We start from the raw sequence: 122,683 nt of genomic DNA on the forward strand, positions 1-122,683 counted from the left end.
GCTGGCCAGAGCTCTAACCACAGCGCCATGAGAGGTGTGTGTGTGTGTGTGTGTGTGTGTGTGTGTGTGTGTGTGTGTGTGTGTGTGTGTGTGTGTGTGTGTGTAACCTTATAAATCTTCCGAGCTATATTATGATATTAAAATTGCAATACAACAATTATGAAGTTAACCAATACAGAATATCCAAATAATTTAATACATTTCAACACATGACTCATTTCTGCGGATTTAGGTAAAAACAAAAGTAAAGGATTAGCAGCTTTGAAAAATAAAAATGACAATAACAAATCTATAATAATTAAGATTGACAAGTTAGGCACGTAGATAATTTCACTAATATTCAAAACAGAATGCACAAAAGTAACAAATAATATTTTTGAAACTTCTTTAACGATAACAGTTTTGTGGTTTCCATGATCTAACTTATAAATCTCTTGTAAAATATAAATTTCTTAGATTAAGAATGGTGTAATTACTTCCTGTATTACAAACAATTTGAAGCCTTGCCTTACGTTTCCTCTATAATTGTGTACCGATAAAACTTTAACACGATGTAATAATATAATTTAATAAAATAACATGTTAGATATTACTGATACATACTTATGCGCCTTTATTATTCTAGTCGTGTTGCATATAGTAGCATCCTTTCCAACCAACTGATGTACGTAATTTTATTGTGTGTATACTGTTTGTATCATATCTTATCTATGTACTGTGCCCCCAATAAATTACTCTTTTTTCTTGTAATTGTATCAGAAATTACGAATATTTATCTACAGGCTATGGGGTAAATCCAGTTGCATCGTTGTAAACTAGTACCCTATTGAGATAAAAGATAAATTAGCAACTCGTGATGTCACGACATTCTCACGTTTTGGCTGTCAAGATAAGTTTTATTATTTTTCCCCCCTTTGGAAAGTATCTAGACGGTAAATTCCGGGTGGGTATATTGATGGTACACAAGTCCAGGCAACCAACTAGACAAAAGCAAAATTTAAATCCCATTAAGAAACCGGTGCTGGAAAACGTCGTTTCGAATGAATTGAAACGACGTGACGTCATGTATGAAAACGACATCAAGTCGAGCCGACATGACGTCAAACCGCAAACGCAACGACAGTCGACACGCCACTGCCCAAGTCTCCGACCGTGATGAGCCCAACTTCTGTTTTAACGTAACACAAAATTAAGTTACCAAACTACTCAAACAACAGCCTACCTGAGTGGTGAAATTGGTGGACACCGGCCAGAACTGGTTAGACGCAAGTGTGCCCAGTTCAGGTCAGTAAACCCACAAAAGCAAAACCTCGTTTTGCAGGAAGCACATTGGGCAGGACTATCACTGGGTTCGTCTTTTTAGGCCTGCTTGCTGTTAACCACGATATTTATCGATTGCATATGCGATGCATGGTTTCACTGGAGAAGCGCTGTCTCGGTGTTTTCCATACTAATTGACGTTCTGCACAGCCATAGTAGATGGTTCTGCACTTCTCAACGTATTTTTGAGTGTCCTTAACAGTTTAAGCGCCGTGTCTAACGCCAGATACAAAACTCAAAATATTCATTACACTTCTTAACTCATAAAATTCTATTTCATTTAGAATAACAAAAATACAGACGAAACTCTGAAACGGGTAGCAGGCGAGTCTACTCCCTTCGCACACGGAACTCCTACTGACATCCCTTCCCGATCCAAGCCAGTCAGCTGTTCAGGACTCGGTTTGAGTCAAGTTGCCAAGTTAGGTATTTACACAACAATTATTAATTCCAAGTACTTTAAAAATTTACATAAAATAAAATATACAGAATATTTAACACTACAACTATTATCTAATATTATTATAATGGTTATAGCTTACGATATCAGAGGGTAGAATATAAAATAAAATAAAAACATAGCAGCTCAGTCTGGATGTATGACAGAATTGTTCAGCACCAAAACATATCGTTTAATTTATAACGAAACTGGAGGATAACATTAAAACAATGAAAGAAAGACGGCGTAGTTTATTAAGAATTTGAGGCACCTTGATTTCTAAACGAATTGCATGGTATTAAACACTTAAATTCGATTCTGTTGACTTTAGCGTCTGACAAATGCACGATAATATTAGACCACAACATTAACCTGCATGCCAGGACCGTTATTTCACATCTACGTCAACCTTCATATAAGGAAATCACTATAAGATCCGAGAATCAAGTAAACTATATTCATATGATACAGAAGTGCTCCAAAAGGCTTATGATAGACATGCCTTCAGTGTCTTTGTCTACATAAGATGCGCACGCAACCTCTCATACTAACAGCAAGGCGACAGACGACTTATATAGTTTTCGAGCCCATAGCAACATAGCATTCTATCTTAATCTATATTTTTTCTAATTTTTATGTCTAATTCCCGCCCTTCCACAAAGGTGCATCATTATGTGACAGATCCTCCTTCATAAACACTATGTGCATGCAAAATAAGAACTTACAAACGGATACTAAAATAATAATAATAACAATAATAATAATAATAATAGTAATAATAATAATAATAATAACAATAACAACAATAATAATAACAACAACAACAATAATAATAATAATAATAATAATAACAATAACAACAATAATAATAACAACAACAACAATAATAATAATAATAATAATAATAATGTCACTAGTAAGATAAATTGTGCATTAAATTAATAATTCTTATCATAATACATAAAAATGCCTCTCTCCCTAAAATGAGGGTGACTGGGTTATGACACACTCGCCCTACAGAAAAAAATGTCCCTCACATTTTACATTTCTTGTCACACTTGTCAACTTACTGTGGTGTATTACCGTAAAATTTTGCGTTAGAGAACATGTTTGTGTATAAAACTGTAATTAAACTATAAGAAAACCGTATTTTTGTCATTCGATATTTATTTGCTTCAAAACAAATGCAGAACGAAAACAGTGTAAACACATGACACAGTATGAACCCCACGTAATGAAAAACAGTACTGTTTACTTCTTGTAAACAGTACTGTTTGTCAAATTGTTTAAAACAAACACATTAAAAACACATATAGCATGCGGAGAAAAAGTGTAAAAATTCTCTCCATGTGCCCAAACTATCAGTGTTTTTGGTCAATTCTATATACAATTTTTCCTCTTCCATTTTCCTCCTCGCCTCTATATTTCTCACTCTATACTCGAACAAAATTCTGGCCAAACATGATTTAGCCACACATTTGATATGCATTAATAGTTCGTAGTATAATCAGATACTCAAATACACTGTACCGCATCAGTAATATTAATAAATTTGAAATATAAATAATTGTGTGCATTAGATTATCTGTTGTATAATTCATAATACGTTTTCGTTTGTAGATATTGTAAGACTGGTAAGTTATTACATGTATCCATACCACATAGCAGAATTGTGTATAAGGGGGGGATGGGTATTTTCTCAGACGGGAAGAAGGTAGTCCTCATTATGAAAGGAATGTGGTGTTATCAACGACATCACCTTGATATCGGTGAGTGAAATATTTTATAACACAAAGAGATTTGTAACAATGTAGATGAAACTTGGTTTTTTCTCTAATACAATAGTAATAGCAATCATATGGTGCGTTGTTGTAATATTTCTAATGTAAATTTCAAACCATTCCTACCGAGGTAAAGTGAACCCAGAAAGTGCGTTTGAATTTGCAAGGTGGTATGATCGATCAGGCTGTATTTATACTAGTCTAAAGAGGAAAAAAAATCACACATTTCATCTTTTCCTTTGGTGGATTTTTCCATCATCTGAATAAAATATATTCTAATTTTTTTTTTATAAATGTTCAAGTAGACCACTGCGTAAATATATTTAAGAAATAACCTTTGCAATATGCCCAAAACATTTTGAACAAATTATTTTACATAATCCAGATATGCAGACTCCAAATATGTACCATAAAAATGTTATTATTTTTCCTCACAACGGCGAAATATAGATTACTGTTAGGTTAGCTTATATGATGTAGAATCCTATTTTAAGAGTTCTAATTGTGTAGAATTAATGACTGTGTCATTTACTACCAAAGATATTTGTATTTTCTGCAATACCAGGAGTATAACTCCTCTTAGCAAGTGAACTCGTTCATTCGGCCTTCGATCAGAGATATTTTATAAAACAAAAGATGTGATTAACGTCTCGAATATTCCACAATGCACAAGGAATCCAATACGACAAACCCTTGCAATATCTTAAGAATTATTTGAAGGTTCTCGTACGTGAAATGTAAGACGGTTAGAGAAACATTGCCAAAGATTCAATCATTCAATTATTAGCAGTTGAGAGAATACGTTGAGGTGGGGGCGTCGTTTCATTCAAACGTCGAAACCATCCCCCCTCTACCCCTCCCTAGCGGTTTCTTCAAGCATCCCAAGCTTCTGTGCAGCCTCAGCCAAGACTCCCAATCCTAAAAATAATAATAATAACAATTAAATAATAATAACAATAATAATTGTAATAATAAAATAATAATAATAATAATAATAATAATAATAATAATAATAATAATAATAATAATGATAATAATAATAATGATAAAAATAATAATGATAATAATAATAGTAATAATAATAATAATAATAATAATAATAATGATAACAATAATAATAATAATAATAATAATAATAACATAATAATTAAAAATAAATAAATAGAAACATATTAATAAAAATTCTACTTACGCTGCATCACCTCCACAATCCTAGAATCCTATATGGACTTAGTAAACTGCAGCTAATCATGGAGATGCTCGAAAATAGGTTGGTAATTTCTTATGATAATTATTTGTTTAATTCATGATGTAATGTTCGTTAAGTCACATGCTTGGATAATCGGATAACCGATAGCAAACCGCACAATTCCTAAAAATAGACACAAAGGTTGCTATGACGTCACATGTTATTGAATTCAGGAAATTCCATGCGGACAAATGAATATGTGAACCTCGCTACGCCATTCATTTTCTTGTTAAAAAATATTCACATATACCTTCTATTTCGAGGGATCCAACTTGATTAAACTTTTCAAAAGACCAACCTCACTGTTGCCATGGATTATGTCGTAGTGGATCCGTTTTTTGTTCTTTTTCTTTAACCACACGTGAACTTGGAAAAATGTCAGCGATGGCTTCGAGCGTGTGAAAATGAGGATTTTACCACAGAGAACGTGAAAGAGGACATATGCAGCAAACACTTCGTAAGCGAATCTGGGACTACTGATGACCACCCACATCCAATTCCTGCCCTCTCAAGACCAGAGTTGGTTAGTCCAATTAGAATTCAAATATGGTTTGTCCATTCGTTATATCAAATACAGAGTCTAAGGCTTGCATGGTATTATTAGGTTAGGTTTAAGCCTAATGACACTGTAACTACGACTATTAGGTTGATGGAATTCTCTTCTGCAGGTAGCTGTTGACCTTATCTGTTTACCATTGTCGACTGTTATAGTCAATGCTGTGTGATCACCTGCCCCAACACAAGATTTCGCCCTGAAAACAAAAATAAAAAATCAAATTAAGAAATATATAATTACTGACAAACTATGTCTAGGTCAGTAAACACACACACACACAAGACACATACATGTAGGATCATGCTTATATTGAAATAAATTTAAAATCCCCTTGTCAATTGAATGACCCCTGGATTAACATACCTAATCAAATAAATGAAAATTGAGTTTGTTGTAGCCTATGCATTATGCATTACATACCATGCGATCAGTAGGTCTCCGTAGACTACGGCCTGTAACCATTTTAATTAAAATAAACACTGATAAAGTACGACATTGAAAGCCTTCAAACAATGTAATGACTGAGTAATGCGATGCATGGAGAAATAAACTTGAAACAAAGGCTAGACATAATAGAGAAAGACTAGGCCGGCCATGTAATGCCTTGGAAAATCGACTGTACCTTTCCACAAGTTCGAACCTGTTTCCACAAGTTTTTAGTCCTCGACACTTCAACCAACACTTCAACTGAATGTTGGAGTAACTGTCAATACGTTGAATGTCGATCTTGGCCCCAGGGACATCGTTATCTGATAATAAAACCTTTGGGAATGGGTCGTATGTCGCCATTGTTAACTCTCTTTTCATATACAAAATGCATTGATTTTGTCCGCATTATCCGGTAACTTTGTAACTTCTCCATCTTCCGATAGAGAGCGTGGTAATTGTGACGTCAGCTATGCGGTTTCCTATTGCGAGTAGCAAGTCTTCTATACTGTTCAATATTTTCTTTACTTTAGATGTACGTTATGTGATGTTTGATTACGTTCTATATTTTGATGTTTCCACTGATTATGTATATATATATATATATATATATATATATATATATATATATATATATATATATACACAAGTTGTTTACAGAAAATATACATTGGTATTCAGTAAAACATTACTCTCAAGAGTAACCACTTTGTAAATAAAATGTGTTTAATTTTACCGGGATTATTTATTTAGTACTTCCCAATTTCAATAACAACTAAATAAATTAGACAAAAACTCTTTCTTTTTTTATCTATTGTAATTTGAAATCACTTATCCTATCCCCAAAACGTCGTCTGGTTCATTCTCCCGAAACCTACGCATATCGTCATTTATTCCACAGTGACGTCATGAATTGTGATCATTCTTAGTGCATTGTCATTGTGTTTAATGAATGGTGATCGTATCCAGTGTCGCAGGCTATTTAATGTCAAATTTATGAATTATGAAAACGAAGAAAGAACTACTGAGAAAAATACACTATTGGTATGAAAAGAATAGAAGAGAAGCGGAGAATATTAGTATATCAATAACATGAAGAGCTCAGAAAGACGGAAGAAAACTTACGATAACCACCCAGCAAAAAGTATATATTATTCACGTACGGAACAGACACGGATTGCTAAATGATGGAGCTAGATTCTCTTACAATAATAATTACTGTCCTATTTTAAAGTATATGCAAACAAATTATAAGAGATACTGTGTAGGAATGAATATAAAAAACACCTGCCATTTGCTGGAACGGAGTGATACGTTCTTAGCAATACTTGTATTCAAGCTTTCGTTATTTATATAGTGTGTAAAAGGTCTAAAGTTATGCATCTAACTTATCGTGTAAAGCATAATTAGTATTACAGAGTAACAAATCACCACGATTAAGATTTTTACAGGCACGCTTCGGCCGATATGAGAAAAATACCTGTATTACGTTGTAGAAATTATTGTTTACAAAGTTAGCGGCATCCATGGAGCGTAGCGTGAACGTGCGTATCTTGTGTCGAAGCACATTTAAGAAATTATTGAATTTGGCAAGTTTTCTATCCTTGCTTTTTTAGTGCCCAGAGACAGAGTGCAGAATCAACATGAACACAAGCATGCACCAATGCTGCACCAATATTGAAACTTCTTCAGGGAGATATTTGGGTTCAAATTGATAGTCTATAACTATGCCGTTTATCTAAATATCTTAGCTGTTGTCAGATATATTTAGGAAGTCGAGACTACTATCAAAAGAGGATGAAAAACTCTCAGTATTGCTAAAGGAATTATTTGTTTCCCAATAGGACGCTTTGCTTGGTACACAAGTCATGACGTCATCAGAACTAATACCAAGAGATGGGGCTGTGAGCTGTGTTTTAGACTCCAAATAAGCAGACGACGAACATTTTCGTCAAAAAGTCCCTCAAATACATTTTGAGATAAGATATTAGTTGTAAACCTAGTTCTCGTGAATATTGCTAATATAAAAAAACAATTTTGTACCTAGGCCTGGTAATTATTTTTTATTCAGAAAAAATAAAAGAAAAACGGAAATTGATAAATACAAGATCACAAACATAAAGAAATTATATAATAATGATTTATGTATGAGGATGCCGTGTGAAAAATCGTAATTCAGTATCACTGAGTGATTTCAAAAGAATTTTGTGGTAATTTTCACATTTTATTGACGTGATAGTGAGTCCCAAAACTGACCATTCGCTGACCACGAGGTTATTTCCCTCAGCTGAACGCAATCACTTGAAGACAAAGATAAAAAACATAAGTCGTCATTAGCAATGTCAAGGTTCAGTAAACACTCACGCACGTACGCGCGCACACACACCTGCTAGACCTGTTCGACCATTCAATGATCCAAGTTCGAGCCTTGCCCACGGCTAAACATTTCAGCATCACTGCACTCCAAGTCTCGTGGACAGAGAGTTGGGAGTGTGTGTGTGCAACGTCATATCATTATCAGGGCATATATGAGCTCTTATCCGGAAGGGTAATAAATGCCGATCCTAAGTACAATACGTGATCCAAGATTGTAGTGAATCACACACACACACATTATATATATATATATATATATATATATATATATATATATATATATATATATATATATATATATATATCAGTTGTCTTCACAGGTATGTACCACAACAGGTGTTGTCTGGGCTGATGTGGCACAGCTGTACTTCTTCGCAACCCGTTCTGATGGTCTGATAGGTATGGCTCGTATGAATAATTCTGCGGTCTATGCAGTACATTAATTATCATATCAATAAATAAAATTAACCAAATATAAGCCCGTAGTTCGTATCCATATTGATGTGACAAAAAAAAATAGAAGTTTTGTATATTTGACAATAGGTGATCGGTCTGTCGTTGATTGCAAACGATTACAGCATCGGATATGCAGTGCCTCTGTTGTTAAACTGTGACGTTTACAATAAACTAGTCACAAAGCGCTACACAATGAAGCAATGCAGTTATCATAAATATTTTATTACAAAACCGTAGCGAAGGGGAGTATAATTATAGGAAATGCGGGACTATACGTGTTCTCATGACAGATACAAAAGCGTCGTTAACGGGTTTTTTACCAACACCGTTTTCTGTTTGTCCGTATTGTCATAATCAATATCCAACTGTTACAATTAATTATTATTGCATGCACGTTCTCTGCACGTGCACATAAATAGTTATACCGCTGCTTATCTTTAAACAATATTATATTTAGCAAATGTCGCTAGAGAAGTCTCATTAATGCTTTTGTGGCTGCAGTGAAGAATTTTGTTACAGTGAAGTAGTTTACATATTTTGTTCTAGCTAACTACATATGATTGTAATGAATTTTATTTTATTCTCACCTGCTCATTTGAGTACAATCGTTTGACGTTTGACGCCAGTAAAGAACGTCATTACACCAAAATGACAAACAGACTTATTTTTCCTATGCCTTACATGTAGTTCCACGACACTTTCCGTGCGCCATATTTTTTGTAATAGAACACATAAGTTCATGAGTCCGGAACGAGCTTTGCGAAGGATAATAAGGTTTTTGGCATCGCTAATACGTTCACGGTATAATACACAATGCACACTCGTTGCTGATACCGGACAAATGAGGAGTGTTGTGTCAGAGGTGGCGGATGATAGATAATTATTTATATTTACATTTCATATGTGGAATTCTTTCTTTCTCTCTCTCTCTCTCTCTCTCAGCTGTCTGCTACCCTTGTACTAGACAATCTGGAACATGTATAAATGACACGTATAAAGAACAGAAACTGACGAAGACGACCAAACCAGACTTGAATCTTGCCACAAATGCTTGACCTAAAGGCCTAGACTACATTTCCTACACCAGCACATGGAGAAAATTGATCTTTTTATTTATTTACTTATCATTCTTCACAGACCTTACCAAAACACGGATAAAGCAAGACGCTGAAGCGTTTGAAAAAGCCTTCGATAGTAAACCGCATAGCTGACGTCACAGTTACCACGCTCTCTATCGGCAGTTGGGCAAACTGCCAAGTGGCCGGATAATGCGGACAAACTCAATGCATTTTGTTTACGAAAGGAGAGTTAACAATGGCGACATGCGACCCATTTCCAAAGGATTTATTGTCAGACGACGATTTCCCTGGGTCCAAGATCGACATTCAACGTATTGACAGTTACTCCAACATTCAGTTGGAGCGTTGGTTGAAGTGTCGAGGACTAAAAACTGGTGGAAACAGGTTCGAACTTGTGGAAAGGTACGACATCATATGACCAGTCTAGTCTTTCTCTATTATGTCTAGCCTTTGTTTCAACTTTGTTTCTCCATGTATCGCATTAGGCTACTCAGTCATTGCAGTGTTAGAAGGCTTTCAATGTCGTACTTTATCAATGTTAATTTTAATTCAAATGGCTACAGGCCGCAGTATACGGAGACCTGATCGCATGGTATGTAATGCATATTGCATAGGCTACAAGGAACTCAAATTTAATTTATTCGATTGGTTATGTTAATCCAAGAGTCATTCAACGGATTTTAAATTTATTTCAAAATAAGCATGATCCTACATATATATGATTTGTGTGTGTGTGTGTGTGTACTAACCTTCTAGACATAGTTTGTCAGTAAATATACACTTCTTAATTTGCTTTTTTATTTTTGTTTTCAGGGCGAAATCTTGTGTTGGAGCAGGTCTTCATGCAACATTGGCTATAACAGTCGACAATGGTAAACAGACACCTGCACAGGAGAACTCCCGTCAACCTGATAATCATAGTAACAGTGTCATTAGGCTTAGGCCTAACCTAACAATACCATGCAAGCCTTAGCTTCTGCATTTGATATAATGAATGGACAAGCCATATTTGAATTCGAATTGGACAACATTGTCTCATTTCAGTGATTGGTGGGCCCAGATTCGCTTACGAAATGTTTGCGTTCTCTGTCGTAAATTTTCCTTTTCACACGCTCTAACCCATCGCTGACATTTTTCAAGTTCAAATGTGGTTTGGGAAAACGAATCGACTACGGCATAATCCATAGCAACAGCGTTTAGTGGCTGTCATTTTGAAAAGTTCAATCAATTCGCTTCCCGCCAAAATACCCAAGAAATGTTAACGTTTTTATCAAAATAATTAGTAGCTTACCGAAATGTACAAATTTGTTTGTCCACATAGCGATGTTTGTTTCTGTCTTTAGGATATGTGCGGATTGTTATTAGTTTGAAGCAAGTCATGAAGTTGTTTGCGTCCTCCGCAAGATTCATGAGTGTAACCGTCACTAACCGTCACCAACCACGCACGTGATCCACACACATGAATACTGCGGAAGATACAGCCTACGCCTGAGGGAACGAATGAAATAGGGAGGGATATACTGTCACACAATCTCCATAACCTTTAGTCTTAAGGCATATATTCTGTCGTCACCCAGATGATGATAATAATAATAATAATAATAAACTACAATAAAGATATTCAAGGGCAATGAGACAAATAGATAAATAGATATCACCGTCGCTCAAAGTCTTCAACCAACTAACGGTTTTCGCTCTATAAGAAACGGCAGTCGAGACAAGCTTAGATTAAGAACCGAGTTTTTTCCTTCCCCTTGAAATAAACCACAAAATAAGCAAGGCAAGTGATGCAGGCTTTTCCAAGACAAACCTGATGGAGATCACTGGTCTATTTAACCTCGCAAACTGACTCTGATCCAATTTGGTGATTGATCATGGATGGCTTTGCTGCATGATGAAGTGACAACAAGGTTTTCATAATTGAAAGATGATTAGTTCAGTGTATTGGTAGTTATAGCAGCTTGTCGAAAGATCACTGCTACGTAGCAGTAATTTCCATATGATATATATATATATATTTATATATATATATATATATATATATATATATATATATATATATATATATATATATATATGCGAATAAATCACAAAAGCACGTGATTCACAAAATGTGTAATAAAACCACTTGGAAAATAAAATGAAAGGTGACCGAACGTTTTCGTCTATTTAAGACATTTGAAAATGTCTTAAATAGACGAAAACGTTCGGTCATCTTTCATTTTATTTTCCAAGTGGTTTTATTACACACACACACACACACACACACACACACACACACACACACACACACACACACACATACACAAACACACATATATATATATATATATAATTATTTGTACAACATTGAATGGGTCCCAGTGATTAGAGATACATTTTAACAACCACAATGCAATTTAATTCTAAGTCATCAACATCGGGAGACCCAATGGGGCTACATGCGGAAATTGAAATGTGGTACGCACGCACACACACACCCAAACAAACACGCGCACACACACACACACACACACACACACACACACACACACATATATATATATATATATATATATATATATATATATATATATATATATGCAAATCTGGAAAAAGACATAATTATTTGTTATAAGAGTAACATAATTTCATCAGTTGCGGAGAGTGAAACCTGCTACAAACTGTTGCTGGGTTTGATTATTTAAAATATATAACTACACCTATCGATTTATTCTATAATAATATAAATTTCACCATGTAAGAACCAGGTGCCGACCCCAGGGTTGGGAAAGGAGGGTACATAAAGTTCCAAGAACTGTTGTGATCTGCAGATTTGGCTTTGCACGTTTGATGATTATGATGATAATGATAATAATAAAATAAAAATATAATGAATAAATGAATAAATGAACAAAATAAAAAGAACCATTTCCTGAACAACACTCATAACAATTATGAGCTTACTTATATCATCTCAACTTTCCAGAAATACCAGATGACCGATTTGACCTTGCAATGTGACAGTGATGTTGACATTTCGATGCACCAATAATAGCTACCTGAGTTGACTGTTGAGATCAATGATTATTCTTATGTCGATACTTTATTTAAATCAGCTACCTATAGTTAAAAAGCCTGTACTATGGTGTATCATAATGTGCCACATTTTAATACAAACATTTTCCGTTAAAAAAAAAGTATCATTGTCAAACAACTTTTTACAAGTTTACATTTTCAGTGCAGATCAAGACGCCTTGTTCATATTGATTTTCAGAAACGGGTAGAGGAGATGAACATGCCAGATAATGGTGACGCACTGTTCTCTTCCCAAACACTCCCTTTCCATTGTTGGGTTTACTATATTACCGAGAAAAAGCAGTATAATTAATTAATTAATAAGTATACCCGACAAAATAAGAAGAAAAAGTTTAGAAACAACGATCGAACGAAATGGACTGAGTGTGCGAATGGCATTGCACTTTATTTATTCATCAAGGTGAGAGAGATCCTCTCTGCCCACTCATTACTTTTTTCTTGAGTTTCTTGCCTGCACAGAGTGGGCAAGCAAAAACAGGACAATATTCCCTGTACGTATGAACGAGTGTTCTACACAGAAATGCTCTCCGTCATGCTTTGAGAGCTTAATTGTTCCCTTGTTTACGTTTCTTGATAAAGCTGGAACGAGCATAAAGTCGTACCAAGAATGAAGAATTCCTACTCTCATGTTCTTCCCATGTCAACTGCATTTTTTTCATGTTAAATGCCTTGCTGCCCTACTTGCCGCAGAAATACATTTTTAGGTCTTGTTTGATGATGCATATGACTTCGGTATTTTCTTCAATCTAGCATTCGCAGTACTACCGCCACTGTTGTAAGGTAACGAAATTACAACTGAATAACCATTTTACTGTCTCACTTTTTTTCTTTTCAAATGTACTTCTTTCTTTTACTTTTATTTTCGGTCAGGGTTCGATAATATATTTTCTGTTACAAATAGAAATAGATCAATTGCCACGCGTTACATATTTGGACAATGAGTTTCTAAAATTTGAACAATTACAGTTTTTGGAACAACTCAAAGTTTGGTTCTGGCAAAGCACAATTGTTTGTTCGTGTAAGGAACAATTACGTGCGTCCCTCAATGACACCCAAGCGATATCAGTTGGCGCTATGCAACGCACGCAAGTCTACTGCAGTGATAGCCATCGGCATGTCAGTAAACGAAGCAGTGAATTGCCCGTATTTCGGTTTTATTTATTTATTTATCTTATCTTACTATTATTATTGCTCTTATTATTATTATTATCATTATTATTATTATTATTATTATTATTATCAGTATTATTATTATCATTATTATTATTATTATTAACACCATCATTGTTATTAATATTACCATTATTAGTAGGACTACTGTTATTACTATTATTATTATTATCATTATTATTATTAATAATAATAATAGTAATAATGTTATTGTTATTATTATTATTGTTATTATTATATTATTATTAATTATAGACTGAGAGAAACAAATGCCTGGAGGGATTAAAAAGTGTCATGAGAAATAGACATTTGGGAATGGATGCAAAGAGATGATATGAAGGGGTGATCGTGCCGACGGCACTGTATGGGGCAGAGAATTGAATTTTGAGAGAGGCAAATTTAAATGTGTTTGGGGGAAATGTCTGAGAAATGTGGTTGGATAGAGTAATAAACGAAGAAATGATGAGAGCGGGGCTGGGAAAAAGAGGTAGCAGATAGGGTTGATGAAAGAGTATTAGGGTGGTTTGGATACATAGAAATAATGAGTAAAGAAATATTAGTAAAAGAGGTGTGGGAGGTAGAGGTGGATGGAGTGAACTTGAGGGGACGACCGAGGAGGTGGATGGATGGGGCGAAAGGGACGTTGAGCAAAAGGGAAATGTCTGTTGAGCAAGGAGGGGAGTAGGGAATGGTTATGTGTGAATAATATTTTGACGCAACCCGAAGGGATTTCTCCCCGTCTTTTCTTTTTCTGCATGAGGAAACGGAGAGAGGGGGTCGCCGATTAAGTGAAGCGGCCTTGCTGTGGATGTGCTGTGTCTTGCTGCATTGCTTTTGACCTAGGGCAGTGGGCGTGATACAGGGATGACCCGTCATCCACGAGGAGCTAAGATAAGAGGGGGGAAAGGGTGGTGTATGGGAGTGGAATGAGTGGGAGTGGGTGCTTGCCTTTTGACTTTGCTACCTTCCTTTTAAAGAAAAAAAATGGCATAAAGATAGATATTATTATTATTGTTAGTTGCGTTTCTTAAATAAAATGAAATGAAATAAAATAAAATTAAATAATGACTCGGTCCTCCCCACCCTCTGGGGAAAAATTTCCGACTGCCTTCCGTGTTGTATCATTGTGGGATGTTTCTATGTCATCGACCCATAGGAGAAGGGTAGCAGTCTTACATTAGGAACCAATAACGGACCACTGCGAGCGGTGGCCACACAAGATGGACGTCCATGAAACATCCTGTCATCCATTTCAGTTCCGAGGGGCCAGCCCAAGGTCTCCGTACTTAACAACTGAATTTCATCAGCTAGTGCCTGTTTTGTCTATGAGAACAAATTATTTGCTTCGCATAGTTATACAACTCTGCAGTAAGTTGTCAAGTTGAGATTAAAACAAACAATATATTCAACGTTACGAAATTTAAGTAAGGCACCATCTCCAAGTATTTTTACACGCAACTCGAAACTTGCTGAGAATTGTCATTTAAAACTTGGCTACTGTCAATAATCAGCTGAGACGCACTACTGCCAGGTTAGCGTAAACAATCTAAGTTGCCGGAAAGAGGTATAACTGAATACTTATTGTAGAAAGACATAGCGGGTAGATTAGATCAGACTAACTAAATTATTTGTTTTAATTCGAATTTGTGTAAATTAGTTGCAGAAAATGCGCAATGATACGTATTAGTTTTCTGAAATTACCTAAGCGGTTTTTGTAATACTTGGTGTTGGACGTCAAGTGCTTCCGAATTGTTGTCAGGTTGGACTAGGTTGCGGTGGGGTTAGTCATGGCGAGCGGGCTGGGTGGAGATAGCCCACAGGCTGAAAATGGGAAAGATAAGAAATGGCAAAATGTCGCTCGTTTCCCACGTCATGGATGGAAAGTATCGCTCAATCACAAATTTCCTGAAAGGAGAGACCAAAATATACGACCTCGCATCAGTCAGTTGCCCCAGTTGATGCCATTGTTTATGAGGTGGGTGACTCGGTGACGATCATAGGCAATCTACTAACAATTTGTGCCAGCTCATGCTTCTCTTTACATACAATAGAGTCAACATAGAATAAGATAAGCCTGGAGAAAAACGAGAAAATAATAACTATTATTTTTCCTTTTCCGCAAACAATATTATTACTTTTGTAAATCACATATATTCTTTTTGTTCTTATTGTTTCCTTTTTTATGATTTGTGGTTCTGGAGTAATCGATGTGATTTTTTTCCGCAAGAAAGGAGTCTTAATTTTTTTCCATCTTGTGGTCTTAAATCAATTTTTTACAGCTAATGTGAATAATTTACCACAGTAAAAGTGGTTTGATTTTTTTCAGTAGTAAAACTGATACTTTCTGGCCTCAGGATTATGCTTTTTTAGATAAGACATAGTCACATATTAATGCAGAACCACAGGTTTGTGAAATGACTGTTAATGTACATTCCTCTGCTACAAACTTGACAATTTTTCAGTACTTTTTTACTAGTATGTATGTTAATACTTTTTCTAGTTAACCATTAAAAGGTATGGTTTTTCTATGAAGCTTGTTCTCAGTATAAAATCATCATGGAGGAATGATAACTGTTACTTCAGTCAGTCAATATGTTGCTCCAGATCTCTCTTAGGGAGACTAACAAATAAATACAATCACTCCTTCATACAAAAATGGGAATTAACTAATAGTAAAGACAAAGCTTTTTTCCTCCGTACAAGGTGAGGTAACCAAAAAAGCAAAGGCATAAAATCCATTCCCATCCATTCCATCCCCATATACTCCACTCCCATCCACCCCCCTCCCTCCCTCTTATCTTGGCTCCTCGTGGACGATGGGTCATCCCTGCATCTTGCCTACTGCTCTGGGTCAGAAGTAGTGTTGCAAGACACAGCACATCCACAACAAGGCTGCTTCATTGAATTGGTGCCCCCTTTCTGTCCCCTTAGGGCTGCGTCAATTTATTTTTCACATACTCCCCCACCCCACCCACTCCCTTTCATGCATCATAGCATCATCCATACATAACCATTCTCCATTCACCCCTGTCTTCTGTCTTCCTCACTCCTTCTACCGCTGCCCACACCTCTTTTACTAATCTTTCTTCACTTGCTCTTTCCATGTGTCCAAACCATCCCAATACTCTTTCATCAACCCATCTCCCAACTTCCTTTCCATTCCCATTCTCCTTCTCACCTCATTTCTCACTCTTTCCAGCCTAGTAATCCCTATCATACTTCTCAGGCACCTCATCTCGAACACATTCAAACTCCTCTCTTCCTCTCTTTTGTTCCATGTTTCTGCTGTTGGCACAATCACTCCTTCATACAAAAATGGAAATTAACTAATAGTAAAGACAAAGGAGGAAAAGAACCTAGGGATTCTAAATAAGGATGACTGGTAAAATTCCAGAATTGTGCAAACACTGATGTTTAACATGAAACTTCATAGTCTAAAATAGCTCCCAAACTAACAGAACTTAACTGAACCTAATTTAGCCTATCATAACCATTCCATAGAAAAACCGATCTTTCAAATGCTTACCAGACAGAAGTGAAAAATGTGTTGTGATACTGGTATAGATCATTTGCCAGTAATGTAAAAAAAATTACAGGAGAGACCAATAATTTGTTGAAAGATACAAGATTGGCATTTCAATACGTGAAACATGACATGATGAAGAAAATAATTAAAAACGTGATTAGTCCCGGACTGCAATACTGCTTGTGAGGTCACCACGTCTAAAGAAAGATGTAGATAAGATAGAATACAAAAGGCAGCAACTAGATGATCCCAGGACATATTAGGAAAGATGGAAGAAGAAGAAAAAAAAGAAGACTTCCCATATTGGAAGAGGAAGTGAGTGACAACAAGATGATGGTGATCTTAAGATCTAAGAAAGGCATAGAAAAAATGGAGAGAAACGATTTGAATGGAAGATTGACATGAAGTCATGGTGGAAGACTGAAAAGCAAACTTGTAAGATATTATGAAGTAAAGCTTTCCATGTAGAAATGTAGAATTATGGAAAAAGTTAGCTGAAAATATAATCCAAGCTAATACTATAACCTAATTTAAGGCAAATTTGTTGAATGGAGTTAAGAAACGGAGAATGTCGCTCCATTCCTGTGTACTACAATTAAGTAAATACACACACACACAGATCTGAATAGGGTCTGGGATTGGAGTCAGAAGTGGGAAGTGGACTTCAACATTAAGAAATGTAGCATAATGGAATTTGGAAAAAAAAAGGATGTCAGAACAATATAACATTGGTGTAAAGGAAGTAAAGAAAATGTGATCCAAAAAAGACCTGGGGGTGATCATCTTCATCTTGAAAGATATGTCCCCTGGTGTAAACATATAAACAAAATTGTCAGCGAAACCTATAACTTGCTAAGACCAATAGAATTGTCTTTTACTTACTTGGATGAAGAAATGGTAAAGAAAATACTAGTTATACTGATATGGCCTAAATTGGAGTATGCATTAACATCATGATCACCCAGTACTAAAAAGAATATAAGGAAGATTGAGAGAATCCAGAGAGCAACTATGAAGATGGCCCCAGCACTATCAAAAATGTCATATGAAGAAAAATTGTCTCTGACTCTGGAACAAAGAAGAGAAAGAAGTGACTTGTTGACCATCTACAGAATTATGAGAGGTGTGGAAATCCTTGATAGAGAAGACTTACTAAATTGGGATAAGAGAGACACGAGGACATGGAAGGAAACTTGAAAAGGACAATTATAGAAGATACCTGAAAAAAACAGCTTTCCCCCAAGGGTGGTGGATGTATGGAACACACTAGATGAAACAATAGTGTGTGCAAAAACAATACAAGAATTTAAGAGCAAATCAGATATGGCGAGATACAGAGACAGGACACCACGAGTGTAGCTCCCCTTCCTATAAGATACAACTAGGTAAATATACACAGACACATAATGGAATTTGGAAAAGGAAAAGAAAAAAAAAAGGATATCAGGACACTATAAAATTGGTGCAAAGGAAGTAAAGTGGGATCTGAAAAAGAGCAGGGAGTAATCATCACAGAGGATATGTCCCCTGATAAACAGATAAACATATGAAACCCATAACTTACTAATATCAACAAAAGTAGCTTTTATTTACTTGAATGAAGAAATTGTATAGAAAATACTAGTCACATTGATAAGGCCAAAATTGGAGTACACATCGACATTATGGTCACCCAGTACTAAAAGAATATAAGGAAAATTGAGAGAATCCAGAGAGCAACTACGAAGATGGCCCCAACACTGTCAAAACTGTCATATAAAGAAAGACTGTGAAAACTAAAATTACTGACTCTGGAACAAAGAAGAGAAAGAGGTGACTTGTTGACCATCTACAGAATTATGAGAGGTATAGATGTCCTTGACAGAAAATACTTAGTAAACTGGGATAAGAGAAACACAAGAGAGCATGGAAGCAAGTTCAAAGAGGACAGTTATAGAAGAGACCTGAAAAAGAAAAGCTTTCCCCACAGAGTGGTGGATGTATGGAACATACTAACTGAAACAAGTGTGTGTGCAAAGACAATACACAAATTTAAGAGCAAATTAGATATGGCGAGATACAGAGACAAGACACCAGGAGCATAGCTCCACTTCCTGTAAGATACTAGGTAAATACACACATGCACACACTGTATATCAGTGGCAGCCTATGATGGTATGAAATTAGGGGGGGGACTTAAAATCATGTACAACATACACATGCAGAACATTCCCCTCATGCTTTTTCTTTATAGAGGCAACAACCATAGTTCCTAGGAATGCTGTATGTGTTGACACTATCATATATATTTGCAGTCCATTTCATTCCACCATGGAGACAGTGATAGATGAGGGAGAATATTTGAGATGTCTCACTGTCTTACCTCCATTGTATATTGTTTTCCTTTTTTAGGATATTGGATTTTTTATATTGACATGAATATGTGTTATAATTGTAAGTGGATGACTTGCATATCTTTTGACTTCTTTGTTAAGTTAGCATTCCCTGAGCTTAGTAAAATAGTGTGACATAGGCCAGAATAAAATCTGAAAAGGGTGTCATCTTACCCAGAGGGTTTAGATAATTGTAACCTTGTCCCTGAGCCGAATAGTTGTCAGGCTCTAGCAAGACTGAAATATTCAGAGGATATCAAAGTGGGAATGACTCTTTCACTATGTAGTTATTAACTTTTTTCTTACCAATTTGTTTACCTGTGGCTCCCAGATAATTGACAACAGCCACATAATTAGCCCACAAATTACTCTAGGAAGAATATATGGTAGTGTTGTTCTCTAGGGAAGGCTAAGTTAGGGCAATGCTGAACCATTGATCTATTTCATTAACTCCATCACACTCCGTTAGTAATGTAATGGCTAAATCTATCTTGCTTAACCCTTTCCAGATCAGGTGGCACTTGTTCACTTATTCTGGGTGCTGTTAGTGAAGGAGTAAAACTTCTTTAAAGATGAAATTTCTGTTATATGAAAACTTCGTGTTTTCTCTGTTCAACCTGCATAGCTGTTAATGTATAATATTGAAAGATTAAGATATTGTTTTGTTTGATCATGCCTAGCCATTGGTTTTGCTCCTTATTTTTGTACCCTTTCAGGTACTTGGCTTTCTACATTTGCACAAGAATGAAAGGCAGAAAACCATGGATTGACTGCATAAAAATGATGAATGGGAAACAAATGTATGGTGAGTTGATTTTTTTTTTTTTTCCGTTTTTGTAAGAAAGTGTTTAGTGATTAGCAGTCTTCAAATGGTAACTGTTAACTCGTGTTTTGCTCACTGGAAAGTGCAGCCCTATTGAAGCTACCAGGTTTTTTTTTCCATTTTTGTAAGAAAGTGTTTAGTGATTAGCAGTCTTCAAATGGCAACTGTTAACTCGTGTTTTGCTCACTGGAAAGTGCAGCCCTATTGAAGCTACCAGTTGCCTTTGTCCCATCATAAAGAATCTCAGGGAAGAGACTTTGGACTGCTGTCTGTTTTGTATTAGTGTGAGCCTGTATGTGTCACCAGCTAGCAAAAGGAGGAGAAAAAATCAGTTGCCTCTGGTCAGTTTTTCTCATGAGCAAAATAGTTGAAGTTGATACAAATCACAAGTCTAGTAAGAGGACCAAGTGCCAGATATTTTGCTTATCTGTAAGTCTAGGGACAATTTTGGTCACTGCTCTTAATATTCTTTCAATTTTGCTTGTATCTTTCATTTTGTGCAGGGACCACAAAATGGAAGGTATTATGTAGGACTTTTTGTCTTACTGGTTTGTAGTAGTAGTAGTGGTAGTAGGAGAGCTATCACATGTCAGTTGTCCTTGTGTAAAAAGGTGGAAGAAATACAGTGAAGTTAATGAGGTTTTGGATCCAGACCAGAGGCAAGAGTGTCAGATGGATGTTGAAAACCAGTAGTAAGGATACAATTCTCTCAGATGTCTATGTCACAGAACCATCTCTTGCAGATATCAGTCACTGGTCCTACCCTTTCATGTAAAGAGAACTGAATCTAGTAATTACTTTCTTCCTACTGCTAATATAAGCCAAAACCCACAGTAGGGCAATGCAGGCAAGTCCAAAAAAAATTCTCAGAAAAATCTGTAGGGGGCCTTAAGGACAATTGTTTGCTGCTGATGGGTTACAGGTTTCCAGTTGAGGAAAGTTGAGACACCAATGCTTTTATATTATATAAAATAATATATCGTACAATAAAAGGTTTCTGATTTTACAGGGGTACCACTAGGAGGTATTGGCTCAGGTACAATAGGACGTGGTTTCAAGGGGGAATTCTGTCGTTATCAGATGATCCCTGGTATTTACGAGTATAATACTGTAATGGCCAATCAGTTTATAGTAACTATAAGGGATCCTAAAGGAAATACATTGTATCAAAAAGTCTTGTCACCTTACAGGTATGAATATTTCATTTTTGTTTGAAGTTTGTAATATTTCACCAGCATCCTTTCATGCTGTAGCAGTTATTTCAGAATTATAAAAACATAGTAACTATTTATCTTCAGAAATAATTTTTCAATACCCTCATGTGTTTTCCATAGCCGTCCTAAAAAAAGCCTTGGTGCATGGGACTGGGGAATAAATGCAGAAGACAGTCTGTACTGTGGATTATATCCCAGATCTTGGACTGTGCATAATATACCAGAGCAGAAGATTCGATTGATATGCCGGCAGATATCACCCATAATCCCCCACAATTACAAGGTTAGTGATGTATTGTATTTTTAATAAAAACTACAATACATGTACTTGAAAACATGTTAATGGTGTTATGGGATGAAAATTGCAGTATTAGGTAGTAGGAAGTTTGGTATTTGAATATGAATGATTTCACGTTGAATGTGGTATTTTCCCCCCAACCTACACCAATTATTTATGAATCATTGAGAATCGATCAATCCATTACCCCAGGTCTCTCTTACAGGAGACCCACAGGTCCGAGGTAAGTGGTAGCAGCCACAGGATTGTCTCACAAGTCACTCAAGGAGGGATAAATTAATTGAGTTATCTAAAAGTAGAGGAAGAGTTTGGAGTAGGTAGAAATTTATAAGCATCTGAGAACTAGTATATGTGAAAGTGGAAGACTGACTGGATCCCTGCAGCCCCACAGTGGTTGAACCTGAATACCTGATAACAGTATTCAGGTTGCAAAAGGGAATAGACTATATTGACAGAATAAAATCTCGATTAAGGATAGGAGGGTTTAGAGGTCATGAGAACAAATTAAAGATCACATCTAAAAGATGTGAAGAAATACAGTTTTCCATACAAATGCGTAAATACTTGGAATAGCTTAGAAGGTGATATAGCTTAAGCTGGAACGATACATGAACTCAAATCTAGTTATGACAATTGGAAATTAAGGATAGACCAAGTTTGATAAATTGGAGAACAGGAGCAGGAACCAACAAGTGTTGCTCCATTCCTGTATATTAATGTAAATTAGATAAAGACCTGCAGCCCCACAGTAGTTGGCACCAGTCCCCAGGCCCTTCCATAGACCTCTCAGGAAGAAATTTTGGACTGTTTTCTGTGTTATATGGGACATTTTCCTTGTCAATGGCTTAAAAAAGTAAGGTGGAAGTGGTTGCTAGTTGTTAGCAATTACCATGTGTAAAAGTGGAGGAAAAAAAGTCAGTTGTTAGATAGTTTGGGCCTAGTCCAGACACTTAATGTAAGCCCCAAGGGCTTGCACTTCAGAGAGAAGTGAAGGTGTAGATGGATGTTGTAGATGGAGACCCATCCTGCACCCATCAAAACTCAGAAGTGCATGGAAATCATAATAAGTGGCTTCTTAATGCATTCATAATCTGATGTTTTTATTATTCACTATTGTCAGGATTCATGTTTACCAGTGGGAGTGTTTGTGTGGACAATATGGAACCACAATGCAGAGCCACGTGACGTATCCATAACACTTGCGTTCAAAAATGGAACTGGAGCGAGTCATGATAAAGAGGGTAAGACCATATGTACTTGTATTTGGTTGCAGGTCATTTACAAGGGAGAACATATATATTATGGGAGTAGTGCATGTGTAAAGCATATTGCTTTTATAAATGAGAGGTTTTGTAAAGCAGTGCTGTGGATGTATATTTTGTGTTGTGTCACCTAAGTACTCCTTGGAGTATTATATAAGTTCAACCTTACTATAGGTGAGTGTTGGGGAGCAGCTTGGGACAATGAACTAGGAGGTACTGTGGCGAAGGGTGCTATACTTCATCAGACATTACGAGGAATGAATCTCCGATATTGTATTGGTGCACGAAAACAGGTTAGAATTTATTCATTATTAGATTTTTCTGGACACCTTATTGATTTTTCATTTCTTTACTATTCAATATAAAATGAGAATAATGGGTCTAAATTCTGTGTATTATAACAGAAATTTTCCTTTATTTCAAACAGCCAAACAATAGCATAAGTTGTTGTACTGGTTTTAACCCTCAAGGAAGTGGTGAGAGTTTATGGAATGATCTCAAAGTAGATGGAGAGCTGGATACTAAGGATGAAGCAATTCAGAATACTGGGAAAACAAGTAGGTTGCATTCTTCAATGTAAAGAGGTCCTTCATAGATGATTTTAAAGTGTTCTTTGGAAGTTTGTGTTCTGTATGCCATTTTATGATTTAGTCAGTTGTCTGTATCAGGTAGCATATATATTTTATTTTAATCTTCCGTGTTATTGCTGTATGATTCATGTTTACCTTGAATCTTTATAATATTCCTTTGTTCACCAATTTAACTCCGTTTTGCATATGGTTGGAAGATGGTTTCTTCCTTTCATGTTTACGTCTTGTCTGGTGTTGGGAAGTTCAAACGTGGGGTGGGGGGGGTTCTTGGAGGTCATTGTGATAATATCAGTTACAGACTGGGGGACAGGAGTCCTCTCGGTAAGAGTGCCGGAAGGGCCAGAAGTCCCTAGTCCAGTGATGTAATTCCCATATGGTGATGCAGTTGCTGGCATTTATACACAGAAGTGCATGTATCTGCATTTCTGCATGAGAGTTGACAATTGACATTTTCATTATCTTTTTCTACAGTAATATTTTTGAGTTAGTTGTAGTACAATGCATCTAGTTAGTAATAGCAAAGGTGTCTTGACATGGTGTATGGTTTATAGTTAGGGTTATGTATTTGGATAGACACATAGAAATGGTTGATGTGTCTGGTGAGAGACATGTGGCATATTGAATATCGGTAGGGTCATGTGATAACATTATCACACAACTCTTAGTCAGGTGCTTTGCTCTTTTGGGAATGTATAGGTCAGCAAAGATTGGTGATATTGTTTAGGCTAATGTATGGTTAAAAGGCACCAGTGGCTGTGCAGGGTAAATATCTGTATATACATATATATATATATTCCTCTTTTTCATAAGCAGTGAGATTGTGCTTCATTGAAAGTTTTCCAAATTTAGCTTTTTTTTTTCTTCTTCTTCTTCATATTCCAGATTTAACTGTCCTGTATTTATTTATTTATTTATTTATTTATTTGTTTTTTGTTTCAGGTGAGGGAGAGGAGTTAGCAGTGGCTGTTTGCTGCAAGTGTAGTATGGGTGCCAATAGTTCAGGTCAGGTGGACATAGCTCTTGCATGGGACATGCCTAACATTGTTTTTAAAAGCCGAGGAACCACGCACAAAAGGCAAGAAGTAAATTAAATTTATCGTTCATTCATTTTAATGTCCCCTTGTTGGCTAGAGGGATGTAATGGACCAGTTGTACTAAAGTATACTCCACACAACAATTGAAGTTGATTATTTCCTGGGAGTACCTCTGTTATCAGGCTTCATTTCATAGTCAAAGCTGGTTAATCAGTCACACTTCACAGTTTTGTCTTCCAGGGGACCTCTACAGCCCCTATATTGGCCTATAAGTCACTCAAAGGCATTTGTACTGCTACATATTGCATAAGTGTTGGGGGATACAACATTAGGCATTTTGTGGTGTAGAGGTAACGACAATGCTTTTTCATTCAGACGTTACACTCGCTGGTTTGGTGATGAGAATGTTGCAGCACAAGAAATTGCAACCTATGCTTTGCACAACTATAACGACTGGGAAGAGCAGATTGAGGCGTGGCAAAATCCAGTTTTAAATGACACGTAAGTTGATGTTCATCTTCCATTACACTAAAGTAATGGTAAATGGATACTTTTTTATTGACAAAATGTGATATTTGTAATGGTTATATCCTCCCTGTGCTAAAGTAATGGATACTTTATTTGATTGACAAAACACGATGTTCATTTGTATAGGATTAATTTTTGTTTCCAGTGGTCTTCCTGACTGGTTTAAGAGTGCTTTATTTAATGAACTCTACTTCATATCTGATGGCGGGTCAGTGTGGCTGGAGATGCCATCTAGTCCAACAACTCCATATGCATCCCATGACCCCAGGTATGCTAACAAGCAAAACCCTTCAGCTGTGTGGTACATTTTATAGATTTTGTTTTACATAATGTCAGATAATTTTAAGTCACGTGAGGCGTAGACCTATAATTTACATGGTTTAAAGGAATCGAGAACCCTCATAATTTGAAAAAAAAAAAAAAAGTGGAAACAATGCAATACTATCTATATGTAAGGAAGGTAGTCAGGTTGAGGGTATGCACCCATTCCACTCCTGTCCAATATACAGTAAACTCACGCTTATCCGAACGCGTTTTAACCAAATAATCGCATTAACCAAACATTTTCTCAATACGGTAGCCATCGCTTTAACCGAACGTATTTGGATCTCAACCGAACATTCAAACACCCTGCCGCCTCTTCCGCCACCCCCGCGCCATCCGCAAGCTTCACCAAGTGCTCACATGGTGGCAGCACACTCCATGTTTACACCTTATCAGCTGTTTGGCGGTACATAGATTCGTGAGTCCTCTCGGTGACGATACAGTATCACAAGCTCTCCTTAAACATTTTCTCTTTATACTCTATAGAATATGTTTATGAACTATTATAAGCATTTTCATGTGTATGTTAAGTTTACAGGTACGAATATTGCAGCTGACATTACTGCATAAAACTACGGGAACGAAACATACAAAGTCGGATTAACCGAAAATTTCAATTAATCAAACATTTCTAATCCCCCTTGGAGTTCGGATAAGTGGAAGTTTACCGTAGTTAGATAAAATGAAGTATGCTGTTACATACATGGAGATGGTTGGAGAAAGTGGAGAGGGGTGGGAGGTGAGCCGGCTGTTGTTTGCGGATGACACTACGCTTGTGGCAGGATCTGAGGGCGGATTGGGGAGGTTGGTGATGGAGTTTGGGAGAGTGTGTGATGGAGGAGAGCTGAAGATAGATGTGGGTAAGAGTAAGGTAATGAGGTTTACAAGGGGAGAGGATGGCAGCAGACTGGAGGTGGGCATTGGGGGAGAGTGACTGGGTGTGGGTGTGGCAGTAAAGGCGGGTGTGGAGATGGAGGTGGAGGTGGGGTGTTGGTTGGGAGGGGCGAGTGAGTGCCTTGGTGGGTTGAAAAGTGTAATGAGGAATAGACATTTGGGAATGGATGCTAAGAGGAGACTGTATGAAGGAGTGATTGTGCCAACAGCACTGTATGGGGCAGAAACATGGAATATAAGAGAGGAAGAGAGAAGGAGTTTGAATGTGTTTGAGATGAGGTGTCTGAGAAGTATGATGGGGGTTACTAGGCTAGATAGAGTGAGAAATGAGAAAGTGAGGAGGAGAACAGGGGTGGAAAGGGAGTTGGGAGATAGAGTTGATGAAAGAGTATTAGGATGGTTTGGACACATGGAAAGAATGAGTGAAGAAAGACTAGTAAAAGAGGTATGGAAGGCAGATGTGGAGGGAGTGAACATGAGGGGACGTCCTAGGATGAGGTGGATGGATGGGATGAAGGGGGCTTTGGGGAAGAGGGGAATGTCTGTTGAGGAAGGATGGGAGAGGACAGAAGACAGGGGTGAATGGAGAATGGTTGTATATGGATGATGTTGTGATGCATGAGGTAGAATGGGGGGTAAGGTAGTATGTATGAGCAAAATTTGACGCAGCCTGAGGGGATTTCTCCCCGTCTTCTCCTTTTATGCATGAGGGGACGGAGAAGGGGGTCGCCGATTTAATAAAGCGGCCTTTCTGTGGAGGTGCTGTGTCTTGTGACACTGCTTCTGACCCAGGGCAGTGGACAAGGTGCAGGGATGACCCGTCATCCAGGAGGTGCTAAGATAAGAGGGAGGGTGGAGGGGAGTGGAGGGTATTCAGGGATGGAATGGGTGGGAATGATTTTATGCCTTTTTCTTTTTGGCTACCTCCCTTGTAAGGGGGAAAAAGCCTTGGTATATGTATATATGCTATTACATTGAAAGACTAATATCATTGCTTGGTTTGTATAATGCTTTCATGTATTCAGTTATGATTTTGCTCATAATTAACCTCATCAATATGAGTCAAATTCTCACATGCAGTGTTAGGCTGCCTGATGTATGATGACTTGATGATGTCGCAATATGATGATGCATCACAGTATCTGCATTATAGAATATAAAGTTACAGCTTTAATACTTGTTCTCTTTCACCCTGAATGCTGATAAGCACAGAAAATGGGATCGAGCCTGTTCATAAAATATGGGGGTCACTCGGCTACAACTACAAAATAAATATAATCAGGACACTGATGCTGGCATCCCTGTGTACCTACTCATGCCTCATGACACCAATGTCGGCATCATTGCATGGAAGGGGTCATTGTAAAAAAAAATTGGATCATTGCATCATCTTCATTTTTTATTGAAGCGTGAAACTGGGATCAGATACTTTTTTTTATTTTTTTTTATTTTTTTATTATTATTATATTTTTTTCCAACCCATTTGTTATAAATCCATAATCTCAATTACTTTCCATGTTCTTCCCATAGGCCCGAATATGGTAGGTTTGCATACCTGGAGAGCCATGAATACCGTATGTACAATACATATGACGTGCACTTTTATGCATCGTGGGCACTCATTCTCTTGTGGCCGCGGCTTCAGCAATCCCTTCAGTACGACATGGCATACTACACCATCTCTGAAGATTTAACAGCAAGAACTCACCTCTTCAGTGGGGACAAAGGTGTACGCAAGCTGGCCAATACAGTGCCACATGACCTTGGAGATCCTGGTAAGGTGTTATAATAATATTTTTAGCATAGGAATATGTGCAAAAGGAAAGTGCATACTTTAAGTAATGTTAATGTAGCTGCAGTTAATATTGAAGGAAATATCTTGCCAGAAATGTAAAGGGGAGGACTGCTGATGGGTACAGTGAAAGACAAAATTATCTTCCCAGATTTGTCTGAAGGATTAAACGTGGTAAGAAATGGGAATTGGCTAGTCATCTCTAGTTCATGCTCATAATGTTTTGCCATGTTTAATCTGTCTTTGGACAAACCTGGGAAGATGGCTTTGTCTTTCACTGTACCCATCAGCAGTCCTCCCCTTTACATTTCTGGCAAGATATTTCCTGCAAGGAGTATTTCGGGAAGAGTTAACTCTGACACCCATCTTCATACCCTGTTAGCTTCCTCTCTGAGAGGTTGACACTCTGAACTTTACCCAAGAGCTTCATTTCAGCTTCTGTATTTGCATCACTTTTAACCACTTTGTGGTACGAGTCAAATTTTTGCGTGCAGCATTGGCTGCCATATGTATGATTCATCACACTACTTGCATTGTAAAATATAGTCACTGGTGTATAAGTTGTTCTCTTTTTCTTTGAGTAATGATAAACACAGAAAATGTGATCAAACCAGTTCACAGAATCCAGTGGTAACTTATGTACAACCATGAAAAATCTGTATATAATCAAGACACTGATGCTGGCATTCTCGTGTACCCACTCGCACCTCATGACACCTACGTAGGCATCAACTTACTGAAGTGGTTATAACACAAGGAGAGCTGAGAACCAGTGACTTCTAGCCTCCTCCCACTATTTTCAACTGGTGATATGAAAACGGTTCCACAATGCAAATATCAATTCAAGGTTTCTTTCCAAGGAGAACTATGAGAGAGTCAAAGACCTACCTGCTCTTGTGGGGCTGCAGGTTCCCAGTCCACGAAACTTGAGGCAGCAATTAATTGAATTGATTGTAAAAGTGAATCTCGAATGTAAGGAGACTGCATTTCCACAGCAGGTCATAATGTGGCAATTCCCCCTCCCCCTCTTCATCAACTCAAAAAAAAAACTTACATACATACATATACCAAGGCTTTTTCCCCCTTACAAGGGAGGTAGCCAAAAAGGAAAAGGCATAAAATCATTTCCACCCATTCCATCCCTGAATACACTCCACACCCCTCCACCCTCCCTCTTATCTTAGCACCTCCTGGATGACGGGTCATCCCTGCACCTTGTCCACTGCCCTGGGTCAGAAGCAGTGTCACAAGACACAGCACATCCACAGCAAGGCCGCTTCATTAAATCGGTGACCCCCCCCTCTCCATCCCCCATTGCATAAAAGGAGAAGACGGGGAGAAATCCCTTCGGGCTGCGTCAAATTTTGCTCACACATACTACCTCACCCCCCATCCCCCAGCCCATTCCACCTCATGCAATCACAACATCATCCATATACAACCATTCTCCATTCACCCCTGTCTTCTGTCCTCTCGCATCCTTCCTCAACAGACATTCCCCTCTTCCCCAAAGCCCCCTTTACCCCATCCATCCACCTCATCCTAGGACGTCCCCTCATGTTCACTCCCTCCACATCTGCCTTCCATACCTCTTTTACTAGTCTTTCTTCACTCATTCTTTCCATGTGTCCAAACCATCCTAATATTCTTTCATCAACCCTATCTCCCAGCTCCTTTTCCACCCCTGTTCTCCTCCTCACCTTCTCATTTCTCACTCTATCTAGCCTAGTAACCCCCATCATACTTCTCAGACACCTCATCTCAAACACATTCAAACTCCTCTTTTCCTCTCTTATGTTCCATGTTTCTGCCCCATACAGTGCTGTTGGCACAATCACTCCTTCATACAGTCTCCTCTTAGCATCCATTCCCAAATGTCTATTCCTCATTACACTCTTTAATCTACCAAGGCATTTACTCGCTTCTCTCAATCTACATTCTACCTCCACCTTCACTCCACCTTTTCCTGCCACATTTGCACCCAAGTATCTAAAACTATCCACTTCCTCCAGTCACTCCCCCTTAATGCTCACTTCCAGTCTACTGCCACTTTCACCCCTTGTACATCTCATCACCTTACTTTTACCCAGAAAAAAAAAATCAACTTTTTGGGCCACATCATTCCTTCATCTATTCACAATCCTTCTCCATTCACTCCCACATTTTGGACTTTCTCTTCCTTGCTGAACAGATGTTCTTGCATCCAGTGCAGTGTAGCAATGAATAGACCATTATATTTGTGGGTAGCAACCTTCTAGGTTGGAGAATGTGACAGAAAGGTTGTTTCTGAAGAGATGTAACAATAGCTGCATGGATAATCATTCATTCATTGACACCTTATAACACTTGTCTTGGTTTTTCTCTCATATTATATTTGTTGACTGAGCCAAATGTTCCAGAGATACAAGAGAAATCTAAGGTTATTGAATGATCAATCTCCCATTCCATCCACTCAGCTTTTACCCGTAAAGCAAGGTGGCTACTTATAGGAGCAGAAAACCCTGACCCCCATTTCACTCCATCACATGCATCCCTTGCAATCTTTCCTGCTTAGACCAAGTGAAAATTGCACCTCATCATTTTCCCAGTGATACATACATCATGAAACCAAATTATATTAAATGAGCCTTTGCTGTGCCCAAATTACTTTAAAGAATGTAAGATCAAATATTGTCTCATTACAGAAGATGAACCTTTCACCAAGGTCAATGCCTACCAGATTCACAACATTGGGAACTGGCGAGACCTAAACATTAAATTTGTACTCCAGGTATGGTTTTCTATTTTGTACCGTGTGTTTCCCATACACTTGATGCTTAATCCACCGACAAGCACATTATGAATTTGCATGGTATGGCATAGCATCTCCCCATTTTTTATGTAAGAAATGTGTTCCTAATTGGTGTAAAAAAAAAAAAAAAAAAAAAAAAAAAAAACATATGCACCAAAGGCATCCTTATAAGGGGATCAGCCACCCACCCACATATTTAGCTATCCCTTCTGTCTTGGCACCTTCTGGAACAATGAGTTGTGCCTGTCCTTTATCACACTGCCTGGCAATGCAGTAAGGCACAACTCTTCTATAGCAGGACCCATCCAACAGCCAGAGCTAGTTTAATCCCACTGCTTCACTATACGGTGACACCCCTTCCTCTTCCATACAAAAATAAGAAGAACATCCCATTAAGCCACATTCTTTCAACCATTCAGTTTCCCACCATTCACTCTCATGCTTTGTACTATTTCCTTGTCAAGAAATAGTTCATGTACACCCAAAACCCCCTTCACCCCATCTACCCGTCTCATTTTCAGTCTTCCTCTTGAACTTGCTCCATTTCTTTATGCTTTCCACACTATCTTTGTTAGTCCATCCATCCCTGTTCATTCTTTTCATGTGCCCAAACCACCTCGATATTCTAAACCTGTTCAATGGCTTTCATCCCATCCCTGTTCTCTGCATCACTTCCACATTTGTCCATTTTTGTGACACCTACATTTCTCAAATATTTCATCTCAAAAATATTTGGTTCTCCTCCTCTCTGCTTTCTGTATATTTCAAAATTGCATCATGCAGCACTCTGCGTACAGTCACTAAATGTATTTTCTTTGCATTCACCACTAAATTTCTCATAAGATTTTTCATTCCCCTTGCACATTTACACTCCACCTTTTACTCCGTAGTTCACTTTCGTCTATATTCACTGCTTCTTGCAATCCCAAATACAGTGGATTCAAGAGTTCCATATAATTTATATTTCACTAGTTCCACTTGATGGCCTAAATTTGCTAACTCACACTGTCTGTGCTCTGCTCACATTTTCCATAAGTTTACTGTGCATTTTGATACAAGTGGTCATCATGACATCATGTTTGAGGGCACTAAGTCTGCATGTCTCATTTTTTTTAATTTATGGTCTACAACAAGTGTAATCCATTATTATCATCTAATGAGACACGTACCCCTTCAGGGGTATTGATCCTGTCTGGGGTATTGGGTGCATGTTATTGTGCAGTATAATTTGTGCAGGGACTGTGGAGCATCCCTACAGACCAGAGCTACACATTATTTTGTTTATGTTAGAGGAAATCTCTACTCATAGAGAAATAATGCTAAATAATTGTACTGCAGCTTTCCTTCCATTATGCTGTCACCCTGCTATTAATACTATCCCCTACCACTTCTTTGAGTATATATTTATACTATCACTGAGTCTTCCCATTCAGGTCATAAAGGTGACCAGAATGGGGCAGAGTGATGGGACTAGGCATCCTGCTCTTGGTAACCCTAAGGGGTATATTCCTACAAGTCAATGCAAAAGAGGGTCTGAGAGTTTTCTAAACAGAACTCTAAAGGTTAGGGCCTTTTAGTGTGCTTGGATGTGGTAAAGATGAGAGTAAAAGAGAAGAGATAGGCAATACATTTGTGAGAAGAAAGATTGATGTGTTGGCATTAAGTGAAACTAAGTTGAAAGGGAGGGGGAAGTTTGAGTTTGGGAGTGTCGAGGCTGAGGAGAGGACAAGGGAGGGAAGGGGTGGCTCTATTAGTAAGTGATGAGATGGGTAAACATGTGGTGGAGTGGAAGGTGGTTTCTTCAAGGTTAATGTAGATGAAGTTGAAACTGGAGAGTTGTGGGTCTTTGTAAGCACATATGAGCTTGATAGTGAGAAGAGTAGAGGAAAGTGAGGCTTTTTGGATACATTTAAATTAGTGTCTAGAGAGTTTTGGGAGAATATCAATGTAATGGTTTTGGAAGATCTCAGTGCTAGGGTAGGGGATGAACCAGTAGATGGACTGGTTGGGAAAGTGTGGAGTGCCAAGTAAAAATCAAAATGAAGAGTTTATGGTGGGTATCCAGTCAATCTGTATCCAGTGGTTTGTGGGTATCTAGCCATTGTGTGGGTGTGGGTATCCAGTTAAAATTACTAGGGGCAGCAATTAATGTTATTGATTGCACCAGTGCCCACAATGGAACACCCATATTGCTTTGGGCAGTGACAGTGTAGTTACTAGCACTGACAGTTGGTTATGAAGTACATGTTCCCCATGGATCTGGAACCTGGAGCATTAGCATTTGGCAAAGTTCAAAAGGTTGAGGTTTACTGATTCCTGATTCCAGAGATGAGAGCACCACTGTTGGGATTGATACAGGAGTACCATATTTTCCAGTGAAGTGTTATGCGAGCCTAAATGTGTATTTCTTGTCTTCCAAAACAGGTGTTCAGAGACTACATGCACTTAAAGGAACAAACCTTCCTCACCCACATGTGGCCAGTATGTCGTGCAGTGATGGACAAAGCTTTCAACCAAGATGCTGATGGAGACGGACTCATTGAGAATGCTGGCCAGGCTGATCAGACTTACGACTCGTGGATCATGCACGGTCCATCTGCCTACTGCAGCTCCCTCTGGGTTGCAGGACTGGCTGCTATGGTTGAAATGGCTGCAATACTCGGGGACAAAAAGGAGGAAGAGAAGTTCTCTGGAGCATTAGAGAAGGCCAAGAAAGCCTTGCAAGCTATACTTTGGATTGGTAAGTAATGAATTTTTGTATTCATATAGAATAGGAATGGACAGTTTTGTTTTATGGGCATGGAGAGATGTAAGGGAGGATCTGAGGACTGTTGCTGAAAGTTATGGCAAAACTGATTATTACAGAAATTATGTATGTGTATGTATTTACCTAATTGTACTATACAGGAAAGGAGTCCAGTCTCCTATTCTCAAATTTTCTAACATACCTAGACTCAATTTCATGTACAGTAACAACTTAATTTATATCTTTGATTTCCAATTATATTTAGATTTGAATTCGTGTATTGTTTGAGCTTGGCCTGTATCACCTAAGCTGTTCTACATATTTATACATCTATTTAGAAAACTGTGTTTCTTTACATCCTTTCAACGTGTGGTCTTAATTTCACTTCCATGACCTAGGGCCTCCCATCTTTAATCAGGAGATCTCATCTATTAATGTAATTTATCCTCTTTAGTGACCTGAACACTGTAATCATGTCATCTCTTTCTCTTTGTTCTTTCAAAGTTGATAGACCCAGTACTCTTAGTCTCTCCTTGTATGGTTTATCTGCCAGACTGGGGACCAGTTTGGTTGCTGCTCTTGGTGTTCTCTTAATCTTGCTTATATCCTTCACTCTGTGTGGGAACCATACTATATACATACATACATACATATACCAAGGCTTTTTTCCCCCTTACAAGGGGGGTAGCCAAAAAGAAAAAGGCATAAAATCATTCCCACCCATTCCATCCCTGAATACACTCCACACCCCTCCACCCTCCCTCTTATCTTAGCACCTCCTGAATGACGGGCCATACTACTTGGTGCATAATCCAGTCTTGGATGTATCAGGTGTTTTGATGAGTTTTTTCATCATCTCTTCATCCATATAATGGAGTGCTGCTTTAATTTTCTGCGGTAGTCCGTATAGTCTCTCTCACCTGGACGTGGAGAGATACAAAAATGGGTCACAACGAGCATAGCTCCCGTCCCGTAAAATACAACTTGGTAAATACAGTCCTGCTATGTCACTCAGGTGACAGGTTGCCTTTTATCAACACTCCCAAGTCTTTCTCCTCTTTTGCCTTTGTAATGGAATTGCTTCACAAGGAATAGTTTAAGAATGGCCTTTTGCCGCTATTGCTCATTTCCAGTACTTTTTTTTTTTTTTTTTTTTTTTTTTTTTTATTGAACTTCATTTCTCCCATTCTTGGCTCCATGCAAAAATAATATTTAGATATTTTTGCAATATTCTACCATCCTCTCCATTTTTTCATTCTTCTCATGATTTTTGCATCATCTGCAAAATGTTTGCATAGCTTGTTGTTCCTTCCATGATGGTCTTGGATCACATGTTGGACTGATTGACAGTTCTTACCCTCCCAGAAAAGAGCTCAGAGCTTATATATGACTGATCTATGGGTAATGCTGTGACCTTACATGCACACACACACACAAATAGCACTTGACAGAGGAAGAAATAGAACTAAGAAATTAATCAGTACAGACAAGGCATACGCAATTTTGGGAAGACTTTTTTTTTTTCATAACAAATTGAAATTTATAAATGCTAACAAAACTAAGAAATGGAAAATCTTTAAAACCCTCTTCTACGTGAGTATGAACAAATATGTGCCAAGAGTTAGTGGAAAGAAATATCACTGGTCAATTAAAAGATGTAAAATAGAAAAGAAAGATGAAACAATTCATTGAAAACTTGATTTCCCCTGGATTGGTTTATGCTGCAATGGTGTCACATCCTCACACAAAGAGGAAGATAAAGTGAAAAAGAGAAAATTCAAAAGGCAGCAACCAAAATTATTTCTAGCTCAGCTGATAGAATGTATAAAGAAATACTAAATAAACTGGAGCTGCCAATATTAGAAAAAGAAAGATAATATTATTGGTCTGAATGATTCCTTCAACTGAATCATTCAGAACTATAAGAGGAGATAATCAACAGAGACATCTTAGTATGGGATAGGAGACGAACTTGAAGACATGATAAAGGTGTTTGGAGGATATTAAGAAATAGTTGTAGACATTATAGCAATTCAAATTTTACCAATGTAGACACAGACAAGATCATAGCTCTTATATATCACAATTAAGTAAATACATACGAGGTGCTAAGATGGTTTGGGTGATTAACGGACTTTGATGAGTGTGGGGTAGATGTTGGCTTTGACTCAAGAGAAGGCCTTTTGATGTGTACTCGTACTGTTTGTATGTACATTACTGATTCTGAACACATGTATTTTATTTCTGGGAGATTTTCTTTCTTAGTTTCTCTTTTCTCTTTTGCAGGCCAGTATTATGATTTTGATAGTTGTGGAGGTCATCATAGCAAAAGTATTATGGCTGACCAGTTGGTTGGGCACTGGTATTTGGTCCTCTCTGGAATAGGAGTAAAGGTTAGTCTACTATTTTTATGTATTATAATGTTTAATTTACCATATATTTTACCACGTGCTCCAAGAGTACCGATACATTTCCTCATTTGACAAATTGTTAGTTCTTTATTACTCTTTAGGAAGTTAAGCTTAGTAACATAATTTCTATAATTTTTTATTTTTGGATAATTAGTTTGGGACTGAGAAGGTTTAATGTGGAAATAAAATTAGGGTGAACAAGGGAAGTGTCTGTTGAGTAGGGAAGGGAGAGGGCAGAGGATAGATGCGGGTGGAGAATGGTTGTGAATAGACATTGAATTAATGTGGTCCAAAGGGATTTCTTCTCATTTTCTTATGAGGGAAGGTTGTCAATCTTTAAGTTGTGGATAGGCTGCCCACATTTTTATGTACTGTGCAACAGGATGTAGTAATGAAATCAGATGTTAGTTAGTTAAGGTTTATTCAACAATATAAAATACAATTTAGACATACATATATACAAAATTTTTACAAAATTAGTTGTTGAAAAGATGTAGGGGACTAGAAAGAAGTTCGTGCTTGTGAAGGAAGATAATAGAGGAACAACAGCCAAACCTTTTTATATGCTCAAATGATAGTGAAGAAAGATTGCATACTTATCATAGCATTTAGAGTGGTATGTGTGAACTACAAAGGATTACAAAGGCGGAGCATGCCAACAGGAGACCTTTTGTTCCATATCTAGGTCGCATGTGAAAAAAAAATCATAATAATAAAATAATGAATAAAAACTATAATAATGTAAATAACAAATAAAATACATAAATAAATGCATAGGTATAGTTAAATAATAAACAAACAGGTAAATGGTAAATGATAATAAATTGACATATAACTAATAATAAATGAAAATCAAACAGACAAATGATAAATACTGTATCCTTAAATGTCACCTCTTTCCATTGCAGGTGTTTGAACCAGCTTGTGTGAAATCAGTGCTCAATTTATTATATAACAATAATGTTCAAAAGTTCCACGGTGGAACCTTGGGTGCTGTAAATGGAATGTATCCTGATGGTGCCATTGACTGTTATACCATGCAGAGTGAAGAGATGTGGCCAGGCGTAACGTACGGACTTGCAGCTACCATGATTTATGAGGTATGGATACTTGTGACCATTTTCAATTCATAGCCGATCTGAGTAACTACCTTTCTCTCTTACCCTTGGTTGGTCATGAGTCCCTAATTATTTGCAATAGTATGTGTTCATATTTTTTACACGATTACAAAAAATATTTTCATGAACTTAGCTTCTCGTAGTTGTGATTGTCATTAGTTCAAACATGCATAAGTCTGATATGTTTTTTAAACAATTACCTGCCATTCTTGCTCAGTAACGCATTCCATTTTGTGATCAGGGAATGGTAGAAGAAGGCTTCAAAACAGCTGAGGGTGTTTATCGTACAGTCTACGAGGTTATTGGACAAGGTTTTGAAACTCCTGAGGCTATTTATGATGAGAGACATTATCGTGCCATTGGGTACATGCGTCCTTTGTCAATCTGGTCCATGTATCATGCTTATCAGCTCAGGAAGAGGAAGCAGGAGGACCAAGCAGAGAAACAATGATAAAACAATCGGAAGTGTTATATGGAATGAATGGAAGAGTGTAGTGTAAAATAAAAAGTTATGCCGAAAGACAAGAAGTGTTTAGAAAGTGAGATGAAGAAAAGATTTATGTGGAAGGTGAAATTACTTTTGTAGAGGACATGGGCCAGTATGAGAGAAAAGATTTATGTACAAGTAAATTGCACCTGAACAATTTACAGAAACAAGAAAAAGTATGGAAGAGGTGCGGAAGAAAGAAACAGCTAAGGGTTGATAGATGAGAAGAGAAGAAATCGACCAAGGCTTTAGGAAGAAGAGGAGCATTATCAAAAGAGGAAGGTAGAAGATAGTAAAGAGCTTGAAAGGGTAGGAGATGAACAATCCACTGCTTCAGATCAAACTCGACAATAACTCCCAGATATTACGGAAGACAATGAAAGATGCTCAAGCAAAGTACACATTTTTGATTATTGACTGACTTTTAGTGGTTTGGTGTCTAGATAGTTTATTGAAATCAGTATTTTGGTCTTGGTTACCTGTAAAGACAATGTTGTTCATAGCTGTATTTTGTATTATCTCATTTTTGTGGTACTATTTGTGTTACCATGGTGCTTCATACCTTAATGTTATGTGTTTCACTAGATCAGAGAGTTTATATTTGTAAAATCTAAAACATCATTATGAGTCTGTAATCTTTTGTAATATGTGTTTCATAACAAAGAATAGTTCATATAAGTATGTCTATTTCTAGTTCTGATTGATATTTGAAATGTAAATTTTCTTTGTCTTTTGAAGATTGAGTAAACTATTCTAAAATGATAAATTTAGTGGTAGCAAGATGGGAAAATTATCTGTTAAGATGATGCCTTTATATCTACCAGCAAAAGATGGCTTCCAGAGGACATAAACCATTGTGAAAGATGCATCTCTTAATACATTATTATTGCATTCGCATAATCACGTAGGCATAGGCCTGCATTAACACGTGCAATAGCCAAATGACAAAAATAAACTAGTTTAAAGTCAAGTTTGACAGGGAGATAGACATGACCCCATGAGTGTAGCTCTTTTCCTGTATATTACAAACAATGAATAGGAACACACAGACACACACACACAAACAAGTGACTTGACAGCACAATGGTGTTCACAATTGCAACTCCAGCAGTCTGCATTCAACTCCTGCCCAGGGCTGAAATTATTTCAGTCTTGCTGCGCTGCGAGCCGGCACTCCAGCTCTTGTGGTTGGGGTGTGTGTGTGTGTGTGTTTTTAAGGTCACTGCATTACCCATAGATCGAGCATATATTAGCTCTAAGCACTCATTGAGAAGTGTAATAGCTGATGATCACAAGTTCAACACGTAATCCAAGACCATGGTGAATTGCTACATGCACACAGCAACCAAATTGTTCACCATGCTAGTAAATAAACCGTACAAGGTGAGATCTTCCATATAAGCATCACTTCAAGTCATGTTACCTTTCTTCTTTCTTTTTCTAGTGAAGGAAAATGCAGTTTTTCTACTCAGTCCTCTTACGGTCTGTTTTACATGTGACCACACAATTGCTGGTTATTTCGATCTGTACTGAATCAGGTTCTCTTGAACTTTTTCATCATCTCTATCCATGTAGTGAGAGACCTATCTTATATTTGTCAACATTTTTATTCTCTCCAGAAATTGTATGATCTTTTCAGGTGACAAATTATCTGTGACCAACACCGAGGTCCTTCTCCTTTTTCATTGTTGGAACAGTCATTTCCCAATGAGTAAACTATTGATGCCTCCTTTTTGTACTTTAGCTCATTTCCAATAGTTTGCATTTCTTGGTGTTTGATTTTTCTACACTTTACTAGTTGTACATTCCATCAAGATTTTTTTTATAAAAAAGAAAATTGTTTTATTAGAGCTGTGGGTTACATTGGAAGATCAGATGATTGAGAACGATTGGCTGATAAATTGGAATTAAAGATAATGGAACTTTACTCCCATTTCTCACACTGATTAGGAATCACTTGAGTTAACACTTGTTTAAAGTTTTTTATTTTTATGTAGACATTTTCTGACATTCTGGACTGACTTTTTCTTCTCAGTTATTCTGTAAAGTTAAAAGACAGGAAAAAAGTGGGATTTATTTTATTTTGTTATTTCTGAGTGACAAGGGCATTTTAAATGTAAAACTTGATTAGGATTTAGTTGATTTTACACTTGTGTAAAGTTCTTGCTTTTTGCGTAGACATTTCCTGATATTCTGGACATCGTGTGCAAGAAGAAAATTATACATATGTATGTACAAAAGGTCTAAACTGATTTTCTTTTTCTCAGTTATTCCATTAAAATTAAGGGACTTTTTTTTTTTTTTTTCTAAAATCACAACGCTTAAATTTTCTTCATCTGTACTTCTCATGATCTTCATGTTCTCTACAAACAGTGTAACCTGTTCTCATAAATCAGAAACATGATGGATGCTCATGCTGACCCTCGTGAGACTGGTAATTACTTCTTTCATCCTAACATCCTGTTCTTGAAGTACTGCTGGCAGTGTCCAGTGTGGTTCCCTAATGGTATTTACATACATATACCAATGGCTATTTCCCCCTTACAAGGGAGGTAGCCAAAAAACAAAGGCATAAAATCCACTCCCACCTATTCCATCCCCACATACTCCATTCCCATTCACCACCCTCCCTCCCTCTTATCTTGGCTCCTCCTGGATGATCGGTGAATGGATTTTACATTTACCTAGCTGTAATATACAGGAAAAGAACTACATTCTTAATGGTCCATTTTTATCTATTTAAATGTTTTTTCCTCCATTGATCAAGCTTGGCTTTGAATTTGTTTATTTTAAAATTGACTATATATTTATTTCATTTCATCTATTTATTTTATTTATTTGTTTGTATTTTTTGGGAGCTGTTCCTTAAGGTAATACATCTGTCTGGAAAATGTTGCTTTATATCTTTTAGACATGTAGTCTTTTTTCAGTTAAGAAAACAAGAACCTGCAAGTAATACAAAATAGAACCTGCAGAATATTAACGGGTTGCATTAAAACAACTAATGAAACAGTTACACTCGGAAAGCAAGATCTTCCCCATAGAGCAACACATCCAAATGATGGATACACAATTCTTTTCAAGAACCTTTGAACCCACCCTCGCCTTATATAACAACACAGAATCACAGCCTACCAAACACAATGTAGAAAAGAATAAATAAATCCAGTAATTTTCTAGTCAAACATCTACAACCTGCCCTCAGTACTCCACAGTACTTTATTTAAAAATGTGTGCACACTCAGATCACAAAATAAACACTACTTAATAGACCACCAAATTTTGTACTTCACCAAATCCAAAGATATCTACCCAGCAGAGAAATTACCCCCCCCCAAGAGATGTTTAGGTCATCACATTACACTAAAACATTAAGACAGAATTAGCCTAGCAAGAGATCAATTGCCCCAGATACCATGACACAAAAGATACTGAGTATTTACTGCAATGTTCTGCACTCTACCTTATCCAGACAGCAACTCAAAATTTCTTCACAGAGTGGTTTATGAAATATACCTGTCTGTGGCCTTTCCTGAGAGCTGCTGGACTTTGGTAAGGGAGAACTAAGTAATGGATTGGTTGATTGTGGTAGAGCTTGGAACTGGTGTATTGTGCTTCAGGAAAAAGATGGTTTGTTTCCCCCAAGAAGTCAGAATCAACCACACTTCATTATTAGTGTCCAGTCAGGTTGAGAAGCCTCTTGCCCTTCTGAGTGGTACAGATACTTGAAACTAGTGGCCACTCACCCAGTAAAGATCATCAAGCATGCCATTCACTAGAGCTGGTAAAACTGTTAGCATTACAATGCTTCATTGTTCTTCTGACCATCATGGTGCTCCTGACAGAGACTGGTTGCTGTTGAACTTGGCTAGCCAGTGGAGTCGGAACTTTGGAGGAAAGGCAGCTATCAGCTAGCAGTATCAGTTGTTCAGGTGGAGATGTTTGCTACCAGACCTTCAACCATTATCTTGCTGATGGCTAAGCTGCTGCTTCATGAGGGTGATGACCTCTATTGTGAGGAGGAATGTTCCAAGTGTTCTCTACCTGGATAGTATCAAAGCCAACAGCCATGTGGGGCATGACTTTGACCCACTCTTTTATAAAGGCAATCTCTTGGTCATGAAAGGGAGAGAATTTGTGTGTAAAGAATTTAAACTCAGCCATTGCCAGGATATTGTTGACAATGGCATTGGAATCATACAAGGCATCTTGTCTTGCTGGGGATCACCAGCCTCTTGCTCAGTACCTCCTCAATGTCATCACCAATCTGAGGAGTCCTCCCCTGGTCATAAAAGAATGTCTTGAGGCTTAATGTGGGTTGTCTTGTTCAAAGCATTGAAAGAAACGGCTATAGAGTTTTTGCTTGAGGTTCATACCCAAATCTATAGAGGCCACCAAATTGAAGGCGTGAGTTGCACACCTCGTAGATTGGTAGACTAGGTGTTGACCATCAAGGTGTTCACTGAGGGTTATAATGTTGATGGCATTGTCATTACCAGCGTCATTGACTGAGTTGGACTTTGGCAGTTTGACAACACCAAGCAGCGAGTCTGTCATCTGTTGTGCCAGTTCTCTCTTCCAGGAAATCTGTAGCCCCTAGAAACTACTTGGAAAGGGCAAGTGCAGGGCAATGTAGTACAAGGTATTCTGTCTTCCGTGGGATGGTTGCATCAGGGGAAATTGCAGTTTGCTGCCAGGCCATTTCTGTGATGGTGCAGTTTTCATGAACACATGAGCTAGTGCAATTCTTTCTTGTCTTGGGGTAATTTCTTTGTTGGTATTGCTGGGGGGAATTTGAAGTTCAGAATTTAGTTGTCAGTTGTAGAGTGCTTCTTTTGAATGTATGGATATATGCCAGAGCACTGGGGGCATGTTATTGTAGATGTCTGAGTAGAATACTGTTGGAGCTGTATTTCGTATTGCCTTCAGTTGGCTGTGGTTGTGTGATGGGGTGAGAGAGTTCAAGGGTTCTAGCACAGAACTATGTGCCAATCATCCCTGTGCTGTTCTGTGGAAAATATTTTGGTGTCTGTGTATGTTCTGTTGTTTTAGTGCAACCAATTATTAATGCTTTATTTTGTGTTATTTGTAGAGTGTCTTTTGTTTTCTCATCTTAATTGTTGGATACCATGCTGTGGAAATATAGTTAAGTATAATTCTTATGAGTTGTTTATATACAGTACAGAGATAAATGTTTGTTTCTGCTGCCCAAATCCTGTGCCTGTCACTGTTCTGAATATATTTTATTTGCCTTCACTGTGAGGTCTTTAATGTGTGGGGTGAAGGTCGTGTGTATTGAATGTGAGACACGTAGGGTTTTTGTCTAGTGGCAGAGGTCAACCATTTCAATTGATTGTCAGGTGCTTCATAGATTCATGGTAATGATAAACAGCATCACTGAGGACCTCTGGGGAGGAATACAGACTTTTAAGAAAAGCAGCAGCTCCACCTCGCCACCATACTGGGTGGAAGCCTTAATTATTGGGCCTCTTAATCATTAGTGGTTCCTATAACAACCTTGTCCTGAATATTTAAAGTATTCATGGACCAGGACCATGATCATTATGAAGCGTGTGATGATTAGTCACACAGGTAAAGTTGAGGACAATATGTTTTGTGGCCCTAGTGGTTGGGACAATCCAGTGAGCTTGTCATACAAAAGAATGATCTAAAATGAAGAAACTCATAAGAACACATTTAATTTTCTTTGATTTCATGCTGATGAGTATTTACTCAAAGGTGTACAGTAAACATAATCAGTAGAATAGGTGTTTATAGCTGTTTATAAGAATTACATGATAAAAATTATCACTTATTGTGAGCAATCCAGCAAGTTGCCAGTGGTTACCAAGTACATCAGTCCATCAAGTTTTAATAGCATACTTCTTAACTGATTATTATTTGTCATCACTGCACTTGTGATATAACACAATAGATTTTATTTTTTTATTTTTCTTTTTTTTTTGTGTCGGGTGTCCTGACGAGGTCAACAAACTCTTTGGACTTGATCACTTGGAGTGGGAGTAAGGTATTGAAAATGACAGTGTGTCTTTTTGTCAACAGTGGACTGGTATACTGCAGTGCCAAAACTGGCAAAACCCAGGGACTTGCCTATGGTGGTCCTCCAGACCTTGATAGACAGGTTGGGAGTTGCAGGGACAGAATTGCACGTGCTGCTGCTTTCGGGGAGTGATGCTTGTCATGACTTGAGCCAGCCTTGATATCCTCCTTAAACTATATGGGTAAAGAAGGGTGGGCATTCCTAAAGTGTGACTTCAGATTACTAAGGCTACTGACATGCCCTTTGACAACTGTTTTTGTCAGGAGGCATGTTTAGCACTCAAAATAGCAATTTGCTTTTTTGCTGTTCCAGACAGCTGAGCTTGAATTAGTGGTCCACGTGGAGCCAAGGGTTATGGAAAGACTTCTGGTTAGAGACCAAATACGAGTATCTGCAAGTGGTGGTCTAGCAAGATGGGTGTCAAGAGAGAAGCATTTTCTTATCATCCACCTTAAAAAATAAATAAATAAATCAACACTCCTATCTCCATCAGGAGGTGCAGCCTTAAGGGGGCTGATACTCATTCTCTAATCTCTCGACTGGACCCAAGATCTTGGTTAATTTCTACTGTATTTCCTCCAAGTTTTCACACAAGGAGAGCTGACAGTGAATGACTGCTCCCTTCCTTTGAATGCTATAAGCTGGTGACAGAAACAGTCCACACTAATACAACACTAACAATGTTCCATACTTTTTCCCAGAGAGGTCAGTAGGAAGACCTTGGCACAACTGACAGCCACCACGAGGCTGCAGATATCTAGTCACTGGAAATGAAGGCAATTATTATTCTGGTCAGACTAGACACAGAAGTGTCTGAGAAAGAGGCAATCTCATGTTGAACAATTTTTGTTCTTGTTCCATGGTTGAAGAGTAAATTTGTAAAGAATGCTTGGTAAGAGAGAACAAAGTGCTCTCTAGTTGACAATAATACAGAAGTACCTAATGTAAAACATTATCATAAAATATGTAAGTTAATTAATAAAATGTTGATTCAAATGAAATGAGAAAATTAATTCTAAATAATAATAATAATTGTAATATATTAGTTGTCTGAAATTAAATGAAGTGGCCTTGCTGTGGATGTGCTGTATCTTGCTACATTGCTTCTGGCCCAAGGCAGTGGGTGAGATGCAGGGATGACCCATCATCCAGAAGGAGTCGAGAAAAGAGAGAGGGAGGGGGATGAATGGGAGTGGAGTATGTGGGGATGAAATGGATTTATGCCTTTGACTTTGACTACCTCCCTTCTAAGGGGGAAGAAGCTGTTGGTATTATGTATGTATGAAATCATCATTATTATTATATTTTTTTTGGGGGGGGGGGATAATTGACCAACACCAAAGAATCAGCAGTGAATAAAATCAAGTGATCATTTTTTTTACATACACACACACACACACATGGCTTGACACTGTAATGGTACCTTTCTCAACAGCTAATTCATTGATCGGAGTTCAACCTACCCAGGGCTGAAATGAATGAATAAAAATGTAATTTTCGCAGGAAAATTAATTTTTCCCTGATACAAACCTGAGGTACTCCTTACACTAGGATACTCTCGCGTAGCGCGAATATTTCTACTGCGAAATTAAAATCCTCACTCTGTGGGTCTGGGCAACGCTTATCCTCAGTAAGGGGCCCCATTGGGGCAAAGGGGGGGGCCCTTGCCCTCCACCACAAGTCTCGCACACTATAACCATTCTCTGAGCCAGGTATGATTTAAGCACAAGGTTGTCAGGCAAGGAGAAGGAACTGTTTAGAGGGGTGGTTGAGGAGGGCCATTAAAGGTAAGGAGTACCTCAGGTTTGTATCAGGGAAAAATTAATTTTCCTGCGAAAATTACATTTGTTCCGAAGAATACAAACTCTTCGGTACTCCTTACACTAGGAGACTCGGACTTAGGAGGGAAGGAAGTTGTTATCTAGCCTGGGAAACCGCTGTAAGGAAAATCTAGTGTGCTAAGACTATGTTGACCAGACCCCTATACATTCCCCTCACTTTGAAGTGCACCCCTTTCTGTTCCCTGGAGTGGAGACAGAAAGGTTATAATCACTTTTGTACCACTGAAGGGCTTGAATTGATTCCCTTGGAATGCTAGAGAGCCCGCGGGTGAGGTAAGGGAATGTAAGAGTATGAGAAGGACTTTAGAAAGTTATCCCTGCAGTTGCCGAGCCAGAACCTGGATGAGTTGTCAGGGTCGGCTGTGTGCTCTTGAGGAGGGGTATATCATTTTCAGGACTTCTTGGGCGGCCACTATGGGGCCCAAAGATAAGTTCCCTAAAGATTCCCGCATAACTTCTTTGAGGTAAAAGGAAGTGAACGTATTCGGGCTTTTCCATATACCTGCTTGAAGAACCTGGTTGACTGACCGATTCTTTCTGATGACTAGGGAGGTCCCTACTGCCCTCAGGTCATGGGCAATCTGTGTGGTCCATGTCGCAGGCTCTGCGGATGACTTCCATTGTCCAGTAAGAAAAGGAATTCTTAGTGATGGGCTACCTTTAGTAGAGATGAACAACCACTTTAATTCTGGTCGAAGATGTTCGGTTCTCTTGAGGTAGGTCCGGATGGCTTGTACCGGGCATAGAACTGTTTCAGTCTATTCTCCCCCTGCAAATTCGTCTAAGGATGGAACACTAAAGGACCAGAATCTAGGGTCGGATTTGGCAGGATCTTTGTTTTGGCAATGAATTGAGGCATGAAAGGGAAGGAGACCTCTTTCCATCCTTTGGAATGGGCGACTCTATAAGAGATGGCATGTAACTCCCCTACTCTCTTGGAAGATGCCAGGGCTAGCAGAAAAAACTGTCCTCTAGGAGAGGTCCTTCAGATGTGCCTCTCGGAGAGGTTCGTAAGGGGGACCCCTCAGAGAGTTCAGGACTAATGCCACATCCCGCGGAGGAGAACTGATTTCCCTGGGGGGGGCATGATCTTTGAAGTGCCTGAAGAGCATGGAAATTTCCTGTGAAAGGGCTAGGACCATGCCCTTCAGAGAAAACACCTGATTTAGAGCTGCCCTATAGCTTTGTACTGCCGAGAGGGAGATCTTCCTGGACTTCCTGAGGACGTGGAAGGAGGCGATCTCAGGAATGGTGGCTCGAACTGGGACTAACTTCCTGGAGTGGCACCATTTGCAAAGGCGCATTTCCCTTGATAAAGGTTAGCTGAGGATGAGCAAATAGGAGCGGACATGTCCTCAACCACTTCTCTGGGAAAACCCTTCTTTAGGAGGATCTGGACCATAGTCTGAACGCGTGAAGATTGAGTGCTGAAGGGTTCTTGTGCCAAGGCCCGTTGATGGGTGGATACAGAAGATCTGGTCTTCCCTGAAGGGCCAGAGGCTCTTCTACTGCTAGCTCGAGGGCGTCCGGAAACCATGGGGCTTCGGGCCACCAAGGAGCGATCAAAGTCATCCGAAGGTAGGATGCGTGTCTTGCTCTGAGGTACCTTCTGGAGCAAGGGAAATGGTGGGAAAGCGTAGGAGTCCAGGTTGTCCCAACTGTGCAGAAGAGCGTTTTCTCCTGCTGTCAGAGGATCCAGGAAAGGGCTGAAATATTGGGAGTTGGTGATTCCATCTCATTGCAAAAAGGTCCACTAGAGGGGAGCCCCATTTGCTGAGGATGAAGTTCGCTACTTCTCGATAGAGGGACCATTCTGTGTTGATTATCTGATTCTTCCTGCCGAGGTGGTCCGCCCAGACATTCCTCTTCCCCGGGATGTAACGGGCTTTGAGTGACACCTGGAGATTCTTGGCTAGGTTGAGGATGTCCATCATCAGAAGGCATAGTTCCTGGGAGACTGTGCCCCCCTTGCTCGTTCAGGTAGGGTACTACCGAGGAGTTGTCCGACATTATGCCCACTACTTTTCCTGAGACTTGATCCTTGAAGTGACGGAGAGCCAGGAGTACTGCTTTCAACTCAAGCCAATTGATATGGGCTGTCCGCTCGACTGTGGACCAGGAACCGCTGATGTGATCGTCGTTGAGGTGGGCTCCCCAGCCCTCCTTGGAGGCATCGGAGAACAGGAGGACTTCGGGGGGAGATGGGCCGAGGGGCATCCCCATGAGAAGGTTGCATGGGCCTTCCACCAGAGAAGAGAATCCTTGACTTCTTCGGTGAGGGAGATGTGTTGTAGGGGTTCTCCCTCTTGCGGGGCCCACTGAGACTTGAGGAGCCACTGTAGCGGTCGCATTCTTTGTCTACTCCAGGGGATTAATTTCTATATGGAGGCCATATGGCCCAGGAGGATTTGGCATTGTGTAGCCGTCAGGAACCTGGTCGATAGTGCCTGTGCAACTAGAGAAGCGAGATTCGGGATCCCCTTTCCTACTAGGAAGGATTCCATTAGGGAGGAGTCCAGGACCATACCCAGGTACGTGACTCTCTGTTCTGGTAAGAAATCTGACTTTTCCGGGTTGACTACTGTGCCCAATTTCAGGACAAAGGTTAGGACCATTCTCAGGTGTTCTGGCATAGCTGGGCGGAATGCATCTTGGAGGTCCAGCGACACCATGAAGTTCCCTTCCCTGATAGACGCCCTTACGGACTCTGGGGAGGCCATTCGGAACTTTGTCAGGGAAAAGGAACTTGTTGAGTGGAGACAAATAGATGACTGGTCTCCACACCCCTGTTGTCTTTTCTACTAGGAATAGCCGTGAGAAGAACCCTGGGTCCGGAGTCGAGACTTCCACTAAAGTTCCTGTCTGGAGCAAAACGGAGGATTCCTCCGCTAGGGCCCGCCCGCGAGCCGAGTCCGGGTGGAAGCTGCTGACTTGGATGGGATAGAGGGAGAGGTTTGGGACAGTGGAAAAGGGAAGACAATAGCCCGTCTTAATGACTCAGTAGGTCCAGTCTTCCGCCCCGGCCTCTTCCCATGCTCTCCAGTAGAGGGAGAGGCAACCCCCTATCCTGTGCAGAGGGGCTGGCGAATTCCTAGGAGTCCTGTGGGGGAGTCCGGAGCCTCTATAATGTTTGCGTCTAGGATCTCGGAGTCCACCATATCCGGGGGAATCAGCGTGTGGGTGAGCATAAATCTCCCTGAGGAGGGGGTCACTGGGGTCCCCGAGGATGGTGTCTCTCCTGCGGGACTCGAAGTTGGCCCAGGACGTTGAGAGACAGGAAACCTGATGCTTCAGGGCTCTGCTCGCGCTTGCCAAAAAGCCTGGAGGTCGCATTCTTCCTGGGGTTGTAGTGCGGGTAAGAACCCCCACGCCGAGGCAAGGAGGCGTTCTAGCCAGGAGTTCACCGCCAGGGACAGAGCCAGTGATTGAAGGTGGTTGCTGACTTCCCTGCCAGAGAGGAGGACGTTTCGTCTGCGCAGCGACTCGGCGTCCGCCTAACCAGCTCTGGTAACCTCGCCGGGATCGAGGCTGCTCCGAGGGTTGACCCCGATGGGGTGTAGAAGCGCTTCTGGTGTTCCAATGGGACCGGAAGCCAACGCGTCTTCTCGGTCGTCCTTGTTGCGAGAGCGTCGGAGGCCTGGGCCATGGCTCTCGCCGTCTGCGTACTCCATGGAAGGTGGAGGGGAGGAGGCTGGGCTTTCTGAGAGTTGGCCGTCATGAAGATGTCAGACTCGAATGTGGCTTCCTCTTCTTTCGGGTGGCCCAGTCGATTCGCCCTCCGAACCCTCGCGAGGACGTCCGAGAAGGAAGGTGGGACCACCATCGAGGATTCCGACTGGGAAACGGGAGGGGAAAGGGAGCGTGGCCCCCCCCCCCTACGGAGCTGTGGACATCGTCGTCGGCGTAGGAGGGGTCGGGACGGGCAGAGAGGAACCTCACGCTACCATCCCGGTCACTGATGGGTACAGAGGGGGGCCGAGCAAGTGGAAGATGGTCGAGGGGGGCCCTTGGGGGCGGTGACTCCTCACGAGCTTCCGTGCGGTGCACGAACCGCGCTTGAGAAGCGCGGAAAAATTCCCGTTGGGCCTCCATCTGTTCCTTCAACGTAGTGACGAGTGAACAGAGTGGGGAGGAGGTCCGGGGAATGTCCGCTTGAGTCCCGCCTGGGTGCGGATGGTCCGGGAGACGCCAAGGGGAGACTGCCTCCTCTGGACGAAGCCGAGTCACCCACGACGAACGCGCGCGTGGGCACATCTCGGGCTTCCTGCCCACCGGGCATAGAAAGGGTTCCGGCGATTACCCGGCTCGTCTGACGACGGGTGGAAGGTGAACGTGGGGGCCACCCGAGGAGGAGAAGAGGCCGACGCGCTCCGAATCTCCGAACTCGGCTCCTTTGTCCGTGGGGGGGCGGAGCCGCCGGCAGCGTCGCGGGGCCGGTGGACGCATCCGGGAAAAATCTCGTACCCGGGGGGGTTCGCGGGGGCCAGCGCGTGCCCGTCGGAGCTAACCACCCTGTGGGCAGGAACAGGAGACAAGTGGCCTGAGACTGACTCGGGGCGGCTATTGTACAACCTTTCCGTTTACTACGCTTAGGAGGGGGGAGACAACTGCCCGCGTCCTCCGCCGACGTAGCATGCCTTCTCCTTGTGTCGGGTGAGGGGGGAAGCCATCTAGAAACACCGCGTCTGCAACCTCGTCCCTGATCTCTGTCCCTGTGAGCAAAGGGCATGGAAAGGGCACCGTTGATCACCCAGCTCTTCCTACGGTGGGTGTTGTGCGTACAGCGGGATTCCTGAGTAGAAGAGACTAAGGGGCTCTTTGCCCCCCCCCCCCCTTTGTCCGTGCCGGCGTCGAGTTTCGGGGGCAGCCGCAAGCGACCACATCCGGGAAAAATGTCATACAGGAACGGTAGCTAGCGGTGGCTTGACGCGCATGTCCGACTACGCTAACCGTCCTTTGTTGAAGGAAGAGGACAACTTGGCCTGAGAATGACTCGAAGTGGCGTTGTACCACCTTCCTGGCGACTGTTGAGTTTCCGGGATGGGCGAGGGCAAGCCGCAAGCGACCTCATCCGGGAAAAGCTCGTACAGGAACGGTAGCTAGCGGTGGCTTGACGCGCATGTCCGACTACGCTAACCGTCCTTTGTTGAAGGAAGAGGACAACTTGGCCTGAGAATGACTCGAAGTGGCGTTGTACCACCTTCCTGGCGACTGTTGAGTTTCTGGGATGGGCGAGGGCAAGCCGCAAGCGACCTCATCCGGGAAAAGCTCGTACAGGAACGGTAGCTAGAGGTGGCCTGAGGCGCATGTCCATCTACGCTAACCGTCCAGGTTTAAAGGAATAAAGGACAACTTGGCTTCCTGTCTACTACGCCGTGGAGGAGGGAGAGAATTGCTCGTCTCCTCCGAAGCCGTAGGCCGCCTTCCCCAGTTTTTGGGGGGGTGAAGAGGGAAGCCATTTTCTATGGCCATTTTCTTTGCGGCGAAACCACAACAATACTGGAACCAGATTCCATACTTACAGTGAAGGGTAGGATACCCGGTGGCGGTTAAGGGAATAATACAGGGAATGGAGAAGCACTTAAAATTCCAGGACACAGGATGGCGTAGGGAAAACCCCGATGAAATTGAAGGACGACGAACTCCTTAGCGTCCTTAGAGTGAGCTGGCGACAATCGAAGCGGATTGCTTGATTTTCGGCACCGACGTAAACATGGAGAGATGTTAACGCGGTCACTACTGCGAAGAGAATGGTTATAGTGTGCGAGACTTGTGGTGGAGGGCAAGGCCCCCCCCCCCGTGCCCCCATGGGGCCCCGTACTGAGGATAAGCGTTGCCCAGACCCACAGAGTGAGGATTTTAATTTCGCAGTAGAAATATTCGCGCTACGCGAGAGTATCCTAGTGTAAGGAGTACCGAAGAGTTTGTATTCTTCGGAACAAATCAGCATTACTGCACTGTGAGTGACCACTCCAACTCTGATGGTTAAGAAGTTTGGTGTTCATCTGCCTTTAAGGTATTACCTATAGATCAGAAGGTAATAGCTGTTGATCACTAGTCCAACATGTAATCCAGGACTGTGGTGAATCACATACCATACACACACGATATCAGCTAGTCACATTTTATATTACCGTGTATCATGTATTACTGTATATTTTTATTTGATTGGAACATTGGGCCTCTTCTGGATACTAGGTACCAGCCTCTCTCAGTGGGGGATGGGATTAAAATGAGTAAAAGCAGCAACAACTGCAAGAGCACTGTAGGAGAGAAGCCAAACGCAGAGTATAGGATCCAATGTATTTAACGTTTCGGCCAGCAAGACTTCTTCAGAAATAACAGTAGACAAACACCTGACTCCTTATGTAAGTGTCAGATGTTTGTCCACTATGTTATTTCTGAAGAAGCCCTGCTGGACAAAATGTTAAATACATTGGATCCCATACTCAGCATTTGGCTTCTCTCCTACGGAAATGGGATTACTGAACTGCTCTTGGTGGTGGGTTGATGCGTGCACCTTTGGGGATCCCTCCTCTTTCAACTACCTCAGTGCCACCACTTCAAGGGCCAACTCATCAACAGCTCCATAACATCTCTTTACAGAATTTGTAGCTATAGCCAGTTTCCTTGGAGTTGCAAACTGGGGCATTGGATTTATTGACTGACTGAATGGATGCCAATAGTGCCATTTTGTTGATTTTTTCTTCTTCAAATCTTCCAAATTCTTTCAGTCCTCATGAATTAGCTATATATAGATTATGCACTTTTTATATCAATTTTGTATAATCAACATGTAGATTAACCAATGCAGGTCCATAAATTTGTAAACAGTAAAGGAATCTAAATGTAAATTGAATATTCTGTGATGCCAAGTTGGAAATTTTTAGAAGTACTTCCGTCTGAATTCACTTGTAATATACAAGAAAGGAACTATTACTTGTGGGTTCCTGTCTCTATCATACCTAGTTTTTAATTTATGATTTTAGCGCAGACTCTCTACATATCTATTCCAGATGATTCATCTCATGATTGTTTATTTTTTCTCAGTTTGTTTCCCAGACCTCGTGACTCGTCCCAAACTAAGTGATCTTTTAGTTGCTCCCATTAATGACCTGACTGTTAGTATCAAGTATCTCTTTCCTCCTTTCAATGATGGTAGGTCCATTGTATTTAATTTTTGAATGGGAGAATTTTGTGTTAAGCAGGAATATATACACTCAGGAATGCAACATCTTTAAGTAGTATCAGGATGGTACTGTACTTAGATCTGTTGCTAACATTCACAGTGACAATAACCACCCTTAGTGGAGATTGGGTACTTAGCCTGGTGTTACCATGGGGATTTTCTCATGTTTGGTGGGTCACTTCAGGAATGCAACAGTGAGTCACTAACCTTGGCTTTAGGAGAGCTGTTGCTCCCTCCATTGTTAATATTTGGCTATTTCTATCATTGCCCATACTATGTTATGGGCAACTCTCTAACCAGGTTAGCCTTTGGAAGGCTATGTTTAGGTAATTTTTTCTAGCCCCTTCCATATATGGGGTCAGCAGAGTGGATCTGTAAGGCTACTGAGTTGTGCTACTCCCTACCTTCTCACAGGGTGATACTGGACCCACACTGCCTATTGTGTTGGTTGTGGCTTTGGGTTTCTAGAGATCACCATTTCCTGCCCCCACCATAAGACTTATAATTTGGAGTTGGAAGAATTAAGTTACTGTTAATGGGAGAGACTGAATATATTGTCTGTCACTTTCTCACTCTTGGCCTAAACCCAGGTGAATTTGTTAGTGGCAGGGAAACAGTTGGTTTCCCTTCAACTCGTTTTTTAAATCCAGTAAGATCTTGCTTCCCTCTACTGTATGATGGAGGTTCTTCAAACATTGTTGGTAGATCTCAAAAGCAAGAATCTTGAGTAGTCCAAGGGAGTCTACTTTGTCTACTTATAGGTCACATTGGTGGCTAGCAGAGTTGGGTAGTTTCAAGAATGTAATATTTCTTATGGTATCATGGGTACAGTGGGCCTGCTATAACAATGGCAGCAATTATTGCCTTCTATTGGGAGGGTGGGCACTTGCTCTCATGTTAACATTATAGGTTGTTCTGTTTGGAGTGGAACTTTTTCTTGCACTGAAAATGAAACGTTGCAGGGTGGGATTGATGCTTCTACCTTGCTGGGCTCCCCTGCCAGGTTCGGTTTAAGGAATATAGATTTGGTGCATCTTGCCCCTTTCCCATGAGAAGCAGTCAGTGCATCCTAAATGGGACTTCTCAGTTATGTAGGCTGCTGTAGATACACTTATACCTAGTTTGGGTTCCTCACAGAACACCCTGCAATAACTGTCCACTATCTACCCCCCTCAAACAAGAACTACATTTATGCTTGCTGGGCTCCTGCCAGGTTAGGTTTAAGGAATATAGATTTGGTGCATCTTGCCATTCCCATGAGCAGCAGTCAGTGCATCCTAATTGGGACTACTCAGTTATGTAGGCTGCTATAGATACTTATACCTAGTTTGGGTTCCTCACAGAACACCCTGCAATAATTGTCTACCATCTACCCCCTCAAACAAGAGCTACATTTATGCAAGATCCAACTGCTGGAGTTGGTTTAACCCAACTGCTTCATTATGTCACCCTCATCTACTAATATGAAGTGCAGATGCAACATTCCTTCTATTGTTCAGTCTCCCTCCATGCATTCCATTATACACAACCTTCCCCGATTAACAGAGCCACCAAGATTTGTAGTAAACTAATAGCAAGCTACCATTTTGTAGGGTTATTGACAGTCACATTGCTCATGCTACAAAATTTTATTCATGACTATAATTTGGTATTCTTAAAAAAAATTCAATGGTTCACACAAGTATGTTTTTAAAATATTACTTATGAAGAAATAATTCTGACCAAATATCAGCATTCAAGAATAATTTTTCACGAAAGTGACATCTGACCACTGTGCTGGGGTGAGGGATGTGAAGAGCATTTATGTGTAAGGTGCTGTTGGGCATCTCTGCAGCAGAACCATTCTGTACCTCATCTCCAAACTATAGGTCCACCTCTTGATGGTTTTCGTTTTCATCTTGGGTGGTCATTGGTCCGTTTCGTCTATGCTTTCCTCCCCCACCATAAGTGTTCCTGGCAATTGCATACATACCAAAGTATGGGCTATTTTGAGTGGGAAAGCTTGCCCCTCTCCCAATCAGGGCTCACAGAGACTTGTAAAGACTACTACTAAGATTCCAGGTCCTGGAGGTCAGCTGTATTTTGGGGCAAACCTCTCACCTTAATTATGCCATGGATGGGGTGACTTTGGCCTATCTTCCATATACATACCAAATATGGATTCTACCTTGAAAACCAAGTATAGATGTGCTTTTTTTTCTTCTATTTTTACTTGTTCTGGCACTTCCTTAGTATGTATATCCAATATAGGTCTACCTTAAAAATTGAAGGAGTAATTTGTGAACAAATACTTGCAAAAAGTGCCCTTTATACAAAAGTTCACCAAACACTAGCCTTCAATGAGAAATGCATTGGTTTACTAAAGTTGTTTAGTGAAACAAGTGTGACCAGTTTTGAGTTAAATGTCTACCCTGTGGAAGCTTCATATTCCTTACTGGCATATGTCAACACTAAATTTTCCTGTCACTATTCTATGCCTAAGAATTCAAACTGTAAATCACAACTTGTGGTAGTCTGTCACGGGCATTCTTTGTACCATGCTGCAAGTTCTTCAATATTGTGATGGATGAGAAAACTCCAGGCTTTTGCATAGAACTGATCCTGCATATATTTTTTACCGATCTTCCAAATCACCTACGAATTACTTTCACAGCAATCGGAAAGAGGGTAAAATAAAAATAATGGGTACCTCAATTAATAATAGTATAGGCATATATCAGTCAAATCTGACATACTGGTACATTTTTGTTCAATGTGCACCATGTCAAGTCATGTGGCATTGTAAAATGTTGAACTCCTTTACAGACTTTGGACACCAGCACCATCCAACCACTTCTCACCACGAGGTGATTATGCATGGGAGAAGGTCTTCAGAGGGTCTTCACTTCCCTTGCCCCTTACTCCCTACCCAATCCATGCAATACTGCAACTTTATCACCAATGCACATTTCATGAAATGATGTTCCCTTAGTCTATACATTCTTCTGTATCCCTATCACCCGTGCATGCTTTTTTGCTAGTTCAACATTCTGATCACAAGCTCTTGTGGTTTTATCCATCCCATTCAATTCTTTGCCTACACTCCCAGCACCAGCAGATATGCTTCCTCCCATGAAAATCTTGTGTATATTCTTGTAACATGACTGTACCAACTTAGTTCTGTTCTACTTCCTCCCATATTGTACTGGAAGAAATGCAAGAATGAATACCACACACTGACAGGACTTGCAACCACTTCCAAGGGTTAAAGAAATTTTGTCGTCTGGGCTCCTGTTCACTGTGGGCGTAGGATGACGAGACACGTAGAGGAAGCTACCAGTACCAGTGTTGGAGATATTAGTGCAAAATTGGTACTGGAAAGTGCATCATGGTGCAGGGCTGGGAAAAGAAAAATTAACAAAAATAAAAAATAAATTAAAATCCCACCAAGAACGAGGCCTTGTGTGCCACCAAACCATCCTATTAGAGTTTCCATTCCACCAATGCATTTGTACAATTTGCGACCTCTTGTTCTCTTGCAGTAGACCTAGAAAATTCTAGCCATAGCCATCTGGATGGCACCCACAATCTTAGAGACTACTATTGTGTCTGAAACAAATTAGTGCTGGACAGCACAAGAAATGTTGCATCTTCTATGATGAAAGTGAATGGTGGAAGATTGGTATTGGATGAATGACAAAACTTAAAGGATGGGGATGGGGGTTGCCCTATCATAAAAGTAGTTGATTGATTTATGAAATTTTTGGCTCAAGGGCCAAGCGCCGGAGCCGGTAGGCCATTCAGCGCTCGTAAAAGTGTGGGGTAAATCAGCTCTGGCTGGGAAAAGGTTATCTTTGCTGTACTGCCTTTGCCTTGAGCACTGTAGCAGGATGGACAATGGAAGATTTTATGTGCCAAGGTAGGAGTGTAAGTAGATCTTAATGTATATGTGCTTTGACTGCCACCTCCCTGGGGATAGGTCTTTGGTATGCATCTTCACTACACCCAAAATTTATTGACTTACCAGATTCTGTATGGTCATTCTGCCATCTTAATTTTAAATTTTAGAACCGAATTTGTCAGCTTCAGAGAGTAATTTGTTCAATGTTTCTGTATGATGTGGTAATTGTACAAGAGAATCATCTGTAGACAGTGCAATACTGGTGACAAAAGACACAACAATGCCATAACACCTAGGTTCTCGTTCATGAGGAGCTAAGATGAGAGGAAGGGGTAATAGAAAGGAGTGGAATGGGTGGGAGCAAGTACCTTCGATATGACTACCTCTTTTATAAGGTGGAAAAAAGCTCTTGGTATATAGCATACATACATGTATAGACAGAACAAAAAATGGTACACTGTAACTACAAGGCCACATATGTGTCTTGAAGTAGAACCATGACTAATGCTGAACATACATATCACTTATAATAATCACGAAGAACCCAGTCGGAATAAAAGGAAACTTTAGAAGAAAGTGCAACTTCTATCTTTCGGCTAATAGCTATAGCCCTCTTCAGAAATATAGGTTACACTTTCTTCTAAAGTTTCCTTTTATTCCGATTGTGGGTTCTTTGTGATTAATACATATACCAAAGGCTTTTTTCCCCTTACACGGGGGGGTAGCCATAAAGAAAGGCATAAAAACCACTCCAACCCATTCCATCCCCTACACACTCCCCTCCACCCTCCCTCTCATGCTGAACAGATGCCAAAATTCTCCCCCTTATTGCATGATGTCCCCAACAATTGAGCCCACAAATTTTTTTTTGCTATCTTCTAAAGGTTAATTTTTGCTAATAATCTATCCTGATGGCAATTACACTCTTTTGGGGGCTACTAGCTTCTTTTATTCACCTAAATTTTATCCCCTTGCTAACTGTCACCCAAGGATTAATACTCAACCTCACAAATGACTGATTAACAACAACCCAGCATAGCAACTGCAGAACAGTTACCAAGATCACTCGGCTTCCTTACTCTAAAACAGGCTAAGACAATATAAAGGAAGCTTCCTCTTAAAATCACAAAAACTCCAGATAAACACAAATCGAGAACAACATTGAAACCAAATAGCAAAGTCCCACTGGGAAGAACTATTCCCAACCCTTACTTCTGATATTTGTACTTCAACCCACACATAACAGAAAATGAGAAAATAAACAAGACTTGTAGCAAGGTCAGGTTTTAGCCAGCTAATTAATCCAATAGTTCATAAAAACCACTCAACTATGCCTTGCTGGGCTGGTTCCATGCACGATTCTACAAACTACACTTCTGGATTATGGGATGCACTAAAGCCACCCTAACAGAACATTTATATATACAACCCTAGATGAACACAAGAGGCACACACTTTACGCAAAACCTTTCAATCCTATCCATTATATTGGTACCACCAATGGAATACAAAATGAACACACTTGCAGCAAACTAAAACATAAACACCCTACCATCTGCACCGCACACCAAATCTATATAGTAACAAAACAAGCACGCCAAGATACATCTTACACTCCTGATGACATGTTTTTCCTGTGACGAGATAAGAGCCACAATAGCTTGGCTGCTTTGATACCACTACCATCCTGCTTTCAAACTTTATCAAGAGGCTTGACCACAGATACAATCACAAGAAATGCTGCACTACACAACCCCATAATAGTTACCCAAAACATCTGAAGTGACCAACTGGTGTTTACTGCAAGCTATTTTGGAGCTGTGAATCTCCTGTACCAATGCACCTCCAAATTTATAGGGTTTGATGGCAGGCCACCATTGAGTAGGCACCTATTGTCCCTACCCAGACAACAATCTTTCGCATGACTTGTAGACCAATCCTGCAGTTGCTGCCACTTGTGAATGGGTCTACTGCTAGAGACCTGGGTCAATAGGAGGATTGACCTGTTGTCAGTCACTAAAACACAATCCCACCCCCCACCTTTTTAATAAAGAAGTTTTTTGAACGGTCATCATATTATCCTTGACATGGAATATAATTTCAACCTATGCAACCAACCCAAAAACTTCAGCAGTTTTTCCTCAAAGTTGACAGAGAAGAGCATATGCCAATAGGAGTGGCCGTGGCTCAAGTTCTTGCCTACGCATTTGGACTGCTTGGGGGCTGGCAACAGTCACTGCAATGAATTAAGAGAATAATGCAGCCTTAAGAAACCTGTGATTACTAAGATACAAGTCCTGAATTGTGCCGCATGTGTGCATACCTATCCTAAACAGACACACCACAGGGATTACCAGGGGCACCTTTATCAACATGGTATAAAGATAAGAGGGGAGAAATGGTTTATGGATGGGTTATTTGATTCAGCCATCCCTCTTGTAAGGGGGAAAATCTTTAGTAATATGTATCCCCAGAAATATGAATGTTGTTATAAGAATGGATAGTGGATAATGTGTTGTGGTGGAATCCTGATGGGGTCAGCTATTCATGAAGAGGTTTTGGCATTTGGAAAAAAAAGGAAGAATAAAGATACAATTACTATATTGTGGAATGCTGATGTGGATTCAATAAACTTATGATCAAGAACAAGGTGAATGGGTGGTAAAATGGCTTGTATACACAAGAAGACCTATCGAGTAAGGAAAGGAGTGCTGACGATGGGAGTGCGTGAGGGGAGCTTTTAAATGGTAGATATCCTATAGCTTCCAAAGGTTTGCAGTTTATCTTTTATTTTCAACATATTAAGCAGGGTTGGGTCCAAGTACATGTACTTACAGAGTTTCATGTACTTTAAAAATTAAAAGGCACTTGTACTCAAAATATTTTAGAAATACCAAGTACAAACAAGTATATCATTTAAGTCATACTGTATATGTATTCCAGTGAACTTTGTGATGATGCTATCGAGTATGCACTTATCTGTTATTTTTAGTTATAAAACTACCAGGTATATTATTCATATGAAACAAGGTACAAGTTTTGATGCCTTGATACTTACCTTTATATTCTGCATCAAATTTAATTACTGACATGAGAAATATAGCCAGTCTTTTCGATTTGCACCATAGGGAAAATCAATTATTCAAGTCATTCATAAAGGATGATTATTTTGTTATGCAATTCTGTGATAAAAGCAAACTTCCATTTCACAGAAACCCACTCTTTAACAACGTATACACGAAAACTACTTTTGCACTTCACAAATCTTGAGGGTTTTTTTTTTACAAAACACTTGTACTTAATTACATTAAGTACTTGGACTAAGTACATTGCAAAATGACTGTACTTTAAAAATATCCAGATGCTTAGATTTCGACTAAGTACAGTTGCCTGTACTTGGATCCAACCCCGTTAAAAGGTTGCCACATATCGGGCCACACCGTAAAAGCAGTGAGGCAGGATTGGGAAGACCCTTTATCCACGAAATGCTGAAGTGGGTGGGGCACAACTACCCCCTTGCATGGGAAGGTGGGGGGAGTCTTTGGTACATATAACCACCGACCAAGAAATAACTGGCCTGAAAACAGACACCATCTGCCAAGACATGCACAATCATGAAGTCAACATGTGATCTTACACTGCTTAACACAAGGTACAGACAGCAATCCAGAATTTCTCTTCAGTGGCTTGGGGAGGGGGCCAGCCTAGGGGCTTACCATTTTATGTTGGGGGCACAGGTCTCCTGCAAGAGAAAATAACATTCGATTGAACATCAAACCTCGTAATTGAGCTCTGCCGACATGCTGGTTTGGTGGACAAAGAAAAAAAGATGAAAAATTGTATAAAATAAAAAAGAAACCTGAAGGTAACAGACCATTTTATTCAGGTACACATAAACTAAGGTTGTTGTACAGGAATGTTGCTGTGTCCGTCAAAAGTTACTAGATCTGACTAAACTATCCAAACTTGACATAAAATTAAGGGTAAACCCTAAACATTAAAGTACCTTACATTAACATTTATGATGACAGTCTGACCACACTGTACAACATAAATCATCTTCCAAGTTTTCCATGAAATGTTTCATACAAACCTCGACAAGTCTTCTCACACAGTCGTAGGGCAACAAACGAGATACTAACACAATGCCCAAGCATACCCTTCCACTGGATGCAGTGGTTTCACTGTGCAAGTGTGACAACACGTACTTTTAACTTTGTGGAACTTAGAATATGGCTCGTTCACGTTGGCATACGTAACATATTGAAGTTCCTTTACAAAAAATGGATGAATTTCATCCATACTTCATTCAATGACAAATAAAATTCACTACAACTGCAAACACTTCTGAATTTGCCTATCCATAGTATACACAACTAAGCATAAAGTCTTCATATCTGCTTTCTAAGCATTACTTGGCAATTATGCCACATCACTTCTGTACACGAACACTATAGCATTCATCAGCTCTGCTTGTCCAATTCAGAACTTTGTCTTCCACATGTTCAATACTTGCGCGAATTTGACATTGGGAATCTTTCAAACTGAGTTAGGCTGGAATTAACTGTAAGAGGCATATTCCCAAGGGAAGGTGTAATGGGCTGTGAAACATGGTGATAGTCCATTCGTAGCAGCTCTGTCATAGACATATTGCTGCTGCCAATGTTCGCACTTCGGCTACTCATTGACGGACCATTGTTACTCCATCTGCAAAAACAATAACATGCTTTACTACAGGTAATACAACAACAACACGTTCTTTTATCCATCGCATATACACTGCAAATCTAGTTGCCACCCCTCTATCGTAAACCCTACCTACATGCTAAGAACCAAAAGCTTTCACATCACCTACCTGCTACCTCCTCCCATGTTCCCTGACCCTGACGTTCCACTGCCGCCACCTCCAAGAATACTAGCAGCATTGCCGCTGTAGCCTCCCTTGCCATCTGTGCTTCCTCCTGACCGCCACGTATCCCCTCCACCACCACTGCCACTACCGCCATACCTGCTCATATTACCGCTAATTACTGCCTTGCTGCTAGAGTACATTTATTATCTAAATCTAACCTGTTTAGTCCTTAGCTACATGTACACACACTCTCACATACCAAACTAACCAAGAACAATTTACCTCTCCCTGGGTCTCTCTCTTCCACCTGCTGGTGGTGGAGGGCCCCTATATTCTCGCTCTTCTCTTGGTCCAGGGCGATCCATCCCTCTCCTGTCTTCCCTATCGCGCACATCATGTCGGTGCTCATCGTACCTGCTACTGCCACCACTGTTTCCGTAGTTGTTGCGCCCCGTCGGCAATATTGTATGTCTCACATCTTTGAGCATTTTGGGGGATTGTCTGGTCTGAGGCTCCCTAATAATAATAATAATTGATATTAGTAAAAACAACCATTACAACCTAGTTCCTCACTTCATAACCCTTCACTGACCTGTTACATCTCTTTACCCATCAATATCCAAAGCAATTACAAAATTCAACATGTTGAGACATTGATAAATTACATAAATCATTAACTTTTAACAATTGCCTTCTACAAACTGTAGCCCAATTTTTCTGTGTGTGCGTGTCTGCGCACATGCGTTTAAGAGTTTCTGCATGCCATTCGCCAGTTTGGGATCACAGGTTGGACACATGATCAACAGCACCCACGTCCATGAGAACTACTCATATATGGCCCAACTCATGGGTAGTGCTGGCTTGCAGTGCAGCGATGCTTAAATCATTTCGGCCCTGGGCAGGACTAAATTACACTGCTGAATTGGTGGTTGAGTTGCAAGTGTGAATTAGTGTGTGAGTGCAATGTCTCTCCCAACTTGGGGGTTACACACAAAGGGTCATCTGTGTCCACACATGGGAACACAGTTGCAGAATTTTTTCCCAACCCCACCACAGGGGATCTAGGGTAAATGCAAATAAATGACATGTGCCTCTGGTTCATAGGGGGTTATTTCATAAAGTCCAAGGGCATCTTCCCCCTTATAAAGTATTGGCTACATGTTACCATGCAGTCAATACAGATTCTCTAAGATCTGATGTCTAAGGACACAAGAACCCCAAATCTACATGGGGCAATTGAAAAATTTGTGGCCTATGGTAGGACACAAGATACAGACTTGTAGCCTTTTTCAAATAAAATCTAATCTTTCATAAGTTGGTATACGAATTTTCAATCCTTTAATGTAATATATATATTTACAGACGGTTGACTTGGGACAGTAAGGTATTGTAGAGATAATGGACAAAATTGGTCATCAGGCAGTCATTCAATACCTCTACATCAAGGGTTCAACTCCAAAAGGAAATTCATGAGGACATGGTGGCTACTGTACAAGACAATGCTCCTTCATACAGCATGGTTAAAAACTGGGCAGCTAATTTCAAATGGCAGGGACAGCCTAGAAGACGACCCTCATCAAGGAAAGCCTGCCACCGTCATCACTCAAAAAATCATCAAAAAAATCCATGACCTGTTTCTCACAGATCTCCATTTGACTGAACATTTTATTGTGCCAGAGTTGGACATCTCTCAGGAATGTGTTCATGCAATTATCCACAACCATCTTGAAATGACAAAGGTCTCAGATTGATGGGTCCCAAAACATCTTGGACCTGATCAGAAGCAGCTGCAATGCAACATGTCAAAGAATCTTGCCATTTATGATGCTGATCCACAAAGATTTATCTAATGACGTGTAACCATGGACAAGACTCGAGTTCACCAGTTCCAGCCCGAGTTGAAAGAACAATCAAAACAATGGAAGCATTGAGGACCTCCAGCTCCAAAGAAGGCAAAGTTGGTGATTTCTGTAGGAAAGGTGATGGCTTCCACTTTTTGGGATTCTGAGGGGTACTACAGGTGGATTATCTGACAAAGGGTCAATCCATTACTGCACCATACTATTCTCACGAAAACACGTAAGCACACAAATCCACAGTAGCTCTTGCTGCCATACATTATTGCAGCTTCCAGAACACAGAGGTCAACATTTTGCCAAGGATAATGATGTCACCGATGCTGCCGAGTTGTATTTGGAAGATCAAGACTCAAGCTTCTACGAAGTGGGAATCCGTAAACTCCACGACCATTGGAATGTGCATCAATTTATCATAAAATACATTTTGTACCTTATGCCATGAATTTCTCAATCACCCCTTGTATAAAGGAAGCAGCCCCAAAGACTGGTCTATGGATTGGGCCACGAAATAAAGCATGATCGTATCTGCTTTATAAATAAAGTTAAATGGATTATGTGAGGCATCGTATGACATGGCAGCGGAGTAACCAGGTACAGACATCAAGACTCACTATGATAAAAGTGTCTTATTGCACTACTCTCAATGAGAATGTGACTAGGAATGCGAGGCACAGAAGTATGAGGCGTGCTCAAAGGGTTTTAACATGTACAAAGTGGGCATGAGCTTTAATTCTTGCCACCTTCCTCAAGGGGACTTGTAGTACAAAAGAGAAACTTCTATTTGAATGGTTTTTTACTGTATTACACACAAAATTTAGATTTCCACAACCTTCAGACAAAACCCCAGCCCTTTAGTTCAGTAAACCTAGAGTCAGCTGCGTTTCCAACCCCTGCACCCATTTCCTTTACCACTTGTCAATCCTTTGCCAAACATCTACCTTGATCCAACCTCGACTGTCTATCATGCTACTGTATTTAGCACCCCAACTCCAGCCCACAAAGCTTTCACTACTTTCTTTTATCCTTGCTCACATTCATTTAAGATGTAAATAAAATACATGTTTAAGGTATGTCATTTATACAGCACACAATACACTGCATTAAAATTCTATCAACCTACACACCCAATTTATATGAATTATCTTTCCTAGGGCAACCTAATCATAACCATTCATAAGCACATTCAACCAATTGTATATATTCTTAAACAATTTCATTGTACTAACCTGCGGGGCTCGTCGTCATATCGTCCTCTGTTTTCAGGTGCACTTCTCTTTCGATCTTCAAAGAATTCTCTTCTGTCTCTGTCCTCAGCAGGACGTTTGACTGGTCTCCTGGTCTCCTCGTATCTGTTGGTATGTACAGGAATCATTCTTCCACTGGTGCGGCACAGAAGTTAGACTTAGGAACCCAAATTTGCGTCTCGTAAATACAAACTATGCATACAAGTACCTCATCTGTTGTCTTCGCAGTTCCTCTCTCTCTCTTTCAAGTTTCTCCCGCTCTATTCTTTGCTGCTCTCTCTCTAGTCTTAGGAGTTCTTGTCTCTGTCGCTCTAACTTGCCCCTCTCGTACCTCAGTTTCTCCCTCTCTCTAAAATTTTAAACACAGTTGAGTACATAAAAACATTAAACTTTAAACAAAAATGCTGCTTCAGTTTTATATATCTCTAAAGCTTCCCTTGACAGCATCATTATAAATAAAGTTGACTTTGCTTTAAAAGTTACCATGATTTCAAATACTACTTACAAAGAATGGCCCTGTCACAGTATATACACACTCTTCACCATTTATCCATCCCACACTCAACCATAACCCATTTGTTGTCCTTTTTATCTGAGTTCCTTATGGATGACCCGTTCCTTTGCCGCTATTTAAGCAATGCAACATGAAAACACCACAGCAGATCCAGACAACTGAACCTGGTTTACCAGTTTAATGACATGGCAATCTCCCTTCCTCCTCCACTCAAGAATTTACATCCAGAACACTTCCAATTTTCCTTTTGGACACAACTACATTCTTGCACTCAACTATCCTCCCACTAATGACCCTGGATCATGTATACTTGCATGTCTTTCCTCTTAAAACAATTTGTCACGGCTCTTTTAACTGCATTGTTTGCTAACTTGAGGGGACGTCCTAGGATGAGGTGGATGGATGGGGTGAAGGGGGCTTTGGGGAAGAGGGGAATGTCTGTTGAGGAAGGAAGGGAGAGGACGGAAGACAGAGGTGAGTGGAGAATGGTTGTATATGGATGATGTTGTGACTGCATGAGGAGGAATGGGCGGGGAAGTGGGGGGTGGGGTAGTATGTGTGAGTAAATTTTGACGCAGCCCGAAGGGATTTCTCCCCGTCCTCGCCTTATATGCAAAGGGGGACGGAGAGGGGGGGTCGCCGATTAAATGAAGCGGCCTCGCTGTGGATGTACTGTGTCTTGCGACACTGCTTCTGACCCAGGGCGGTGGGCAGGGTGCAGGGATGACCCGTCATCCAGGAGGTGCTCAGATGAGAGGAAGGGTGGGAGGGGTGTGGAGTGTATTTAGGGATGAAATGGGTGGGAGTGTTTTTATGCCTTTCCCTTTTTGGCTACCTCCCTTGGAAGGGGGAAAAAGCCTTGGTATATGTATGTATGTATGTTTGCTAACTTTCCAAGCACATCACTGCTACACTACTTCATCCACAGACATACTCTTATGACTTAGATCCAACACCATTACATTCAGATTCTTTCAAAACTCCAATTCCATCATTCCAACACACTTTGCACTACCAGGGCCAAATAAACAAATCCCAATACCTCCTAACTATACAATTCTACATTACAGGTTCTACTTTCCCTTCTCTCCACTCCAAACACCTTATCTACCACCAACATTCCAACAACCCCATATGGACCCCTTCAATTACCATACATGTTAAGACGACATATAGAACTGTAATATCATCCACAAGATGGGATTACTGATAAACTAGTGACCAACATCCCTATCTACATATTCCCAACTTGGTATTTTTTTTTTAATGTAGTTTCATCCATCATTCTCTAGTTACCAACCTCCTTTTTTTCTTTGGCTACATCCTCGTGCATACAGACAACATAACTAAGGTTCCTTTTGTCCTTCAAGTCATCTTCTAACCACACATGGGAACAAGTAACTGCATGATCCCCCAAACTTCATGTATACATCTAAATAACATTGTAAATTGCCCAAATTAAGAAAAAGAAAGAAAAAAAGTCACCTCTGCAATCTTTCCGCTTCCTCTCGTTGTCTCCTCTCAATATTGCGTTGCCTCATTTCATCTTCTCTCCTCCTTCGTTCCTCTTCTCGTAGAATTCTTTCTCTAGCTCTCATTCGTTGACGCTCTCTCTCCTCCACTATCTTGGGTGGAATATGCACATTCTAAGACATGCAAAAAGTCTGTAGTGTTTACACTTAAATACTCTAAATAAAATTCACATACTTGATCTTATCTCAAATATCTCTACTACATAAGATGAATTACTATACCTGTCTAAGGTTTAATACATCTCTGCGAGGCGGAGTTCTTCGTCGGAAAGTGCCTCCTCTATTATCATGTCGTCTCTCATAGGGAGGACGAGCCGGTCTTACACTTCGACGTTCCTTGTCACGGCTCCTCTCCCGGTCACGTTCACCTTCTCTAAGTTCTGGTTTGTCGCCTTCTTTCTTCTCTCCCTCCTTCTCCTTCTCCCGCTCCTTCTTTGCACCATCTTCTTTCTTGTCACCCTCTTTCTTTTCACCTTCCTTTTTCTTGTCTACAGCATCTTTCTTTGCGTCTGGTTTGCGACTTGACGATGAGGACGACGAGGATGTTGTGGATTTGTTCCTTGAAGGCCCACCAGGCTCACCCTTGGCCTAGGGTTAAGGAATAATCAAATAAACAACATGAAATATGTTTGATGGCTTGAATTATTTGTTGCCCACAAGTTTCACTTAAATGGAAAACCCATAGCCCAGAGGCCGGCAACCGTCTCAGGGGCCCTCCTACAGATTTCTCTGGGAAAATACTTTGGAATATTGTCTATTTTACGGGTGTGGAACAGTTCTTATGCCACTGGCTGAAAGTGGTAGAGGGAGGAACATGATTGCCAATTCACCTATGTGTGAGGAAGGACAAGAAACAAAGATTAAGCAAGATCTTTGGGCCCATTCCAGTGTCACACTTCTCCGATATATCAAACGACTCCCAAAACCTATGAAAAATTTTGAAGGAATCTCTCCATTTGTACCTTTTCTTCTCTAATTGGCCTCCCTTTCTTAATTTACTTCCAAAACATTTTCTATTACTTTCAAAATTTTGTCAAACCCTTCCCCAATTTCACATTACTCTTTTTTGGGATGCATCAAAATATCAAACATATTCCCTCATCCCCCACCCACTCCCATGCATCACAGCATCACCCATACACAACTATTTTCTACTCACCCCACCTTCTGTTTTCTCCCTTCCTTCCTCAACAGACATTCCCCTCTTTCCCAATGTCCCTTTTAACCCCATCCATCCATCTCATCCTTGGTTGCCCCCTTATGTTCACTCTACCCACACCTCGTTTATTAATCATTCCATGTGTCCAAACCGTCCCAATAATACTCCAACCCTATTTCCAAACTCCTTTTCCACCCCTGCTTTTCTCCTCTCCTCATTTCTCACTCCATCCAACCTACTAACTCCTGCCGTACTTCATCTCGTATTTAAACCGCTCCTCTCTTATATTGCATGTTTCTGCCCCATACAAAACTGTAGGCATGATCACTTCATATAATCTCCTCTCAGCATCATTCCCACATCTTTCTCATTACACTATTCAATACCTCAAGGCTTCTCTCAATCTACATTCTACCTCCACTCCTTTTCCCACACATTTTCACCCAAAGTATCAAAAGCTATCTACTTCCTCCAGTCTCCCCCTTAACCCCTTCCATACGGTGCCGCATATGTAAGCGGAATGAGGAGCAAGTGGATATGTGAGGCTGCCATATTGGCATCTTGATTATATTTATTGTAGTTGCCCCTGCGTAATGACATATTCTCTAAACTATCTTCTTCACATTTTCTATGGTTATCAAAATTCATGGGTGAAAGAGAACGATCGATACAAGCGGTGACTATATTTTATGATGCGAGTATTATTACAACACATCGTACGTCTGGCAGCTAATGCTGTCCCGCGAGATTTTGGCCCGGAGTGAAGAGATTAATACTCGCTTCCAATTTGTTATATTCTCCCCTTCTACATCCTATCACCTTACTTTTACCCACATTTATCTTGAACTTTCTTCTTTGACACACCTTTCCAAACTCTGTCACTAACTTCCTTAATCCCTCTTCTGATCCTGCCACAAGTGATGTCATCAGCAAACACCTGGCTTATCTCCCATTTTTCTCCATGTTAACCACCTCCAATACCCAGCCATTTCCCTTGCGTTTACTTCACGCACTGCCCCATCCATGTAGATTGAACAGCTAAGTCACACAATTAAAACTGCATAACAATATGCATCAATACCCAATACAGGGAAATTTGTTTCGATATGGCAATAAAGTGGGCCTTTCTTCAAACCAGAATTTTATTGTACAACCAGTAGGAGAAAACACAAGTCAAGGTTTAGCAGTGTCTGAGGTTTCACATTGAATGTTAATGTTAACAGCTACCTGCACCTTCAGCATCTTTTTTTTCCGTTAATGCCTTTCATGTCCTTGTTGGAGAAAGGTGAGTGGGTGGGGGATCTACATCTAGTTTGATTTTACGAAATTATTATTTTCCTACAAGTAGTGGGTTTGAAACTAGTCGATAGTACATTACTGCTTTGTTGTCTGCATTGTTTAGGTGGACGAGTTACAAAAAAAAAAAAAAAAAAAAAAAAACCCTGCAACAACAATAAAATTACAGAAGACCATATACTCACCTTCTCCACCTGAATCATCCTGCCATGTAGCTCCGTGTGATTGAGTTGAGTGATGCACTTGCCAGCATCCTCACTGCTTACCATGGTAACAAACCCATAGCATTTAGCTCCAGGCGTTTTGGCATTCGTAACTATCTTGGCTGACATCACCTGAAGCAAATCATGAGACAATATGGGTCACTACAACAGGAAAAACCCATAATTGTACAATATTTCTACACGAACTAGGTCTTTCATATTCAGATAAAATCCCCTTTAAGGTTGTCAACCCATCTACTCTACCAGGTCCATTTAGCCACTCCCCCCTACACTGGATAAATAATACACACACATACCAACGGCTTTTTCCCCCTTATAAGGGAGGTAGCAGGTCAGAGGCATAAATCTTCTACCACCCATTTTATCCCCACATACTCCACTCCCATTCACCATCACCTCACCCCCCTTTTTTCTAATGCAAAATAATAAAGAAATTGGCGACTGTTGATATAGCTAAGCCTTCTTCAAACATCAGCTCCATACAATCTCACTGGTAAAACCACTTGCAGCATATTCTATGCATCCATCCCTAAATACCCTTTCCTTGTACATTTATTCCATTCATTTACCTACTTCACTAAATCATTTCCACATCTCTGCTCGGTGCACCATTCAATTACAGTCATAATGGTTTGCTATATCTATATACCAAGGGCTTCTCTCCCTTATAGAAAAGTAGGTTAAGGTGTGCACCCATTCCTATCCACTACCCTTGTTTCCCTCTTACCTTAGCTACTCATGGACAAAACTTTCATCCACACTGCATTACATACACACATACCAAATGATTTTCCCCCTTACAAGGGAGGTAGCTTAAAACACACACACACAATGGCACCAAGACCACTCCCACCCCATTCCTACATACTCCACTCCCATCTCCTTCCATCCCTCCCATCTTGGCTGCATTACACCTAGAACAAATCATAGCATCCTACATTTCCATCTATGACGGTCCACTACTAATCTGGCATTTTACCACCAGTGCCTATTTTTCCACTGGTTCTATCAGCTGCCACTATATCTTATTTCCTTGTTTTTGAAGATCATTTAAAACATAACCAGGAATCTTCCCCTCACTTTCTCTTCCCCATTGTCTCATCTTTCACTACATGTCATGTATTAATTTTCATTCTTATCCACATAAAAATCTACCATTGTAAAACGCACAAACAAAAGTGTTCACTTACCTTGCCATACTTCGAGAACACAGACTTGAGATCCTGAGCACGTGTTGTTGTTGCCAGTCCGCTAACCCACAGATTCCTGCCACTACCGCTGGAGCCACCTTTACCTTTGTGGTCTATGTGCATAGCAATAAATTAGCTGACAATTAACAAAACATAATACCCTATTACATTTCCCATATTTTTTTTCTGTTCTCTCCCAGGGAATGCATCATTAAAAACGTACCTTTGTCATCCTTGACTTTGTCATCTTTCCCTTTGTCATCAATGGAGCTGTCAACATACAAACACCACAAGATTACAGTGAGACAATGGAAGGAATTAAATATAAAAATAAATCATTTTCATGTTCCAATGACAAGTTTTCAATAAACCTAAGACTATATCTCATTTAACATACATTTTCATTATGATCTAAGTAATGCAAGAGACTGTAGGGATAATAGTGGAAAAAACTTGTGGTGTTCCAAGCTTAAAATTCCCATTTTCTGATGCCACTTCCAGGTCTTGCACCTGTACGTCAAACCGTAAACTTTCCACAATTTTCATTTCTGCAGGCATACGCACACACACACTCCACTTAGTCCATCAAATAATCCAAGGGATCTCCTCTCACTTGCCAGGCATTACACTCACCCACACCTTCAATCTCGACTTTCACAACAGCTCCAAATGTATTCCCACCAAATTCGACCCAGAACGGGCTGTTTCTTTCCTCCCAGGCAGGAAGGTTCAAAACTGCCGAGCTTTCCTCTCAAGCGTGGTCCCACCCACTTGATCAAACAGAGGAGTAACAGTCCCATTAGACGTCCTCAGTCCTACATCTTGTACAAAAAGCAGCCTATGCCAATACCTTTGGCCATTCTACCCTCCCTCTACCATGAAGTGTCGGTGAAAAGGCAAAATTCATCTACTATTTTCCTACATTGAGAGATCAGGCTTAAACTAGAACCGCTACAATACTCCTTCACCACATGGGGGCAAGCTAATAAAACAAAATTCCTATGCTTTCTCTAATTGCTCTAAAGCAAATTAACTTTATCGTTGGTGGCTACCTCTGCTCCTTAACCCTTCTGTATGAGGGCAAGGAAGATACGTTGCCAATGGACAACAAAGAGCTGATGATTGTAGTAGTAATGGAGATGTAGGCACACCTTTGTGGTGGGGCCATAGCATGGATGGATTTGCCTTAGTAGAGGCAGCTCAAGCCTGACAGACTGATTTTGTGGTGTTGAAGATACAAACCCAGCAGAGAGAAACCAACCTCTTGGGTTTATCAGACTCTTTCTTAGCGAGTGAAGCTGATGAGGTGTCACCGCCGGCCTTGCCGCCCGTCGAGGTCGTTGCATCCTCTTTGCCATCAGCGCCGCTGCCTCCTGTAGAAACCTTGTTGGTGTTGCTAGCCTCGCTACAGTCTGCAGGAGTGGAGGAACGGTCATCCAGGGGTGCTTCAACTGCTAGCCGTAGCTCATGTTGAGGTGAAGAGGTGACAGGCTGAGTTGCAATGTCATCTGCTGCTTTAGGCTGTCCCCTGGTGAGGTTTGGAGCTTCCCGATTTGAGGTGCCCAGCATCCAGACAGGACTCCGTGCCGTCCCATTGAGTAATGTTAGGAAAAGGGGGAAGAGGGGGGTGGGGGCATGTTGACATAAGGGGGAGAACTACCATGGCCGCAAGTGGCTGTTCCTGCTTCAACTTGGGTCATCCAGCAGCAGCTTCCGCATCACAGCAAACGGTCAAGGTATGTCCAGAAATGCACTTTGATCATAACTGCTGAAATCTGGCAAAAACAACCATACCCCCCTCCCACCAAACCCCCAAAGAAATAATAATAAAAAAAATATATAAATAAAAATAAATAAAAATAAAACAATGTTGCTCGTCCCACTCTCGTCAGGATACTGCAGCTTCCGTTGTCGCTCTGGTAGAAATGGTGACATCCATCAACTGCTTCCTGTAGCTGATGACCCCCATGCCCCCTCTTGACCCCCTTTTCCTTCTTCTTTATTCTAGCTAAAAATATACTCAAGAGTATCCTAGAGTTTCACACTACTCACAAGAGATAAAGTATATCATTCTTTAAGCAATTGTGTGCGAAAGGAACTTCCGAGCAACTATTCTGCATTTCAAGTTTTAAGAATTCAATGCATCAAATCTCAGGCTCACACAGGGAATTTTTTTTTTCCACACCAACCATTGCTACCAAAATCACATGCCATCAGTAGCAATCACAGTCGCTCTTCTTCCTCCACCATCAGGTATGCTTCCAACGTAAACTGCTGCAACATCTGCAACCAACTCCTTTGCCATCACCAGTTCTCCTTCACTATTAGGTGGGACTCCTCTCAAGTCATTGTCCTTCACATATTTCCAGGACTCAAGTCACACCATGTCTGCTGCTCCTGTCCGGGGGGTACGTTTTCTCATACTGCTGCAGTCCTTAAAAGCATTTCATTTTTCTGTACAGTGTGCAGGCAATCTTCCAAATAATGCCTGTGGTCAATCTTGAAGATGCAGGTAACTCAATATATATACCACCTCTGTATACTGATGAACACTTGGTTGGTACAACTGTGTGAGCCATGGATTTGAGCATAACTATCACTACTCCATCAATCACATCTAATAAGCTGAAAGAGGACAAATCAACCGAACCACATACCTTTAATTTCATTCCGTGAGTCATTCTGAAACAAAACAGCGAGCAATCAGGTTTTAACATTATCAACTTGTCTTCTACAGCAAAATCTTCATGTCCAGTTCTTGTACCCATTTCCACAACTAACCTGGTCCAGTCTATCAGATTCATCAAAAGTTATTTCATCTTCAAGCATCTTGTCATCATCTTCAAGAGTAAGATTAATCGAGTCATCTTGTAAATTCCGGGTATCCTCCTCATCACCGGCTACTTCATCCGTTATATTTTCTTCTTCTATATCATCTGGATAATCCTCTTCACCTTTATCATCTTCAATACCATTTGGATCGTCTATCTCATCTTCTGAAGATAAAATTGAAGACCATAAAGAACTGTTCTCTGAACATGTTCTAATTATTACATATAGATACTTCAATAAGCATTACCTTTGTCATTTTCATCTCCTTCTCCGTCTCCATCTTCTTCCAATTTTCCGCCAGCAGCCTCTTCAACATAATCCTCCTCCTCATCTACATTGTCCCCATTCATGGAGGCATGTAGGGAAATGTTCATCTCTTCACCTGCTGTAGCCCCATCATCTCCATTTTCATCAGCTTCTACGAGTAATAAAATGTATGCAACATTTTATACACGTGTATAAATTGAAAAATAGTTTCATCGACAATCCATAGAAAATTCAAAACCAAACTAAACTATTTCATGACATCACTTGTAGCTAACAGTTACCATTTTCATGACACCTATGGCTAAACTGATGCACATGAAATGAAGATGAAGAGAAAAGTGGAGGAGGAAGAGGAACAATATGATGAAATAGTTTAGTAGTAGTACAACCCCATTTTGTTATTCTATCTCCAGACTAGACACAAGACATCTGTATGAAGTATTTTTCCTCTTCACATAAAGAGCTGGCACTGGGAACAATTCCCTTCAGCTTGCTAACCAGTGACAAAAATATATAGCAATAGGCTTCTTCCTCTTTATAGGGAGGCAGCCAGCCAAGCATGCACCCATCTTCCACTAACATAACAATCCAAAGATAGATTCCTCAGAAATTATGGGGAAAGCAGTTGGTCATTACTGTGGGGCTGTCCTGCATGACATGGGCAATGTCCATACCAAATACAAGCCACCTGGCAGGGCAACTACAATAATTTTTGTAGATCCAAAACATTTTCCTCTGAATGGTCTATGATCACCACTTGTATTTACTCTTCGCTGGAGTACAACTTAATAGCAAACTGCACCACAAGTCAGTTATTGCATGGACAAATAGCACACAAGATTAGTGCTCCAGTATTACCATTGCCTGCTACAGAAAGGCCAATTCTTCCCTTCACTCCCCTCAAATCCAAAGAATAGGTCATACAGTCCCATACAATGAACCCTACAACACTTGTGTTATACAGTGGGAGCTCTAGATTGGCTCTATTCTAAGAGCTTCACAATTATATGAGATAACAGGTGTTTGGTCATCAATGCACCAGGAGTAAGGTATGACAATTACAAGGTGTGTGTGTGTGTGTATTCACCACCAAGGTCTTTGGATCACGTGTTGGACTCGTGATGGACAGCTATTTCCCTCCTAGAAGAGCTCAGAGCTTGTATGACTGATCTACAGGTAACGCTGCGACCTTACATGCAAACACACCCCCAAGAGTTGGAGTAACAACTCGAAGCACAGCGATACTTGTAGGTGTGTGTGCACGCGCACACCAAGTTTTCAGTCACTAAGTGCATGGTAACTATCAACACACACACACACATATATATATATATATATATATATATATATATATATATATATATATATATATATAGAAGAAATAGGAGGGGAAATTTATGTATGTATATTCTATATATATATATATATATATATATATATATATATATATACACACACACACACCTAAAGGTTTCATCCCCCTTAAAAGGGTACCCAACCCACATTAGTTCCTTGTGGATGAAGGGTCATACCCGTCCCCTACCCTGCCTGGGTCAGAAGCAATGCAGCACATCCACAGCAGGGTCCCACAGCTAATATAGTGACCCTCCCCCCTCACCACAAACACACTTGATGTATCAAAATTCACTTATACTCTGGATAAAACTATACACCTACTTGGATTGGTTTTGGCTGGTGTTCCAGGAGCCTCCGCCTCAAAGTGGAATTCATCGGGATTATGCCCTTCATCTTCCAAAGCCTTTAATAGAAATTACAATGTTAAATTATACCGTTATATTCTAAGTTTGCAGCATGAAATACCCCACGATATATCTACTGGACAAAGGCACATATACATACACAAATAAATGGTAGTAAAATACTCCTAGATTTAAACAAGTATAAGCAATGGGAGTTCAAAGATGGTACCCAACAAATAAAGCTCTTACCCTGTAAAGGGCATTATAATTGGTTAGATATGCATTACTTGGGTATTAACTGTAGTTACATGCAGTATACTCTAGGATTTTAGGGGCAACTACAGAATCTTTTTAAGTACCAAATCCTCATTCAGAGGACTACAGAACCCCTTTTTTTCCCTAGCCATATACCGAAAATGCCTCTTACTCCTCCTAAGGGAAATAGACAGCCAATGTACACATCCACTCCCACCGATTCCCCTCTCATCTATATTCTCATCTGCCACAAATGGGAAATAAATTTCAATGCAAAAAAATGCAGAACAACTGGGTAAACACAAGAACCATTATTGTCATTAAACTAAATGAAATAGTTGGGAGTGAGGAGTGCAAGTGCTATGGGTTGCCCATCTGAGAAATATCAAGAAATGTTCAAGGGTTAGTTGGAAATGGACATGAATACTTGCACAAGAGTCAATTCTTTAAATGGCACAAATGTGTGGAACTGATAAAAAATTAAAAATCATCTATCAATAATAAACAATTAGGACATTCTACTTTATCATCTGCACAGGTAGATGACAAGCTTTCCAAAATCAACAAGCCCATTTCATCATGACCAGTCAACACAGCTGGAACTGGAAACCACAGGCAGCTCTCAAAAATATCACTTGCTGCAGATGTTTGAACTTGCACTTTCTAGTGCATTAGTGTCAACTTCAAAGAAAGTCCAGATGCACTACATTCAGTAAATAGCAGCACTGAAACCAACAGGCGTGACATCTAATTGGTTGTAGCCAAAGAACATGTATTTCAAATGCATGCAGTGATCCTGATGGGCACAATCTCATGGCATACAACAGGTGATGTTGATTTCTGTAATCTTGTACAGCATTCAAACAGTGACGTTGCAATGATACCTAAGACCACAGCACAACAAATGAAACTAGCAGAAGACTCGGTAAATAAGATGCAGGTGATCTGCAGTGGCTGATGACTACTAGTTCTCACCAAGAACAGTAGGTTTCCCCCAGCCCCAAGTTCTTTGAGCAACTGTCTTCAAAATGGGGGAGGAGGAGGGATCCTGTGAGTGGGACCAACACCTTGGAAACCAATCATGTACCCCTATAGCTGGAGTTGATAATCATGCTGGTAACATGAGGTACAGACCACTTGCTGGTTTGATACAAATCTAATCAGCTTACATACATCAAATGTCCTTCCCCAAGGGCAGTTGTTGAATCAAAGCATGCACCAACCAAAACAATGCCATAACCAATTCCATTTCAACATCTTGGGGACAGTCATTCTTTATTTCATGAATTAATTTCAATACCCAAAGGGAGTGAGGGAGTTGTCATACTATGAGTGGTTTGGATAATCCAGTTGTCTGTCAGTCAGACCCTGCTGCATTTCCTTTGGCCTAAGGAGTGTGACATTACAGAGCAACCATTCATATCAGCAATATTTAATTCTCCACAGGAACGTTGCACAACATACTGGCATAATTAGAAGCATACTGGCCTTGCATTCAAAACTGAAAGGCTCATCTTGCATCTCTCAGCTGCCAGCAGTGATTTACCTATCCCAACAGTCCAAGCAGAGCTACATTAACGGCAACTTGTCTTTTAATTGGTAGCATTTGCATGTCACAGCCACAACCCAGGAAAGTTGATCAATTTGGTGGCCTCTAATGAACATCTCGATATAAGTATTGGAACCACAGGGGCAGATATGGTATATAAAAAAAAAGGAGGGTTATTACCTAACTTGACTGTATCTTCCATTACTTTCTTCCAAGGATTTTACACGGCTCTGAAGGCATTCTTGCTAAAACCCCAACACTCACAGTAAAATATAATCAAGTTGATATGAAGTAACAACATGCTTGGCAGAACATCACAAAGAACTTGCCAACAAACTAGTGGTGCTATTTATTTCCTGGTGGAGCTAATAACAGGCACCTGCACAAGATTGTCCTGCATTAAAATCATGATTCATCTTCCTGCAGCCCATCAACTAACAACAAGTATCAGAATGAAGGTCATTCATCAAACCCCACTCCCTGCCAAACATCCTGAAACATCAATGTCTTCACTTCAGTGTAAGGTGTAGTCCCAAGAGAACACTTGATCTTTGGACTTGGCCCAAAAATGTTCAACCGTACTTCAACTTCTAAAACCTGCAGAGTTGACAACCAGCAACTGCTTCCCTCCTACTTTCAGCCAGTAGAAAGTCCCACATTACAATGTAGGTAACCTGTCCATGGTTTCTTTACAAAGAGATCTATGGAAGGTATGGGGTTGCAGTCAAACTCATGGCAACAAATGAACATTTTCCCTCTTAGTTATGCAGGAAATCTTTAAGCCTTTTTTTTTTTCCCCAATGAAACACGTCATTAAAAAATTGCCACAATATGTAGTAGGCAATATATTGTATTCATGGCAGAACTTTGAACAATTTCACAAAGACCACAATAAAAGCAACCATTACTACACCCAAGTAAGGAGCAGCAGATCACCTTGCGACCATCAATAACTTACTTGAAATATAAATTTAGCAGTCTTTTGCAAGATCACTTGTTTTATAATTTTGTAGAGGTCATGATAATTTAGTTGCACGTTTCATACACTTGTGCTAAATCATCAGTTATATCACAAAATCTATTTTGACAAGTTCAGTATGGGAAGGGTATATTCCTGGACCTTGTTATGGGTCCCAAATCATCTTTAGTCATATCAAGGTTGTGTTCAGCAGATATCTTGACAAGAAAGCTGGACAGTTTCCTGTAAACACCTGCTAACCCAGCAGTAGCAAGATGCACTACCAGTTGCCAAGCAGCAACAAATTCAATTGAAGACCAGCTGTGTCAATTATCATCAGGGGTGGCAGAAATGGTGGACCACCACAACTGTGAGGCATGTGTCTATACACCCAATCAAGTAAAGCATGTATGGTGCTCCACTGTGGAGCTTGATGCAGTCATCCTTGAAGCAAGTCCACTCAGTCCAGGATAGTGCCTTGTACTGAGCTATCCTGTAACTAGTGGTCTACCAGTTTTCCTTTGAAATCTATCCAGTTTAGTTATTACTTTAATATTGCAACCAGTTGTATTTTTTCTTTTAGTAGACAAGATAGGGTGGAGGGTTAAAATTACGTTTGTGGACTAGTCTTTCACGATTCCAATGCCATCCTTAAATACTGAATACTGAACAAGATATGACATATCACTTCTGCAACAAACAGTCCATTACATTTGGCCACCATGACAAGTTGTGGACCAATCAGCCATAGCACCATGTTCAGCGATCCTTTTCTCTCCCATGTTCAGCAATGCCTAATCTCCTGCAGGTAGTGCTTAATGCATACAATAACTTCACTACTGAAGTCTAAAATGTCAGAATTCAATTGTTAAACAAAATGGAATGGCACTAACATGGGTTGTATACAATTGAAATTTATGAAGAGCCATTTCCAGAACGACCATTATTTTTCTTTCATTCTACCAACTTTGCTTTGTTGGACACCTTGTTACAACACAGGCACCTGTTTGAAACAGTCCTGATTAATAAAATAAATGTGAAAAGCTGTTTATCTATGATTAATAAAAGAAATGTGAAAAGCTGTTTAAAACAAATTTCTCACCATTTATAATGGGTCAGCATAGCACAGCCTTAAATAATGTGTATGGTTGCAACACAGCAAACAGTGGCAAGTATATCCAACATTATTATACTGGAGAAAACAAATTGGAACATTTTAATTGTACTCCAGGCAAAGGACAGTAATGTGGTATCTCTTGATGGTTATTGACTGAGTAATGTATCCCAGTGAAGGAAACTCTGCTCATCACTAAAATCAGCAACAGAATTCCATGTTACAAACGAGGATGACAAAATTACGAGGACAAGTAATCCAACACAATGTCAAAACTGAACAAAGTCATGCAAAACCTGCGAAAATCAGCAGAAATGGCTAGTATATTCCAGTAAAGTGTTTAAACACTGAATAAACCATTGTAAAATTTACTCGGCTTCCCAAAAATGGGATTCTTTTTTGCCTAACTGCCTTAGTTCCAAGATAGGGACCAGATTCATGATCCTCAGCAAATTGCACAAAACCCACTCATGAAAATCCTCAATATTGAAAATGGTTCAATTTCAAAATGTTAAGATGTATCTCAACAAATAGACATGACCACGAGCTTTGCAATACTGTAAAATATTATGAAACTAGCCATCATTTCAGAAAAATCATCTGGTTTCACTATTAGAAAGAACAGACCAAAATGCATATACAGAAAAAGTTTCCATAAGATATGACATCATCATGTTGTTGTTGTTGTTGTCATTCCCTAGACTGTCTGTCCGAGCAGTCCCGTCTCCCCAAGAAATGCCACAGCCGAAACTGGGTTTTCCCACAAATCCTTTATAGTGTATGTTGTGTTGTTTACGTGCATAATTGTATATAATGCAGTCTTCCATTATGTGTTGTATGGTATAGGGTGAAGTGTTACATCCTGGGCAGCTGTTAACAATGCGGTCATCCAGCCTCTTCTAGTAGCTTAGAAGTGCTGGGTGGTGGCCACACCGCAGTCTGGCCAGGTGGACTGTCCTACATCATGATGTAGAGAGCTTTGGTGGGTTTCACCAGTTTTCATCAGTTTTGATAGAACATCACTGGGTGAAATTACTGGACTTGACATCTAGTGCTATGGTATGGATTAACTCAAGGCTGTATGAAGTGAAAATACACATTTAGAAACACCAATTTATTCTGGTTACTCCAGTTGAACTTTATGACTATATCCTGCATTGCCCCACATTTGCTATAAACATTCTCAATTTTTATAAAGTAACTAGTCTCTCAATTTTTATAAAGTAACTAGTCTTTGTAATTGGTTAACAGTTTTAGCTAATTTCTAAGCCTGTCTTCAATTAATTGCAACACTGACAGCCTATCACCTGCCAATTGTAGACAAAGCACATTTCTGTTGCCCACTTCTTTGTTTAGCAATGAAACAGAAAGCTGGTCATCCCAATAGTGGCAGTTCAAGCATGAGTCAGTTACCAACTTGTACTAAATCATTCTAGCACTGCTGAGTAGGTATTGCATATTGATGGAAGGATAACTGAACATGTGGATTTAGATTACAAGTTTGCGTGTTAAGCATGACCTAACCAAACAACCACTTGCTTGAATTGAGATTAGCTCAAATCTACCAACTCCTGTGAAATCTGGTCTTGCTGGTCTGTCACAAGATTCCTGAAACCATCAAGTCTTCAATTCCCCCCCCCCTTCAGGTGGCAAGTTTTCTGAAGACTTTAATTTTACCAGGCTGCTGCCTTGGGGCAATTTCTTTATGAGCTCTGACCCACAAATAAGTAATACTATATGGCTCTTCTCATCCACAATGATCAGTACTTATGCTTTCGTACACATCACGGTCCAATCTTCATGGTGTTACGTGCGTTAAATTTGGGTTAACTGTGGTGGCTGTTTGGGTAGAATTTAAATTCAGCATTATTCCAATGGTTATCTCGACAATTTTAAAGGATTTTTTTTAATGATACAGCTTCAGCAACCTCTATGGGGAGACTATTCCACATTGATACTGTCTCGTAATAAAAACCATTTCTCTAGCCTTCGTACATGCTGTCAATGGTATGTTGGTACAGTTGCCTACCATGCCAGAAATCAGGCCTGCCTTCTTACACTGAATAAAAAATTTCAGTGTCTCAATCATGCCCTCCCCAACAGCATTGGTAGGTTAAGAAATCGAAGCCAGTCCGGATAATCAAGGTCGTCCATCCACCTGTTCAGTTGCTTGTACTTGCTTGATTTCGTTTGCCAAACTCGTATGTCTAGGCAACCAGGAAACTTGCATATATTCCAGATGGCTTCGGACAAAGGCTAGATAGAGGAGCTTGAACATATCCAGACTCCGGTGCAAGAAGACACGTCAGCCAAGACCCATCGTGGAAATTTCTCTAAATTAATGGAGGCATGGATAGCAAAGTGAACATACCATTTGCTTAAATTACTTAGTGCAATTTTCCCTCCTCATCCCACTACTGTAAGCATACTAAATCCCCTTTACAGAAACAAGCTACAATAAAAGTATAAAAACATGTGGTGTTAATCAATCACATTTGCACGAATCAACTAAAAATACTTAGTAACCACGTAGCAAGCGCTGAAACTGTCAGTGGTTTTAGGAAACTGTTAGAAAACTTTATGGATGGGGATGACTTGTGGTAATGGACATGGAACTGTCTAGTGTAGAACTTATGGTTTCTTTACAATAAGACTCTTGCCGTCTCCTTTATTCTTGCATGAATATGGATTTCTTGACATTGCATGGGTGTGCTGCCATGGACCTCTGGATTTTTCCCCATTATTACTGACAGGTTACTTCGCAATATACATGTCAACCTCACATTTATCGATAGACAATGTAAATCAACAGGAGCCGTAATTACTCTTCCCCTCCTATGTACACCCTGTCTATCAGCTCTGTTGGTGACACTGCACCCCTCTTCAGTATAAAATTGGGAAGACAATAAACCTAAAATAATCTAATTTACAATGCACATCACCAGGATAATCATTACATTTTAAATGCGATTTATTCTGTAGAAAAATTTCATCAAGAATAATCTTCCATGGGCCAAGTCACAGCCTCGAGATAAATCTATCGCAGGAGGGTAGAGAAACAACTTTTACAATCAGAGTAACGAGTTGTAAGTGGAACCATCTCACCCTATATCTAATCTCTCTACTCTCTTTTAGTAAGGAGAGCATTTACTAAGGTAAGTATTAACCAAGATAAGCATGGAGTTGAGGAAATACGATTACACGCACTAATTAAAACTGGGAAAATATACGCAATCCGCCGACTCAAACATTGGGCACTAAATCTAATCCACGCGTAGTATCGCCTGTATTTCGAGCATAGCGTGAGATGTTGCAATTTGTCCACCATTTCAGGTTTCAACAGTGACAATAACAGCGTTTGCGATCCCAAAAGGCAACGAAAATTATAAAACACGTCACAATCCAATCTTGCCAAGTTATGAGGATAAAACCGGCGGTCTCGTATTTGTGTACGAACCCGCCATCCCTTTGCCTGCCGAGCCTGAAGCCATAACCACACGCTCGAGCATGGGGCTTGCTTGTATTGCTCGGATATGCAATCTTTTAACACCCCTTGCAAACACTTTCCTTGCTTCGCCGCACAATATACTTGAATCACATTAACAATATTCCCTGGCGACTGAACCACTGCCATTATCTAAACGTACCTCGAAACACAACAATGAATATATATGGGCGGGCACATCCTACCCCGCACACTGGACGTGCTACGGGTTGATACAAAGACCCAAGTTATAAATACATTACCTTTCGCAATCTGTCAATTAACACTGCTTTTACACCAACTTTATCAAGTCCTCGCTTTTCAAGTTCTTGTCTTAAATCGACAACACGAAGGTCATCGAGCTTTTTCAACTTAGCTTGATCCGACGCCATTTCGGTATTCAATATGGCGACTTGGCGCTCTCTGCACTTGCTAGTTGATGCCAAGGGGTGGATCGAAGATCGTCGTATGAAATATATTAAATAGGGGTAAAACAACTTTGATATTAAAAAAAATATTTAGAAAAAATACATCATACTCATAAAATATTTGTAATTCTTAGAATTAAAACGAAAGCTGAAAAATATAACTTGTATAATGTAAGTTAAAATTGACGTTGGACATGCGCAGTATATGATGTTGTATCGTTTTATTTAATAACATGTTATTTTATATGGTATGTATTCAGAATACTTATACATTTCTAGATGAAAGTCAATAAAGTACGCTACAACTTTAAAAGGAAAAGAATATAACCATATACTCGTATTTCTCTGAAGAAAACATTGTTCAGTTTTAATATAATTAATCAGTAGTTCTGCAATTGTACTATTATACTACTAATGGAATATATAATGGATTAATTTAATCTAATCTAATGTTGAGTGCCTTCAGTTATGCAGCTTCTCCATCACACACCATGCCTGCACGAACAAATAATAATATCGTCTCATTTTATCTCACCTGCCTACTCACATGTGCATGAGGCACATGGAAGACGTGGAAATATGATAAACAATATATTTTTCATAGTAATCATTATTTGTGCATATGTTCTGAGATACTGGGTAAGGATCCATGACCTGAGTGAAAATTTAATAACGTCTTAAATTTCTTGTCGCTATTGTTGGCCGGGACGACGAGGCCTGGCTAGACGACGTAGGCCCATGAATCAGGTACCGAACAATTGCTTGTCGAGGCCCTTCCTATATTACGAGACCCACACCGTTGTCTATATTCTGAAAAGCAACGATAAAATTAACTATGGTCCAACAGATACTTGCATTATTATTTGTGAATGAAATACAAATAATTGGCCAGTATCATTATTTAGTAACATCGTGACAGGGCGTTTTCTCCCTTGGCAGGATCACTAGGTGAACGCACATACGTACACACGTATGGTTCCTGAGATGGGCATATATTTAGTGAAATGATGATGAAATGATTCAAAATTGTTGAAATGACGAGACATTTCGTTGAGTGAATTCACAGAAAGACCCATTTGATACTCATCGTTATGGATTCCGAAAATTAAGAGTCCGGATCACGATTCTTACATCCAACACAATTTAACATGTCTTTCTTTAACTACTTCAGCGTGCATGTACATCTATGTGCACATACATATACCCAATACAAGAAAACGACGGCATCAGTAGGCAACAGAACAGAAGTGCGCAGTTTTAGATGGTGGAACATGATCGATGACAACGGCGATGCTGTGGTCCTACTGAAGGTCATTCAGTGGTTCTCAATTCATTCCGGAAACGAAGTGCCACTTTGTACCTTACGATACCAGATTTCTTCACTTCCTCAATTTTGAATTGCTATTATTTTCACCATCATATTTATGGAGGCGACTTGCGAAAATAAATTGAGTAGTTGATTGCAATAAGAAGGATAATTCTATATTCAGTTATTAGGAAGGTTCAAAGCTACATTTAAAAGAAAGCCGACAAGATTTATAAAACGAGATACAGACTGCAACATATTCATAAGTCGTTACGAATTGAGGGGAAAAGCGTGTATTATGTATAAGGAAACGATGCTGAGAAATGAATTAGACTCCATATATTTATCTATGCGTTTATTTAAGTGTCAATTGTATTTGAACTTGCAACATAACATGTAGTTTGTTCTTAACATCACAGAACGAATAAAGAATAAAAATCTCTTATAAAATATTTTGTAACTATTATATCTTTTGACACGACTATGGTCCACTATAAAAATTGAATCACCCCACATTCTACAGATAAACTGGAGAAATTAAGTTTCCTTTGACGTGACGTTCTTTCATTTATAAAGTTTATTACGTAAACGGGGAATCATATTATAGTGATTCCAAGTTGAATCTGTTCTAATTTGTCTGCTTTTCTTAACTGAATACAGTAATAGATTTTTTTTGTCACTTTCATTCCCTTGGTCTGGTTTTTGAAGGTCGCATTCAAAAGTACAAGTACATACAATACATACATACATATACCAAAGGCTTTTTTCCCTTATAAGGGAGGTAGCCAAAAAACAAAGGCATAAAAACCACTCCCACCCATTCCAACCCTATCACACTCCACTCCCCTCCACGCTCTTCCCTCCCTCTTATCTTGGCACCTCCTGGATGACGGGTCATCCCTGCATCTTCCCCATTGTCCTGGGTCAGAAGTAGTGTCGTAAGACACAGCACATCCACAGCAATGTAGTTTCATTAAATCGGCGAGCCCCCCCCTCTCCGTCCCCTCATGCAGAAAAGGAGAAGACGGGGAGAAATCCCTTCGGGCTGCGTCAAATTATTTCTCATACATACTCCCTCACCCCCCATCCCCCACCCATTCCACCTTATGCATCACAGCATCATCCATATACAACCATTCTCCATTCACCCATATACAACCATTCTCCATTCACCCATATACAACCATTCTCCATTCACCCATATACAACCATTCTCCATTCACCCATATACAACCATTCTCCATTCACCCATATACAACCATTCTCCATTCACCCATATACAACCATTCTCCATTCACCCATATACAACCATTCTCCATTCACCCATATACAACCATTCTCCATTCACCCATATACAACCATTCTCCATTCACCCATATACAACCATTCTCCATTCACCCATATACAACCATTCTCCATTCACCCATATACAACCATTCTCCATTCACCCATATACAACCATTCTCCATTCACCCATATACAACCATTCTCCATTCACCCATATACAACCATTCTCCATTCACCCATATACAACCATTCTCCATTCACCCATATACAACCATTCTCCATTCACCCATATACAACCATTCTCCATTCACCCATATACAACCATTCTCCATTCACCCATATCCTCTATCCACTCACGTCCTTCCTAAACATACATTCCCCTCTTTCTCAATGTCCCTTTTACCCCATCCATCCATCTCATCCTAGGTCGAACCCTCATGTTCACTCCTTCCACACCTCTTTTACTAGTCTTTCTTCACTCATGCTTTACATGTGTCCAAACCATCCCAATACTCTTTCATCCACTATATCTCCCAATCCTTCCTCTCCCCCATTTTCCTCCTCACCTCCTCATTTCTCACTCTATCCAGCCTAGTAAACCCTATCATACTTCTCAGACACCTCATCTCAAACACTACGAGCATAGCTCTTGTCCCGTAAAATACAACTAGGTAAATACATTCAATGTCCTTCTCTCTTATGGACAAGTAAAAATGAATAAATAAATAAAATAAAAACAACCATCATCATCATCACCACAATTATCATCATCATCATCATCACCACCACCACCACCACCACCACCACCACCATCATCATCATCATCATCATCATCATCATCATCATCATCATCATCATCATCATCATCATCATCATCATCATCATCATCATCATCATCATCACCACCACCACCACCACCACCACCACCACCACCATCATCATCATCATCATCATCATCATCATCATCATCACCATCATCATCATCACCACCACCACCACCACCACCATCAGCAGCAACAGCGTTGTTATTAATATTATTTACTAGTATTATCATTGCAATTAGTAATCAGTACCGTAATTAGTAATCACAGTAACATAATTACTTGAGTACACGGATGGTATATACGGCCTTGTAATCTTATTTTTCTAGTCTTACTAGTATTCTATCTAAATACCAAGAGCCTTTTTCCCCATATAAGGAAGGTAGCTATGACAGAGGCACGTACCCATTACCACCACTCCTTTCATTTCAGCTCCTCGTGGATGATGGGTCATCCCTGCACCCGCCAACTGCCTTGGCCCAAACGCAATGCAGCAAGACAAAGTACACCTATAGCAAGGTCGCTTCACCTAATCGGCAAAACATTCTGATGTTAAAACCTTGAAGACCTGAAATTCTCTCTCTCTCTCAACATGGGAAGACTCGTTGTAGTTTAAAGATGAATATCACGTAAATTCAAAGTAATGTTGAACTTTATAATTCAATGTAAAGAAATGTAATAGATGGAGATAATCATAACGAAACTGAAGAGTATTATCATTTAGACCAAATGCTAACACTAACATGATTAAACTAGTATGAAAATATGTTCCACAGCTGGTTGGGTAACGTTTGGAAAAATAGCAAGAGGCTCTCTACCCGTATCGCTGTCTCCGTGTTTTATTTGCAGATTTTACAATGTATATCCAAGATATGATCCATGAATGTAGCACTAAGAATTAGACATAGACTATGAAGACCAAAATAAGAAACGAAGAGAATGTAATGGAAGGATTCAAGGATCACTTTTAAGAATAACGGTAAATGAATTGGAGAGAGTAAGTTCGGAGAAACCAGACTGGAGTGAAATGTTTTAGTCATTAAATTAGCAGAAATGAATTTAATAAACCGTAGCTTCATAACTTAGGAGGATGGGAGATGGACTAGACAGGGCATGGTAGATGTTGGAAAAGTCGTGCGACTCATAAAAGATGGTAGAGCTCTCGTCTAGAAGTGGACTGAATGGCTGCATGATTGGTAGAAATTAGTTATGAATCTATAAAAAATAATGAAATTATGAACCCGACGGGAACAATCAATTTGATGGCATATAAAATACTATACGTTTTTTGTTTTCATCATGGACTGATTTTCGATTTGATAATGGTAAATTTGTTGCTGTCAAAACTACGCCCTCAGTGGAAACCATGTTTGTTTATGTCGCTCAGCTGATGGCTGAAGTAGTGTAGCGAAAGCAGAAATTGAACACTCGTGGGGTTATTTACCCATTGTTTTTGTCACGTCAGGTAAATGAAACATACAATTTTTTCATTTGAATACTTGCAATGGAAAAAGAAACATACTCAGGGTTATAGATGGTAATAGGAAGTTTGACCAAATTATATGTGACACAGGAATTTGTCATAATGATAATGTACTCATTGTTTACAAGGGTAATTACAAAGTAAATATTCACATGGATCGTCATTACTGAATGTGAAAAAGTGCATTGACACCTGTGTATAATGTATTCACACTGGACTGAAATATGGAATACTCACAAGACGTTAATGTAGTGAATTGTTTGTGACAGGGAAAGTATTTTCAAAGACAAAAGATTACCCAAACCCACTAGTGTTTACTTTAGGGCACTAAATAACTAATACTATAGGTTTGTGAAACTGCATTCAAAGTTGATGCATGTCCCTAAGATTATTCTAGGTAAACTTGTACTTTCATGTAAAGTAAGAAAGTATTGTAGATCCATGGATTAGAAAAAATGTTTAGGCATGCTACTCATCGTAAGACTAAATTAGGGATTGAACAGGAATCAGTTTCACCCTTTTTTGTTTTTAAAAGGTCCATTTATCAAAGGAAGTTATTTTCATGAACAAATAACCAGAAAATAGTCAACAAGGTATGTTTCTACATCAGGACAAGTAGCTAGGTTCATTTTCCTCTTTATGCCATGTAAAATTCTGTTCCCCTTAAAGCTGTTAAGAAAGTACAGAGTAGATAACCTGGAAAACAATCACCTGCTCAAGAATTACAAACATAGGTTTAGAGATGGGAGATCTTGCCTGACTGAGTTGTTAGAATATCTAGAAGAGTTAGAAAATATGGTGAATGATGGGGATAGCATGATGTTGTATATCTTGATTACTAAAATGCATTTCATACTGTCTCCCACAGCAGACTTTTAGCTATATTGGAAGCTCTAGGAGTGAGAAGAGAAGTATTCAGGTGGATATAGTGTTTTCTCGGAAATAGACGGCAAAGGGTCTGTGTCAGGAGAACTGCCTTGGAATGGTTGCAGGTATGGAGTGGCATCCCACAGGGGAGTGTATTGGGCATAATACTGTTCCTAGTATTCATAAATGACCTGTTAGATAATATCCAGTCAAATGGAAAACTGTGCTGATGATGTACAAATTATTGCATAAGAACTGCAGAAAATGGCATGACCCTACAACAAGATTTGAATGTATTGAAAGATTGGAGCCAAAAGTGGTTGCTCCAGTTTAATGAAGTGAAGTGTAAGGTTATGTACACTGGCAGGAAGAACCCAGGCTGTGAGTACTATTTGGGACAGAAAATAGTGGAGGAAACATGAGGAAAAAGATCTTGAAGTCATCATTACTAGTGATCTCAAGCCCTCAAGACAGGCAGCTAAGGCTATAGCAAAGGCTAATTCAGTGCTGGGGCTAATAAAAAAGACTATGACATAACTTGATACGGATATGCTGCTGTCCCTGTATAAGGCAATGATAAGGCTGTGTCTTGAGTATTGTGTCCAAGCATGGTCTCCGTATATGAGAAGTGAGATAAAGAAGGTGGAATAGGTACAAAGAAGGGCCACCAAACTTGTCTCAGAACTGAGATACTGTCCATATGAGGAGTGACTAGAGCAATGGACCCAAGGAGACATTATTGAAACACTCAAAATCCTGAAAGGTATGGGGGTAGGGGGTGAAGATTATCTACATTTGGTTACTAGAGACTGCCACCCAGAAAGAAGAGGTCATAGCCTCAAGTTAATGAGACCGTGCCACCAAACAGCAAAGAGGAATAAATTTTTAAATTCAAGGGCTGTGAATAAGTGGAAAAGCCTCACTGAAAATGTAATTAGCAGCATAAGTGTTGATATATTTAAAAGCAGATATGACTGGTCTGAGACTGAAAGACAGTTGAGAAGAGGCACTCCTTATGAGCTTTGAGCTCTTTTGCCTTGTGTTATTTTAGAAGAATTAAAGAAAGATTATAACAAATCAAATGAAGAAAAAATAAAACTGAAAGACAATGCAAAGCAGAACAGCAGAGAAACCAAAATGTATGAAAAAAAAAAAAAAATTAAATGTCAAACAGGGTGGCTATAGTTAGAATAAGAGGAACAAGTACAGGTAAGAAAAATTACAAAGCAACAAAAATGTGTAGAAAAGTAGGTTATAAAGGTACTGAAGAGTAAAGATATATTGATAAAAGACAAAAGAAAATAGTGGTAGGATGGCAGGAAAGACGCATACCAAAAAAAAAAAGGAAGGAGAACTTAAGGAAAAACTATAATGGGTTATGAGGAAGAGATAAGACATAGAGAAACTTTATAGATTGGGAAGATATAAACAAGGTGTAGCAAGACCAATGAAGATCAAATTCAAATCTCAAAATATGGTATCAAAAATAATGAGCAACACAGGGAAACTAGCAAATATAGAAAAAATCAGGACAGTATAGGTAAGAAGAGACACTGTGGAAGGAGAGAGAGAGAAAAAGGAATACTGGTACAAAAAAAGCGGGGGGTTAGAGAAGTGAACTGAAAAGGAAATGAAAGAATTTTGTTGGAGAGAAGTAGATCAGAGATTGAGAAAATGGTACATAAACTAAAACCTGGAAAATTAAAAAAAGGGGGAAGGAGGAAGACACAAAATTTAATATTGCATATACAAATTTAGATGGCTTAATATCAGTAAAACAAAACCAAAAGAAAATATTGAAGCTGAAATAGGTGAGGGTGAATGCAAAATATGGAAAAGGGTCAGTAGAGCAGAAACTGGAGGATTGATGACAATAGAAAGAGAATGAATTGAAGTGGAAGAAATAGAAATGGGAGAAGGTATGTCCAAAATAATGCATATCAAAATTAGTAATGAAAATGGTGAAACAAGATGAGCGTGGAATGAAGTAGAATACAGAGATTTAGTCAACAATACAACTGACTTTAATTGTGGAGAGATAATTTGGGAAGAATGAGATACAGATATTGAAGAGTCTTAGGCCGCCACAAATACTGATTCTTGGACTTGTCATTTTTGGCTTCACAGTTTCAACCTGTACATATACTTTGTCAGGAGAAAGAAATCCACTTTTATTTATCTTTTCCAGATGAGATCATGGTGATATTGTGAGGAATTTCAGAAGGGGATAGATCCTCTTCTTGCAACACAGCCTACCTACAGACTTGCCATGTTATTTTCAACTATATTTATTCTCATTTTTGGTGAGTGGGTTATGTGTGTAGGCTATCAGCCATTGATATTGATGAATGATTATATGTTAAGCTTACTGTCATTTTGTAGTCTAAATATGGCACTTGAAAAATCATGCTCAAAATATACAAATATGAAATTATTTGTGGTATAGAATGTTGATGCTTTTCTAAAAGTTTCTATTTAAACTGACAATGTAGGGACATATTAAGTGCTTTTGTAGGAGTGTGTTGGCTTATATATGGGACCATTTTTGCTATAACTGTGATGATATAGATCAAAATGTAGTCATAGAAGCAATTCTTAGCTGTTCCATTAGACTTTCTTGTATTGATAGACGTGTAGAATAATATGTGTGTGTCTTTAGATACTGTATCTCGAGCAAAAGCTTTCTGCATCTTATAGGTACACACATTGTTATTGTACTGAGATCTCAATTGATCACTTCTTGGTTTTCTATACAAGGGGACATGTTTGCATTGTTTACAAAACTGGAAATAACATGAGTGGTGATTTTCATTACCAAAATTGAATGGTTCTCCTAAACTGAACTGGACACTGAATTGGAAAGGGATTTCTCCCAGTATGCTATTTTTCTGCATAAGGGGGCAGGAAGGGGGGGAATGTCATCGATTAAGTGAAGTGGCCTTGCTACGGATGTGCTGTGTCTTGCTGCATTGCTTCTGACCCAGGGCAGTGGGCAGGATACAGAGAGGACCCATTATCCATGAGGAGCTAAGATGAAAGGGAGGAAAGTTAGGTGGATGGGAGTGGAATAGGTGGGGGGTGAAATGGGTTGAGGGTGGATATATGAGGCCCCACATGGAGAAGTGTCCCATGCGACACAATGGCCGGTTTTGAGTTACGCACATATAACACTATTTTGCGCCGGCCAAGCGAGCGTGAGGTTTTACCACTTTGTTTTAGGAGCGTTTCGACCATATTGCAGGTCACGTTTTCTCCTTTCCGACATGCTCGGGTTGAAGTAGAAGGGCCAAAATAGTGTTATATGTGCGTAACTCAAAACCGGCCTTTGGGTCGCATGGGACATTTCTCCATGCGGGGCCTCATATGCCTTTTGACTTTGGCTACTTCCCTGGTAAGGGGGAAAAAGCCCTTGGTATATAGATAGACAGAATTGGACACAGGGACAAACCATTCTTCTCCATTGGCGGCATAGCTATGAGCAGTTTCTGACTTGTATGACACATTAGATGTTGATATTGGAAATTTAAAATTGAAGTATTTGGTACTCAATATTTTTTATTTATTTATTTATTTATTTATTTTTTTTCATGCAAAGTTTCACCTGGGCAAATTTTGCTTGGGCTTATGTGCAAGCTTAGCATATTCCCAAGGTTTTACAGTAATTATTTATATCTCGAGGTGAAATTTATATCTTGAGGTGAAGTTTATATCTTGAGGTGAAATTTTACATACATTGGTATGTGTATGTAAAATTTCACCTCAGCACATTTTGACTGGGCTTGTGTACAGACTTAGCCTATTCCCAAGGTTTTGCAATAATTATTTATATCTCCTTTGTTAATATCCCAGTCACAGGTGATGAGGTCGTGGTTGGCAATGTGCACGGGACTGTGGTAAATACCCGGGCTTGTAGAGAAGGACCCTTCCATGTCTGCCTTGAGTCTGGAACAATCATTTCACCGCTTAGGCCTAACTCTCCTCCTAAAAGAATGCAATGTTCTTGGGTTATAGACAACCCGAAGCGTGACACTCTCATATTCAGGTAGGTAGACATCTTTATTTGATAAATTATTGTATTTTTAATTGCAAAAAATGGTTGCAGTGTTGTAAACATCCTTGGTTACTGTTAATATGATTTGAAAAGTTGCCAGAGATCAGTATAGAATATAGACATACCATTATTGGAAGAGAGAAGAAGTTGGCTTGATAGTATTTGGGACATTAAAGGAAGATAAAACTGAGAGGAGATTTCATGGTTCAGAACAGAAGACAGTGTTGAGGTCATGGGAACAAATTGTAAGGATGTCAAGAAATACAGGTTTCCACACAAATGTATTGACTCTTAGAATAGCTTAGATGCTGATGTAGCTTAACCCCTTCAATACGAGCCAAAATCTCGTGGGCAGCATTAGCTGCCAGACGTGCGATGTTGCGTCATAATACTCACATTATAAAAAATAAAGTCACCGCTGTATTAATCGTTTTCTCTCTCACCCATAATTTTGATAACCATAGAAAATATGATGAAGCCAGTTTACAGAGTATGGGGGTCACACAAGTACAACTACAATGAATATAATCAAGATGCTGACGTCGGCATCCTCGCGTATCCACTTGCTCCTCAAGACGCCTACGTAGGCGTCACCGTATGGAAGGGGTCAAGCAAAATCCATAAGCAGTTTCATAGCTAGATACGATAGTTGGAAAAAAAGAGACAGGATCTCATGAATGTAACTCTTTTCATGTATATTACAATTAGGTAAATACATACACAGATTACAAAACATACTCATCAACAAAACCAGTACTTCATGAGACATACCTAGACATTAACCTAGAAGAGAAATTCATTCTAAAGACATGGAAGGAAGCTAGCATGCCTTTATTTAACATTAAAATAGCTCCAGCACAGAAATGATCTTGCAAAACACAACAAATGCAATAAAAGATAAGACTTAACACGATCCTGCACACACACTCCCTTCAGACTACTACAGGTTATATTCATGATTGATTTATGGACTGAAAAGATGGCTGTTGCCATGTTCTTTGGGGCCTTTGGTCTCCTGCAAGAAGAACCAGAGCATTGGATTGATTGATAGGTTTCATTACAGCTTTTCAAATTTTGGATTGGAACCAAGGAGATGTGGAAGACATGTTGGTTGCTGTCCTCATCAATGGGTTTCCATCTTTGTCCTCAACAAGTACAGGAATTACGAAAACATGTGTAGAACAAAAAGGAAGAAACGGGAATTAGGATTCAGGAAAGCTCTTTTACAGTCAAAGAGAAAATTGGCAGCACTGAATGAAGATGAAATAGCAAAGGACACTACAGCCAAAGAAGAGGAATCTTCATCCACATATGAATATGATAACGGTACTGGAGAACTCTGTGGGCATATGACTCCTCGGACCTTTGTCACAAATACTTCTTCTGCACTTGTCATATTTTTTTCTAGTGACAAAGTGAGGACTAGTGGTATTGGCTTCAAAATCCAATACACAATAAGTAAGTAATGATGGATTACTCTCTTACTGTTGCACATTAGTGTAGTTTCAGGTTGTAGAAGATTTTGTTATAATGAAATAGATGGTATAAGCATGAATCCTGTGCATTGTTGTATTATTTTTAGTTGCCAGTTGTATCTCATCTTGTTTGTCATTTTTTATAAAAGAATAAATTGGGTATATTGTATACATACATACATACATATACCAAGGCTTTTTCCCAACTTCCTCAATCCCTTCTCCGATCCTGCCATAAGCGCAGTGTCGTCCGCAAACAACAGCTGGCTCATCTCCCACTTTTCTCCATTTTCTTTAACCATCTCCAATCCCTGACCCACTACCCTTGCATTTACCTCTCGCACCACCCCATCCATGTATAAGTTGAACAGCCAGGGTGACATAATGCATCCTTGACGAAGTCCCACCTTTACCTCGAACCACTCACTCTCTCCATTTCTAATCCTGACACAAGCTCTACTACTCTCATAAAAACTCTTGACAGCTCCCAGAAGCTTTCCTCCTATCCCGTATATATGCATAACCTCCCACAGTGCCTTTCTGTCTACCCTATCATAAGCCTTTTCCAGATCCATAAAAGCCCAAAAAACATCCTTCCCCTTTCCTATAGCTTTCTCACATATCTGTCTTACCACAAAGATCTGATCTACACAACCTCTACCTGTCCTAAACCCACACTGTTCCTCACCAATTACTCCCTCTGTTCCTCTCCTAATCCTCTCAATCAAGATCCTCCCATAAGCCTTTCCAACTACACTTAACAAGCTAATCCCTCTGAAACTACTACATTCACACTTGTCCCCTTTTCCCTTGTAAAGAGGAACTATACAGGCACTCCTCCAGTCCTCTGGCACTCTACCCTCTCTTCAGCAAACATTAAATAACCTCACCAGCCAGTCCACCATCACTGTACCTCCCTTTTTCAGACATTCTGCATGGCATCCATCCACACCAGGTGCCTTACCTGCTTTCATCATCTTAACAACTGCCTTCACCTCATCCTTCCTTATTTCTCCTCCATTCTCCTCACTCATCACTCTCATTTTCTTTGCATTTCCCACTGCAGCTATCTTTCCCTCCCTATCCTCCTTCACATTTAGCAACTCCCTAAAATATTCTGCCCATCTTCCCCTTACTGCCTTCTCTTCCATTATCATCTCTCCATCTGCACCTTTTACCTTTTCTTCTCTACTTGATTCGCCTCCTCTTCCTCTCTTAATTTCTTTCCAAAACATCTTTTTATTACTTTCAAAATTTTGTGTCATACTCTTACCCCATTTCACATCTGCTCTCCTCTTTGCCTCCTTTACCTTTTGCTTTACTTCTCTTTTCTTTTCTTTGTACCTCTCATATGACTCCCTCGTCCTATTTTGTAACCAATCTGTGAAAGCTCGCTTCTTCTCTTCTACAACCTTCTTCATTTCCTCATCCCACCATTCACTACCCTTTCTTCTATTTCCCCCTGTCCTTCTTGTGTAGTGTTGTTTAATTAGAAAGTTAGAGTTGACATATGGAATATGAAGATAATAATGATAATAATAATAATAAGTGACAATTTTAATATATTGGAGAAAATATTTTCATTTACCCTGTTTCAATAATTCCTTGCCAGGTAACAATCGCACTGTGTGCAACTCGGAGGAATTTCAATGTAAAAGGGATCATCTTTGTATTCCTGCATCATGGGAATGCAATGGTCAGACTGAGTGCCCAGATGGTACTGACGAGACCAATTGCCAAGGTAGGATACATTTACATATACGAATGCGAACCCTATCAGTTTTTCAGTTAAACAAGTTTTACATGAGCACCTGTTGCCACAACCTCCTTAGCCTTAGTCACGTAATCAAGCCATTGCCTCAGGAGACTGATAGTCCTCAGGTAACCTTGTAATAGATACATACATACATACATATACCAAGGCTTTTTCCCCCTTACAAGGGAGGTAGCCAAAAAAGGGAAAGGCACAAAATCATTTCCACCCATTCCAAATGAAAATAATAGATGCAAAGTAAATATTGTAGAATTATCTGTACCAATGTACGAAGAAAGAAATTCAGTTGCATGTCTGAACTCTTTTTCACAGCTGGTTGCCCTGGACTTAAGGACCATCAGCACTGTAATGGAAGATGGGATTGTTTACACGGTGAAGATGAATTAGGTTGTTTTGGTAAGTGTTTTTGTTATGACAAGATTTCGTAATTATGTAATTGATAATCTTATTGCACTCCAACCTGATATTGATTGGTTTTATTCAGCGTGTTAAAGATTTTAGTGAATGCCCCTACAGACCTATTCACTTAGTATTGTTTTGTGATTGGTGACTAATCCTTCTTAAAAAAGAATGTTGATCACTTTCAACTAATACTATCCTTACATTCAGTACTACCTCTCTAAAATAGTATTGTCCATAAGGATAGATGCACTGGTTATTGCTGACAAAATGTTATACATTGCATTTAATGTGTGGCATGTATAAAAAGATTGTTTTGAGGCAGGCAGAAGAGGAAACACCAGTTTTATATATATATATTTTTTTCAGCAGTCAGAGTAATGATGCAAGTAACGAAAGCAAAAAAAGGCAGAGCTATTTAATCCTTTAGTTATGGAATTAGTCTCCTGTGGATTAAAAATTAATTGTAACTTGAGTAAAGATGTAAATTATATAAATCATAATATGCAGAAGCGGTGTAGATAATTTGTTTCAGTGAAGAGGAGGTGTTCAAAATAGCAATGGCTTCCTGGTAGTAGTGTCTCTGTGAGACTAATGTTAGAGAGAATTTTTTTTCTTTTATGTTAGAGAGCTTTTTTTTCTGCTTGGTATACCTTACACATGCACCTAAACCCTTCTTCACCCCATCTATCCACCTCATTCTCAGTCTTCTCAAGTTCACTGTATCCAGTTTTGTTTTACATGCTCGTTTTGGTAGTGATCTTAACTTAAAAAAAAATCTAATGTTGTGTTAGGAAATACTTATGTTACATATTTTAATTATCTCTTTGTGTTTTGCTTATACAGGTTGCAACTTAAAAAAAAAATTCTAATTTGTTGGGAAATACTTATGTTACATATTTTAATTATTTCTTTGTGTTTTGCTTGTGCAGGTTGCAATGCAGATGAGTTATGGTGTGGTGAAGGCCAGGCTTGCTACAAGGCTTACCAGCGATGTGACTCGACAATTGACTGCCCCAATGGAGTGGATGAAAAATTTTGCAGTAAATATTGTTTCATTGTTGTCTTTGTCAGTGGGCATCGTTTTATGTCTATATAAGTTTAAAGGGATATTACAATGACTTGACATGAGTTAAATTATTTTATTACACTCATTATCATATGGTTGTAGGACAATGAAGGAGTAACAACAGATACCTGCTGTTGTGTGACATGTCAGATAGAATCATTTCCCTTCAGCGCAACTTCAAATATTAACCGTTTTAACTTTAAAAAAGTCTACCCTATTGGAATGTTAATGTCCATCTTATTTGTATAGGATGTGTCTAATATAGTTGGTTTTGCCAGTAGCTGGATGCAACAAGAATTACACCAGATGCAGCAGCACATCAGATGTATGCTACAACTATCTCATTGAGAGGTGTGACAACATATTGCAGTGTCCAGGTGGCGAAGATGAGATTGGATGTGGTACGTAAAGGAATTTTTGGTTCTACCTACTATCAATGAAATGTTTTGTGGATAGTTATAAATAGGTGATTACTATCAATATACTAATTGTTGCATTATGAAGCTGCCTATATGTCACCACTTATTACTCTACAGAGGCCTATAAGTTGGTTCACCTCTTGTAGTCTTTCTAATAGACTGAGTTATCTGGTCTGTTGCCAGGGAATTTACTGTGGGACTAGAGGTAGGGTAATGAATAATCAGAAGGTTCTGGAAGGAGTATTAAATATGAAGTTTAAATAACAGGAAATATATTGACAGATACTGTAAACAGAAACAAAGATATGAATATATACATGGAAATTATTAACACATTAGAGAATGGACATATATGGGTTAAATAAACCAAAAACATGGATAGTGTATAAGATACTAATAAAAGGATTGAAACCCTATTTGAGAATAAGGGGTTATGTGGCTGATTACTTTAAACAAGTCTTCTCGTGAGTTTAACCTCACTAGAGTTAAATCTTGTAAATAGAGTGAATTCATTGGAAATGACAGTGATAAAGGAGACTCGTGAGCTTATGTAGTCATCAACTAGAAATAGTGTACTTCTGGCAAGGTATTTAGTTGGGATTAATGCCAAGGAGGGAGGAGCTAAACTATTCAGTCCCAGAAAGCTGGCTCTGACGTCACATAGTCAATCGGCTGCTCCTCGGTCGAAGACGCTTGCGAGCCAACTAGAAGTGTATAGCAAGGTACTTAGGACTAACCGCTCTGGGAGAACCCGACGTTTGACGTCACTTAGTCAATTTTCCTCTCTGTCGGTCGATTATGCAATCGATTCAACAGGAAGTGTGTACTGTATGTGACTTTTAGCAGGTGAAGTAATACAAAGTAATTTTAGATTTTTGATAAGATACATAAGATGTGACGTTGATTAAGTACAGGATCACACATTGTATTTTAATGGTGCAGCTTGCACTTGTATATGAACATACACTTGACAAAACAATAGTGTGTGCTAAAACAATACACAAATTTAAGGATAGATTAGACATGGCGAGATACAGAGACAGGACACCATGAGCATAGCTCCCCTTTTGGTAAGATACAGCTAGGTAAATACAAAATAATAATACATATTACATAATGACAAATATTGAGACATTCTGACAGGTTGACGTAAGTGGAGTAGGAAACACAGGAGTCTTAGTCTGAGTTTATTCCTGACTAGTTTTGTAGGTATGCTTTATTTATTTTTTTTAAAGCATACCTGCAAAACTAGTCCGGAGTAAACTCAGACTAAGACTCCACTTACATCATAATGACAAATATATAATACATAAGAATAGGTAAAACAGGAAAAAGAAAGGTATTCATACTGATAATAACATAATAATTAAGTCATGTTACATAACCTGTATCAAGGGGTTCCTTCCCCTTATAAGGGAGGTAGCCAAATCAAGGCATGCACCCATCCACCACCCTTGTTTCCCTTTTATCTTATCTCCTCTTGGATGAAAGGTCATTCCTGTCTCCTGCCCACTGCCTGGGTCATAAGCACTGCAGCAAGACACAGCACATCCGCAGCAAGGCTGCTTCACTTGGCAACCCTTCCTCCTCATCCCTTTAAAGTGATATTTTATAATGTGGATGTGTATTTACCACAATGAAAATAAGCTTACATGCTTTTTTTGTGTTATCCTTGGTAATTATAATTGTTATTTTGAACTATGTGTTCTTTTCATTATCTGTACTTCATGTATATTGATTCATTGCCAAATAAACTTATTTTTGTTATTATTATTATTGTTAATAATTATTATTATCATTGTTATTATTATTATTATTATTATTATTATTATTTTATTATTATTATTGTTTTATTATTATTATTATTATTATTTTATTTTTATTATTATTATTATTATTATATTATTATTATTATATTATTATTATTATATTATTATTATTATCATCATTAATTATTATTATTATTATTATTATTATTATATCATTATTATTATTATATCATTATTATTATTATATCATTATTATTATTATATCATTATTATATCACTATTATATCATTATTATATCACTATTATTATTATATCATTATCATTATTATTATATCATTATTATTATTATATCATTATTATTATTATATCATTATTATTATTATATCATTATTATTATTATCATCATTAATTATTATTATTATTATTATTATTATTATATCATTATTATTATTATATCATTATCATTATTATATCATTATTATTATTATATCATTATCATTATTATTATTATATCATTATCATTATTATTATTATATCATTATCATTATTATTATTATATCATTATCATTATTATTATATCATTATTATTATTATATTATCATTATTATTATTATATTATATTATCAGTTGTATTATTATTATATTATCATTACTATTATTTTATTATTATTATAATATCATCATTATCATCATCGTCATCATCATCGTTATCATCACCATCATTATCATATCATCATCGTCATCATCATTGTCATCATCATTGTCATCATCATTGTCATCATCATCGTCATCATCATCGTCATCATCATCATTATCATCGTCATTATCATTATCATCATCATCATTATCACCACCACCACTACCAGTTGTATTCTCCAGGAGGGGGAACTACGCTCGTGGTGTCCCGTCTTTGTATCTCGCAACATCTAGTTTGTTCTTAAATTCATGTATGCTGTTTGCACACACTAGTGTTTTGTCCAGTTTGTTCCAGACATCCACCACTCTGAGATCTTATCTATAACTGTTCTTTTTGAGTTTCTTTTCATGTGCTATTGAAATAGTGAATTTTTTTGTGTGTATATTTGCAGATAGCAGATGTGGACACGAGATTGCCTGTAGTACAGGGGAAATGTGTTATTCTGCTGCTGAACGCTGTGATGGAGTAATGCAGTGCAGTGATGCATCGGATGAAATTGGATGTTCCTCCCAGTTGTGCCATTCACAGGTGAATGATTTCTGTTTTCAAATATTTATTTACTTATTCTATTATTATTATTATTATTTTTTTTTTTCTGAAAGGCATGTTGAGTATAACATTCCTACTACTGATCGTTAATAGATACCAAGAGTAAAAATAAAGCCAGAAAAACATGTGGTCAATATATTGAGCAACTGAAAAGGAGTGTGGATGACTTAATGATTTGGAGAAAACAATATAGACTGAGAAAATAACCTTTTTCATGAGAAGGGCTTACTGCGGGTTAACTGGCATTGTTTCTGGGAAGGAAATGAGGTGCGATTTTCATGCGGTTTTAAGCTGGATGAGGTTGTTGTATAGCCTGCATCATAAATGGACTATGACACTATAGTAACAGAAGGGACTACCCTCTCAGGCTCAGGCCAAAAGTCCTCCACCCCAGGTATGCTGGGGTCTTGCTTGCATACTGTCAGAACTGAACATTCTTTAATTTCATACTTGATTATATGAGAGGCAGCCTGGACAGGTAGCTGTGTCATCTTTTGTATTTCCTTAACTAAGTATGTCATTAGTGCTGCATTACCTCTGACGTAGGTGGTGGGTGGGAGACAGGAGATGAGCCTTTATCCAAGAGGAGCCAAGATGAGAGATCAGGAAGGGTGGTGGATGAGAGTGGAGTGGGATTGTGTCTTGACTCAGCTACCCCCCTTATAAGGGGGAAGAAATCCTTGGTATGTACTTACATATACAAATAGCCGTGGCAGAATAAACTTCAATGAACTCTGTTCTATTTATCAATTTGTATATTGGCAGAGGGAGGGAGGGAAGGTAGAGGGTGGAGGGTAGTGGAGTGTATTAGGGATGGAATGGGTGGGGATGGTTTTATGCCTTTGTTTTTTGGCTACCTCCCTTGTAAGGGGGAAAAAGCCTTTGGTATATGTATGTATATATATTGGCAGAATCTTGCTAGCCAGGGCTTTACTAGTAAGAACTAGGTAGTTGCTGCTCTCCCATCCCAGACAAAAGAAATCTTTCATATCAATTATGTCCACTTTTTTTCAATGTCATGGACACATCAATCATGTCTTTTCTCCTCTTTGTGCATGTTGGAGACTTGCAAAAATGGAGTAGAATATTTTCCCATAGGTGTATTTCTTGTAGAACACAGCCTTGAGTCTACCAAATGTTTCCTGTTTGTTAAATGTATTTATTTTTACTTCTACACAGCGAGGTGCTTTCCTGTGTGCTAATAGACTGTGCGTCTCGGAGGCATGCCGTTGTAACAAGCTTGACGAGTGTGGAGATGCCAGTGATGAAGAAGACTGCCTTCGGGTATGTTGTTTTTGACATCACAATTCTGCTGTGGAAGTGGAATCGGGAGGTGACAAAAGAAATACAAACATATACATATACCATTGAGTCCTCTCCCCCTTACAAAAGGGGTGGCTTAGTCAAGCCATACAACTACCCTTCCTTGACTGGGCTACCCCCTTATAAAGGGGGAAATGTATATACATAAACCTAAAAATATTTTCCTCAATATAAAGGGAGTAGACAAGTCAAAACATACACCCACTCTACACCCATCCAATACCCATTCGTTCTCCATCCCATCTTAGTATTTAATGGACGAAGAGTCATCTCTGTTCCATACGATGCTTGGGTCAGAAGCAGTGGAGCTAGGTACAGCATTTCCACTGTAGGTTCCAGCAGCTGGAACTAGTTTATCTTCACCTCTTCGTTATGTGCAAACTCCCCTCTCATCTACTAAAGAAATGTACTAAGGAAACAAAAAGAACATCCCATTTAAGCCACGTCATTTCCTCATCCATCTACAACCAATCTCTATTCACCTCTATCTTTTGCATTCTCTCTTCCTTGCTTGACAGACATTCCTCTCGCATCCAAAATTCTTCTCACCCTGTCCATCAACTTCATTCTTGGTCCACCTCTCAAGTTCACTCCATCCACTTCTGCTTTCTATATTTTTTGCTAGTCTTTCTTTTCCCAAACCATCATTTGGCCTCTCGCAAGCTCTTTCCATCCTCACATGCTGCCACACCACATTTCTCACTCTATCCATCTTCATAACCCCTATGATACTATAGTTTCATTTTTGAGCCAGTTAGATGGGCTCATGAAAAATCAAAACACACACAGATTACACAGAGTAAAAGAAAGAAAGAAAGGTCTTAGTTAAGTACGTTACACAACAAGTAGTAACTGTGGTAACGTCTAACTCTGTAGAGTTAAAATATGACTACACAGATGATTTTATTATGGCAGTAACCCAAGAAGGTACTGTCTGCAAGTCTTCAGCGCTCAGAGATGTGTGCACATAGGAGAGACACTTGTTTTTGAAACTATTTGGTTTGGTAATTCTTCAATTTTACTCTCAGATGAACATTTGTTGATGCTGTCCAGTAATGTGTGATAGTATCCCTCCCAAAAAATTATGTGTATAGTGTGACTTTTTTTCCATCATAAGAATTTTATGATAAAAATTCACACTATACTTGAATATATACAATAATTATAGATGTGTGTTCTGTTTTGATAAATTGAATAATATGTGGGTCAAGTGTTGAGTAAAGCTAATTGGATATAACGGACATTCTTCCAGAATTCAGTGATTGCTGCTGCAGCAATGGGAGGCCTTGTATGTTCCCTACTCTTGGTTATCGCTGTGGGATGTACCTGCCGACTGTATGCATTGCGTATCGGGTTCAGCAGTTCCTCAAGACCCGGGCATCGTGTGGGACACCGATCGACTCCACTTTCACCCTTGTCTCGCCTTGAACAACACCTCCTGCAGAGAGAACCACCGCCTTCCTATGCTGTGGCTGTGAATGATCCAGCTCTTGGGTAAGGGATTAACTTTGAATTTAGTTATATTTAGTTGTGTTCTTATATATACTTCCTTTTTTTTGTAAAGGGGCCATTGATAGGTACCTGCTCATGCCTATCCTCTAGGGTGTATGTTGGAGAGAACTTCTCCATCACCTATCTTCAGAGACCATCAACAGCTTAATCTCCATCTGGAGATGCAGTCCTGAAAGGCTGTCACTCTAAAAAATTTCCCCCTCTTTTTTTACATGAGGAGCAGACAGCTGATGACTGTCCCCCTTTTGCAAGCCTTGATAATTGTATTTGTTGCCCCAAGTTTCACTGCCTGAAGGGTCCATGCACATAGGGCAGTGGTGAAGACTGGTTGCTGTTACACATCTGGGTTTCGATCCTTTTCACCACCTTCTTTCACTAACTGGAGACCTATGCCCCACAGTGGGTGGCAGTGATCCCTGGGCCTGTCCGTAGATCTCTTTGGGAAAAAATGTTGGACAGTTGTCTGTGTTGTATTAATGTGAGAGAGATGAGCATCTGGGAATGGTGGTCTTGCTAGATAGATTTTAGGAAGAATCATCTCCTTTCTGCCAAGTATAATGTGTTGTTTGTGTGGTCGATTGTGTAAAATGGAGTCTTCCATGATGTGTTGAATAGTATGGGGTGAAGTGTTACATCCTGGGCAGTTGTCCACAATGCAGTCATCCAGCCTCTTCTGGAAGCTTAGGGCTGGGTGGTGACCACACCACAGTCTGGCCAGGTGGACACAAATACTCTCTTCTCTTCCTCCACAACCACCAAATACCAGTCTCTGGAAACATATTTGTAATCATATCACTCACTGCTCCATTAACACACTAAAAGACAACACATTGCTGCATGCCAGACTCCCTGATATCCATTCCTCTGAATCTTCTAGATGGAGTTAAGGGTGTTGATGGTTTTGGAAACTGGATGCCAGGAAGACGTTGCTTTCTGACATACATTTTAAGAACACAAGAATGGAGGAGACTGCAAGAGACCATAAGGCCTACACTAGGCATTTCCATGTCCATTACCACCTGTCATCCCCATCCATAAAGTTGTTAAACTATTTCTTAAATCAACTCCTAGTTTCAGCACTCACTACATGGCTACAAAGTCTATTCCATTTGTTGACCACCCTATTGGTAAACTAGTCCTTGCCTATTTCCTTTTGAAATTGTGCAGGATGACACTTGCTGGTACCCACAAATACAACACAAAGAGTAGTCCAAAGTTTCTTCCTGGAGAGATCTTTAGGAGGACCTGAGAACCATTGCTACTTAGTGGCTGCAGGTGTCCAGTCAGTGAAACTTGAGGCTACAAGTATTATTCTCATTTACGAACTTTACTGTGTTGTTTCTGAGGGCACAAGTAACAATGGTGGTGACAGGGATGCTTTCAAATATAATAAGTAGGGCTGCCCGCATTCCTCAGTGTGTTCCACTTTAGTTTGGCAGCAGTTAGTGTTCCCAAACTATTAAAGCAATATCGCAATATAGGTCCTGGTATAATGTATACATACATATACCAAAGGCTTTTTTCCCCCCTTACATGGGAGGTAGCCAAAAAGAAAAAAGGTATAGAAACCATTCCCACCCATTCCATCCCCTATATACTCCACTCCCCTCCACCCTCTTCCTTCCCTCACATCTTAGCACCTCCTGGATGATGGGTCATCCCTGCATCCTGTCCACTGCCGTGGGTCAGAAGCAGTGGCACAAGACACAGCTCATCCACAGCAAGGCCGCTTCATTAATTTGACGACACCCCCCCCCCTCTCCGTTAGGTGTAGTATGTGGCCTATGAAATTTTTCTTAGGTATAGTATGTAGTCTATGAAAATTTTCTTTGTGGCCTACCGGACTTTTATTTCAGTATGAATCTGTCTCTTAAGCTTTAGTATTTTGGGGGTGCTAACCAAACCAGACTAAAGTAGAACGCACTGAAGAATGCACCAAGGAACACACCCAGCTCTAATAATTAGGAAGTAAGGACAGTTTTGAAATAAATGAAAGGCTTATTTTGATATAGAATTTAGGTTGTCAGGTAGCTAATATATCTGGGATTAGAAGATAGAAATTTGGGTTTTGTTGTGGCTACCACCTGACAGTCTTATTTAACTGTGAATAAGCTAGGGACAGATTTCCAGTATTGTGCACTTGTCGAAATAAAACATACGAGGAATGTTGCTATATTGTGGAGGTTGATTGTCGTTCTCTTTTTTATATTTTGAATCTCCTGAATGCATCTCTTCTAGGAACTACTATGGCAGCAGTCGTAGTGGTCGAAACTGGAGAAGACATCGGAGGCGCAGGCCAGCTGGTCCACCACCTCCTCCCCCGGAGGGCTTGGGGTCAGGAGTCGGAGTTCTTCCTTCGTTGCTTTCTTGCGGATTAAGACACCCTCCATCCAACTTACCAAGGAGACATGGCCCTCAATCAGGAAGTAACGGAAGTCACGCACATCAGTCAGGTTGGTACATACCGTACATATACCAAAGTTTTTTTCCCCCATATAAGGAAGGTAGCCAAAAAAACAAAGGTATAAAAACCACTCCACCCATCATCCCTATCATACTCCACTTCCCTCCACCCTCTTCCCTCCCTCTTATCTTTGCATCGGTCCCCTGTGGTGGGGGGAAAGAATACTGCCACCAAGTCTTTCCACTTGAATCGTAAGAGGCAACAAAAACGGGACGGGGATTAGGACTAGGCATCCTTCTCCCTGTAGCCCCACAGGGGACATTCCTAAAAAAAGTAAATTCAGGTTAGTAGTACCATAAAAGAATAAATATTTTATGAGTCCTTTAAGGTTTGTATGCAATTTGAAGGATGATTGGTGGACGCTTGCTTGAGATGGCCCCATCACCAATGATGTTTCATTGCTTTATACACAACCTTACTCCTCCTAACCCAGAACACAACACCAAAAGTCTCACAAATGCAGATGACTTAACGATAAGAACTTAACACTGCAAATATGAATCAGCTTTCAAAAATGCTCAGATTTGCCTCAGAAAGCTGACAGAAAGCAGAATATCCGCATTCCCACAGGAATCCTCAGTAATGTTGCTTAGCTCGGACTATCACCAGTCAGGGATACACCCGTTAGGCTAAATTATTAGACAGTTTCTCCTGCTGGAGAAAGTATCTTCATAGTAGAGCCTGACAGCTGGAGATGGGTTTCTTCCACTGATTTGTTTTGTTTTAGGGCAGCCCAGAGGTTGTGTGACTCCTTCAGGAGAGACCAGGGGCAACAAACTGACTGACTGACTGCCCACATTTACTCTCAACTTTCATCTCTCACACACCCTTTCAAACTTGTTCATCAAAAACTTTAGTCTTTTTTATTGTGCAATTTTTTTTTCTTGAAAATGTTGTATACTGGTTTGTTAAAAATATATGCATTTGTATAATGAGGTTCCACTGTATAAGCTTGATAATTTTTTTTAGCAAGGTTGACTGTTATCAGTGATTATTTCTAAAATTAGGTAATGGACTAATCAGTTGTAGTTAGACTGAATTAAGTATGTTACATCTAATCATTTGATTTTCTTGATAGGTCTGGACTCCCAATGTTTAACAAGGAGAGGTAGTGAAGAAAAGGAAGAGGAAGATAAAGACGGAACAGATGCTGATCGTGCTCTCCATGATGTGAGGCTACTAAATTTTCTTTGGTTTTTTACTTTTGCTTCTTTACATAAGAACATGAGAATGAAGGAGACTGCAAGAGACCATAAGGTCTACACTAGGCAGCTCTGCGTCCATCACCAACCTGCCATCCCCATCCATAAAGTTGTCTAATCGTTTCTTAAAACAACTGATAGTTTCAGTGCTCACTACATGGTTACTAAGTCGATTCCACTTGTCGACCACCCTATTAGTAAACCAGTTCTTGCCCACTTCCTTTTTATATCCAAATGTGTCCAGTTTATAACCATTACTGCGAGTCCTTTCAGCAAAGAACTGAACACAGCAATGTATATTTTATAAGGAGGTGTCTGGATATGGTGTTAGTATTCTTGGTAGCTACTGTTTTGTTTACTGCTTCATCCAGAGATCAGGGGCCCCGACATGGGTAAGTGCCACCCTGGAGTGAGTCAAAAAGTGCTGCCCCCCCCCACACACACACACCGCCACTACCACCACCTTCCACATCTGATGGTCACTAGCACGATTCACATGTAACATTCATCCACAAAACAACGTTTATGCACACATCATTCATACACACAACTCATGATAAATAAATCATGCATTAAAAGTACATTAGGGGGAATTTGCTTTACCTTCTTTTCACCAAAAGTGCTGCCCCCCCCCCCAAAAAAAAAAAAGTGCCGTTCCGGGGTGTTGCCCCCCCCCCCCCCCCCTGCTCCTCCCCTTGTCGGGGCCCTGCCAGCAATGGGTATTGGTCTGTTTCAAAGTGTTGAGCTTTCTATATATCTTATGCATACTTCAGCCAATTTACTCACTGGTAGTTTATAAAAGTTCTCTTGTTTATGGGTTGTAATTTCTCTTGTTCTATAGTAATTTTTATTGGGAAGTGGTCAGATGGTAGATTATGGATGTTTTCCAACATAGTTTGACTTTTGTAGGGAGTGTGAACACATTGTTATGTCAAGAGAGGTTGGTTGTTGATTGTTTTAGAGAGTTGGGGTTGATGCTGGAGTTAATTATGTTTATGTTGGGGAGTTGTTCAAGAATTTTGTATTTACCTAGTTGTATCTTACGGGGAGGGGAGCTATGCTCGTTGTGTCCCGCCTTTGTATCTCACGGTGTCTAGTTTGCTCTTAAATTTGTGTATGGTTTTTTCACACACTGTTGTTTTGTCATCTTTGTTCCAGATGTCTACCACTCTGTGGAATTTTTTTTTTATTTGATTTTATTTTTCATTTATTTTATTTTATTTATTTATTTATTTATTTATTATTTTATTTATTTATTTACTTTTTTTTTTTTAGGTCTCTTCCATAAATATCCTTTTTGGGTTTGTTTCTTTTCATGTCCTCTTGTGTTTCTCTTGTCCCAATTTAGTTAGTCCTCTCTATCAAGGACTTCCATGCCTTTTATGATAATGTAGATGGTCTGCAGGTTGCCTCTTTCTCTTCTTTGTTCCAAAGTCAGTAATTTCAATTTAGCCAGTCTCTCCTCGTATTACAGGATTGAAAGTGCTGGGGCCATTTTTGTGGTTGCTCTCTGGATTCTTTAAATTTTCTTTATATTCTTCTTAGTACTGGGTAACCATAGTGTCATAACATACTCCAGTCTAGGCCATATTAGTGTGACTAATATTTTTTAATAATTTCTTCGTCTTAATAGGTAAAAGCCACCTTTACTGATCTTAGCAAATTGTAGGGTTCTCCAATAATTTTGTTTATTTGTTTATCAGGGGACAAATAATTTGAGATAATTACTCCCAGGTCTTTTTCAGATCCCACTTCACTTCCTTTGTAACAACGTTATATTGTCCTGATTTTTTTTTTTTTTTTCTGAACTCCATTATGCTACATTTCTTAATGTTGAAGTCTACTTCCCACTTCTGACTTAATTTTCAAACCTTGTTTAGGTCTCTCTGTAGTGATTCACAATCCATTTCAGTTTTCACTTTCCTCAACAATTTTGCATCGTCTGCAAAGAAGCTCATGTAACATTCCACATTATCATCCATGTCATTCACATAAATAGCAAACATTGGAGCCAATACTGATCCCTGTGGAACTCTACTGATCACCTTCTCCCAATGTGAACTCTTTTCTCTGAGAATTACTATAATTTTTCTGCCATGTAGGAAATTCTCCATCCAGTTTAGTAGGTTACCTTGTATTCCTCCTGTGTTTTCCACTTTTTTTGATAAATTTTTGTATGGTACTTTTTGGTATATGTATGTATGTACTTTTTGTAAGTCAATGAAAGCACAGTCAGCCTATTCATCCCTTTCTTGTGTTATATCTATTAGTCTTGAGTACATACATATACCAAAGGATTTTCCCCCTTACATGGGGTGTAGCCAAAAAGAAAAAAGCATAGAAATCCCTCCCACCCATTTCATTTCCTATATATTCCACTCCCCTCCACCCTCCTCCCTCCCTCCTATCTCGTCACCTCCTATATGATGGGTCCTCCCTGCATCCTGTCCAATGCCCTGGGTCAGAAGCAGTGCCGCAAGACACAGCACATCCACAATGGCTGCTTCATAAATTCGGCGACCCCCCCTCTCCGTCCCCTCATGCAGAAAAGGAGAAGACAGGGAGAAATCCCTTCGGGCTGCGTCAATTTTTTCTCATACATAATTCCTCACCCCCCATCTCCCACCCACTCCCCCTCATGCATCACAGCATCATCTATACACAACCCTTCTCCATTCACCCCTATCTTCAGTCCTCTCACGTACTTCGTCCACAGATATTCCACTCTTTTGTAATGCCCCTTTCACCCCATCAATCCATCTCATCCTAGAACGCCCCTTCATATTCACTCCTTTCACCTCTGCCTTCCACACTTGTTTTACTAATCTTTCTTCACTCATTCTTTCCATGTGTCCAAACCATCCTAATACTCTTTCATCAACCCTATCTCCCGGCTCCATGTCCACCCCTGTTCTCCTCCTTACCTCCTCACTTCTCACTCAAGCCTAGTAACCCCTATCATACTTCTCAGACATTTCATCTCAAATACGTTTAAACTCTATCTCTCTTCCTCTCTCATGTTCCATGTTTCTGCCCCATACAGTGCTGTTGGCACAATCACTCCTTCATATAACCTCCTCTTAGCATCCATTCCCAGATGTCTATTTCTTATTACACTTTTTAATCCACCAAGGCATTTACTCGCTTCTCTCAATCTACATTTTACCTCCTACCCCACTCCTCCCAAGTATCTAAAACTATCCACTTCCTCCAGTTTCTCGCCCTTAACCACTTCTATATGGTGATGCCTATGTAGGCGGCATGAGGAGCAAGTGGGTACTCGATGATGCCGACGTTGGCATCTTGATTATATTTATTGTAGTTGTACCTACGTATCCTCCATTCTATCTAAACTGGCTTCATCATATTTTCTATGGTTATCAAAATACACGGGTGAAAGAGAACGAATGATTGAGCACTGACTTTATTTTTTTATAATGCGATTATTATGACGCAACATTGCACGTCTGGCAGCTAATGCTGCCAGACGTGCGATGTGCCCCGGAGTGAAGAGGTTAATGCTCACTTCCAGCCCAGTGTCACTCTCTCCCCTTGTACATCACATCACTTTACTTTTGCCCACATTTATCTTCAGCTTCCTTCTTTCACACATCTTCTCAAATTCTGTCACTAACTTACTTAATCCCTCCTCTGATCCTGCTACAAGCACAGTGTCGCCAGCAAACAACAGCTGGCTCACCTCCCACTTTTCTCCATATTCTTTAATCATCTCCAACCCCTGACCCACTACCCTTGCATTCACCTCTCACACCATCCCATCCATGTAAAGATTGAACAGCCAGGGCGACATTACACATCCCTGATGAAGTCCCACCTTTACCTCAAACCATTCACTCTCTCCATTTCTAATTCTAACTCTTGACTGTTCTTAACAGCTTTCCTCCTATCCCATATATCTGCAGTACCTCCCACAGTGCCTTCCTGTCTACCCTGTTGTAAGCCTTTTCCACATCCATAAAAGCCCAAAAAACATCCTTACCTTTTCCTATAGGTTTCTCACATATCTGCCTTACCACAAAAATCTGATTTACACATCCCCTACCTGTCCTAAACCCACATTGTTCCTCACCAATTACTCCCTCTGTTCCTCTCCTAATCCTCTCAATCAAGACCCTCCCATAAGCCTTCCCAACTACACTCAACAAGGTGATCCCTCTGTAACTACTACACTCACACTTGTCCCCCTTTCCTTTGTAAAGCAGAACTATACAGGCACTCCTCCTGTCCTCTGGCACTCTACCCTCTCTTATACAAACTTTAAATAACCTCACCAGCCAGTCCACCATAACTGTACCTCCTTTCTTCAGACATTCTGCATGGTATCCATCCAACCCAGGTGCCTTACCTGCTCTCATCATCTAAACAGCTGCTTTCACTTCATCCTTCCCTATTTCTCCTCCATTTTCCTCACTCACCACTCTCATTTTCTTAGCGCTTCCCACTGCAACTACCTTTCCCTCCCTATCCTCCTTCACATTTAGCAACTCCCTAAAATACTCTGCCCACCTTCCTCTCACTGCCTTCTTTTCCATTATCATCTCTCCATCTGCACCTTTTACCTTTTCTTCTCTAGTTGATTCGCCTTCTCTTCCTCTTTTAACTTCCTTCCAAAACATCTTTTTATTACTTTCAAAAGTTTCTGTCATACTCTTTCCCCATTTCATATCTGCTCTCCTCTTTGCTTCCTTTATCTTATGCTTAACTTCCTTCCTCTTTACTTTGTACCTCTCATAAGATTCCCTCGTCTTAATTTGTAGCCAATCTATGAATGCCTGCTTCTTCTCTTTTACACCCTTCTTTGCTTCCTCATCCCACCTCTCACTACCCTTCCTTCTCTTTCCTCCCATCCTCCTTGTTCCACACACCATCTTTGCACACCTTATGACTCCCTCCTTGAACCATCCCCATTCCTCCTCCACTCCTAGTTCTACTCTATCCTTTACTCTCTCCCACTCCTCTCTCAACTTCTTCTTATACTCATTCTCCTTTTTTTCCTCATTTAAGCACTTCACTCTAAGTACCTCCGTACCTTCTGCCCTTTTCCTCTTTCTCCACCTATTCTCCACTCTCAATTTACCTTCCACCAGGAAAAGCTCTGATATTCCCCCGCCCTCTCCCCTTAGAACATGCACATCCTTAACTCTTCCTACCATACTCCTGGTCACCACTATATAGTCCATTAATGCTCTATCTGCCACCCTTCCATCCACCACCCTCTCCCATGTGTACTTATGCTTGACTTCCTTCTTAAACACTGTAGTCTTGAGTAAAAACATTAAATTTGTAGCACACAATCTTTCCTCTCTGAATCCAAATTGTCTTGGGTTTATTATATTGTTTTCTTCCAGGTGTTTTATCCATCTATTCTTGATTTTTTTTTTTTTTCCCACAAATTCTGGCTACATTGCTTTTAAGGGAGACTGGTCTGTAATTTGTTAGATCTTCTTTGTTTCCTTTATGTATTGGTACTGTGTTGGCATTTTCCCAGTCTTTTGCTATTTTTCCTTCTTTGAGAGAGCAACTTAAATTTCCCCATTTCCTGTTTGTTTTTGAGTTTACCATTCGCATATCTATAGAATAGCTTAGATTGGTCTTTATATTTTTTATTATGTCTTTTTCATAGTTTCTTAATGATAAAACATTGTCAAACATTATATTAATCAGAAAATTTGTTGTAAGGCAAGATCCTTACAGATGGAAATGTCAGATTTTTTTTATTTGCCTTTATTTTAGGATCATGATACAAATAATGGAATCTCAAGTCATGAACATGTGGACCTGGATGAAGATGTTCCTCTTCTGGAAGATATTGGTGGCATAGAGGGTGTTGAGAGTGATTTGGATGATACAAGCATTCTTCAGATACATGACCAAGGTGGGTGTCACTGATGATTGTCATTTAAGTAACAATATTTTTTAGAGATTACATTGTTCACATGCTTGCTTTTTTTTTGTTTATCAATAGTTATTAGAGTTTCTGTTGTCCAAAGTTTTAGTGCTGGTGATGGTTTTTAATAGGTTAGCTTTCTTGTTGATTTTTGTTGTCAGGTTCTTGATATGTAGGCTGTCATATTGATATCAAATGTTAGTCTCAGAATTTTTGGGTTCCTTTCTAGTGGGAGGGTTTGGCCATTTAATTGTATTATTTTATTATTGGGCATTTTTGTTTTCTATACATGGTTGGCTGGAGCCAGCAGTGTTTTGATTTTTGGGGTGAAGTTTTTGTTCTGTTATTCTTGAGCCATTGTTACAGTTTGCTCAAATAGGCTTGGGTTTGCTGCTATTTTGTATTTACTGTGCTGGGTTATTGTTGTTAAGTCACCTGTATATAAGAGAACATCGGTGGGAAGAACAGGAAAGGGTGGTGGATGGGAGTGAAGTGGGTTGGAGTGGGTACCTGCATTTTGACTTGGCTACCTCCCCTATAAAGGGGAAAAAAAGCCCTTGGTATATAGATAGAAATCCCCAATGAATCTCTCTATATACTTCTTCAGATTCAGTGTATGAAAGTGAAACCACAGAGCCACCAAACTCACCAGACTGTTCTGTGGATGTTAGCATGGTTGACGAAGATGCAGTCAGTCACGAGGACACCTTGAGCCATACCAGCGAGGCTATGCATGCTGTTAACCTCGTGCAGTTACACACCCGGGAAGCAACTCAAGAGACTGAACTGCTTATCACTGAGTAGGAGCTTGTGAGCAAAAGAACTGCTGTATGTACCAATAAAGTGAATATGTGTACTCTAACTACGTAGCCTTGGTTTTCTCTTGCCCCAGAGGAAGAGAACTTGTATGGTAAAATGGCCTTGCATGTGGGGAGCACAGTTAGTAAGGATACAGATCACAATTGAAAAATATCTACTTAATACTGTACACACTAGGACCACATAAGGAAACTAAGTTACCTGAAACCGTGATTGATGACAAGACTAAAAAAAAATTTCTGGTGTATGTATGCAGATCATAGAATGAAATGATCCTATTTAGATATATAGTAAGCCATACCAGGGAAAACGATATCATATGTTATGGCAAATATGATGACCTTTGGATAAGGTAAGACCAAAATTTCATTGTAAAATTCATGGTTCTAGCTCGTACCGGTATCAGCTGTATAAGATGACACCCAAGCTACCAAACCATTTGTGGTGAGATTTAGGTCAGTAAGTTTTAAATAGATGATATGGTGATAGACCAGCTAAATACCTTGAAAGTAATTATAGTAATTATTTCCTTGAGTTTCACTAACTGGAAACCTGCACCCTTACAGTAGCTGACACTGGTCCTGGAGCCTTTCCATAAATCTCTTTGGGATGAAATATTGGATTGATGTCACTGTTTGCAGTGGTCATTGGGCCTTTCCATAAATCTCTTTAGGACGAAATGTTGGACTGTGGTCATTGTTGGCAGTGGTCATAGAGCTTTTCCATAAATCTCTTTGGGACGAAATGTTGGACTGTAGTCACTGTTTGCAGTGGCCTTTGAGCCTTTCCATAAATCTCTTTGGGACGAAATGTTGGACTGTAGTCACTGTTTGCAGTGGCCTTTGAGCCTTTCCATAAATCTCATTAGAAAGAGATATTAGACTGTTAGTATGAAAGAGGCGGCTGCTAATAAGTCTTTAATAATAAACACCACAAGTGATGACGGAGCCTTTATTAGTATGACATTTCGCTTGTTACAGCTTTTTCAAATACAGTCTTGTGTATCACGACTAAGTACTTCAAAAAGCTGTAATAAGTGAAATGTCGTACTAATAAAGGTTCTGTCCTCGTATGGTGTTTATTGTGATAAACTTATCAGTGTTGCATTAATGTGGGATTGTTCCAATGTCATGCATACACACATATACCAAAGGCTTTTTTCCCCCTTATAAGGGAGGTAGCCAAAAAACAAATGCATAAAAACCATTCCCACCCATTCCATCCCCATCACACTTCACTCCCTTCCACCCTCTTCCCTTCCTTTTATCTTGGCACCTCCTGGATGACAGGTCATACTTGGAGTGAAGCAGTAGGCATTTGTCAGTTCTCTGTATGTGAAAAGGTGGATTGAATAGAGTTGAAATTGAAAGATCCTGGGCCCAACCTGTCAGATGAGTGCCAACCCCTCAGGGTTGCACCTCCAGATAGGGTAAAGGTGCGGACAGGTTTCGAAGATGTGCAGAAGAAAGATGATCTTCTTTAATGTACATTTTGCAGGACACCACCACTTACAGGTACTTGTTGTTGATTCCTCCCAGTGATTAAATAATACCTCAATGTATTACCTGTAAGTTATTTGAATTGTCAGTATGGTATCAGTGAGGCATATGATAAGGTTAATACTATATGTAGACTGCTGTCTATCGTGGTAGTAATTTAACAAAAGTTGTTGACTGATTTGATAAGATACCATACATATCATGTGGTGTTTCCCATCTACGCTTGTCTGATATTCCCAGTAGGATGCCCAACATTACCAGTAATAGTAATGCCATCCCTATACACATGTTTATTGGAAGTGTAATAAACTGATAGATTAAAAATTTGTCATAGGTTCTGGTCTGGGTGTGTTATGGAGTAGTCAAAACGTATTTTGAGTAGAATTTGAAGATCATTTCGAGTAGAATTTGAAGATCATTGCTTAGTATGTGGACTCTAGTGTGATCCACATTTTTGGGAAATTTTTTGGATGCTTCAGGTGTCATCTTATCTCCTGAAATATACAGTACTTAACTGTAAACTTAACTGTAAACACACAAGAAAACATAATATGTAACTTAATCAAATGCTTTGGGTTTGCTTGAGTGTTGGGGCTAGTCTTGTTCAGCATTTCAGATTAGTATAAATATTTAGGCAGTGTATGTAAATAAGTACATACATATGTATTCATATATATATATGTATGTATATTTGTGTGCATGTGTGTGTGTGTGTATATTTGTATGTATGGATGTACATATACACATGGGATATATTTATTTAAATATCTTTTTTCTTCAGCTTTGGTATCACTCTGAGTAGAAGTTGCCCCTGACCCTTTAAAGGGTGAGTTTACAACCCTTAATTAGAGAGAAAGAGAGAGAGAAAAAAAGGGAGGGTGGACAGGACTATTTTCCAATTCAGTTAATTGATATCTATACATAGTTATATCTATGTATGAATGTATATATCAGGGCCGTACCCTCTAGGGGGTGGTGCAAAGAGCAACTGCCCTCCCCAGAATTTAAAAGAAATCTAAATTCCATTTTTCCTGGTAACTACCTCACCAATGTGGAAGTTAAAAAATTGGAAAATTCCAGGGGGGGTAGTTGCCCCCCTGCCTCCCCTAGAGGGTCCGACCCTGATGTATGAATGTACATATGCACGCATACTTTTTTCAGCTATGAAGGATGGTCCCATTTTTAGGTCATCCAGCCATCTTCGTATGGAATGTGGAAGGAAGGGGTATGTACCCAATTGTACTTGCCTATTTATGATTTACATGATCAAGTCTCCTTCACAGATTGCTGTCCCTTTTGATTCCTTTAGTTTAGTTAGACACTGCCCTTTGAACTTAAAAGCTGTAGGTACCTCTCATGTGTTTCAGGATATCACTGATTTACATGTGTTTAGCTGGCTAAATAATAGTAATTATAGCCTTGGGTTTTACTGACTGAAAACTTACAGCCCCACTCTGGCTGGTAGTGGTCCTTGGGTTCTCCCATAGATCTCAGAGAAGAAATGTTGGATTATTGTCTGTGTTGTATTAGCGTGAAGCTGTTTCTCTGTCTCTGGCTTGTATTCGTAGGAGAAAAGCTGTTGCTGGTTGTCAGGACTTGCTGACAGTGAGAGATCCTTGGTCAAGTTTAGAGACTGAGTTTCAGTCCTTTAGTTCTGTAGCTCCGTATGGAGATGAGTGTTGATAGGATTTGATGGCAGGCATGAAGGAGGTAATATTTTCGAATGAATGTCTCACAGGACCACCACGTACAAGTACCTGTTGTTGGGCCCACGTAGTTGAATATTAGAAGAACAACTCATACTTGTAATGTCTCATCTCATTATTTTAATTTTTCTGATTGGCACTGCTGAAGTTGTAATTTACTATAAACTTTTATTTTTCTTGCATATGTTGAAGAGTGGCAGATATAAACAAAAAATCGCTGGGTGTATGTTATCCTTTCAGTCGGCATTTGGTCAACCGTTATGACATATGCATGAGACTGAAGGTATTGGGAATTCCCCTCCCCATAGTTCAGAAAACTATATAATGATAAGGTCAAGATTGGTAAATACTTTGCTTGCCAGAAACATCATCACAAAAGCCAAAAGATTTTATTTATGATACAAATATCTAGTTGCATATTTGCCTTCAACACTCTTTTAGCTAGTCTTTCCTCACTTATTATTATTTTCCATGTGCCCAAACCATCCCAGTATTCATCAATCCTATCTGCCAGCACCCTTTCTACCCCTGCTCTCCTCTTCACCTCCTCTTTTCTCATTCTATCCATCCTCATAACTCCCAACCATACTTCTCAAGCTCCTCATCTCAAACACAAATAAATTTCTCCTTTCTACTTCCTTCACATTCCATCTCTCTGCCACATATAGTGTCATAGGCACAGTCGCTCCTTCGTATAGTCTTCTCTTTGCATCCATCCCCTGATACCTATTTCTCATAACGTTTTTCATTCCCCCAAGACGTTTACTCGGTTCCCTCACTCTACAGTCATCCCATCTACCAGCTGAAGTTCAAGTGCTACATGATCTCTTTTCCTAGGAGGCATATAATACTTTAAAAGAGTTCATAATATTGCATTCTTTTATGGAGTGTATCTCTTTTCCTGTACAATTATGTAAATACACACAGTGAGGTAAATACAGTTAGATAAATACACACTCAAAATTTGGTAAATACTGTTAGTTAAGTACACACAAATATATATGTTCTTGAATATGCACATAATTTTTCTTTCTTTTTCTTTTCTCTTTTTTTTTTTCTTGTTCTCTATCTGCTGGAACTGGCAAAGTGTATATATATATATATATATATATATATATATATATATATATATATATATATATAATATATATATATATATATATAATATATATATATATATATGCTAATAAGAACATGGGTATGTGTGTTCACGTATGCAAAGTAGACCACTTGGAAAAAGAAACTAATGAAACAGAGCGCTTTTGTATATTACATCTTCAGTGCAAAAAGTACATAGTTGATAGAAATACATAGATTATATATACTGTATATGAAAAAGGAACAAGGATAGTTTACAAAAGGGTAGAAGACAATTTACCCCCCTGACAGCCCGCCTTCCAGGGGGTAAATTGTCCTCTACCCTTTTGTAAACTGTCCTTGTTCCTTTTTCATGTATATATCTATGTATTTCTATTACTATGTACTTTTTGCACCGAAGATGTAATATACGAAAGCGGTCTCCTTCGTTAGATTCTTTTTCCAAGTGTACTACTTTGCATATATATATATATATATATATCATATATATATACATATATATATATATGTATGTATATGTATGTATATATATATATATATATATAGTTTAATGTCACAAACTCCTTGCTAATGGGAGACTAGGATGGTACCCCTTACAGAGGACTTTGTAGCGTGTAATTTAGTGAACCATGCCTTTGGTTCAACTTTGCTGGTGGTAATGTTTGAACACCCATTCCCTCAACCTTCGCTGCAAGAATTGATGCCCTAACCTGCTGTTTGAATGTTTGTATATCTATGTATACACAATAATTTGTTAACTACTTAAGTATATTTTAAAGAATCTCTTTAGTATTCTACCATAATGAAGGGGTTAATAATATTAGTATATTTTCAGATTCTTTTTCACACGAGATATGTTGTTTGAAAAATGGTCCTGAATGTGAGATAGCCCCTATAAACTGACACAGATTAACTATAATGTTTATGCATCAACTTGACTGGAGTTTTTTGAAGTGAGATGGTGTAATTGTAAGTCAGAACTTGAACTGTTATCATATATATTTATTTATTGCTTTGGGTTGGTTTTGTTTGGTCTCTGAAATGTTTATTGTTTTTAAATTCTCTGTACCAGTTACACCTGTAGAATGTATCTATTACCATTCCACTTAGAATATACACCTGTGATATATGATTACCTTAGAATTGATTAAATTATGTAGATTTAAGTTGAAAAAATAAAGATCTGAACTAGTGAACTACATGTTTGATTATAGATATCCCATTGCTGAAACATAGAATTAATAGTGAGTGAGCCATATTTTTTCCAGTGTAAAACTGCAACCATTTAGGTTGAATTTTATTTGAAATAAGAAAATTATCAGTAATAGTCATAGTGCTATACTTGTTACACTTAAATACTTCGATTCGGGAGAAATGGTGTGTTGTGTGCAGGTGGTAAACTGTATGTGTTTGAATGATGTGCTGCAGGTGTTTTTTTTATGTTCAGTTGGATGTATCTGCTTGATATAACGAGACAGGTGAGTAGAATTGAGGATTCTTATATAGAACTGTGTACCAGTCATTTTCATACAACATTATGGAGAGGAATTTGGTTTCTGCGTGCAGGTGTCATTGGGGTGGTTTTGATCCATCCTGTTATTTGTTTCTTTTGGGGGGCAGGGATCAAGCTATGGAGGCATAGTCAAGTGTATTGACTTAATTGTACCTGATTGCATTTACCTAACTGATTTTCAATTATCATATTCAGATTTGAATTCATGTATTGTTCGAGCTTGGAGTATATCACCTTCTAAGCTATTCCAAGTATTTATGCATGTAAATGGAAAACTATATTTCTTCACATTCTGTAGACAGTGGTCTTTTTTGTTTCCATTACCTCTTAAGGCCCTCCCATCATTGATAAAGAGATCTTTTCTGTCAGTGCAATCTATCCCCTTTAGTGACCTGAATACTGTAATCATATCACCTTTTTCTCCTTGATCTTTCAAAGTTGGTAGACCAAATGCTTTTAGTCTCCCCTCATATGATTTATCTGCCAGGGTGAGAACCAGTTTGGTTGTTGTCCTTTGTATTCTTTTGATCTTATTGATGTCCTTCACTCTGTGTAGGGGCCATACCACTGACGCATATTCCCCACTTGGATGGATCAGAGTTTTGATGAGTTTTTGCATTACCTTTTCATCCATACAGTGCAATGGATTACAATACAAAGGAAGAGCATACTGAAAGCTTGTGTCACTTCCAATTATCTCAAAAGATAGAGCACTTCCCTTAGTTCCACATTTATATCTTCTAAACCTGAATTTTTGTTCCCCATGCTTTCCTAAAAAAAATTGCTCTCTATTGCGAAGACTGATTGAAAACTTTCATTATTTCTGCTTGGATCGAGTCCTTTTCAAAGACTTCACCACATACTTTCAACTTGGTGGTTACTTCCCCATGTCTCAATATGTCATTCATAAACCTGTAAAAGAGTTTCAGTTAATTTTTGCATTTATATACTGCACCTCTTTCAAAGTTACTTTCTTCCTCCCAGCAAATTCTTGTATAGTCATTTCTAGCTTGTTTTTAAGCTTCTTTTGTTGTGCTGCTTTGTCTCTTCCTCCATTTTTCCCAAGCCACATCCCTGACCTTTTTGTAATCTCACACTTTTTGTGAAACCAGTCTTGTTTCTGCTTCCTTCCACTATTCTTTGGCACATGTTTGTTCATTCCCAGATTGTAAATGACAAGAAAGATTTCCTCCTTATTCCCATGGTATTCATGAATTCCTCCCAGTTGGCTTCTTCAAATTATTTTTTTCAACCCTAAGTAATCAGCTTTCCCAAAATTGAGTCTTCCTTGCCTTAGCTCTATTTCTTCATAATCCAGCTGAAATGAATATTTATGTGGCCACCTTTTCCTGTGGGGCAAAGATATTTCAAGGAGCTGATGATGCCTGGCTCTTTGGTTAGATGCAGATCTATCTTGTGGTAATGTAATCTCTTGCCTGAGTCACTTCATTTATCCATGGAGTCATTGTGTATCCCATTGCTATACTTAATAGGGTATTTCCCAAGGAATCTGTCTTGTCACCTGCTTTCCATTCCTCCCAGTTGACCTCACTGCAATTAAAATCTCCAATAAGGACTAAATTGTTACTTTGCTCAAGCAGCAATTTAGTCCTTATCAGAAATTATTGGGGTATCAAGATGTGGAAGCATACTCAAGCATGGTTCCTAAGAACTGTAGATTGATTAAAATTTCCTTCTGTTGTCCAAAGCCCATGTTTTTAATTTATTTTAGCATGTTTACTCTCTTGTTGATTTCACTGTCAGATCTATGACTGAAAATATGGGATGATGGATGATAATTATTATTTCTGGGATGAGCCATTATTTTAGTTTTTCTAACAAACTTTGAGTGTTCTTTACCACTATCTTGTAGTTGATGTTAGATTACATGTGTGCTGGTGGTATAATCAGAAATATATGGGTCATATATCTATAGTCACTGTTTGAATCCCGTACTTCTCTGTAATTACCAGCAGTGATTGTTACCTGTCCCAACAGTCCAAGCAATGATCTGAAAAGTGGCTGATGAAATCTAAAACAAGTAAATTTAAGGTCATGTGCATAGACAAAAATAACAAATATGAATACAAGTTATTTGGAAAGTC

The 122,683-nt window shown here is 39.3% G+C and overlaps 3 protein-coding genes across 12 annotated transcripts; 2 read left to right on the forward strand and 1 right to left on the reverse strand.

The window, feature by feature from the left end:
- The first annotated feature begins 15,680 nt into the window (after positions 1–15,680).
- Positions 15,681–43,302, forward strand: LOC143040337 (non-lysosomal glucosylceramidase-like). The gene is made up of 17 exons (XM_076211285.1): positions 15,681–15,905; positions 20,545–20,633; positions 21,661–21,841; positions 21,986–22,148; positions 23,284–23,404; positions 23,600–23,718; positions 23,853–23,982; positions 24,955–25,090; positions 25,425–25,550; positions 25,723–25,845; positions 26,158–26,319; positions 28,326–28,570; positions 31,272–31,357; positions 33,803–34,118; positions 36,411–36,517; positions 37,444–37,635; positions 37,895–43,302. The coding sequence occupies exons 1-17, from the start codon at positions 15,718–15,720 to the stop codon at positions 38,102–38,104; spliced, it is 2,694 nt and encodes an 897-aa protein (XP_076067400.1). The 5' UTR covers positions 15,681–15,717; the 3' UTR covers positions 38,105–43,302.
- Positions 43,303–60,971: 17,669 nt separating this feature from the next.
- On the reverse strand, positions 60,972–83,572 carry LOC143040338 (uncharacterized). Of its 9 annotated transcripts, none has more exons than XM_076211288.1 (16): positions 83,404–83,572; positions 75,758–75,839; positions 74,061–74,231; positions 73,763–73,974; positions 73,639–73,663; positions 72,243–72,393; positions 71,205–71,251; positions 70,982–71,094; positions 69,753–69,902; positions 67,335–67,700; positions 67,066–67,226; positions 65,275–65,415; positions 65,049–65,201; positions 62,246–62,479; positions 61,967–62,119; positions 60,972–61,818 (listed from the first exon to the last, which is right to left on the reverse strand). In XM_076211288.1, the coding sequence occupies exons 1-16, from the start codon at positions 83,530–83,532 to the stop codon at positions 61,617–61,619; spliced, it is 2,490 nt and encodes an 829-aa protein (XP_076067403.1). In that variant the 5' UTR covers positions 83,533–83,572; the 3' UTR covers positions 60,972–61,616. The 9 variants fall into 9 exon arrangements, with proteins under 9 accessions (XP_076067403.1, XP_076067406.1, XP_076067404.1 ...); XM_076211291.1 differs by having other exon boundaries at positions 65,049–65,171; positions 67,066–67,205; positions 73,763–73,977; XM_076211289.1 differs by having other exon boundaries at positions 67,066–67,205; positions 73,763–73,977.
- A 4,721-nt stretch (positions 83,573–88,293) lies between these two features.
- On the forward strand, positions 88,294–114,805 carry LOC143040339 (uncharacterized). 2 transcript variants are annotated; one of them, XM_076211296.1, is made up of 15 exons: positions 88,294–88,447; positions 91,521–91,635; positions 93,182–93,374; positions 94,447–94,841; positions 96,471–96,599; positions 96,945–97,028; positions 97,964–98,074; positions 98,379–98,501; positions 101,377–101,513; positions 102,714–102,818; positions 104,110–104,351; positions 106,608–106,822; positions 107,912–108,003; positions 113,790–113,931; positions 114,551–114,805. In XM_076211296.1, the coding sequence occupies exons 2-15, from the start codon at positions 91,602–91,604 to the stop codon at positions 114,745–114,747; spliced, it is 2,199 nt and encodes a 732-aa protein (XP_076067411.1). In that variant the 5' UTR covers positions 88,294–88,447; positions 91,521–91,601; the 3' UTR covers positions 114,748–114,805. The 2 variants fall into 2 exon arrangements, with proteins under 2 accessions (XP_076067411.1, XP_076067412.1); XM_076211297.1 differs by having other exon boundaries at positions 98,382–98,501.
- The last annotated feature ends 7,878 nt before the right edge of the window (positions 114,806–122,683 follow it).

This window comes from Oratosquilla oratoria, chromosome 28, assembly GCF_046742065.1.
Source record: "Oratosquilla oratoria isolate Oo_2021 chromosome 28, ASM4674206v1, whole genome shotgun sequence".
In the NCBI taxonomy this organism is placed as follows: Eukaryota; Metazoa; Arthropoda; class Malacostraca; order Stomatopoda; family Squillidae; genus Oratosquilla; species Oratosquilla oratoria.

Bases quoted from the DNA above. Each gene is read 5' to 3' on its own strand.
- LOC143040339 (XM_076211296.1), top strand. From the start codon at position 91,602: ATGTTATTTTCAACTATATTTATTCTCATTTTTG. The intron at 101,514-102,713 runs GTGAATGATTTC...ACTTCTACACAG, and splicing joins CCCAGTTGTGCCATTCACAG to CGAGGTGCTTTCCTGTGTGC. The intron at 113,932-114,550 runs GTGGGTGTCACT...ATACTTCTTCAG, and splicing joins TCTTCAGATACATGACCAAG to ATTCAGTGTATGAAAGTGAA.
- LOC143040337 (XM_076211285.1), top strand. From the start codon at position 15,718: ATGGCGAGCGGGCTGGGTGGAGATAGCCCACAGGCTGAAAATGGGAAA. The intron at 26,320-28,325 runs GTGAGTCCTCTC...TTCTTCCCATAG, and splicing joins GTTTGGCGGTACATAGATTC to GCCCGAATATGGTAGGTTTG. The intron at 34,119-36,410 runs GTAAGTAATGAA...TCTCTTTTGCAG, and splicing joins GCAAGCTATACTTTGGATTG to GCCAGTATTATGATTTTGAT.
- LOC143040338 (XM_076211286.1), bottom strand. From the start codon at position 83,532: ATGGCGTCGGATCAAGCTAAGTTGAAAAAGCTCGATGACCTTCGTGTT. The intron at 75,840-83,403 runs GTAATGTATTTA...TTTCTATTAAAG, and splicing joins TAATTGACAGATTGCGAAAG to GCTTTGGAAGATGAAGGGCA. The intron at 61,819-61,966 runs GTAGGTGATGTG...TTGTTTTTGCAG, and splicing joins AACATGGGAGGAGGTAGCAG to ATGGAGTAACAATGGTCCGT.